This window comes from Phyllobates terribilis, unplaced genomic scaffold (genome assembly GCF_046119375.1).
Source record: "Phyllobates terribilis strain yellow unplaced genomic scaffold, ASM4611937v1 Scaffold_3__8_contigs__length_932513732, whole genome shotgun sequence".
Classification (NCBI taxonomy): Eukaryota; Metazoa; Chordata; class Amphibia; order Anura; family Dendrobatidae; genus Phyllobates; species Phyllobates terribilis.
Genome location: NW_027362763.1, coordinates 214343241 through 214487419, shown reverse-complemented (window position 1 = coordinate 214487419; position 144179 = coordinate 214343241). Strand labels below are relative to the sequence as shown.

The 144179-nt window shown below is 43.7% G+C and overlaps 1 protein-coding gene across 1 annotated transcript; it reads left to right on the top strand.

Moving 5' to 3' along the window:
• Window positions 1-69592: 69592 nt before the first annotated feature.
• SERPINE2 (serpin family E member 2) lies at window positions 69593-133513 on the top strand. Its single transcript, XM_073674624.1, has 9 exons — window positions 69593-69713; window positions 114306-114586; window positions 118877-119104; window positions 119602-119799; window positions 124782-124977; window positions 125309-125409; window positions 129965-130051; window positions 130634-130717; window positions 133260-133513. The coding sequence occupies exons 2-9, from the start codon at window positions 114325-114327 to the stop codon at window positions 133295-133297; spliced, it is 1194 nt and encodes a 397-aa protein (XP_073530725.1). The 5' UTR covers window positions 69593-69713; window positions 114306-114324; the 3' UTR covers window positions 133298-133513.
• Window positions 133514-144179: the final 10666 nt, after the last annotated feature.

The window sequence follows — 144179 nt, the reverse complement described above, 5'->3', positions numbered from 1 at the left end:
TGACTAACAGGCGGTACCAGGGATATGGAGCCCGCAGTCTGCTCGGGGTGTATAGCGACCCCCTTGACGGAGCCAGACTGTCAAATGGAAACTACCTGCCTCCCTCCAGCTAAGACTGGCTATCCCCAGCTAAACCTGCCTGTCCGAAGCTAGGCCTGCCTAAGCGACCTGTGCTAAACAGCCGAGCGAACTCTGGCATCGGCAGGTCACGGAGAGAGCAGCTAGAGAGCATGTGGAGCCCAAACAGACAAGCGACCACACAGGAACACAACCTTAGCTCAATGATCAGAGCGCGCCGCCATGCTTGTGGGTGGCCTATTTAAAGATTAAGCCCTGTCCACTTCCGCATTATTGGTCGCACTACTGATGACGTCACCCGCGGCCAATCAGGCGGTGCCAGCTCACTGGATCAGCTGACACCAAAGCACCAATCACGGTCTGCTATGTCACGGGCATGCTCAGTGCAGTGCATCCTGGACTTAGGCTGTAGCAGCCCTTGTTCCCTTCCGCAACCAATGCTTAACACTACTAGGAACAAGGACCCGAGAGACAGCCTGTACTTCTTGTGCACTGGCTAGGCATTGGGACCAACAGTGATGGTAAGCAGCATCTGCCCTGGCTGGACCTGAATGGGAGACCACAGATGATTCTGACCCAATTTCAGGTCCAGCAACGGCCCGATGCCTAACATTATCCCCCCTTCTAACATCCCCCTCCACCTGACGCTCATATTCCTCAATGAGCAGGGGGGCATGAATGTGGTCCACCGGTTCCCAGGAGCGATCCTTAGATCCATGACCCCTCCAGTGTATCAGGAAATATTTTTTTTTTACGAACCATCTTAGACCCCACAATAGCCTTCACCTCGAGATCATCACCCCTGGTATCTGTAGCAGGTTGGGGTTCAGCGAATTTTGTCAGGCGAACGGGCTTAAGGAGCGACACATGAAAAGTGTCGTGACTCCTCAGGTGTCGTGGTAACTGTAAACGGTACACTACGGGGTTTACTTGGGCCAAAATTTTGAAAGGACCAATAAAGCGGGGGGGCAAACTTAGCAGATTCCCTGCGTACTTTGATATTGCGAGCGGCGAGCCACACTCTGTCGCCTGGATAGAATACGGGGTCTGGACAACGAAGAGTGTCAGCCGACTCTCTCATCCGATTCTTGGAGGCCAATATAGCATCCTGGGTATGGTCCCAAACCTCCTGCGGCTCCAGAGCCCAATCTCTGACCCCAGGTTCCACAGAGGGAACTGGCATAGGAACCAGAACGCTCGGATGTTGGCCATTATTCAGAAGAAGCGGAGTCTGATCTGTGGAATCCGCCACGGGTAACAGATGGAGAAGACCAGCCGGACTTTGACGGGATGATTTATCTCTCGCACAGGAGACAGACGCTAGAACATATTCCTTTACATCCTGGCGCCACCGGGACCACCAATACGACCGTTGGAGAAACTTTGTGGTATGTTTGACCCCAAAATGACCTCCGATCTTAGAGGCATGTGCCCAGGAGAGCACCTAATTTTGTACATTAGGAGGAACGAACATCCTCCCAGAAGGAACCTGGTTTAGGGACACTGGAGCCACCATCCGCTTACTTCCCGAAGGAATGGTAAGCCTGGGCTCGTCATCGTCCTCAGCCGTATCCATGGACCGGGACAAAGGGTCTACCCGAGGGTTCTTTTTGATATAATATGACAAGACCTGGGTCTCGGGGACAGACAGAGGATCCGTGCCGGGGACCAAATCAATAGGACAGCCATACGGTCGGCGGCGAGGTAAAGTGTCTGCAGCCTTTTTGGGAAAGATATCCGCAAAAGTCTGATGTTGCACAGGGAGAGCGGCCAAGTGGGTAGAAGGCTCAGAGACTACCCTCCGGGTGGCTGTAACCATACACTGAGACGCACAATTCTCACCCCAGGAAGAAATTCTCCCCGTATTCCAGTCAATGCGTGGAGTGTGACAACATAACCATGGAAGACCCAATAGCACCTCATCCAATCCACCAGGAATAATAAGAAATGAGACAACCCTCCCGGTGACCCTGAGGGAACGACATGGTGAGGGGAATCGACTGGTGAGTGATTTGCGTGTCCAGCAGTGAACCGTTGACTACCCTAATGTTCATTGGTTTTGGCAGCAACTCCATAGGGATGGCATGCTTCTGGGCAAACGTAGATGACAAAAAATTGCCATCAGCGTCAGAATCCACCCACGCCTTGGCAGTAACCGTGGTTGTGCCGAAGAGTAACGTCACCTTATACAATAATTTGGAGGAAGAAGCCCCGGAATCTAACACACCTCCTCCAACATCGGTTAGACACACTCGTTTTCCCGACCGCTTGGAACCCTTATTAATGGGGTACTCCAAGGGATGTGCAGGTCAGGAACAAGAGGGGCTAGACTCAGTCCAGGATATATCCATAGCCTCAAGCTCCGGGTCGGAAGTCGTGGGTTTGGAAATGGGTCTAGAGAATGTAGGTGCCAACCGAAACTGAGGTCTGGAGACCTGCAGCACTAACTTGTGTTCTGCATGACGCAAATCTATTCGGTTAGCAAGAGAGATTAACTCTTCCAGGGAGGTTGGAATCTCTCTGGTAGATAGAGCATTTTTAATATGCCCACCCAAACCCTTCCAGAACACCGGGATTAAAGACCGCTCAGACCAATCCAATTCAGCCGCTAAGGTTCTGAACTGGATGGCATAGTGGCTGGCGGTGGCCGAACCCTGGACCAATGCAAGAAGCTTAAAAGCCGTATCATGCGTGACCTGAGGACCTAGGAAAACATTTTTTAGGGCTGTAAGAAAGAGACCCGCATTAGCCACTACCGAGTCACTCCGCTCCCACAGAGTTGTAGCCCACTCCAAGGCCCTGTGAGAAAGTAACAAGATGACAAAACCCACTTTGGCCCTTTCGGAGGGGAACTGTGCCTCCATCATCTCCAACTGAATGGAGCACAGATTAATAAAACCTCTGCAGGATTTGCTGTCACCAGAAAATTTTTCCGGGAGAGCAAAACGGGGTAATGGGGCAAATGCAGCTGCCTCAGCATTCACCGCAGCCGTGTTAACCAGATTGGCCGCCTGAGAAGCTGCCTGGGTAGCTACTGGAGTGATATCAGCCACCGGGGCAGTTTGTTCCAGAGTCCTAAGTTTGGCCTCAAGTTGCTGTATATAGCGCTGCAGTTGCTGGTTGTCAGCCTTGTTTGGCAAGTCCCTGGTGCTCTGATACTGTTAAGGGGACGGTTGCAAACAACTTTATTAAATAATGGAAAGCAACCAAACCCGGGGTCCGTGATGCAGCCTAGAGGACTGCGGCCGAACACCTTCCGGGTAAAAAGCTAAATGTATAAATCCCTCCAGTATTACTTCACACCGGGACGGGAAAAGGGATTCGCACTATCTCCGCTAACTGCACGAGAGATGTGCGACAAATAACGTAGCCGTAGCCCTGTTAACTGCACAGAGGCTACGCAGCAGGAGCTAGGAAGTGTGTGTGACTCACACCGGCGTGTACATGCTCCCAGCCAGTGTGCGACCAGACTGCGGAGTAACTCTCCACGTGACTAACAGGCGGTACCAGGGATATGGAGCCCGCAGTCTGCTCGGGGTGTATAGCGACCCCCTTGACGGAGCCAGACTGTCAAACGGAAACTACCTGCCTCCCTCCAGCTAAGACTGCCTATCCCCAGCTAAACCTGCCTGTCTGAAGCTAGGCCTGCCTAAGCGACCTGTGCTAAACAGCCGAGCGAACTCTGGCATCGGCAGGTCGCGGAGAGAGCAGCTAGAGAGCACGTGGAGCCCAAACAGACAAGCGTCCACACAGGAACACAACCTTAGCTCAATGATCAGAGCGTGCCGCCATGCTTGTGGGCGGCCTATTTAAAGATTAAGCCCTGCCCACTTCCGCATTATTGGTCGCACTACTGATGACGTCACCCACGGCCAATCAGGTGGTGCCAAGTCACCGGATCAGCTAACACCAAAGCACCAATCACGTTCCGCCATGTCTGTAGCAACCCTTGTTCCCCTCGGCAACCTATGCTTAACACTACTAGGAACAAGGACCCGAGAGACAGCCTGTACTTCTCGTGCACTGGCTAGGCATTGGGACCGACGGCGATGGTAAGCAGCATCTGCCCTGACTGGACCTGAATGGGAGACCACAGATGTTTCTGACCCAATTTCAGGTCAAGCAACCACCCGACGCCTAACACATTGAAACTGCAACACCAAAAAGGAAAACTTGTGGAATTATGGAAATCAAAGGATGGATAGACATGGTAATGATATGCAAATTATGAAAATATGGAAAAAAAAAAAATTCAAAACATCTCAATTTACTCAGTATTGAGTATGAGCACTACAGGCAGGTATCCCTGCACTTACACACCTTTACTGCTAAGGTTATTAATGGTTGTGTGAGGAATGTTCTGCCAAGTTAAATGCACTTGGATACACAAAACATCAAGATCCACTGCTGGCAGCTCCCTTTACAATTGCTGACAAGTGACACCACAGATGTGCTCAATGAAAGACAAGTCCGGTCTATGAGACTCCAAATGAGGTGTGTAATGGAGCGGCTTGCTGCATTGCTAAAATGTCCAGGGTGTGTGTTCTGGCTGACCATTTACCCCCCCCCTCAGGTGACTGATCACATGACTGTGACATCATCACAGGTCCTGTGTACACAGAAGGATATATAAATCCTGGTGGTTTTGAAACAGTTAGAGAGAGAGGCCTGGTGAGGCAAGAAGCCTGGTCCCTGTGTTTGGGACTCCACTATCCTTGGAAGGCCTGGAGACTACGTCTGGGGAGCCTTAAAGCCACAGCTGTGGCAGGACAAAGCTGACAGAAGCAGCTGAGACCCGTCAAAGGTAAATCGGTGCTTTAAATGAATATTGATGCTGTACCTTGCTGAAGTCTGTATCTGAAGCCAAGCGGGCATAGCTGCCACTGAAAAGTCTCTAGGATACATGTGTAACATTCCTGTGAGCCACTGAGATGGACTAAGTTATAAGCAGTTTAGGATGTGTAATAAACTGCTGGACTTCATATTACCGGAAAACGTTGCATGTGTGCTTTAATTGACCCGGTGAAGTGAGTGCCCCCCCAACATGATAGATAGCGCTACCCCACAGGTGCTATAGATTTACATTGAGAAAGTGACCTCTGATGCACACATAAGACACTGTGTGAGCCGGCTCATCGATAGCGCTACCCCACATGTGGTTAGAGAATGCGGGCAACTGCAGCCTGGTTGCTAGGGGTAACGGCACAGGACAACGAATGTGGATGCAAGCATCTTGCTGTGGCTCGGCAGGGTCACGAAGATTAAAGCATCTGGCTGTAACTCGGCGGGGTTACGAAAATTGTCGTCGCACTCAAGTCTGGTTTGCTGTGGCTTGGTGGGGCCACGAAAATTTTCCGGGGTGTGAAGTGTCTAGTGTGAACAGCGTTCTGCAGGGGAATGGAGTGTCCTGAAAAGATACGGGAGCTGATGAAGTTGGCTGTGAAGGGAGCAGCAACTGAGACTGAAGCTATTGAGCGATTAAAATTCCTTGTCATAAGTGAAGCAGTTGATGCAGGAGAAGCAAAGGCTGGATGAGGGTCTACACCTCTACAGAGGGATAGGGAGCTATCTGCCTTAAAAGGGGCGCTGCAGGATGAAGTTTCTGGACGTGATCAAGACCTAGAACGACTGCGCGAACAGTTCAACCGGGAGCTGTGTGAATCCAAGAAGGAGCATGGTGAAATCATGAGGGAGCTGCAGCAATTCCAGGACCAAGTAAAGCCTCTAATGCAGGAGAAGGAGCGGCTGGAGGACTCTGTACCAGTGAGACCGGGAGCTATCCGCCCTGAAAGGGGCATTAAAAGATGAAGTGTCTGGTCACGACCGGGAGGCAGAAAAGATGCGTGAAAAATTCAATAGGGAACTGCAACAAACCAAGAGAGACTATGAGGATCTCCTCAAGGTTAAGAAAAAACTAGAGAATGATAAGGCTGATGCAGAGCACATGCGCCAAGTGATTGAGACCACTCTATAGGACACCCGTGATGAGAATGATGATCTCCGCAGAAAGATCCCGGGACTGGAAGCTCAGGTGAAGACGCTGCAGACGTTCTGTGATGATCTCCAGAGGGCAGAGACGTGCCTTAAGGATAAAATTTACAGAATGGAAAAAGTTGGAGGAGTCTATCAGAGAAGCCACAGACCAGGGTCAGGAGTTTGCCACTGGAGAGGTATGAAGTAAATACCACCTCGAATAATGCGAGCTTGGATGAGCCCATTTGAAGCAAGAGAAGCTTGAGAGACTGGCTTTCGAGAGCCGAGAGGGCGCATTGGAGACAGAGAGGTCTGAGCAAAGTATCAAGCAGTGAACGAGGCCGCCTTGGAGAAGGAAAAGGGCAAACAAGGTGTGCTTAATCCTTTATACCATGAGAAGGTGGACCTGTGGAGAATTCTTAAGTTCATAGCAGTGAGTCAGCTCAGGGGAAGCATACAGGGTGAAGAAGCTGAAAGTCAGTTGTCCCTGAATCCTGAGCCAGATGGTCGTTTGGAGACCACTGGTGAGACAGAAACTTCTCGGTACAAGTGCCTCATAGATGTACCCGAAGATTTGAGAGAAGAATGCACCATCGAGTCCGTACATGAAGAGTTTAAGAAGGCCGTGAGAGCCTGTAAGGTGTACTCGACCTCAGGAGCTAAACAGCTGGTGGTCCTGTCCACAACCGAAGTCACAGTGAAGAGGGTGGCTATCCTAAGAGACATGCACTGGCGATGTGTTCGCACGAAGCGGTTTGTCCGGTTGAAGACGGAACAAGCCATTAGACAACTGGAGCTTATGAGAAAAGCTCAAAGTCTGCGGAAAGAAGTCATCTGGGTGCCTCATGCTCTGGTAAGAAAGCTCATTAGGAGAAATGGCCAAGCAAAAGGTGGCTACTATGAAGAATGTAGAATATAAGACAGATTTTCAGTTGTTTCACAGTTTTTTGTTAAGTATATAATTCCACATGTGTTAATTCATAGTTTTGATGCCTTCAGTGTGAATGTACAATTTTCATAGTCCTGAAAATACAGAAAAATCTTTAAATGAGAAGGTGTGTCCAAACTTTTGGTCTGTACTGTATGTTGGAGAGGTTGTGTGAGCAGCAGGCAGCAGTAATGGAGTACCAGCTGCAGCAGGCGTAAACAAGTCGCAGTGCGCGCCGTTCACACTTCACCACCACTGAGTGGGCCTCTATGAAGGACATTTGCCACGTTTTGCATGCCTTCGATTATTATCAAGAAAATACAGAAAAATCTTTAAATGAGAAGGTGTGTCCAAACTTTTGGTCTGTACTGTATATAACAATGCGGGATGTGTCGCAGGCCCAATGCACATGAGTGTACAGGTGCATCTCACTAAATTATAATATCACCAAAAATGTAATTTATTTCAGTTCTTCAATACAAAAAGTGAAACTCATATATTACATAGAGTCATTACAAACAGAGTGATCTATTTCAAGTGTTTATTTCTGTTAATGTTGATGATTATGGCTTACAGCCAATGAAAACACAAAGTCATTATCTCAGTAAATTAGAATACTTTATAACAAACAACAGCTTGAAAAATGATTTTAAAATCTCAAATGTTGGCCTACTGAAATGTATGTTCAGTAAATGCACTCAATACTTGGTCGGGGCTCCTTTTTGCATCAATTACTGCATCAATGCAGCGTGGCATGGAGGAGATCAGCCTGTGGCACTGCTGAGGTGTTATGGAAGCCCAGGTTGCTTTGATAGCAGCCTTCAGCTTGTCAGCATTGTTGGGTCTGGTGTCTCTCATCTTCCTCTTGATAATACCCCATAGATTCTCTATGGGGTTAAGGTCAGGAAAGTTTGCTGGCCAATCAAGCACAGTGATACTGTTGTTTTTAAACCAGGTATTGGTACTTTTGGCAGTGTGGACAGGTGCTAAGTCCTGCTGGAAAACAAAATTTCCATCTCCAAAAAGCTTGTCGGCAGAGGGAAGCATGAAGTGCTCTAAAATTTCCTGGTAGACGGCTGCGCTGACTTTGGTCTTGATAAAACACAATGGACCTACACCAACAGATGACATGGCTCCCCAAACCATCACTGATTGTGGAAACTTCACACTAGACCTCAAGCAGCTTGGATTGTGGCCTCTCCACTCTTCCTCCAGACTCTGGGACCTTGATTTCCAAGTGAAAATTGGAACTCTGGGACCTTGTGGAGTTTGTCAATGACTGCCTTCTGGACATCTGTCAAGTTGGCAGGCTTCCCCGTGATTGTGGAGCCTGCTGAAACAGACTAAGGGACCTTTTTAAACACTTAGGAAGCCTTTGCAGGTGTTTTTTGTTAATTATTTTCATTTACTGAGATAATGACTTTTGTGTTTTCATTGGCTGTAAGCCATAATCATCAACATTAACAGAAATAAACACTTGAAATAGATCACTCTGTTTGTAATGACTCTATATAATGAGTTTCACTTTTTGTATTGAAGAACTGAAATAAATAAATTTTTTGATGATATTCTAATTTTGTGAGATGCACCTGTATATAGGATACATATTACGTAGTGGCTACAAAGAATATCACAATTTTTTAAAAAGATTAATCTGATCACCATTATGGTTAAAGAAATTGCAACATGCCCAATTATATGCTTTATATCAGACATTGTCCTCCAAACTAAGCAGCCACCATACAGTCTGATTTTTTAAAATACTTTTGACAATATTTTTAGTTTGCATATCACAATCTGTATGAAAAATAAAAATTAGAAATGTTGCAATTTTCACAGTGACCACTGGGGCTTTGTTAGACTTTATCTTCCTGTTGTTTCAGGAAACAACACATGTACATAGCCTAACTAGTCAGATCACAACCCTATCTTTTGTAATGAAAAGTCTAGTGAGCATGTGCAAAGGTCATTATGAAGGGAAGGTTGCAGGGTCAACTGTGACATCATCTGTTGTGAATAAATGATCAGCTGTGTATAGAGATGTTACCCGTGATTGTAATCCTATCTCTGATAATATGGAGCCTGGCTGAAAATTCTTCCTGAAATGACAGGAATTATTGGTCTAAAAGAAAAGCCCCAGTAGCCAGTGTGGAAATTTTGGATGTTGAGGTTTTCTTTTTTTCTCTCAATAAAGATCACTATGAAAAAAAGAACAAAAAACATTGCCAATACAATTTTACAAAAGTAAAAAATAGAAATGGTGCAATTTTCACACTGGCCACTGGGGCTTTGTTATTATTATTATTCATTATTATAGCGCCATTTATGCCATGGGGTATACATACAAGAACAATTACCATAATCTTGAACAAAACGTGACGGCGACTGGTACAGGAGGAGCGAGGACCCTGCCCACGAGGGCTCTCAGTCTTCAAGGAATGGGTGAGGATACCGTATGTGAGGGTAGAGCTGGTCATGCAGCGGTATGGTGGAGCGGTGGTTACTGCAGGTTGTATGCTTGTCGGAAGAGGTGGGTCTTCAGGTTCCTTTTGAAGGTTTCCACGGTAGGCGAGAATCTGATGTGTTGTGGTAGAGATTTCCAGAGTAGGGGGATGCACGGGAGAAATCTTGTATGCGATTGTGGGAAGAAGAGATAAGAGGGGAGTAGGAGATCTTGTGAGGATTGGAGGTTGCATGCAGGTATGTATCGGGAGACTAGGCACAGATGTATGAGGAGACAGGTTGTGGATGGCTTTGTATGTCAGGGTTAGGGTTTTGAATTGGAGTCTCTGGGCAATGGGGAGCCAGTGAAGGGATTGACAGAGAGGAGAGGCCAGGGAATAGCGGGGAAACAGGTCGATTAGTCGGGCAGCAGAGTTTAGGATAGATTGGAGGGGTGAAAAAACACACCAAAAAAGGGCAGCTGTGTTTACCTGCCCAGATCTTCAAAACCAAATGCACTACCAGGATGCAGCAAATCCACATAAAGATGGCAGCTACACATGTGCAAAATACTGATGAGACAACCACTCACAACCTACCATTTCATGGAGGGGGTGACTGCTTAGTATTTGAATTGCACACAAAAAGGCTTGTATAGGGTGCCGTTCACACTAGGGTACTGCACAGCATCCGGCTTACAGCCTATTAGTTACGCCCATACTATTAGACTAGGCAGGCTGCCCGGTACTATCCAAGTGCACCCCATGGGAACAGACACCCCCGTTTACAATGCCCGCATTGATGGGCCTGGCTGCACCCTGGAATAAAAAAGTGCAAAAATACATATATATAATATATGAGGTATTAGTTGATATTTTGGCCAAAATACATAAGCTCGTAACCCACGACAAGGGTCCTCATGCTTACGAGTCCTACTCTAAACACAAACAGCAAAGCCACACTAGATTAGAAGGGTGCAAGAGTGTTAGAAGGGAGGCCACAGAGCAGGAGGTTGCAGTAGTCGAGGCGGGAGATGATGAGGGCGTGCACTAGTGTTTTTGTAGATTCGTGGTTGAGGAATGTGCGGATCCTGGAGATATTTTTGAGTTGGAGTCGGCAGGAAGTGGAAAGGGCTTTGTTAAACTTTAATTTCCTGTTTGAGGACACAACACATGTACATAGCCACAAAAAGTCAGATCACAACCCTATCTTTTGTACTGAAATGTCTAGTGAGCGTGTGTAAAGGTCATTATGAAGGGATGGACGGAGGGTCAGCTGTGACATCATCTATTGTGAATAAATTATCAGCTGTGTATTGAGATGTTACCTGTCATTGTAATTCTATCTCTGATAATATGGAGCCTTGCTGAAAATTCTTCCTGAAAGGACAGAAAAAATGTGTCTAAAAAAACCCTAGTGGTCGGTATGGAAATTGCAAGAGTACTAATTTTGATGCATTTTTTTTCTTTTAATAAAGATTGTGATGGAAAAAAAATAAAAATTGCCAACATTTTTTTTTAAAAACTACAAAATGTTGTTCCTATCTTCAAAAAGGGGAAGAAGGTGGACCCAGGGAACTATAGGCCGGTGAGTCTGACTTCTATACCAGGAAAGATCTTTGAACAAATTATTAAACAACATGTATGTAAGTACCTGGATAAGAATGAAGTGATTAACCAGAGTCAGCATGGGTTTATAACTAACAAGTCATGTCAGACTAACTTAATTTCCTTCTATGACAGAATCACTGACTGGGTGGATCAGGGAAATGCTGTAGATATAGTATATCTTGACTTCAGCAAAGCATTTGACAAAGTATCTCACACCATCCTTATTGAAAAAATGACCAAGTATGCAATGGACCAGGCAACTGTTAGGTGGATTCATAACTGGCTTAGTGATCGGACTCAAAGGGTGATTGTAAATGGCTTCACATCCAGCTGGATGAATGTCTCAAGTGGGGTACCACAGGGCTCCGTCCTGGGACCTGTATTGTTCAACATCTTTATCAATGATTTAGATGAAGGAATTGAGGGTAAACTGATTAAATTTGCTGATGACACAAAGCTAGGAGGGATAGCTAATACTAGAGAAGAGAGAGAGAGGATTCAAAAAGACCTAAATAAACTGGAGCAGTGGGCAGCAACCAACAGAATGGTTTTTAACAGGGAAAAATGCAAAGTACTACATCTGGGCAATAAAAATGAAAAAAGCATATACAGAATGGGAGGAATAGAGCTAAGCAACAGTACATGTGAAAAAGATTTAGGTATACTAATAGATCATAGACTGAACATGAGTCAACAGTGTGATGCAGCAGCAAAAAAGGCAAATACAATTCTGGGATGTATTAACAGAAGCATACAGTCTAGATCACGTGAAGTCATTATTGGTCTTTACTCCTCTTTGGTCAGACCTCATCTGGAATACTGTGTACAGTTTTGGGCCCCACATTTTAAAAAAGACATAGACAAACTGGAGCAAGTTCAGAGAAGAGCGACCAGAATGGTGACTGGTCTGCAAACCCTGTCCTATGAGGAACGGTTGCAGGATTTGGGAATGTTTAGCTTGCAAAAAAGAAGACTGAGAGGAGACTTAATAGCTGTCTACAAATATGTCAAGGGCTGTCACATTGTAGAAGGATCATCTTTATTCTCATTTGCACAAGGAAAGACTAGAAGCAATGGGATGAAACTAAATGGGAGGAGACACAGATTAGATATTAGAAAAAACTTTTTGACAGTTAGGGTGATTAATGAGTGGAACAGGCTGCCACGAGAGGTGGTGAGTTCCCCTTCAATGGACGTCTTCAAACAGAGGCTGGACAGACATCTGTCTGAGATGATTTAGTGAATCCTGCTTTGAGCGGGGGGTTGGACCAGATGACCCAGGAGGTCCCTTCCAACTCTACCATTCTATGATTCTATGATTCTATGATTCTATGAAATCCTGATTTAAACAATAGATCTTTTTGTCATTTTTTGATGATAGGTTCACTTTGAAATATCTCTACAGGTAAGAGATCTCTATTTTTCTGATACACAGCTCCAAAGCTCTTTAACCATGGGTTTAAAAGCTAATACGCTAGCAGCCTGCATTCACCACTAGAGGGAGCTTTTTATTTGAGCTCAATGCATACAATAATGCAGTTATCTCCCTAGCTCCCTCTTGTGGCAATTGCTGGCAAGCCAACATTTTATTTTTTAAATTTATGGGATCAAATCAATTAGGTGTTTTTGTCAGTATATAAAACATCCTCAAAAATGTTGTACAACATGACGTTGCACAGAAAATTTTCACACCAGTTTCAGCCACCTATGCCAAGTAGGTGGAGCTGAGCCGGGGCGTAGCGAAGCCCACCTGATAAATTCATCAAAAGTTATTGCTCAAGTTCAGAGGCGTTCAGCAGTGATAAGATGCACCTATTTTATTAAGTTGCGCACCTCTTAATGAACTAAGAGCATCTTACTCCTGTACAACCATCATTAAGACTGGGGTACGAAATCAAGTATTAATGAATCGGACCCTATATCTGTCGGTAACTTGGAGCTCTCAATTAGACAAAGAAAACTGGCTGCTATACAGAAATGAATCAGCACAGAATTTTGAACCTATTTTAATCCAAAATGCTACTCAGGGACAAATGTTCCCTTTAAAGTTCTGTATATGTAATTAGACTGCAAATAACTAAATTATTTCATACAATAACTCATCAGGGTGATTGAATAAGTCTTTCATTAAACCAGTTCACCGCTTAAGTGACTGCAGATTGCGGCTTGGACGCAGTGGTTATTAATGCTCCACCAGTCTACCCCAGACTTCTTTTTGTTTAAAAATAATTAATTGTAAAAATTAAATCTACTATACATATATTAAAATGAGTTTCCATCAAGTAAAATATCTTATAGATTCTATTACATATTCATTAAGGTCACAGCTATTTTCCTATTTTAGCACTTTTGGCCTCCCTCCTCCCCGCAGTATGCAAGCAGCAATTGTTATTTGATTGGAAAAGTTGACAGTTCATTTACCTAATTAGCTGCATACAAACAGGCAGAGAAAAGACTAAGGCTGATGAGCAAACTGTGAAAATCTTCAACTTAGGCGTATAAATAAATTAAGCTGTCATTCTTAATTATAGGTCTTTACTGCATAAATAATAGTGCTGGAATGCAACATGAGTTTGCTTCTATTACTGCAACAGAACATAGGAAATCCTACTGTTCCATTAACTCAAATGTGCCTGAAGACAGAAGACATCACCTCCTGAAGGCTGTGTCCAATGTCTGAATAGTACATTGTGTTATATATGCATTTATTGATGTGATAGAAGACTGATATAATTGCTCCCAAAACTGATTTGGTATAGAGAGAAATGTAGTTGTTATTGGGCACATCAGCAAGTGCGGATACCCTGGTTAAGGAAGTAATTATTTTATATGTGGGAATACAGCACTTAAGAAGGGGTTGTCCAAGTAGTATACAACCCCTTCTTCACTGCTTTATTTTCATGTGTAAAAAAAAGATACATCCTTCACAGGTGTCTTTCCAGGAAGGTTAACACTGACATTGACATGCCAAATAAACACTGCAGCCAATCAGTGGCCACTAATGAGGCTGCAGTGCTTTCACTTCCCTCAAAGCTTGTATGTCTGAGGGAGGTGTGAGTGCTTCAGCCAATTAGCATTCATTGATTGGCAGCAGCGCTCAAGTGGCTTAGCATATCAAGAGAGTGCCAGCAGACCCTTTGCCAACATCCCTGTGCGGGAGGCGAGTACCTGGTTTTTTTTTTTTAATTTTCACATGGCAATACAACATTTAAGAATGGGTTTTACAAGTAGAGGACAACTCCTGAAAAGCTAATTAGGCCTTAGCAACAGGAAAGGAGTTTAGTTAATAGAAGGCTGCTCCTAGGTAGATGATAGAGAGTTCTAGCGAGTTGTTAGTAGTGGTTAATGTGTGTTAGGCAGTGTGTGGAGGACAGAGAGCTCAGTGATAGCATGAAGTAACTGGATTTTCAGGTGCAGCAAGGTGAAAATTATAATGCTAGTGTCCAAGAATTGAGATAAAGAACAAAAAATAAGCTGGTTCAGCTGTGTACGGAGACAAGAGTCCAGACAGGTGATAAGCTCTGTGTTAGTGGGGACCCTGAGACAGCAAAGGAATATTGGGACAGAGGCAGAGTGTAGTCCAGATTCTGGAAGTTTGATGTGAAAAAACAAACTGTGCTTATGCACCCTCCCTGCATCCAGAGCTGCGTCTCAGACACTTCTCTGTCCTGACAACAGTGCTGCGGCAAATCACTGAGCTATGCAGCCATCTACATTGGAATAGCCACTGAGCTCAATCATTGGCTGCAGATGTGACAATAACGCTGACAAACAAAACCGAGGCAGTGACAGGGACTCAGTGCTGGATTTGGAGAGGGTGATTAAGCACAGTTTGTTTTTTTGTTTTTTTACATCAAACGGCACCTTGATACAGAGCTTTTCTGAAACCAGAAAACTCCTCTAATTAGTGTGTCTGCAAATTCTGATGTGCCCAATAACAACTACATTTCTCACTACTGTACAACAATTCATAGCACAGGGAGCAATTATACCAGACCTCTATCACATTAATAAATGAATATAATACAGCGTAGTATTCACACAGTGCACACAGCCTTCAGGAGGTGCTGTCTTCTTCATCACTCTGCACAGGTCATTAGCCACTAGTGTCAACAAGGCCCTGTATGTTAGGAATTGGTTTCACATGATACATGAGACTCTGATAAGATGGAGCAGGCACAGGTAGGTAAATAGAAATAAGGAGCATTGAAATAAAAATACAAGTTTTTGCACATTATTTTTCTTGAAGAGAAATTGATCTACAGGCTGCATTATTCTTCAGATCGGCATTCACAATGTTGCTGTTTGCTATTATAAAATCTTCTCTATAGACGTACTGTAGCTTAGCTAATCTTCTGTACTACATTTATAGAATAGTTTTGAGCAGCTCTATAAGTCAACATGATTTGTACATGTTTTTTTCTGTTTACCACTTTTGCGCCATTAAAAAAAAAAAATTTGTGTCACCATATATTATGCTCGAGTTTGCCGTTCACTTCTATTATGCTCGCTACTCGAGTCGAGCACATCCGAGAGCCCGACGTGCTCGATTCAAGTACTGAGCCCTCGAGCATTTCAGTGCTCGAACAACACTACTTAGAAGCTGTTACATCAAAGTGTTTGACACAAAAAATGTAAAAAGTTTTGAATAACTGCATTATTTTTGCTACACACGAGTTGAACAAAATTTTTGCAATTTCTGATGTTTTCTCGCCAGTTTGAAACAACTCTGCTGAAATGGACAGAGCTGGAGACGAGCTGGGCTTGGACAGCGTGTGGCTATGCAGGTCTGTCAAATTCAGCAAAACTGCCGGCGTTCCTTACATCTGAAATGTTACTCTAGTTTCTGACTGCAGTAACATTTCTGGAGAGGCGCACAGAGGTGCACACCATTGATAAGGTTACCTAGGCAAGAAACAGATTCCGCTGGTAGGCTTTATGCTTTAGGGCACAGTGGGTAATTAATTTTCCCAAGAGACCACATCAGAAACTCTGACTTTTGTGGAGGGCTAAACTTAATTATACTCATTATTATAATTTTATATTAATGTTTATCACTAAATATTGAGCAGAATTAAAACTCGCTGCTACTGCTAATACATGCTACGATATGACTTCTTGAAACTTGTATTCTTACCTGTAGCAGCTAATTAAAACCATATAATTTACTGCTTTTTATGAAGTTTCTAAATGTAGCAAATTGTACAGCTACTGTTATTCAACTTTAAGCATATTTCATAAGTATAGATATAACTTCATCAACATCTCCCCCCATAGTATGATGGACCCCACAGCACCCCACAGCACCCCACACAGGGGCGTACATAGGATTCATGGGGCCCCATAGCAGAAGTTCAAATTGGGCCCCCTCCCCCCCCAAAAAAAAATGTAAATAATTGTCAGGGTCACAGAAGAGCAGATCACACAACCTTCCAGCCTTTACATAGTAATTTTCCTCCTGCTGACGTTCTAGGACCCTCTTTCATTGTCCATAAAGTGTGATACCAACAAAAGTGTCCCCCAAACACAGTATGAGATACCCCCATGGTGAATTGCTCCACATGTGCAGTATAATGACCCTACTGTACCTCACCTCAACTCCCAGGGCAAAGTTTGCTCATCCCAACACAGTATGATCCCCCAATTGTGAGCCCTAGAGCTAGAGAGGATGGTAGGTAATAAGGGAGGGTGTTATACATAATAAAAGATGAAACTATATAACTAAGGACGGCGCTATACATAATAAGCGAGTACACTATATACTAAGAGCGTATGCTATAGATAATAAGTGAGTACACTATGTACTAAGGGACTGTGCTATACATAATAAGGCTACATTCCTGCATCTGTGTGCAGTGTCGGTGTGCTGCCCTGTTTTACAGATGCATTGAGCATGTCCTATTCTAATCCTCAAAATCGGATCAGAACAGGACATTCTCTGACACTCACAGATCTCATTCTCAGATCCGTGATTTTCATGGATGTGTGAATGGATCTATAAAACTCTACAAGTCCGTGGACCATGCGATAAAAAAATCTGGCAGCACCCGGACATTTCACACAAATGTGAGAATGCAGCCTAAGGGATTTTACATGTAACATTATCACTCCAAGTCATACAGTGCAGATACAGAATAATTTTACATCCAGGCACTTACCGCTGACATCTCGTCTGATCAGAGACGGTTTCTGCTGCTTCTTCTCCATCTGGTCAGACCTTCAAGTCGACATCTCCCAGCCACGTCTCGTCTTGTCACGATGATCTCCAGCCTAGATAATAACAAGGTCACATATATTGTATATATACATGTGTCTCCCCCGCACTGCGCCCCTGAATACAGATCCTTAACCCCCCATTAATATACTATTAGCCACTTAGTAATCAAAATATAAAGTGATACGCAGCACTGTGCCGCCCATTAACTATTATCTCCACCTGCCAATAATATAAATTATTCAGTCTCTGTGACTCTCCCCATTTAACTGTAAGGCTATGTGCACACGGAAAATATACAAGCACCCCCATAATTGCTCTGTCCCAGCACCTTCATCATTGCTCTCTCCCAACACCCCTGTCATTGCTATGTCCCAGCACCTCCCGTCATTGCTCTCTACCAGCACCCCCAACATTGTTCTGTCCCAGCACCCCTGTCATTGCTCTCTCCCTGAACCCCGTCATTGTTGTCTCCCAGCACCTCCGTCATTGCGCTCTCTGAGCACCCCCATCATTGCTCTGTTCCAGCACCAATATCATTGCTCTCTCCCAGCACCCCCATCATTGCTCTCTCCCAGCACCCCCCATCATTGCTCTCTCCCTGAACCCCCATCATTGCTCTCTCCGAGCACCCTCATCATTGTTCTTTCCCAGCAACCCCCGTCATTACTCTCCCAGCACCTCCATCATTGCTCTCTCCCAGCAACCCGTCATTGATCTCCCCATCCCCGTCATTGGTCTACTAATCCCCATCATTGCTCTCCCCGCCCCATCAGCCCCATCACTGTTCTTCCCAGCCCCATCAGCGCTCTCCCCAGCCCCACCATTGCTTTCCCCAGCCCCATCAGCCCCACGATTGCTCTCCCCAGCCCCATCAGCCCTAACATTGCTCTCCCCAGCCCCATCAGCCCCACTATTGCTCTCTCCAGCCCAATCAGCCCCATTATTGCTCTCCCCAGCATTTCAGTAAAAATAAAAAATAAAACACTTACCTCTCTGCCCGTTCTCCCGCAAGCTGCAGCATCACTGGTCTTCCCAGTCCCACCATTGCTCTCCCCAGACCCATCAGCGCTCTCCGCAGCCCCATCAGCCCCACCATTGCTCTCCCCAGCCCCATCAGCCCCACAATTGCTCTCCCCAGCCCCACTATTGCTCTCCCCAGCCCCACCATTGCTCTCCCCAGCCCCATTATTGCTCTCTCCAGCCCCATTATTGCTCTCCCCAGCGTTTCAGTAATAAAAAGAACCAAAACACTTACCTCTCTTCCCGTTCCCCCGCAACGCCGCAGCATCCTTGTTGTCTGCAATTTCCTCCCTCACACAGGCCCACGCTGCATGATGACGTGCCTGTGTGAGGGAGGAAGCGGCGGGCAGGAAGCAGAGGACGGATCTCTGCAGCTCCGCTGCCATTCTGTCCTGTCAGCAGCGGAGCTGCAGGGATCGCTCCCTGCCCGCCACGAGCAGGGAGATGCTGCACCGGCGGGCCCCCCAGCGCAGCTGCACCAGCAGCGGTATGTCCGCCCCTGGACTGCTATGGGCCCCCCCAGCTCACGGGCCCCATAGCAGTCGCGTGGTCTGCCGCCATTGGCGGTACGCCACTGACCCCACACACAATATATTGGACCCCACAGCCCTCTACACACTGTATGATGACCCCCACAGCATCCCACACACAGTATGATAGACCTCACAGCGCCCATATACAGTATGGTGAACCCCACATCATCCCTCACACAGTATGAAGGACCCCACATCCCCACACACACAGTATGGTGGACTCCACAGCTCTCACACAGTATGATGTCCCCACAGTCCTTCACACAGTATTTTGGCCCACACACAGTATGATGTCCTTATACAAGTACGATCCACCACAGCTCCCCCAAACAGTATGATGGCCCCAAATTTCCCCAACAGAAGTACTGACCGATGGCAAAGAAAAAACAAAATAATACTGCTCACCTATCCGTGTTTCCCCAATACTTTGCTCTGTGCACTGAAGCTCCAGCCGACGGGCACGATCTAGTAACATGATCATACCTGCTGCACTGGGAGACTTATATGCATAGGCTGAATGATGGAACATCTGCGTTCTGAGGATACAGATACTGGTGAAATTGAGGAGTCAGACAGGGGGCAACCGAATGATGGAGGGAGCCACATTTGCTGTTCTGGTTCGCAGGCCACAGAGGAACAGCCAAAAAGACACACTTTGCCCAGGTCTTCTTTAGATCCTGCAAGCATTGAGTCCTTCTCAGATCGTGCAGAGACAATGCTGTCTCTACTTGCAGCATGGAAGAATGTTCAGGAGTGCACCACCCCCTGCAAGAAGGAACCTGAGAGTAAAGGGAATTGTACTCCTGATGACAGAAGATTAGAACACTGGTTTAAATCTTTTTGGAGTCTCTCCCACTGTCTAGCCACAGAGTGTGAAGTCGCTTGTTGATGTTGACTCCGGACTTTGCAGATAGCTGACATCTGTTACAAATGGCAGGGGCTCACAAACTGAATGTAGGTTTATTCCAAGATAGAGATAAATTCCTGCAGTTACATACTTTTTAAAGGAACAGGTTAAACATAGCACTACTATAGGATGCCACAAGATAAGTTCTTCTAATATTACTGTTATAGCAGAAGATGAGGTCCCCCAAGTTCAAAGACCCCATCTATGCTATATAAGTCTGACGGTTACTTTAGGTCAAAAACAACAACTAAATGTTCCTTCCTTGTATCAATAGAAACTAACGTGTCCTTGCTAGACATCAGAAGTGTCTGATTAAATGTGTCTGATTAAATGTGTCTGAATAAATGTTTCAACTACAAACCTAGGCGTCACGAGAACAGAAACCAGCTTTTGTTTGCACAGCTAAATTGTATGATCGGACCATATATGGTAAATCCGTTTCTGCCTCCAGGGTGTATATAAACCCTATGCTTTGTAATAAAAGTTAGAGTCTGTTGACACATACTACCTGTCTTGTGTCTTATTCTCTCCGGGCCTGTATACTAACGGATAGAAGAACCAGAAAGCAGTGACCACATTACCAAGCATAATCACCTAGGAATAACAACTCACAAAGCTGACAAATATAGTACAGAAACTCGGGCCGCCCAATTCTTCAAGCAGTTCATGAGTAAACATGCTTGAAATGTCCTAAAATTTTTGCACATCTTTGAGTTGCATCTTTTTGGATTTTTACACCAACTGGGCCATCTTTTCAGAAAGTGGGCGAAGCTTAGCGGGGAATGAGTGTGGTTAGTAACAGCCCATCAGATTCATCAAAATGTGCACCACAAAAGTAGCAAACATTTCAACAAAAATCTGCTTCAGCCCATAACTGGAAAACAATTCTTACGATGGCGTAAAGCAGCTAAACGATGCACCAAATTCATTAAGGGTCGCATGCCTCTAAATGAATTTTGCGCATCTAACTTCAACATCTTTCTTCAAGACTGGCGCACAAAATGTTAGTCTTGATGAATCGGTGCCAGGGAGCATAATAATGAACTATATACCACTATACTATTAAATTCTTCCTTTCAGATTTCTAAATCGCTTTTGGAAGTGACATCAGCACTAGAGCAGCACAAAATTAGGCCTCCTCTCAAACTGAACATATGGTCTGAGACAGTTTTTATATATATATCTGCCTGCATAGTATCCTTTAATATTATCGTTGTTTTTTCTGCTGTAGTATATGCTCGATTTGTGGACTGTTTCTAATTTAGTTTTGGGAAACACTTTCCCAGATCCAGAAGTTAATTAGTTTTGAGGTAATGAGTCATTTTTGCATTGGGACACATTTTGAATAGTGCTGTAGGCACGTTCCATCCTCAAAATGCCACAGCAAGGAATAAAACATCATTTAAACCTTTATTCAAGCAACATGTGCCAATGTTAGATCTTCTGCTCATTGCTGGTTGCTGTAACAGATAATTACGCATTGTGTTGTGTTCGAAAAGATTCCCAGGAGATATTGTAATTATGAATGAAAAAAATTTAAAAGCTTTTTCTGTATTCTCTGTGCCAATGCAACACTCAGAACAAAATGCCACTCTCTGTTATGTATTGTTTCAAAGCTGTTTTATCAAATCGATGCACGGTGAAAAATGTTTCCTCTGATGAATATTTATATTCCCATAATTATTTAGTACTACTTGTTTCTAATAATTGAAATGACTGGTTAAGGGTTATTCATTTAGGCTGCAGTTAGTTCAGTGAAGAAGAAATATTGCAAATGACCTTGCTCATGACTTTTCTCACCATAGGGAACAACTAGAGCGTTTTTGGGGTTTGCACGTCTGCCCTACACTGCAAAAGTCAATCACAGTGGACCAGATACAAATTGCTACATAATAATGGTGCAGTGACATCCTGGGGCGTACATAGAAGTCATGGGGCCCCATAGAAGAAGCTCTAATTGGGTCCCCCCCCACAAAAAATAAATAAATATTTGTCTGTGTCACAGAAGAGCAGATCTTATAACTTTCCAGCCTTTACATAGAAATTTTCCTCCTTCTGAAGTCGTAGATTCCTCTTTCATTGCCCCATAAAGTATGATGCCAACAAAAGTGCCCCCCAAACAGTATAATACCCCTATGGTGCATTCCTCCACATGCACAGTATAATGACCTTATTGTACCCCACTTCAACTCCCACGGCAAAGTATGGTGACTCTAACGCAGTATAATCCCCCAACTGTGAACCCCACAGAGCCCTCCATACACTCTCATGGCCCCCACACAGCCCTCCAAACAGTATAATGGACCCCACACAAACCTTCACACTGTATAATTGCTTTCATACAGTATAATGGCCCCCCACATAGCCCTCAAATATTATAATGGCCCAACATAGCCTTCCATATAGTATAATACACCACCGATAATCTTCCATATAGTATAATGCGCCCCCATAATCCTCCATATAGTATAATGCTCCCCCCATAATCCTCCATATAGTATAATGCGCCCCCATAATCCTCCATATAGTATAATGCGCCCCCATAATCCTCCATATAGTATAATGAACTTCCCATGGTCCTCCATAGAATATAATGCACTCCCCATAGTCCTCCATACAGTATATTACACAATCCATAGGGTAAAATGCAGCCCCCATATAGTATAATGCACGCCACAGTCCTGCAGTATTATGGGCACCACGTACTCACTGATTTTAAAATACCGTATATTTTAAATAAACTGACCCGAATATAAGCCGATGCCACTAATTTTACCACATAAAAATGGGAAAACCTATTGACTTGAGTATAAGCCCAGAGTGGGAAGTGCAGCAGCAGCTAAATTTCCCATCCTGGTATGTGTGGCCCCCTCAATCCCACAATCCCTGGGATCTGTGGCCCCCACAATCCCTGGCATGTGTAGCCTCCTCAATCCCCCAATCCCTGGTATGTGTGGCCCCCTCAATCCCACAATCCCTGGTATGTGTAGCCTCCTCAATCCCTCAATCCTGGTATGTGTGGCCTCCTCAATCCCCCAATCCTGGTATGTGTGGCCTCCTCAATCCCCCAATCCTGGTGTGGCCTCCTCAATCCCCAAATCCTGGTATGTGTGGCCTCCTCAATCCCCCAATCCTGATATGTGTGGCCTCCTCAATCCCTCAATCCTGGTATGTGTGGTCTCCTCAACCCCTCAATCCTGGTATGTGTGGCCTCCTCAACCCCAGTATGTGTGGCCTCCTCAACCCCTCAATCCTGGTATGTGTGGCCTCCTCAATCCCCAAATCCTGGTATGTGTGGCCTCTTCAATCCCCCATTCCTGGTATGTGTGGCCTCCTCAATCCCCCATTCCTGGTATGTGTGGCATTCTCACTCCCCCATTCCTGGTAAGTGTGGCCTCCTCAATCCAAGTATCCTGGTATGTGTGGCCTCCTCAATCCAAGTATTTTGGTATGTGTGGCCCCCTCATCCCCCAATCACTGCACACAAAACAACAAACACTTATACTCACCTTCCTTCCTCCCCTCTGCTCCAGCGCTGAGTCCTGTCTGCAGCAGCTCATGCCGGCATCTGAGCAGCGCGCGCTCTCAGAATCCGAGGTGAGCTGCTGCTGCTGCTGCCGGCACATTCACTCCTCTCCACGCCGAGACTATGGGCGTGAATATGCTTTCTCTTTAGCAGCGGGCACTGACAGGAGCAGCGGCTCAGCGCTCCTCCGTGCTCACTGCTGAACAGAATGAATATTCCCTCTTCTCCACGCCCATGGGAGTGGAGAAGAGGGAATATTCATGTCCCTTTAGCAGCGGGCACACGTAGTAGCTGCGGCAGGGGCTACTGCGTGTGCCCGCTCCTCCACTGCCGCAACCCGCTCCTCTGCCACCGCAACCTCCTACTCACGTATGCTCCTCATTCCCACGCTGCTTGGGGCCCTCCCGGCTCACGGGCCCCCTCCAGCCACGGGCCCCATAGCAATGGCGTGGTCTGCCGCCATTGGCGGTACGCCACTGGTGACATCAATTTTTTGGATGTAGAGGGACCTCTCATAATATCTACACAACTAGGTTGATGGCTGTTAGATCACTCTGGTCTAAATTTCGGTTATCCAATGGACAAGTTAAATGGACTCTATCAACACAGGATGACTGTTCAAACCAAGTACAGGCGCACGGTGCTTCGCGGCAGGGCCAATCATTTATATACACCTTCTGACCTGCTTGTTTTCCCTCAATCTCCACCCCTCTCTTCTTCGACAGCTCTGGCTTCATAAAGCCAGAGAAGGGAAGTTGTGAAGACCTGGGGTCTTACGTGGGAGTGACACTACTCAGATAACACAGGGTGCGGGTAAAACAGAGTGGCAATACTTTATTGAACCACAAAGCGGACAATAAACAGATAGAACAATCCGAGCAAGTACCCAAGATGATGCAAATTACAGAGTCCTCACCCTTCCGCTGGCCCGCTGGGAATAGAGTAGCTGCGATGTCGGGGCTTCAAGGGCCGACTACCCCCACCAGTGGCACCCCGCTTTTGGCAGGCCCTCAGAGAGAGGAGGTAACGACAAGCTTAGGAAACTAGCCGAGAACAGTGAGGTCTGGGGCCAGGTGACCTGATTGTCCCAAGTTGGATTCTTCAAGACGTCTCTCAGGGGTTCAGCAATGGTCAATGGAGCCAATCAGTATTCCTCCAGCTGGAGCCAAAGTCCCCTAAGCTGCTTTAGAATGACACCAAATAGAGGCAGAGACCCCTTTTTATAGTTCACAATTGTCCTTTCAGCCATCATTCACAGGTCAAGGGTCAGGTGGAAGGGGCTCATGACTCATTGTTTGAGCATTTAATCAACTTGCATAGTTTGTCCTCCATTGCTCGGCAAATCAACAACTCCCTGGCCTGGTATAATATGTAATCAGCATAATATCAAACATTATTGCTCCATGACCAGATCTTGCAAGATTTTCAGACAATAAGTTGCAGTACATCTCAATTAAAGTGTTAACATTCAGGATTATTCAAGCAATAGTCTGTGTTAATCAACTAAAGAAGAACAAAAGTCAACATGAAGATAAAAGCATATAGCTCCTGGTTTACCTAATTTATGTCTGGCATAATTAAGAAGAAAAACTGTGTTGTCACAGAGGAGATAGATGGAAACCAAGCAGATGAGCAGGTGTATTTAAATATTTGGCCCACCATGATGCACCGAGTGCCTGTATTTGGTTTGAACAGTCACTCTGTGTTGACAGAGACCTTTAGGCTTGAAATCTTTAAAGGCAACCCATCAGCAAAATAAAAACAGAATTTACTTGCAGCCATATTGGTAATTACACAAAAATAGACACATCAATCCAAAGCATCAGCGAAATGCGCGACGGATGTGAGGCATGGCGCTTTGGGGGTCAGTATACATATACATACAGTACAGACCAAAAGTTTGGACACACCTTCTCATTTAAAGATTTTTCTGTATTTTCATAACTATGAAAAATTGTACATTCACACTGAAGGCATCAAAACTATGAATTAACACATGTGGAATTATATACTTAGCAAAAAAGTGTGAAACAACTGAAAATATGTCTTATATTCTAGGTTCTTCAAAGTAGCCACCTTTTGCTTTGAAGACTGCTTTGCACACTCTTGGCATTCTTTTGATGAGCTTCAAGAGGTAGTCACCGGAAATGGTTTTCACTTCACAGGTGTGCCCTGTCAGGTTTAATAAGTGGGATATCTTGCCTTATAAATGGGGTTGGAACCATCAGTTGTGTTGTGCAGAAGTCTCGTGGATACACAGCTGATAGTCCTACTGAATAGACTGTTAGAACTTGTATTATGGCAAGAAAAAAGCAGCTAAGTAAAGAAAAATGAGTGGCCATAATTACTTTAAGAAATGAAGGTCAGTCAGTGCGAAAAATTGGGAAAACTTTGAAAGCGTCCCTAAGTACAGTTGCAAAAACCATCAAGCGCTACAAAGAAACTGGCTCACATGAGGACCGCCCCAGAAAAGGAAGACCAAGAGTCACCTCTGCTTCTGAGGATAAGTTTATCCGAGTCACCAGCCTCAGAAATCGCAGGTTAACAGCAGCTCAGATTAGAGACCAGGTCAATGCCACACAGAGTTCTAGCAGCAGACACATCTCTTCAACAACTGTTAAGAGGAGACTTTGTGCAGCAGGCCTTCATGGTAAAATAGCTGCTAGGAAACCACTGCTAAGGACAGGCAACAAGCAGAAGAGACTTGTTTGGGCTAAAGAACACAAGGAATGGACATTAGACCAGTGGAAATCTGTGCTTTGGTCTGATGAGTCCAAATTTGAGATCTTTGGTTCCAACCACTGTGTCTTTGTGCGACGCAGAAAAGGTGAAAAAATGAACTCTACATGCCTGGTTCCCACCGTGAAGTATGGAGGAGTAGGTGTGATGGTGTGGGGGTGCTTTGCTGGTGACACTGTTGGGGATTTATTCAAAATTGAAGGCATACTGAACCAGCATGGCTACGACAGCATCTTGCAGCGGCATGCTATTCCATCCGGTTTGCGTTTAGTTGGACCATCATTTATTTTTCAACAGAACAATGACACCAAGCACACCTCCAGGTTGTGTAAGGGCTATTTGACCAAGAAGGAGAGTGATGGGGTGCTACGCCAGATGACCTGGCCTCCACAGTCACCAGACCTGAACCCAATCGAGATGGTTTGGATTGAGCTGGACCGCAGAGTGAAGGCAAAAAGGCCAACAAGTGCTAAGCATCTCTGGGAACTCCTTCAAGATTGTTGGAAGACCATTTCCGGTGACTACCTCTTGAAGCTCATCAAGAGAATGCCAAGAGTGTGCAAAGCAGTCATCAAAGCAAAAGGTGGCTACTTTGAAGAACCTAGAATATAAGACATATTTTCAGTTGTTTCACACTTTTTTGTTAAGTATACAATTCCACATGTGTTAATTCATAGTTTTGATGCCTTCAGTGTGAATGTACAATTTTCATAGTTATGAAAATACAGAAATATCTTTAAATGAGAAGGTGTGTCCAAACTTTTGGTCTGTACTGTACATATGTGTTTATTTATGTTAGGCTATCCCTTACAGATTGTTAAATGGTGGTTGGCTGTATACTTTGATACCTGCTTTTTTTATATCTTTTGATATTTGGTTGTGGGCAACATTAATTCCTATGTAGCACTGTACACTTTATATATATTTATATATTTATTCATTTTTACTTCCAACATTGTTGCCCCAATCTTAATTTTGGCTTATGTCGGTGTATATTGCCAGCAGCCATACTCTCTAGGAATCTTGTTTATGTACACAGCTGTTACACATGTGAGCCCCTTCGTGTCCTCTAATTCAGTCTTCATCCTCTATCCCCTTATCTTCTTAACTTTGTTTTTAACTTATATGAATTAATAAATATAATGATTTTATCAATATATTTTGGACTGATGTGTCTATTTTCGGGTTGTGCATTTTGATTGACACACAAGCACTGGTTTTGGTGCTTTAATAGCTAATTTTTGTGGTCATATTGGTAATTAGTAAGTAAGTACTGATTTAAACACATGCACCAGTCTAACTGGAAATACGGATTCAGAGAGAAAATGAAGTTGCAGCCCCTCACTTCCAGTCATCTGGTCAGCGTACAGGGGCTGGAACAGTCAGCGCACATTAAACAGTGAACACGCTGTAATCACTCCCTCGGCTCCATGATGGACATGCTGATTTCGATATGTGTGCAGAGCAGGATGTCAATCAAAGAGCAGGGTAGTGATTATAGTGCACTCACTGTGTAATAAGTGCTGACTCTTCACAGCCCTGATGCTGATGACTGTAAGCAGTTGGCTGCAGGGAGAATATAACTTTTTTTCTCTTTACAGCTGTGCTTCCAATTAGAAAGCCACGTATGTTTAATATGCCATTTTATGACAGAATACTACTATGGCTACATAGAAATACAAATAATTTTGCTGGTAGGTTCCCTTTAAAGTGATTCGAGTTGTCAGATTTCCTTCTTGGTCAACTTTGTCTCTGGTTCATGTCTTAATTCTGTGATCTAGTGTGGTTGATTCTTGGGACAAGCAATTCACCCAAGATTGGACCAATTATTCAGAATACAGGACGATCATCTGGTTGGCCCATATTCTGACCAAAACTGATCTCTTAAGTTTCGGTGGAAGATTACTCCAGTTGTAGCTGACTTTGAAGTCAATCACTTTATTGTGGATTGCTGCACACAGAAACTATTTGACCTTGTTGGTGATATGTCCTGTTCAATGATAACAATAAAGATTATGATGCAACGTGGATGTGCAAATGTTTTGCATTGATACAGGGTGAGCCCTCAAGTTATTTTCTTTGGTCCATCCAAAAAAATACAATTTCATCACTGATGTCTTCAGAGGCTAACATGTGACAACTTGTCCATCAGCCTCATCCAATAAAACAGCTTTGCCATATGAGGTGTTTTTCTGTAGGAGGCTGATGGACAGAATATGAGTGCTGTACAGTCTGAGCAAGGCTGTACTAATATGTACAGAAGAATATCCGCTAAATACTTCGGAAGTGCCATAAAGTCATGTCCCCAATATATTTTATAAAGATAGGGTGACCAAGCCCTTTAAAGGGCTATCTAGATGTTGAAATAATGTTTTAACTGACATATTTGTTAAAGATACTGTGTTAATTTCTCCCCCTTTAACCCAAAAGACAACAACTGTATATTTCTGCATTTTTTCCTGTCCTTATCCTGCACTTTATAGTGGTGCTCTTTGTTTACATCCGGAACAAATACACAGGGTCGGACAGGCCCATTGGAGAATTGGAGAATCCTCTAGTGCAGGGGTCCTCAAACTTTTTAAACACGGGGCCAGTTTACTGTCCCTCAGACCATTGGAGGGCCGGAATATAGTTTTTTTAAAAAACTATGAACAAATTCCTATGCACACTGCACATATCTTATTTTGACGTAAAAAAAACAATACAGGAACAAACACAATATTTAAAATGAAGAACAAGTAAAGTTAGATAAACCGGTATTTCAATAGGCAGGTAAATGTCCCCAATAGGCAGCATACAGTGGTGGCCAAAAGTATTGGCACCCCTGCAATTCTGTCAGATAATACTCAGTTTCTTCCTGAAAATGATTGCAATCACAAATTCTTTGGTATTATTATGTTCATTTAATTTGTCTTCAATGAAAAAAACACAAAAAGAATTGTCCTAAAGCCAAATTGGATATAATTCCACACCAAACCTAAAAAAGGGGGTGGACAAAAGTATTGGCACTGTTTGATAAATCATGTGATGCTTCTCTAATTCGTGGAATTAACAGCACCTGTAACTTACCTGTGGCACCTAACAGGTGTTGGCAATAACTAAATCACACTTGCAGCCAGTTAACATGGATTAAAGTTGACTCAACCTCTGTCCTGTGTCCTTGTGTGTACCACATTGAGCATGGAGAAAAGAAAGAAGACCAAAGAACTGTCTGAGGACTTGAGAAACCAAATTGTGAAGAAGCATGAGCAATCTCAAGGCTACAAGTCCATCTCCAAAGACCTGAATGTTCCTGTGTCTTCCGTGCGCAGTGTCATCAAGAAGTTTAAAGCCCATGGCACTGTGGCTAACCTCCCTAGATGTGGACGGAAAAGAAAAATTGACGAGAGATTTCAACGCAAGATTGTGCGGATGGTGGATAAAAAACCTCGACTAACATCCAAACAAGTTCAAGCTGCCCTGCAGTCCGAGGGTACAACAGTGTCAACCCGTACTATCCATCGGCGTCTGAATGAAAAGGGACTGTATGGTAGGATACCCAGGAAGACCCCACTTCTTACCCCGAGACATAAAAAAGCCAGGCTGGAGTTTGCCAAAACTTACCTGAGAAAGCCTAAAATGTTTTGGAAGAATGTTCTCTGGTCAGATGAGACAAAAGTAGAGCTTTTTGGGAAAAAGCATCAACATAGAGTGTACAGGAAAAAAAGAGAGGCATTCAAAGAAAAGAGCACGGTCCCTACAGTCAAACATGGCGGAGGTTCCCTGATGTTTTGGGGTTGCTTTGCTGCCTCTGGCACTGGACTGCTTGACCGTGTGCATGGCAATATTAAGTCTGAAGACTACCAACAAATTTTGCAGCATAATGTAGGGCCCAGTGTGAGAAAGCTGGGTCTCCCTCAGAGGTCATGGGTCTTCCAGCAGGACAATGACCCAAAACACACTTCCAGAAGCACTATAAAATGGTTGAGAGAAAGCACTGGAGACTTCTAAGGTGGCCAGCAATGAGTCCATACCTGAATCCCATAGAACACCTGTGGAGAGATCTCAAAATGGCAGTTTGGAGAAGGCACCCTTCAAATATCAGGGACCTGGAGCAGTTTGCCAAAGAAGAATGGTCTACAATTCCAGCAGAGCATTGTAAGAAACTCATTGATGGTTACCGGAAGCGGTTGTTCGCAGTTATTTTGTCTAAAGGTTGTGCAACCAAGTATTAGGCTGAGGGTGCCAATACTTTTGTCTGGCCCATTTTTGGAGTTTTGTGTGAAATGATCAATGATTTGATTTTTGCTTCATTCTCTTTTGTGTTTTTTCTTTGCAAGCAAATTAAATGAAGATAATAAGACCAAAGAATTTGTGATTGCAATCATTTTCATGAAGAGACTGAGTATTATCTGACAGAATTGCAGGGGTGCCAATACTTTTGGCCACCACTGTAGGTCCCCAATAGGCAGGTAAATATCCCCAATAGGCAGCATAGGTCCCCAATAGGCAGGTAAATGTCCCCAATAGGCAGGTAAATATCCCCAATAGGCAGGTAAATGTCCCCAATAGGCAGGTAAATGTCCCCAATAGGCAGCATAGGTCCTCAATGGGGAGGTAAATGTCCCCAATAGGCAGGTAAATGTCCCCAATAGGCAGCATAGGTCCTCAATGGGCAGGTAAATGTCCCCAATAGGCAGCATAGGTCCTCAATGGGCAGGTAAATGTCCCCAATAGGCAGCATAGGTCCTCAATAGGCAGGCTATTTCTCCCTTATAATGCCTCATGCAGGATGTCACCCCCCATATAATGACCCATGCAGGATGTCCCTTTCTCCCACCATATAATGCCCCATGCAAGATATCACTCCCCTGTCTTTATAATGCCCCATTCAGGATGTCACCCCCCCATATAATGCCCCATGCAAGATGTCACTCCCCTGTCATTATAATGCCCCATTCAGGATGTCACCCCCCCATATAATGCACCATGCAGGATATCACTCCCCTGTCGTTATAATGCCCCTTTCAGGATGTCACCCCCCCATATAATGTCCCATGCAGCATGTCACCCCCCCATATAATGCAGCATGTCACCCCCCCATATAATGCCCCATGCAGGATGTCACCCCTAATATTATGTCCCATGCCTCCATACATTAAAAAAAAATGCAATACTCACCTCCCTCCTCCTCATCTGCTGCCGCTGCTCAGGTCTGTACTCCAGCGTCGCCCCGCTCTGCGCTGCCTGTGATGGCTCAGGGGAGGGCGTGGTGTAAAGACGTCATCGCACCCTCTGACCTGACACGTCACAGGGAGTGCGCACCAGGAAGACAGCGGATCTGCGGAGGCACGGGGAGAGGTAAGTATCTGGCTGCCGGGGCCCTGAGCGAGCGGGAGGAAGGGCGGGCGCTGGCACCGCTCTCCTCTGCTCACAGCCTGGCGGGCCGGATAAAAATCCTCCGCGGGCCGCATGTGGCCCATGGGCCGTAGTTTGAGGACCCCTGCTCTAGTGGGTCCTGGAATCTCCTTCAGGGGTGTCCATAGCAGTAGACCTTGTATCCACTGTGGGACCCCTGAGTTGGAGAGAAACCTGTGCCGGACAGCAAGCTGGCAATGCTGTTGCCTCCGTTTTAATTTCAATGGTATCTGCATCCTCAGGATGTAGATACTATTGAAAAAAAATTGCGGAGGAGATTATTATAGTTAACAAGAGTGTGCAAAGCAGTCATCAAAGCAAAAGGTGGCTACTTTGAAGAACCTAGAATATAAGACATATTTTCAGTTGTTTCACAATTTTTTGTTAACTATATAATTCCACATGTGTTAATTCATAGTTTTGATGCCTTCAGTGTGAATGTACAATTTTCATAGTCATGAAAATACAAAAAAATCTTTAAATGAGAAAGTGTGTCCAAACTTTTGGTCTGTACTGTAGGTGCCATCATACAGTATATTTTGGTCTGTGGAGCAATAATACTATATAAAGGGAACTGTGGAAGACATACCGTGTTTAGGAAACTGTAGGTCATCATACTGTATGTAGCTTACAGCAATACCAAACTTGTAAGGTTCTTGTTTTTAAATTTTAGTCGTTAAAGAACATAGAACCCTATAATAAAAAAATCTTTGTGTTACTACTTTTAAAGATTTGCATTAATTATACAATTTTGCCAAAATAGAACCCATTTTACTACATTACTAAATATGACTGAGTTAATATAAAGTTTTATTTATTTTATAACATCTAAAGGAATTAGTTATTAAAATTAATATTAAAATTAAAATAAATTAAAAATAAGATGGGAAACTACTTCCCTATTTAACCTGATTAAGTAATTTTGCTGAGATCCTGCACTATGATAGGTTGTAGTCATGTGTTTTTTGTGTACTGGTGTCTGCAGTTGCGCCCTGCACTGGAATTGACTAGTTATTTAATTTTGTAATAGGTCCTAACTAGTGTTGAGCGATACCTTCCGATATCGGGAAATATCGGATCGGATTGGATCTGACCGATACCCAAAAAGTATCGGATATCGCCAATTCCGATACCGGAAACCAATGCAAGTCAATGGGACAGAAATATCGGAATGAAAATAAACCCTTTCTTTCCTTGTAGGTTAATTCTACATGAAGGAAAACAACTAAGAATAATGTAGAATGTATTGGGAGAGGTGGGGGAGACAATAAAGGCATAGAGGTTTAGCCCAATCAAATGGAATAGCAGGAATTAATATTTTTTTTAAGACGTTCTGAGTTACGGAAATATTGACTATGTTAAGTATTTTTAGATTTTGTCAGATATTTATGTTTCACTACTTCCATGCTCTTCACCTTCTTTTTTACTTCTCCCATACTTTCTCCTTCAGCATCCTCAGCATCAGCATCTTTTTCATCAACTTCTTCTTCGCCTTCTTCATCTTCTTCTTCTTCACCTTCTTCGTATTATTCTTTTTTTTTACATTCTTCATATTCTTCTTATTCAACTATTATTCTTCTTCATATTCTACTTCTTCATCTTCTTCATATTGTTCTTCTTCATCATATTCTTATTTGCGACAGGCATTCCTGTAGTTGCTATCTATAAAAGTTTGAACATTACACCTTTCGTTCTGCCCGTCACAAAAGATTTACAACAGGATTTGTCCGCCTTCAGTTTGGCCTGCAGCAGCAGGTCTTTTCCAGGGGCACCACGAGGAGGAACGGACTCACCCCCATACACTGCTTAGTCATCTTCTGCTTATAAATTAGATATTATCTTTTGCTCTGATTTTTAGTCTTATGCTTAATGTTCTTCCGCTTTTTGTTCTGCAGCTTCTTGTACTTCTGCTTCTTGGTTTTCTGTCTCTTGTTCTTCTTTATCTTGGTGGTTGTCTTCTCTTCTTTGTCCTCTTGGTCAACTTTTCAGGGTCATCTTCTTGGTCTTCTTCGGGGTGGTCTTCAGGGTCGTCGTCTTCGGGGTCCTCGTCTTCAGGGTCCTCATCTTCGGGGTCCTCGTCTTCGGGGTCCTCCTCTTCTTCGGGTTGGTCTTCAGGGTCCTCGTCTTCAGGGTCCTCGTCTTTGGGGTCCTCATCTTCTTCGGGGTGGTCTTCGGGGTCCTCGTCTTCTTCGGGTTGGTCTTCAGGGTCCTCGTCTTCAGGGTCGTCGTCTTCGGGGTCCTCGTCTTCTTCGGGTTGGTCTTCAGGGTCCTCGTCTTCAGGGTCCTCGTCAGGGAGATCCAGAGTGATTACCAAGAACCATTTCAAAAAGCTTGAACTTGGAAATGTAGCAGAAGGTACAAGAAGGCTGAGGAACTACCGAGGACCAGCTGACGGTACTGGAACCCGGATGGGTAGCAGAAGGTACAAGAGCAAATGGAACTACCGAGGACCAGCTGACGGTACTGGAACCCGGATGGGTAGCAGAAGGTACAAGAGCCAATGGAACTACCGAAGACCAGCTGACGGTACTGGAACTCGGTTACTAAGCAGGAGGTACCTGTGCCAGAAAGCACTACCAAGGACCAGCAGACGTTGGTGGAACTTGGATACCGAGAAGGAGTCACCTAATCCAAAGGCACTGCCGAGAACCAGCTGACGGTACTGGAACCCGGATGGGTAGCAGAAGGTACCCATGTAAAAAAAAGTTTCAAGGTCGCGAGCCGGCCGCAGTTACCAAAACCCACAGTCCTACAGGGGGTGCTTGTCCTATTGGCACTATGGAACCAGCCTTCATTGCCAGATCCCGCAGCCCACATAGGAGTCACCTAAACTGCAGGCACCATAGAGTCGGCTAACCCGACCGCAACACGACAGGACAACGCATTGGAGGCAAAGTGACGTTGACACTACCTGGAAACAGCTGGCGTGCTGGAACCAGGCTGGGCAGGAGGGAGTACCCGTGCCAAAGACACTGCCGAGAACCAGCTGACGGTACTGGAACCCGGATGGGTAGTAGAAGGTACAAGAGCAAATGAAACTACCGAGGACCAGCTGACGGTACTGGAACCCGGGTGGGTAGCAGAAAGTACAAGAGCCAATGGAATTACCGAAGACCAGCTGACGGTACTGGAATTCGGTTACTAAGCAGGAGGTACCTGTGCCAGAAAGCACTACCAAGGACCAGCAGACGTTGGTGGAACTTGGATAGCGAGAAGGAGGCATCTAATCCAAAGGCACTGCCGAGAACCAGCTGACGGTACTGGAACCCGGAGGAGTAGCAGAAGGTACCCATGTAAAAAAAGTTTCAAGGCCGCAAGCCGGCCACAGTTACCAAAACCCACAGTCCTACAGGGGGTGCTTGTCCTATTGGCACTATGGAACCAGCCTTCATTGCCAGATCCCGCAGCCCACATAGGAGTCACCTAAACTGCAGGCACCATAGAGTCGGCTAACCCGACCGCAACACGACAGGACAACGAATTGGAGGCAAAGTGACGTTGACACTACCTGGAAACAGCTGGCATTCTGGAACCAGGCTGGGCAGGAGGGAGTACTTGTGCCAAAGACACTGCTGGGAAACAGCTGACGGTGCTGGAACCCAGGGTAAATACTAAAAACAGAGTGGAGCCAGAGGAGTAATTGGAGCAACTTTAAAATCTGTAGTAGTGTGAATGTGGACAAAGCAGGAGAATTTGCCGGACACACAGCTGGGGAACAGCTGACGTTACTGAACCCCAATATCACTGGAGCAAGCGTTGACTGTGCAGACGGCACTTCTGAGCAGCAACTAGCGATATTGGAGCCCAGGGTAAATACTAAAAACAGAGGAGCCAGAGGTGTAATTGGAGCAAGTTTTAAATCAGTAGTACAGTGGATGTGGACAAAGCAGGAGAATTTGCCGGACACACAGCTGGGGAACAGCTAACGTTACTGAACCCCAATAACACTGGAGCAAGCGTTGACTGTGCAGACGGCACTTCTGAGCAGCAACTAGCGGTATTGGAGCCCAGGGTAAATACTAAAAACAGAGGAGCCAGAGGTGTAATTGGAGCAAGTTTTAAATCAGTAGTACAGTGGATGTGGACAAAGCAGGAGAATTTGCCGGACACACAGCAGGGGAACAGCTGACGTTACTGAACCCCAATAACACGGCAGCAAGTGTTGACTGTGCAGACGGCACTTCCGAGCGCCAACTGGCGGTGTTGGAGCTCAGGGATAATACTGAAAACAGAGGAGCCAGAGGTGTAATTGGAGCAACTTTAAAATCTGTAGTAGTGAGAATGTGGACAGAGCAGGAGAAATTGCCGTCCGCACAGCAGGGGAACAGCTGACGTTACTGAACCCCAATAACACGGCAGCAAGTGTTGACTGTGCAGACGGCACTTCCGAGCGCCAACTGGCGGTGTTAGAGCTCAGGGATAATACTGAAAACAGAGGAGCCAGAGGTGTAATTGGAGCAACTTTAAAATCTGTAGTAGTGTGAATGTGGACAGAGCAGGAGAAATTGCCGTCCGCACAGCAGGGTAACAGCTGACGTTACTGAACCCCAATAACACGGCAGCAAGTGTTGACTGTGCAGACGGCACTTCCGAGCGCCAACTGGCGGTGTTGGAGCTCAGGGATTACAGTTCAGGTGCTAGAAACATGAACACAACAGGAGACCTGGATACTGTTGCCAACCAATTATTTATTCTGGAAGAGGACTGGCAAATTCATGAGAGATCCAGGCCTTGTTCATTTTGAGAAAAGTAAGCCGGTCAACGTTATCGGAGGATAGTCGCATGCGACGGTCTGTTAGTACACCACCTGCGGCACTAAAGACGCGTTCCGATAATACATTAGCAGCAGGGCAAGCTAGCACCTCCAATGCATACTGACTAAGCTCTGGCCATGTATCCAACTTACAGACCCAAAACTTGAAGGGAGAAGAGCCGTCTGGGAGTACACTAAGAGGGCAAGACATGTAGTCTGTCACCATCTGACGGAAATGTTGCCTCCTGCTGACTGGAGCCGTCTGTGATGGTGTAGACATTTGTGGCAGCGGGGACACAAAACTTTGCCACATTTCGGCCATACTGGTCTTGCCTTGTGCTGAGGCGCTGCTTCTGCTCCCTCTTTGTGCAGAGCTTCCTCCACTGCCTCGACGCACTGAGCTGCTTTGTAAAGCACTAGCAGCACTGCTCTCGGTTGGAATGGAGAACATGATGGAATGCACCAGTGCGTCTTGGTACTCCCGCATTTTACGCTCCCGGTTCAACGGTGTTATGAGGCTTTGTAAGTTGTCCCGGTAGCGAGGATCTAGGAGGGTGGACACCCAATAATCAGCCGTGTTGAGAATTTGGGCGATGCGGCGTTCGTTTCTCAGGCACTGCAGCATGAAATCAACCATGTGCTGCAGACTGCCAACTGGCCAAGAAACGCTATCCCCTGCTTGAGGCGTGATCTCTGCCTGCTCTGCATCACCCCACCCTCGCTCTACATACTGACTACTAGAGCATTGTGTACCTCCCTTCTCTGGACAGATGTCTTCCTCATCCATTGACTCCTCCTCATCCTCCTCACAAAGTGTCCCCTGCCTAGGCCTTTGTGAGGAACCACGTTGCGCAGACTGTAGAGAAGCAGATGGCATTTGTGACTCCTCATCCTCCACCTCTTCCAAAACCTCGTCCCTTAGTGCTTGCAATGTTTTTTCAAGCAGGCAGAGAAGGGGGATAGTCATGCTGACTAGTGCATCATCTGCACTCGCCATCCGCGTGGAATAATCGAAGGCATGCAAAACGTGGCAAATGTCCTTCATAGAGGCCCACTCAGTGGTGGTGAAGTGTGAACGGCGCGCACTGCGACTTGTTTACGCCTGCTGCAGCTGGTACTCCATTACTGCTGCCTGCTGCTCACACAACCTCTCCAACATACAGTACAGACCAAAAGTTTGGACACACCTTCTCATTTAAAGATTTTTCTGTATTTTCAGGACTATGAAAATTGTACATTCACACTGAAGGCATCAAAACTATGAATTAACACATGTGGAATTATATACTTAACAAAAAAGTGTGAAACAACTGAAAATATGTCTTATATTCTAGGTTCTTCAAAGTAGCCACCTTTTGCTTTTGATGATTGCTTTGCACACTCTTGGCATTCTCTTGATGAGCTTCAAGAGGTAGTCACCGGAAATGGTCTTCCAACAATCTTGAAGGAGTTCCCAGAGATGCTTAGCACTTGTTGGCCCTTTTGCCTTCACTCTGCGGTCCAGCTCAGCCCAAACCATCTCGATTGGGTTCAGGTCTGGTGACTGTGGAGGCCAGGTCATCTGGCGTAGCACCCCATCACTCTCCTTCTTGGTCAAACAGCCCTTACACAGCCTGGAGGTGTGTTTGGGGTCATTGTCCTGCTAAAAAATAAATTATGGTCAAACTAATCGCAAACCGGATGGAATAGCATGCCGCTGCACGATGTTGTGGTAGCAATGCTGGTTCAGTATGCCTTCAATTTTGAATAAATCCCCAACAGTGTCACCAGCAAAGCACCCCCACACCATCACACCTCCTCCTCCATGCTTCACGGTGGGAACCAGGCATGTAGAATCCATCCGTTCACCTTTTCTGCGTCGCACAAAGACACGGTGGTTGGAACCAAAGATCTCAAATTTGGACTCATCAGACCAAAGCACAGATTTCCACTGGTCTAATGTCCATTCCTTGTGTTCTTTAGCCCAAACAAGTCTCTTCTGCTTGTTGCCTGTCTTTAGCAGTGGTTTCCTAGCAGCTATTTTACCATGAAGGCCTGCTGCACAAAGTCTCCTCTTAACAGTTATTGAAGAGATGTGTCTGCTGCTAGAACTCTGTGTGGCATTGACCTGGTCTCTAATCTGAGCTGCTGTTAACCTGCGATTTCTGAGGCTGGTGACTCGGATAAACTTATCCTCAGAAGCAGAGGTGACTCTTGGTCTTCCTTTCCTGGGGCGGTCCTCATGTGAGCCAGTTTCTTTGTAGCGCTTGATGGTTTTTGCAACTGCACTTGGGGACACTTTCAAAGTTTTCCCAATTTTTCGCACTTACTGACCTTCATTTCTTAAAGTAATGATGGCCACTCATTTTTGTTTACTTAGCTGCTTTTTTCTTGCCATAATACAAATTCTAACAATCTATTCAGTAGGACTATCAGCTGTGTACCCGCCAGACTTCTATACAACACAACTGATTGTCCCAACCCCATTTTTAAGGCAAGAAATCCCACTTATTAAACCTGACAGGGCACACCTGTGAAGTGAAAACTATTTCCGGTGACAACCTCTTGAAGCTCATCAAGAAAATGCCAAGAGTGTGCAAAGCAGTCATCAAAGCAAAAGGTGGCTACTTTGAAGAACCTAGAATATAAGACATATTTTCAGTTGTTTCACACCTTTTTGTTAATTATATACAGTGGTGGCCAAAAATATTGGCACCCCTGCAATTGTGTCAGATAATACTCAGTTTCTTACTGAAAATGATTGCAATCACAAATTCTTTGGTATTATTATCTTCATTTAATTTGCTTGCAAGGAAAAAAACACAAAAGAGAATCAAGCAAAAATCAAATCATTGATCATTTCACACAAAACTCCAAAAATGGGCCAGACAAAAGTGTTGGCACCCTCAGCCTAATACTTGGTTGCACAACCTTTAGCCAAAATAACTGCGAACAACCGCTTCCGGTAACCATCAATGAGTTTCTTACAATGCTCTGCTGGAATTGTAGACCATTCTTCTTTGGCAAACTGCTCCAGGTCCCTGATATTTGAAGGGTGCCTTCTCCAAACTGCCATTTTGAGATCTCTCCACAGGTGTTCTATGGGATTCAGGTCTGGACTCATTGCTGGCCACCTTAGAAGTCTCCAGTGCTTTCTCTCAAATCATTTTATAGTGCTTTTGGAAGTGTGTTTTGGGTCATTGTCCTGCTGGAAGACCCATGACCTCTGAGGCAGACCCAGCTTTCTCACACTGGGCCCTACATTATGCTGCAAAATTTGTTGGTAGTCTTCAGACTTCATAATGCCATGCACACGGTCAAGCAGTCCAGTGCCAGAGGCAGCAAAGCAACCCCAAAACATCAGGGAACCTCCGCCATGTTTGACTGTAGGGACCGTGTTCTTTTCTTTGAATGCCTCTTTTTTTTTCCCTGTACACTCTATGTTGATGCTTTTTCCCAAAAAGCTCTACTTTTGTCTCATCTGACCAGAGAACATTCTTCCAAAACGTTTTAGGCTTTCTCAGGTAAGTTTTAGCAAACTCCAGCCTGGCTTTTTTATGTCTCGGGGTAAGAAATGGGGTCTTCCTGGGTATCCTACCATACAGTCCCTTTTCATTCAGACGTCGATGGATAGTACGTGTCGACACTGTTGTACCCTCGGACTGCAGGGCAGCTTGAACTTGTTTGGATGTTAGTCGAGGTTCTTTATCCACCATCCGCACAATCTTGCGTTGAAATCTCTCGTCAATTTTTCTTTTCTGTCCACATCTAGGGAGGTTAGCCACAGTGCCATGGGCTTTAAACTTCTTGATGACACTGCGCACGGAAGACACAGGAACATTCAGGTCTTTGGAGATGGACTGGTAGCCTTGAGATTGCTCATGCTTCCTCACAATTTGGTTTCTCAAGTCCTCAGACAGTTCTTTGGTCTTCTTTCTTTTCTCCATGCTCAATGTGGTATACACAAGGACACAGGACAGAGGTTGAGTCAACTTTAATCCATGTTAACTGGCTGCAAGTGTGATTTAGTTATCGCCAACACCTGTTAGGTGCCACAGGTAAGTTACAGGTGCTGTTAATTACACGAATTAGAGAAGCATCACATGATTTTTCAAACAGTGCCAATACTTTTGTCCACCCCCTTTTTTAGGTTTGGTGTGGAATTGTATCCAATTTGGCTTTAGGACAATTCTTTTTGTGTTTTTTCATTGAAGACAAATTAAATGAAGATAATAATACCAAAGAATTTGTGATTGCAATCATTTTCAGGAAGAAACTGAGTATTATCTGACAGAATTGCAGGGGTGGCAATACTTTTGGCCACCACTGTAATTCCACATGTGTTAATTCATAGTTTTGATGCCTTCAGTGTGAATGTACAATTTTCATAGTCCTGAAAATACAGAAAAATCTTTAAATGAGAAGGTGTGTCCAAACTTTTGGTCTGTACTGTATGTAACGTTGAATTCCACCTGGTGGGTAGGTCACATATGATGCGATGTTCCGGAAGACGTAATCGGCGCTGCAGAGCTGCAATGCGTGATCTTGTGTTGCTGGAACGCCGCAAGTGAGCGCACTCTATGCGGACTTTGTGAAGCAGTGCATCAAGATCTGGATAGTCCCTCAAAAAACTCTGCACGACCAAGTTGAGCACATGTGCCAGACATGGGATGTGAGTGAGGTTGCCTAGGCCCAGAGCTGCCACTAGATTTTGGCCATTGTCACACACTACCATGCCTGGCTGGAGATTCGCTGGCACAAACCACACGTCGCTCAGCTGCTTGATGGCATTCCAGAGCTCCTGCGCTGTGTGGCTTCAATTCCCCAAAGAAATTAATTTTAATACGGCCTGTTGACGTTTGGCCACGGCTGTGCTCATATTGGTCACCATAACAGGTAACCGTTCACAGGTCGATGTGGAGGTAGACCGTGACGGCTCCTGCAGCGCTGATTCAGAGGAACTGGAGTATGAGGAGGAGTCAATGTGTACAGACTGGATTCCTGCAATCCTTGGAGTTGGCAGAACACGTACAGCGCCACTCTCAAGATCTGTACCCGGCTCCACAACATTTACCCAATGGGCAGTGAGGGAAAGGTATCGTCCCTGTCCATGCTTACTGGTCCACGCATCGGTGGTCAGGTGGACCTTGCTACTGACGGCGTTTTGTAGCGCATGTTTAATTTTTCCCTCCACATGATGTTGCAGGGCAGGGACGGCTTGCCTGCTGAAATAAAAGCGGCTGGGCACGTTGTATTGTGGAACTGCCAATGCCATAAAGTTACGGAAGGTGTCAGTCTCCACCAGCCTGAATGATAGCATTTCAAAGGCCAGTAGTTTAGCAATGCCAGCATTCAGAGCCTGTGCTCAGGGGTGGTTTGCCGAGTATGGGCGCCTTTTCTCCCATGCCTGTGCTAACGATGGCTGTAGACTGGCCTGGGAGTGTGAGGATGACTGGGAAAGTGGTGCTGTGAGTGGAATTACACTGTGTCTCTGTACAACAGTGCCAGAGATTCTTCCATGGCGATCCTGTGAGGAAGCCGAACCAGCTGTGTGTGAGCTGGAGGAAGAGGCTACAACATGAGCTGAAGAGGTGGTAGGTGGCGCTGTAGGTTGGCCTAGGTCTTCAGTGTGTTTTTGTAACTCCACCACGTGCTTGGTCCGCACATGTTTCCACATATTTGTGGTATTGAGGTTGCTGACACTTTTCCCTCTTTTCACCTTCTGATTACACAGCTTGCATTTGACAAAGCAAATGTAATCTGCAACTGTGTCAAAAAAGGACCAGGCACTGCAAGTCTTGGGAGCGCCCGCTTTGGATTTTGGAAGAGCCATGCTCCTAATGGGTGCCGAAGTGGAGGCTACAGGCAACCAAGTCTGCTCCCTCCCTCTCGCTCCTTTTTGGGCTGTTCGGGGAATCTCTTCCTCAGAGCTGCTCCCACCACCTTCCTGTCCCTCGCGCCATGATGGGTCAAGGACGTCATCATCTACACCACCCTCTTCAAACAACTGCTTCTCCTGGGTAGTCTCGACAGCACAGTACGCACCAGAAAGTGGCACCTGAGTCTCATCATCAGATGCGTACTGAGGTGTGCTGCTGACCATAGGCACTGGCCCACCCGCCTCTTCAGATTCAGAGAGACAAAACGGTTGCGCATCACTGCATACTACCTCTTCTTCAAATTCTCGAATTCTGCTTGGCTGGCCCCCTCTTTCCAAGCCAAGAGATTCAGAGAACAGAAGTAGGGATGGCTCCTGTCCAGGGCTTTCTGACTGCCTGGGCAATTTGGCAGGTGGTGAAGAGACAGATGGGTGCTCTTCAGTGCTCAGGAGCTGAGAGGATCTGGAACTAATTGAAGTTGATGCGTTAGCTGCCATCCATCCGACAACGGCTTCAATTTGGTCCTCCCGTAGCAGTGGGGTACGGCTAGCTCCAACAAAGCTGCGCATAAAGGACTGTTCCCTGGTAAAACTGGGGGATGCTGAGTCACTGGTGCCCGCAGCAGGCACAGAATCCCCACGTCCTCTCCCTGCAGGCACAGAATCCTCACGTCATCTCCCTGCAGAAACTCCACGCCCACGACCACATGCCTTACTCCCTGCCTTCTTCATCTTGGTAGACTGATAAAGATAGGCAGAAAAGTACTAAGGGCTTAGTGTGCTTATTCCTGAACAGCTGCTAACAGGTATAAGAAACACTAATTTTATAAAGTGTGGACTAGACTTTAATATGAGCTAATGTGGCCTACACAACTGTAAAGTGGAGTGTTTGGTGAACTTTATTTAGGTTTTTTTTGTCACAAAAAGACACTGGATGTGCCCAAAGATGTAATACCGATAGTATCACAAACTTTTTGTAGCTATTACAATGTAGGAAGGTAACCTACAATGCAATAGATGAGGCTACAAAAAATAGGCTAATACTAATCTGGCTGGGGCTGCAGGGCACAATGCTGCAGAAAGGCTCCTCTAACTACTCCTATATAGTGTGTTTGGAACCAATTTAGCTGAATACGGATGGAACCACCACACTAATAGGAGAAATCAGGAAAAATTATGAATTGGCAAAAAAGGACAATGTATGAGGCAGTGACACACACTGAGTGCACTACAACCAGACGTGGCTGAAGCACACACTACAGGGTGAGCTGCACTCACACACACAGACCTTGCAGACAGCGGTGAACAGTGCAGATGCAGAGCACTGTGCACTAGCGCTGCAAGACCAAAAAAATTTCTCTATCTACTCCTATATAGTGTGTTTGGAACCAATTTAGCTGAATACGGATGGAACCACCACACTAATAGGAGATATCAGGAAAAATTATGAATTGGCAAAAAAGGACAATGTATGAGGTAGTGACACACACTGAGTGCACTACAACCAGACTTGGCTGAAGCACACACTACAGGGTGAGCTGCACTCACACACACAGACCTTGCAGACAGCAGTGAACAGCACAGATAACTGTGCACTAGCGCTGCAAGGCACAGCGATTTATAAAGTAGCTTGGGTAAAGCAGAATAGACCAAATAGGTAGCTAAAACTGTCCCTCAGAACAACAGCGTCCTATCCCTAACTGAATTCACAGCAGAGTGAGCTCAAAATGGCGGCGGCGGCTTTTATAGTGCATCATGACATCATTTCAGCAGCCAATCACAGCCATGCCATTAGTTAACATGCCTACATGCCTAACAGGATGTGCCCACACCACACTTCTTAGGATCCTCATTGGCTGAATAAAATGAAACTGGCTCATTGCATTATGGGAACTTCCGATTCCGGTATACGATATTGCAAAAGTATCGGAATTAAGTATCGGAATTCCGATACCGCGAATATCGGCCGATACCCGATATTTCAGTATCGGAATGCTCAACACTACTCCTAACACCTGATTATAAAACTGTTAACTTTGCCCTCCCACCATGTTTCACTGGTAATGGTTCAGTTTCATCAGTGAAATGGGGAGAAAGTATCTAAGACCTGTAACTTATTATATTTTTCCATTGATGACCTGTATGATGACTTGTATTTTTGTGCACTGAATGTGGTTATATTGATAACATATTGGGGTACATACAATGTTTCATTTTTTATAGCATTTTTCTGTTAATGTGTGGTGACTAAATTAGGGCAATTCGGGTGTTTCAATATTTTTTCTTTCTGGAGTTTAACATACCTAATATTACGTTTTGATAGGTTAGCTACTTATGGACACTAATTCCAAATATGCTTATTTTTTTTACATTTTTACATTTCTTTATTTTTGAACTAAGAAACTCACGCATCTCATATATATTTTTTCAAAACAGTTTTTTTTATTTCAACTTTATTTTTAAGCCCTTAGAGGGAACTTCAATCTGCAATTGTTTGAGCATTTTTACAATATACTGCAATACCAAAGTATTGTAGTAAAGAGTGTAAATGATGGTCATTTATGAAGCCCAGTCTGCTGCCATGGTAGCACGTTGGTTCCCCAGTATCGGATCGCAAGGGGGCTGAAGTCAGTGTGATCGAGCACAGGTGATCAGTCCATTTAAATGTGGCTGTCAGTAATTGACAGAGGCAGCAACAATCGGAGCTAGCTCAGGTTGCTGCTGTTACAGGAAGATGAGTAACAGACAGGATCTGATTGGTATGTAGCGGGCTAAGCTCCTGAGCTCCATATACTCCGCTTGCAGCCTAATATGCAAGTGTGCTACATAGAACATTCAGCAAAATATCTGTGTCTGCCTCTAGCTCCTCCCTCATCCATATCCATAGAACTTTGTGAGCACCAACTGCCATCTCCTATCTGGGAAAATTTATATTCACTGAAGACAGATTTTGCCCATAAATTAAGAGTGAATGACCAGTCCAGGAGGGGAAAAAAAGCAAATTTCTATGCTAAAATATATTATAAAGTTTTTTTTTAACTTCACTTGTACTATTGAGTTATGAAATAAAAATTAAAGCACCATTTACACTTTAAGGTTATTCAATTATACTGCCCATATAATAAAGCCTAAATAATGCTTTCCAATAGAGCTTCATAACAAGAAGCTTAGGATCAGAGGTATACTTTCTAGGTGCTCAGGTCAGCAGAGCAATTAGTGCCCACATCAGCAGTTACAAATAATGTTCCATAGGTGAGTGTACAGGTCACACACCCCCAGCCTGGCTTCCAACATTCAATTGTACCACGAAACGCTTCTTTATTACACTAGAAAGCATTGCCGCTGATTAACCTTTGATAATATAATACAGCTTTAATTTAAAGGGAACCTGACAGCTGAAACATGCTGCCCTACGCACAGGCAGCATGTATCAGACTGTGGCTGTATGATTTGTCACATCAGAATAAAAGCAGATAAAACAGTGATTTTATCAAAACCGCAGGAAGCAGCCCAGCAAATGACACATCATATGGCTGAAATCATAAAGTCACGGCCTGATACATGCTGCCCGTGGATCAAACACCATGTATCAGCTGTCAGGTTCCCTTTTAAGGGGATCTTTCACTAGGATTTTGCTATCCCATCTGAGAGCAGCATAATGTAGAGGCAGAGACTCTGATTCCAGTGATGTCACTTACTGGGCTGCTTGCTGCTGTTTTGATAAAATCACCATTTTATCTGCTTTTATTCTGATGTGACAAAACCTAAGATAGCAATAAAATTAGCAAATACCCTGCAGTAAGTAAATAAATAGCAATAGTGCATGAAAATAACGTAGGGTACTTAGTTTACATTTTTTTGATCAAAAAAAAAATAATGTAAAAGCCATCCCACCACATCAAGGTGTCCCGAGCCGGGAGGGTCCTAACCTCTAGTATTAAAACCTTACCATATGTCAAATGAGGTAAATATGAATGAGGGCTGAGCAAGACAGAGTCCCTAACTATTGGCCACCCAGCCATGAGAAACTATATACAGTATATGCAATGTTTATTAATGTGTCTCCAAAGGATTCCCTACATAGTTTGAAAAACACTAGCAAAGGAATATGCTAATATTACAAAATAAAAAAGCCACCAAAAGCATAAAAATGAAACACTATAAAAAAAAGCTATCAGGACTTTATTTTGCAACTATTTATCAACACTGAAATAAATTGTGCAAGAAGTAGACGTTTTGCAGTTTTTTTTCCAACAAATGTTACCAGGAATCCTGGCGTCCCATGAGCCATAAAGACCAGTCACTTTCTAAATATTGAAGGCAGACTAATTTCAACTGGCACAAAGATGCTTTGTAAGGCTCTAAACATACAATTTCTGAGCTAAGAGCTCACAACCTAGCAAGGACTATAGAATATGCTCTACCTGCTCCAACACTAGATTATTAAAGGGAGAAATTATTGAACTTGATGGACCTTTGTCTTTTTACAACCTATATAACTATGGAACCTGACAGCACATACTGCCCGATCCAAGGGCAGCATGTATCAGATTGTGGCTGCCTGATTTCAGCCATATGTGTTTATCTCTGAAACTCTGCATCATTTCCGAGAACGACATACTTTAAAAGTCATCTGGAATGAGCCGCACAGGAGACTTGTCGGGCAGGTGGGTCCCCGGAGGCTTCTCCCCGCCTGCTCTGCTGGATTAACAGGTCTCTCTCTGCATGCACATGTAACGAGAGACCTGTCACTCACTCCAGGGCAGAAGGTGGGGAAAAAGACGCCATTGATCCACCTGTACGACTAGTCACCCAAGCGATTCGGTCCCTGGTGGCTTTTAAACTATGATATGCTCTGAAAAGCCGCAGTGTTTCAGAGTTAAACATATATGGCTGAAATCTGTCCAATCCACGGGCAGCATGTATCAGCTGTCATGTTCCCTTTAAATGCAGGAATATTTTAGGGGCTCCCTGTGGTTAAAAGGTTGGGCATTAAGGTAATAATTTGCACAGGTATGAAAGCAGAAAACTGTCAAAGAAGCTCCACAGTGATGTTATTCAGTAACGACTTCTTGGGTCCTATTTAATAAATACCATATTTATCTGATATACAGTATAATTCTATGATTTTGCTCTGCGGCATACAGAGTGTGAATGTTATGATAAATAAAGGCCGTGCTAGCGGCAATTTGCTGTCTGATCATTTTAGCATCTCTCTTTGACCTTTTCCCAAGAGACCAAAATTAAATGTTTGGGGGTGGAAGTGAAAATAGTTTGACGGAAATGAGTCATGGAAGCTGGAAGTCAGAAGGATCACAGATGCCAGCATTTGATAACTGTTTTAATATAAGAAGTTGTTTTTTCTTAATGGATAATGGATACATCTTAAACCTTCACCCTACAGAGGCTTGTGGAGTTAGAGTATATGCAGTATTTTTTATCATACGTGCCTTTCCAGCTCTTACCAAGGATTCACTTGCAGGGAAATTTCACCATTTGTGTTACTCCGTACATTTCTTCCTCTCCAGTAATGGGGAAATCAGATAAATCAGATATAATATGAAATCATGGAAATTTTTGGCCGTTGGGGACAACTTTATATTCAGTGGGGAATTTGATTGTCTTGTCTTTTTCAATTAGGGTTCATTTTGTTTTTGATTTTCACCTATTCCCATTATGATGTATGTTACATGAATATTATGAGAAGCAAATACAGAATCCATCTATGCTAACGAAGATGATTTAAAATTGAAAATTATACTGAGGTCAGAAGTAAATACATAGTGCTGATAGCAAAGAATCAAATCAACTGCAGCCAGTATATACGGTATATCCATATTCCTGCTGCGTCAAACTCCTGAAAACATTAAAATATATAATAATAATAAAAAAGCAGGTATGCATCCCCTGTAGATACTGACTTACATATTGATTTTGAGCTCCTGATTGAACAGTCAGTTTTAACAGGTGTGGAAAAAATGTTACAAAGAATTCTTTAAAAAACAGAAGTGTTAGGGTATGTGCACACAATCAGTAATCGCTGAGGATTGGACGCAGCGCATTTGCGCTGCATGCAAACCACAGCAGACAGATGTTACATGCATAGTGGATGGGATTTCAAGAAATCCCATGCCCACTATACGTGTCCGTGCTCCTGTGGATCATACGTGCACACGGCCATGCGGCGCGTCTTTCCAGACTGCAGCATATTAATTTCTCTTGCGGAGACACTAGTCTCCGCAAGAGAAATTAGATCACTACAATGTATTGATTTTGGTGAATCCACATGTTTCAATGAACACATGCGGATTCACCTGTGTGCAGCGCTTTGGACGCAGCACAGAGTATGCTGCGTTCAAAGCGCTGACAGTATTGACCGTGTGCACATAGCCTTAATAGTTTATTGTCTACAAATAACAAAATGCAAAGTGAATGAACAAAAGATGAATCTAAATCAAATCAATATTTGGTGTGACTGCTCTTTTGACTTCAAAACAACATCAAACTATCAATTCTTCTAGGTACACTTGTACACAGTTTTTGAAGGAACTCAGCAATAAGGTTGTTCCAAACATCTCGAATAACTAACCAAAAATCTTCTGTGGATGTAGGCTTAAGCAAATCCTTCTGTCTGTTTAAGTAATCACACAAAGACCCACAAGATGTTGGGTTCAGGGCTCTGTGGGGGCCATATCACTTTCAAGACTTCTTGTTATTCTTTATGGTGAAGATAGTTCTTAATGACAAGGACTGCATGTTTTCAGCTGTTGTCCTGAATAAATTTGGAGCCAATCAGATGCCTCCCTGATGGTATTGGATTATGTCTAAGTTTCTGCCTGTATTTCTCAAGATTGAGGACATTAAGAAATTGGCAACACTGAGGATCCTAAACACAGTTATTGGCCATGGGAACTTAGTGCAGCAAATGAAAGCATCACAAAAGTAAGCAGGATGTGTCTATTGTCACTTCTCACGGACAAGCCATGAGGCAGGGGAATCAAGAAGTCTAAGGTCAAATACCATGAGTACGTCAAAGGCAGAGGGGCAAGACAAAAGAGTAAACAGGTCACAGTCCGAAGTTAGCAGTCAAAAATAGTGCTGATTGAGACAAAGGGGCTAGGCAAATGAATAGTCAAAGGCAAGGTCCGAGGTCAGGCAGCAAAAGATCAGAACAGTAGACCACTAAAGCACAAGGAATGCACTCTACCGAGCAAAGCTACGACTGACAATGGTGTGACCATTGCAAGCTAGTTAAATAGCCAGGCGATCACCCTCAAAGGGTGACACCTGGAGGAAGCCCAGCACACCCCAGCCCCTGATTGAGTGGCTGGCCTATACCTACTTAGCATGAGGATAGTCAGCATGCTCCAGTTCCTGATTGGGTGGCTGGGCTATCCCATTCACAATACTGAATGCCCAGTTTGCCCCGTCCATCTATTGGGCAGCTGAGCTGTCACTCACTGCTTCCATAGGACACAGTGAGCAGCGGATTCGTGCCAACTTTCCTTTGAAAACAGAAAATGTCCAGCAGTGCCATCAGCTCAGAACTGTTAGCAACCATTGGGATCCAGCTACACCCATCTACTGTTTGAACACATCTAGCCAGAAGTGGTCTTCATGGAAAAACTGTGACCATGAACCATTCCTTCAATATGTAAAAAAGGCCAGGTGACTCAATTATGCACAAAAACATAGCAACTGTGGTGCAGAAAGAAGGCAGCAGGTGTTCCGGGCTGGTGAGTCAAAATGTGAAACATCTGGCTGTAACAAGGCAATTTGTTTGCTAAAGGCTGGAAAATGGTACAATAATGAGCGTCTTCAGGCAACAGTGACGCATGGTGGAGGTTCCTTGCAAGTTGTAGCTGAATCACAGCAAACAGACTTAGGAATTTTGTCAGGATTAATGGTGTCCTCAATACTGAGAAATTCAGGCAGATACTTATCCATCATGGATAAGGCATCTGATTGCCTCCAAACGTATTCTACAGCAGGACAACAACTCCAAACATACAGCCAATGTCATTAAGAACTGTCTAATTTCTCCAAGAGGTTTTAAACAACTTCCTTGCCAAGTTCCTTCAAATACTCTAGGGAAGCGTACATAGAAAAATTGATGCAAAGGGCGGTCACTTCAAAAGTTGATTTGATTTAAATTTCTCTTGCTCATTCACTATGCATTAGGTTAATTTGCAGCTGCTGTGTTGTGGTATGCAGCACTCGGTAAGGTAACACTAACATTTTAGATGCGATCACAATGCATTGCTTTCTGCAAAGTAATTATAAGGATTCTGAATTGAGCCTTAAACAGAAGTAAAGAGCAAAACAAGGTGCTACTCAGAATAAACACGAATGCATCGATTCTTCAAGATTGGCGATTTTCACGCCGGGGTGGTGTGGAGTCAGATGCTCCTAATTTATGAAGAGGCTTCACTGACTGGAGAAAGATTTCTGGCATAAGAAAACCACAACTCATCATGAATTAGATGAGTTGTGGCATCGCCCACATTGTGCCCCCATCCCAACTCAGCATTGAGCACTTTGGTGGGGCTGGAAGAAACTGAAGTGAAAATTCCAAAAGTTGCAAAACTTTTGTGTGACTATGAGTTGAACATAAATTTTGCGACCTTTTCAAGTTTTTTTACACTAGTTTTCTGGTGTAAACGCTTTAATGAATTGGGCACAAAGTATTCATAAAGTTGCTCATTGTGTTATGCAGAAGTTTTGTCTATGAAACTCCCCTAAAATTTTCCTCAAAACATATTTATTATTGTTGTATTGGACAACTAGGGAAAAGACAGTATGATATTGCTGAACTATGATATATGATAGAATTCGCTCTGCTAGATTTGTAAAGTATATTAATAGTACAGAGGATAGGATGGACACAAAGTCCTTCATTGCTTTCACTTACGTCTAAAACTTGAATCACTTAGGTCATAATGAATCACTTCAAACATGTAGTAACTTTAATTTGTTTAACAGACATTCATTGTGCTTCCTGGAAGTGACCATATGGGAGGGTGTAGTCATGATGTCAAGACTAATAAGACAGATGTCTGTGGTCCTAGGGAATTCAGGCATGTACTTCACATTATAAAATACTTAGCGACCACTATCTACTGAAGATATTAGCAAGAGACATGACACATAAGTGCTACATACAGTGGATATAAAAACCCTACACACCCTTTTAAAATCCCAGGTTTTGTCATGTAAAATAAATCATACCCAGAAGAATCATTTCAGAACTTTTTCTTCCTTTAATGTCACTCATAATCTGTACAATCTTAAAAATAAAGTTAAATAGTTTTGGGTGGAAAAAGAAAAATAAAGATCTAAAATAATGTGGTTATGTAAAAATGCACAACATAAAACGAATACTTTGTTAAAGTACGTTATGAATTTATTACAGCATTTAGTGTTTTTGGGTAGGAGTCTATCGATATAGCACATCTAGAATTATCAATCTATTCCCACTCTTCCTTGCAGTAGCTCCAAATCTTTCAGATTGTGATGTCATTTCCTGTGTACAGTGCCCTCTTCAGGTCAACCCATAGATTTTAAATTGGATTCTGGTCTGGGCTCTGGCCAAAACTTTGATTGTCTTCTTACAAAGTCATTCTTTTTTTGAATTGAAGGTATACTTAGGGTTGTTGTCGTTCTGAAATGTGACATTCCTCTTCATCTTCACGTTTTTAGCACAGGCCTGAAGATTTTCCTGCAAAATTGACTGATATTTGGAACTGCTCATAATTCCCTAAATTTTGACTAAAGTTTCAGTTCCAGCTGCCAAAAATCAGCCTCAAAGCATAATGCTGCCTTCACCATGCATTACTGTGAGCATGGTGTTCTTCTGGTGATGCACAGTGTTGTTTTGAGCCCAAAATACCTTTTTCTAATTATCGCCATAAAATATCACGCCCATAGAGCCCTGATCTTAATTTCATCTAATCTGTCTGGAATTACAGGAAGAGACAGAATGATTTGAGCAAGCACACATTCACAGAAGATCTGTGGTACTGGTTACTTCTCCAAGATGTTTGGAACAACCTCCTGCAGAGAAATGTCAAAAACCGTCTTGATGCTTTGACTCTGTTTTGAAGGCAAAGGGTAGTCACGCCAAATATTGGTTTGATTTAGGTTTCGTCTTTCACTTTGCATTCTGTTAATTGATAAAAAGAAATGATTAACACTTCTATTTTTGAATGTATTCTTACTTTACAGTATTTTTTCAAACCCACCTAAAACTTGTGCACAGTACTTGTATATATTTATTCATTTGTGCCAATATAGATCCAATATTGATACATTTTTAAATCTTCTCTTTTTGAATTCATCACTGCCCTAAGGATGCCCCTCCAGGTCCTATTCTTTAGCCTCCAGTTGCCATTGTATCTGTCCTGCTTTAGTTCCACTGCTTCTGGTCAAGCATGAACAGTGCAATCTCTCAGGTGGCTTCCAACATAGCTCTTCTTTACCTTCCTGGACATAGAGGGTATTCAATGTGCAGGGTATTCACTGAATGCTTCAGTTCACTGCCAGTCTGATTCTATCTTCTGCCATAAGCATCAATATAACAGCCTGTATGTCATTACATCATCAATTGATTAGTCAACTGTTGGCACTCCACTCCGATGTGTCCCCACAACAGAACTTAAAATAACCATTGTGGAAACATAGCTGACTCATTAGGGTATGATCACACGTTGCGTTTTTGCTGTGTCCACCCCCCCCCCAAAAAAAAAACGCAGCATTTTACTGTCCCAGCAAAGTGAATAAGATTTCTGAAATCTCATGCACATGTTGCTTATTTTTTTCCTTACAGATTTGAAGGAGTTGAAACATGTCAATTCCTTCAGTGGTTTGCAGTGTTTTTCACCCGTTCTAATGAATGGAAAAAAACGTATTATTAAAATGCAAAAAAAACGCACGCAAAAATGCACATTTTTAATGCAGCATTTTTCCTTCCAAGAGACACATTTTGATGCAAAAATGACGGCACATACCTTTAGGATATTTTCACATGCAGCATTTTTTTTTAGATTTTTCTATGCAAATTAAAAGCTGCTTTTTACAGTACCAGCAAAAGCTAGGCACATGGTTGAATTTTTTTTTCCCTGACTCAATTTGTGAATTAACCACAGTTTTATGAAGGCAAATAATCCACAGAAAAACACCTGAGTATATTAAATCAATAAAAATATATATTTTATTAGAGAAAATTCATCTTTAAAACCATGTAAAAACACCAGTGACTTCACAAACATGGCGGGTATTGTCAATTCCTACATGAATCACACACTTCATCAGGAAGATGATATAAAGTGAATAAAAAATGTGTATTAACCCCTTTCCGACGTGGTACATAATAGTACGCACCACGTCAACACCCCTTGTTCAGCGCGGACTCCGGTGCTGAGCCCGCACTGAACCGGGCACATGTCAGCTGATTTATACAGCTGACATGTGCCCACAACAGCCGTGGGTGGAATTGCGATCCACCCGCGGCTGTTAACTAGCTAAATGCCACTGTCAATCTCTGACAGCGGCATTTAACAGCGCCGCGCCAGCAGCGCGTCCCTACCCCGCCCATTGTGACCCCGTCACATGATCGCGGGTCACCAATGCGTGGGCATGACAACCCGGGATCTGCAGCAGACCCCTGTGGTTGTCATGTAAAGATTGATATGAGCGCCACCTAGTGGTCGGCGCTCATAGCACATGAGCATTTCTACTACATAGAGGTGATCTGCTCATCACCTCTATGTAGCAGAGGCGCTCGGACAGCTGCTGCTTCTAGTCTCCTGTGGAGACTATAGAAGCATGCAAAAAGTGTAAAAAAAATATTAAAAAAATATAAAAGTTTAAATCACCCCCCTTTTGCCCCATTCAAAATAAAAAATAAACCCCACATACACATATTTGGTATCGCTGCGTTCAGAATCGCCCGATCTATCAATATAAAAAAATAATTAATCCGATCGGTAAACGGCGCAACGGGAAAAAAATTCCAAACGCCAGAATTAGGTTTTTTTGGTCGTCGCAACATTGCAATAAAATGCAATAACGGGCGATCAAAACATCGAATCTACCCCAAAATGGTATCAATAAAAACGTCAGCCCGGTGCGCAAAGAATAAGCTCTCTCCTGGCCCCAGATCCCGAAAAATGGAGATGCTACGGGTCTCGGAAAATGGCACCATTTTTTTTTTACTAAATTTTGGAATTTTTTTTCACCACTTAAATAAAAAAGAACCTATACATGATTGGTATCTATGAACTCGTAATGACCTGGAGAATAAGAATGGCAGGTTAGTTTTAGCATTCAGTGATCGTGGTAGAAAGAAAAAAACAACAACTGTGGAATTGCATTTTTTTTGCAATTTCACTGCACTTGGAATTTTTTTCCCGTTTTCCAGCACTCAATATGGTAAAACCAGTGATGGCTTTTAAAAGTACAACTCGTCCCACAAAAAGTAAGCCCTCACACGGCCATATTGACCGAAAAATAAAAAAGTTCTGGCTCTGGAAAGAAGGGGAGCAAAAAACGAAAACACAAAAACGGAAAATGCTCCAGTCATGAAGGGGTTAAGGATGAATGATGTAAAGTGGTTATATTATACCAATATAAGAATATGCACAAATATGTGTAATCAAAATGTGGTACATGGAATAACACACTTGTTCATCAGAGATCCAAATCCTGGCAAAGTGCAAATATGAACATCCCCCTCAGCACCATCTCCAATAGATGGAAATAATTAGGGGAGAAAGTAATTAGGAGAGAAAAAAAAAAAATCATTCATTACCTGCTGAGTTAAATGAGTGGACCCACAAGACGACCCGCCGCCATCCGCAATTTGAGAATTGCAGCATGTCAATTCTTACAGCGGATTTGTCGATTTTTTTTTACAGCGTTGTCTTAACCCATGGAAAGCAATGAGAAAGTGGAAAAACACTGCAAAAAAGGAACAAACTTTTTTGCGGCGTTTTCACAAGTGTTAATGGTGAAAAAAACTGACCTTTTTTAAACATGTACTGTAGACAAAGAACACATAAACTGCACCCAAAAAATGTTACAAACAAACATGACAAAAACCTTGTGAAAATGCTACGAAAAAATCTGAAAATCAGGAGTTTTAATGCAGTGTTTTTACTATCAAGAGAGCAAGTTTGGCTGCAGAAAAATAAGGAGCATAAACGCTGAGTGTGAACATAGCCTTACAGTAATTTACTTATTTACTTTCTGCCCAGAAAACCTGTTTAACCAAAATATCCCTTTCTGAAATATCTTGGCATAACAAGGTGACAACCGTTTCTGCATCTCCCTGGCAGGAAAAACGCATGCGGATTGTACATGCGGATTGTACATGAGGATTGTACATGCGTTTTCCTGCCAGGGACATGCGGATGTGAAGTGTTCTTCACAGGCATTTCCGCATGCGGGTTGTCAAGCGCTTTCCAAGCGATTTTAGCATCACTTGGAAAGTGCTTGACAACTTGGTAACACTATATAAATCCATGCAAACAGCATGGATTTATATAGTGTGACCTTAAAGAATGGTTAAAAATAAAAAAATAAATCTATACTTACCTTCTGATGGCTCCCGCAGTCTTTATTCGCTCCGTCCTGGCGTGCCGGAAGATCGCGGTAAACTACACTGAAGGACTTGCCGTCACATGACTATGACGTCAGCGCAGGTCCTTCAGTCCACCGCGATCTGCCGGCAAGCGAAGACAAGCACAACGCGGGCCATCAGAAGATAAGTATAATATTTATTTTTTATTTGATTCTTTTTTTTGCAGGTTCTGTGGTATCCGGGTCCAGAGGAGAGTCTCCTCTTCTCCAGACCCGGGTACCATCCGCACATTGAAACGTTTGGATTCCGCATCTACAGATGCAGTGATGCGGAATCCAAGCGTTCCAATGCAAGTCAATGGCGGCGAAAACGCAGCGCTTCCGCAAAATAATTGGTAGTGTTGCGTTTTTTCCCGCAATGATAATCCGCAGCGGAAATTTATCCGTTTTTGCCGCTGCAGAAACGCTTAAAAAACGCATTGTGGGCACACAGCCTAATGGGAGTTATTACACTGAATGTATATTCTAGCTTTCCACATAATTCTACAGTATAATGCACCATTTAATATACTTTGTTGCCTCATTTATTGCTGTCAGTGTTCACTGCTGTTCTACACTGCTCAACAAAAATAAAGTGAACACTCAAATAACACATCCTAGATCTGAATGAATGAAATATTCTCATTCAATACTTTGTTCTGTACAAAGTTGAATGTGCTGACAACAAAATCACACAAAAATCATCAATGGAAATCAAATTTATTAACCAATGGACGCCTGGATTTGGAGTCACCCCCAAAATTAGAGTGGAAAAATACACTATAGGCTGATCCAACTTTGATGTAATGTCCTTAAAACAAGTCAAAATGAGGCTCAGTATTGTGTGTGGCCTCCACGTGCCTGTATGACCTCCCTACAACGCCTGGGCATGCTCCTGATGAGGTTGCGGATGGTCTCCTGTGGGATCTCCTCCCAGACCTGGAATAAAGCATCCGCCAACTCCTGGACAGTCTGTGGTGCAACGTGACGTTGATGGATGGAGCGAGACATGATGTCCCAGATGTGCTCACTCGGATTCAGGTCTGGGGAACGGGCGGGCCAGTCCATAGTTTCAATGCCTTCATCTTGCAGGAACTGCTGACACACTCCAGCCACATGAGGTCTGGCATTGTCCTGCATTAAGAGGAACCCAGGGCCAACCGCACCAGCATAAGGTCTCACAAGGGGTCTGAGGAGCTCATCTCGGTACCTAATGGCAGTCAGGCTACCTCTGGGGAGCACATGGAGGGCTGTGGGTCCCTCCAAAGAAATGCCACCTCACACCATTACTGACCCACTGCCAAACCAGTCATGCTGAAGGATGTTGCAGGCAGCAGATCGCTCTCCACGGCGTCTCCAGACTCTGTCACGTCTGTCACATGTGCTCAGTGTGAACTTGCTTTAATCTGTGAAGAGCACAGGGCGCCAGTGGCAACTTTGTCAATCCTGGTGTTCTGTGGCAAATGCCAAGCGTCCTGCACCGTGTTGGGCTGTGAGCACAACCCCCATCTGTGGACGTCGGGCCCTCATACCACCCTCATGGAGTCGGTTTCTAACCGTTTGTGCAGACACATGCACATTTGTGGCCTGCTGGAGGTCATTTTGCAGGGTTCTGGCAGTGCTCCTGACTCGCCAAGGGGGGGATATGGGTGACTCGGTACCCGGACCTTGACCTTCTGTGGGATGTCACTGCAGTCGGCTCCCGGGCCCGGACCCTGGGGTCACTCTTTAAAAGGGGTTTGTTAACAGTTTTGTCTTGTGACGCCACCTGTGGTTCCCAGTAATGAGTACCGGCGCTGCGGCAGACCTCCGGAGCAGATGTTAGGGCAGCTGGGTTGTTGCGGCTCTCCACAGGCAGAGCACAGCTCCAGGGTAGTGTAGGTGCAGATGGTAATGCTGGGCGTTGCAGTGCAGGAGCGGTAGCGTGGTAGAATTAACTGACAGAAACAGTGGAGTGCAGTCATCCGAGTTTACTCACAGTTCTTTAGGTTCCTCAGGTACACTGTCCAGGTGTCAGCCTCCCGCGTCGCACTGCGTTTGCCAGGCAGGGGTTCAGCACTCCCTCAAGTATATCAGAAGCACTTAACGGGTCCCCCTTTCTTTATGTTCCTTCCTTAGCCGACTTCCCGCTCTGGGTCTTCTCCCTCCTGCCCTGCGCCCCGCCACGCAAAGTCCCGATCGGGTACTCTGAGATCCCTCTGGGCAACATGGAGTTCCCGGACCTACTTGGTGCCCTTCATGGCGGCTTAGGTGCGGTAGTGGCAACTGCACCATGGAAGTACAGAAGCCTCCGGTTTTCTGGCCATGACCTGGAGTAACATGGCTGGTCCGGGGACCGGTTTCCTTCCTGCGGCCTGATCCCTCTGACACTTGGCAGATTCGGGTGTACGGGTGCCGTCCTGCACTGACCGTACCCCCTGGAATCCCTTCAGTTCCTGGAGCATTCCTCCCTTGCTCCCCTCTCCTTCTTGGGCATGACAGGCCGAGCCTGCCTGCCGAGCAGAGCTCCTGCAGAGCCCCTGCTCCTCTCACTCACTACTCACTAAACGAACTCTCCCCCCTATCTAAGATGGCCCCCCTTTATATATATATTCTCTAAGTGCTCCCCTAGTCTACGTCCTCCACCCACACCCACTACTGGTTCCCCCTCACTTTTGGTTCCCCCCACTCCAGCCAGGGACAGGGCAGCACAAAGCAGTGCATAATGCCCTTCCAGCCGGCCTGGAGTAGTGTAGTGTTGAGAGCACGTGTTGGGGTCCTGGGCAGTACTCCATCCTTACCTGAGAGAAGGAGATGCCACACCTCTGGGTGAGGTGCAGTACCTCTGTGGCGACTGAACCCTCAGGGGCACCACACTCCTCCTGTTCCTCCTTGCACAAAGGCGGAGGTAGCGGTCCTGCTGCTGGGTTGTTGCCCTCCTACAGCCCCCTCCATGTCTCCTGGTGTACTGGCCTGTCTCCTGGTAGCGCCTCAAGCCTCTGGACACTACACTGACAGACACAGCAAACCTTCTTGCCACAGCTCGCATTGATGTGACATCCTGGATAAGCTGCACTACCTGAGCAACTTCTGTGGGTTGTAGAGTCCATCTCATGCTACCACGAGTGTGAAAGCACAACCAACATTCAAAAGTGACCAAAACATCAGCCAGAATGCATTGGTACTGAGATGTGGTCTGTGATCCCCACCTGCAGAACCACTCCTTTATTGAAGGTGTCTTGATAATTGGCAATAATTTCCATCTATTGTCTATTCCATTTGCACAACAGCATGTGAAATTGGTTGTCAATCAGTGTTGCTTCCTAAGTGGACAGTTTTATTTCACAGACGTTTGATTTACTTGGAGTTATATTCTGTTGCTTAAGTGTTCCCTTTATTTTTTTGAGCAGGGTATATAAGTAGGATCTGTTTATAAGATGCAGAACAACCGATATTTGTGCTTTTGGTTCATAAAAATAAAAATACCACTTCAAGACCATACACATTAGTGTCAGGAATAGTGTTGAGCGATACCTTCCGATATCAGGAAATATCGTATCGGATTGGATCGGACCGATACCCAAAAAGTATTGGATATCGCCGATTCTGATACCGGAAACCAATGCAAGTCAATGGGGCACAAATATCGGAATGAAAATAAACCCTTTCTTTCCTTGTAGGTTAATTCTACATGAAGTAAAACGACTAAGAATAATGTAGAATGTATTACACGAAAAGCCGGCAATTCAGCAGCGGCATACACCGGTACCCGACAATTTACAACAGAAAGAATAGAGCATCACACATAGATTAGATAGATAGAAACATGTCAGTCACATATATATGAAGTACAGTGACAGTGTTGATTACTGTACTTGTCATTTAGTGTAAAGGATTTGTAAAAAAAAATAATAGTGTTTTCATGCACCGTCTCTTTAAAAAAGCCGGCCAGCAATTCAGCATCTGTACCCGACAATTTAGAATAGAAGGAATAGAGCATCACACATAGATTAGATAGATAGAAACATGTCAGTGACATATATAAGAAGTACAGTGACAGTGTTGATTACTGTACTTGTCATTTAGTGTTAAAATAAAGGATTTATTTAAAAAAAAATTGGCGTGGGGTTCCCCGTAATTTTAGTCTCTAGCGGAGGTTAAGCAGACGGCTGGGGCAGATGTTTGAAGCCTGGGAAGGGGGTAATACCCACGGAGCTTCCCAGGCTACTAATATCAGCCCCCAGCTGAATACCTAGCCTTTACTAGCTATTAAAATGGGGGACCCCCCAAAAAAATGACGTGGGGCCCCCCTAATTTAATAGCTAGCAAAGGCTAGGCAGACAGCTGGGGGCTGACATTAATAGCCCAGGAAGGGTGCCATGAATATTGGCCCCCTCCCAGGCTAGAAACACCAGCCGTCAGCCACCCCAGAAATGGCGCATCCATAGGATGCGCCAATTCTGGCACTTAGCCTCGCTCTTCCCACTGCCCTGTAGCGGTGACAGTGGGGTAATAGGGCTGGTTTTGATGTCAGCTTATAATGCCAGCTGACATCAAGCCCAGGTTAGTAATGGAGAGGCGTCTATAAGACACCCCCATTACTAACCCCATAGTCAAAGTTAAAAAAAAACAGAAACACCCAGAATAAAGTCCTTTAATTGAAATAAACACACAATTCTTTATTGTTCTAAATTAAACCATACTTACCATCACGCCCATTCCAGCTGAAGCCAACGATCTCCTGCAATAAAAGAAAATAATAAAGCAACATCATCCTTACCTTTCCATGGTTCCCACGACTGCTTCAGCTCTGCTACATCGAGATGACAGGCTGGACCGCAGCAGAAAGCTGCCATCCAGCCTGTCATCCCGCAGACACTGAGAAGCGCAGACATGCTTGCGCTCCTCAGTGTCTCTCTGTGACGGCATCCAGATGAGCCGACAATGAACTCGGCTCACCTCATGCACGTCACTGACAGCATGGGAGAATTCTCACGCTGAAGCGCTGAGTGCAGGAGAATTCTCCCACGCTGTCAGTGACGTGCATGAGGTGAGTTGAGTTCATTGTCGGCTCATCTGGATGCCGTCACAGCCAGACACTGAGGAGTGCAAGCATGCCTGCGCTTCTCAGTGTCTGCGGGATGACAGGCTGGATGGCAGCTTTCTGCTGCGGTCCAGCCTGTCATCTCGATGTAGCAGAGCTGAAGCTGTCGTGGGAACCATGGAAAGGTAAGGATGATGTTGCTTTATTATTTTTCTTTTATTGCAGGAGATCGTTGGCTTCAGCTGGAATGGGCGTGATGGTAAGTATGGTTTAATTTAGAACAATAAAGAATTGTGTGTTTATTTCAATTAAAGGACTTTTTTCTGGGTGTTGTGTTTTTTTTAAATACTTTACTAGAAATTCATGGCGGTCATGTCTAATATTGGCGTGACCCCATGAATTTCGGGTTTAGGGCCAGCTGATAATGCCAAGCTGGCCCTAACCCCTTTATTACCCACTGAGCCACCGCACCAGGGCCCTGGATGAGTTGGGTACAGCGCCAGAAGATGGCGCTTCTATGAACGCGCCATTTTCCGGGGTGGCTGCGGACTGCAGAAAGCTTGGGCCTCCCTGCGCTGCGGATTCCAGCCCCCAGCTGCCTAGTTGTACCTGGCTGGACACAAAAACAGGGCGAAGCCCCACGTCAATTTTTTTTTAATTATTTCAGGAAATAATTAAAAAAAAAAGGGCTTCCCTATATTGTTGTGTCTGGCCAGGTACAAATAGGCAGCTGGTGGTTGGGGGCAGCCCGTTCCTGGATTCTGTACCTGGCTGGCATACAAAAATATGGCAAAGCCCACGTCAAAATTTTTGGGAAAAATTAATTAAAAAATAAATAATAATTTAGGGACTGCATCTTTATTAACCCCTCAAGTGTCATTTAGTGTTAAAATAAAGGATTTATTAAAAATAAAATTGGCGTGTGATCCCCCATAATTTTAGTCTCTAGCGGAGGTTAAGCAGACGGCTGGGGCAGATGTTTGAAGCCTGGGAAGGGGGTAATACCCACGGAGCTTCCCAGGCTACTAATATCAGCCCCCAGCTGAATACCTAGCCTTTACTAGCTATTAAAATGGGAGACCCCCCCAAAAAAATGACGTGGGGTCCCCCCTATTTTAATAGCTAGCAAAGGCTAGGCAGACAGCTGGGGGCTGATATTAATAGCCCAGGAAGGGTGCCATGAATATTGGCCCCCTCCCAGGCTAGAAACACCAGCCGTCAGCCGCCCCAGAAATGGCGCATCCATAGGATGCGCCAATTCTGGCACTTAGCCTCGCTCTTCCACGCTGCCCTGGTGCGGTGGCAGGGGGTAATAGTGGTGGGGTTCATGTCAGCGCCAGCTGCCATGAAGCCCAGGTTAGTAATGGAGAGGCGTCTATAAGACACCCCCAATACTAACCTACAAAGTGTTAAAAATAAAAAACACACACTGCACCCAGAAAAAAATAATTTATTTGAAATAAAACACACCATTTTATTTAATTCTTAGTTTACTAAAAAAAAATAGTTACCTGTCCACGTTCCTGCGCTGATCTCCCATGCACAGCTGTCACATCTGGAGATGGTGACAGCTGTGCATGGCTGCTGTAAGCTCATGCTGCCGGGAACACGTCCGCTCCCGGCAGCGGGAGGCCCTGACTGAGGTCACCGGAGTGCATTCAGTCAGCGCAGCTCCGGAGACCTCCTTTACGGCACTGCTGTACCGTGGGAATTTCTCACGGTACAGCAGGGCCGTAAAGCAGCTAACCGGAGCAGCGCTGCCTGAACTCCGGCGAACCCGCTTATGCAATGACAGGGCTGCTTTACGGCCCCATCATTCTAGCGGCGGCGGTTCAGAGCGGTCACATTCTATGTGGCTGCTCTAAACTGGAGATCTTCGTGGGACACTCGTGGACTACTACGGAGGGGTAAGGATAAGGTTGTGGTTTATTATTATATATTTTATTACAGGAGATCGATGGCTTCGGGGAATTAGGTGTCTAGGTGAGTATAGGTGTAGTTTTTTGTTTTTTACTTTATTTTAGGTGGCGATCGGCGGGGACAGGTAATGTATAAACTAATTTATTGTAGGTAACCACTGGCCACCAATGACATGTATTTAAAATTTATTGGGGACACAGTAGGGCAATTTAAATAGCAGGATCAGGCTGATGGGAACTACTGCTCCCATCGAGCTGATCCTGCTGGCACGAGTGGACGGGGGACAGACATAGGCCGATGGGAGTAGTAGTGTCACATCGGCCTATGTTTGCCTGCACGCACACACCCGCACACACCCGCAGACATCGCACAGACACCGCGCACACCCGCACACATCGCACAGACACCGCGCACACCCGCACACATCGCACAGACACCGCGCACACTCCAATCACGATGGGTCTGATCGTCTGGGAGGTGAGGCTGACCTGTGCGGCCGTGGGAAAGTTCATGTGAGTTCATGCAATGCAGTCAAGCATGAACTCACATGAACCCTCTGAGGGCACCGCGGCTACTTCAAATGAACAGCTGATCGGCATCACCTGATACCTCAGCTGTTCATTTGAAATAACCGGCGGGAAAGCGCAGCACAGAACGGGAAAGCCGGCAGTGAAGTCTTTTCACTGCCGGCTTCCCCGCCCGGGTCCTTCGCTCCCCGCTCCTTGGTGCTGTGCTCCCTGCCCGGTCCTAACTTACGATCGGGATGGGAGGTGGCGAGGGGAGCGGAGGATCGGGGTGGGAGGCTGCGGGGAAGCAGCTTGGGGCTGTGTGATTGCTTAAAAGCCGGCGGCTTTTTACCGCCCGCCGGCTTTTAAACAATCAGGAGAATTCTCTCACGCTGGGATGGCATTCTGATGACAGGCTGGATCTCAGCTGAGCGCTGCCATCCAGCTTGTCATCCTTCAGAGACACTGCAGAGCGCAGGCATTATGGGAACTTCCGATTCCGGTATTCGATATTGTAAAAGTATCGGAATTAAGTAGCGGAATTCCGATACTGCGAATATCGGCCGATACCCGATATTTCAGTATCGGAATGCTCAACACTAGTCAGGAAGTAAAGCCTGCTGCACAACTTTTCACTCACCACAAGGGGTCTATATTAATGCTGTCACAGGAAAGTGAAGTCACATGTCACCTTTATAGGCAATGCTATATTCTCTACAGCATGAGAACAAATGCAGCACACAAACACTGGTGGCTAAAGATGTGCAGATCTTTTGAAATGCAAATTTGCAAGAGAGAGAAAGGACCCCGCTGACCATAAGAGCTTACATTCTACAGGAGAGAGGACCCCGCTGACCATAAGAGCTTACAATCTACAGGAGAGATAGAGGACCCCACTGACCATAACAGCTTACACTCTACAGGAGAAAGGACCTCTATGACCATAAGAGCTTACAATCTACAGGAGAGAGGACCCCACTGACCATAAGAGCTTATACTCTACAGAAGAGAGGACCCCACTGACTATAAGAGCTTACATTCTACAGGAGAGAGGACCCCACTGACCATAAGAGCTTATACTCTACAGGAAAGAGGACCCCACTGTCCATAAAAGCTTACATTCTACAGTAGAGAGGACCCCACTGACCATAAGAGCTTATACTCTACAGGAGAGAGGACCCCACTGACCATAAGAGCTTACAGTCTACAGGAGAGAGGACCCCGCAGACCATGAGAGTTTACAATCTACAGGAGAGATAGAGGACCCCACTGACCATAAGATCTTACATTCTGCAGGAGAGAGGACCCCGCTGACCATGAGAGCTTACAATCTACAGGAGAGATAGAGGACCACACTGACCATAACAGCTTCCACTCTACAGGAGAAAGGACCTCGGTGACCATAAGAGTTTACATTCTACAGGATAAAGGACCTCACTGACGATAAGAGGTTACATTCTACAGGAAAGAGGACCCCACTGACTATAAGAGCTTACATTCTACAGGAGAGAGAGGACCCCGCTTACCATAAGAGCTTATATTCTACAGGAGAGAGGAACCTGCTGATCATAAGAGCTTACATTTTACAGAAGAGAGAGGACCCCACTGACCATAAGAGCTTATATTCTACAGGAGAGAGGACCCCACTGACCATAAGAGTTTATATTGTACAGGGAGAGGACCTCGCTGACCATAAGAGCTTACACTGTATAGGAGAGAGCGCCCCCCTGACCATAAGAGCTTACATTCTACAGGAGAGAGGACCCCACTGACTATAAGAGCTTACATTCTACAGGAGAGAGGACCCCACTGACCATAAGAGCTTATACTCTACAGGAAAGAGGACCCCACTGTCCATAAAAGCTTACATTCTACAGTAGAGAGGACCCCACTGACCATAAGAGCTTATACTCTACAGGAGAGAGGACCCCACTGACCATAAGAGCTTACAGTCTGCAGGAGAGAGGATCCCGCTGACCATGAGAGTTTACAATCTACAGGAGAGATAGAGGACCCCACTGACCATAAGAGCTTACATTCTACAGGAGAGAGGACCCCGCTGACCATGAGAGCTTACAATCTACAGGAGAGATAGAGGACCACACTGACCATAACAGCTTACACTCTACAGGAGAAAGGACCTCGGTGACCATAAGAGTTTACATTCTACAGGAAAAAGGACCCCACTGACGATAAGAGGTTACATTCTACAGGAAAGAGGACCCCACTGACTATAAGAGCTTACATTCTACAGAAGAGAAGAACCTGCTGATCATAAGAGCTTACATTTTACAGAAGAGAGAGGACCCCACTGACCATAAGAGCTTATATTCTACAGGAGAGAGGACCCCATTGGCCATAAGAGTTTATATTCTACAGGGAGAGGACCTCGCTGACCATAAGAGCTTACACTGTACAGGAGAGAGCGCCCCCCTGACCATAAGAGCTTACATTCTACAGGAGAGAGAGGACCCGATGACCATAAGAGCTTACATTCTACAGGAGAGGACCCCGCTGACCATAAGAGCTTACATTCTACAGGAGAGAGAGGACCCCGCTGACCATAGGAGCTTATATTCCACAGGAGTGAGGATCGTGCTGACCATAAGAGCTTACACTCTACAGGAGAGAGAGGAGCCTGCTGACCACAAGAGCTTACACTCTACCGGAGAGAGAGGACCCCACTGACCATAAGAGCTTACATTCTACAGGACAGAGAGGACCCCACTGACCATAAGAGCTTATATTCTACAGGAGAGAGAGGATCCTGCTGACCACAAGAGCTTACACTCTACAGGAGAGAGGACTCCGCTGTCCATAAGAACTTATATTCTACAGGAGAGAGAGGACCCCACTGACCATAAGAGCTTACATTCTACAGGAGAGAGAGGATACCGCTGACCATAACAGCTGTAGGGTTTTACTCACTCAGCTGCTTTTGAGGTAGGCACAGGAATCAATTTCTTAAATGTCCAAGCAGGTTTATTGTAACTTCATAAGCCGCACTTTAGAAGTAGACAAAATACAGCCTTGTCCAGCACACATAAACTGCACTTTAGAAGTAGACAAAATACAGCCTTGTCCAGCACAGAGTAACAAAACCAAAAATAAACAGTCCATACAGTAGTGCAGGTTCGCCCGTTCACGGTCAGTGTCCTTTAGTACAAACACCCTGGAGGTCTCAACACCTCCAGCCATAGACACTAAATGAGACACTTGGTATCCATTTCATTAACAAAGGCCACGCCACAAAGGCCACGGGGGTAGGGATATGTGATCAGCCATTCTCTCCCATCTCTTATGACTGCTCGTAAAACCCGGCCCTGGTACGCCCTATTAACCCTCTCAGCACTATGCGTGCTGGAGCATGCTTTCCTGGGTTTACATCACCAAAGCTACCAACCTCGGTGATACATATCTCCCCTCAAGGACCTGTCCGGTGGCCATCTTACACAGCTTACACTCTACAGGAGAGAGGACCCATTTTACCCTAAGTGCTTACACTCCACAGGAGAGAGAAAGAGAGGACCCCACTGACCATAAGAGCTTAAATTTACAGGAGAGAGAGGACCCTGCTGACCATAAGAACTTACAATCAATAGGAGAGAGGACCTACTGACCATAACAGCTTACACTCTACAGGAGAGAAGACCCATCTGACCATAAGAGCTTACACTTAAAAAAAGTGGATGCGATTTCATAAAAACTCATGCTCACTGTCCGTTTAATGATGCTATTGATCTCTATGCTTCTTGGTGGATTTTTCCTATAGGCTTCTATAGGGAGCCTGAAAAAAAGCACATTAAAAACAAAATTGTATTTTTAAATGCAGAATCCCAGCATTTCTGCACCAAAAACGCATAAAAAATTGTGTCAAATCTGTATAAAAAAAAAAAAAAGTTAATGTATAACACCACCAGTAATAATAATCAGACTCACTTCAAGGGTATGTGCACACAGCGTCTTTTAGATGGCGGCGTACCCCCATAGTTTTTGAAGCAGAAGACGTCTCAGGGAAATGCCGGCAGTGAAGCTCATTCTTTGTAGTCCTTTTTGTTATTTGTGCAGCCTTTTTGCTGACGTCTTTCTTCTTTTAATGTTATATTTAAGACAGTGGCGACTTCCAAGAAGAAGCCTTCTGAAGAAGGGTCAGGTGATTTCTTTTAGCTGCTTCACAGCTTTCGAAACATGAAGCGGTTAAGAGAAGTTAAAAAAGACAGAATATGTGCACAGCAAGTCGTTTTGACATTTCTGTGCATATGTTCATTATTTTTAACATTTATTGAGTGCTTTTTCAAGCAGGGTCCAAGCAGAATCTGGCGGAAAAAGATGTGGTGTACACATACCCTAAGGTTATATTTACACATTTGTTTATTTTCCATTTTTGTTCTGCATGTCATCCATTTTGCCTCCATTTTACATCTGTGTTGCATCCATTTTTTTCTCATGCATTTTTGTAAATTGAAGGACGTGAACTGTCTGAACTTTTTTTAGGCCAAATATACACGTGTTTTGTGATCGTACTCGGATCGTGAAACACAGATCCGTGCAAACCTGGCCTTATCTACTGACTCTTAAAGCACCACTCCAGCTTTTTTTTTTAATTTAGCATTGGAGTGGTGCTACCAATCTATGTTCCTTGACCCTAGTATTATACTTACCAGCCACCATCTTCAGCTCTTCCCAGAGCCACTCCGGTATGAGCCTCCATCTTGTGACAGCAACTTCTGAGTGACCAAAAGTCAGAGGTAATTGTCACAAACTCTCAGTGTACCGGTAAGTCTATGAGAGACTTGTTCTGGACTCTCATAGACTTACATTGGGTTATGACTTCTGGATCACCCAGCAAACACTGGAGCGATCCGGCAGGTCACAAACTGCAGAAGATCGACCGTAGCGGCGCTAATAACAGATGAAGACGGTGGCTGAGGAAGCAGGAAAGTTTCATTAGTGGCAGCACTCCAGCGGTAAAATAAAAAACTCCCGCTGGAGTGGTGCTTTAACAATGGATCAGTTAAAAAAGGATGTAACACAGGTAGAACACCGAAGTACAAAGGATGTCTTCTGTTTTTCAATTGTTTTTAAATGATCTTCATACACTAACATAGCTGGGTGAGAATAGGATATGCTCTGAGTCTCATGGATCGGATACTTGGATGTATTTTAAAAACGGATGGGTGTATGGATCAATGATACTCTATGAGTTCATGTGCTGTTTCAGAAACAAACAAAGCAAGGATGTGTACAGTGGATGTGTGAATGCAACCTAAATGTGTTAATAATTTGTTAATTAATGTTTTATTTCCATCATTTGCTAACTATGTTGTTAATTTGGTTGATGAGTTCTGGTCTTTTAACATCAGATTTTAACCTGTTTAATCCTATTATTTTCTTTGAGATATGGATCATGCAGGCTGAATGCAGGTCTCAAGCATCAAGCCTATAAGGCCATTGAGTTCAGCTCCGTACATACATGAACATGTGATGGCAACTTTAAGCTGTTGGCCAAACAATTTTTCAACCAACAATAATTGCACACAATGTGCATAGTACCAAATGGCTTTGGCAAGAAATGTTTCACATACTGATAGGGTACCAAATGCAGACTTGCTACAGAAATTTTTGTGACAGTCCTAGAGATCTTAGCCGGGGAGAAACTACCTCATAAAACAGTTAGGCCACTTTCACATGTCCAGTATTAGGTGAGTCTTTTACCTCAGTATTTGTAAGACAAAACCTGGAGTGGAACAATCAGAGGAAAAGTATAATAGAAACACGTCACCACTTCTGTATTTATCACCCACTCCTGGTTTTGGCTTATAAATTCTGAGGTAAAATACTGACCAAATACTCAACATGTGAACATGGCCTTTCATTCTATGGATCACTAATTCATAGCGTCCACAAAGATAACTTGTGGTTTGGTACGAGACTGATCACTCGAATTAAATAGGAGCTAAGCTGCTGTTTTTGGCAACAACCACTACACAGTGTACAGAGCTGCGCTGTTTTATTAACTCTTGACATCTGGTTGTAAATGGGACTCAAAACCACTGATCACTGGGGGGCGCTGGGTATTGGACCCTCACCGACCCCCACTGATCTGAGATCATAAAGCTGAACAAAATCTCTAACTATCCTCAGACATGTTGTCACACATCAGATGATAGCACCACCAGTGGTTTTAGCTCATGGGTGATTGATGTCATGGAGGCTGAGAATCCTTCATGTTAGTAATCACTGATCAATCTGCTCCAGGGTGTTGTGTGTGGGTGTTATGTCAGAAATACTCTGTCCAGACTGACATGTAGCCCCATGCAAGTCCCCTGAACCGCGGCATCACACAGTACTCAGCCATACAGAAAGAAATGATACAACTCGCTGACCAGAGATTTTATGTAATCACATTTGTATCTTTCCAATAAAATAGTTTTTTACTATGTATCTGATAGAAGTAGAGAAATGGTTACAAAAATGTTGCATTTTCCCCTTCTATAAAACAGTAATAAGGGGCTGTGTCAGAGAAGGAAAGGCAGGGTGGGTGGACTTATAATCAAGGGGTGGGGGAGGAGGAAGAGGCAGAAAGTGAATGGCTGGAGGAAAATCACAGATCAGTAGAGTGCAAAGCTTCAGCCTAGGAGCAGGAGACCAACTACAGCACAAGGAGGTGAGGAAGCTTCTTATCACATAGATCTGCTGCTGCAGAAGAAGAATGCAAGCCTTCTCAGTGCAGCCAGGGTCTGGAAAGGCAGAAAGGCTCCTTCTCTTTAAGCATTTCATTGTTAGTTATTTCTTTTGTCTCAACTATGCTCATGATATTTTAGGCGGTCTGATGATTTTAGGGACTCTTGATGTCTCAGTGTGATCTGTTGTTTGTGCTTTTACATGGGACTGCAGGGAGGTTTATTTCGTTTTTGCTATCTTACCAGCTAGCAAGGTGCATGAATGAAAAATCTTTAGAGCTAAGCCACAATCTCTGCACTGCTTCATCAGTGTAATGTTCAATAGTTAAAGGTTCTTTTGTTTGGAAATGTAAAATAATCAGTGTTCGTTATTTGGATGTTATTAGTTTGTGCTAATTAACTGCTAGAATGGCCGGGAGACCTGGAGCTCAGGTTTTAGGTTTCAATCACTGTTTCCAGGTTTCTGACCTTTTTTAGATTTTTCATAGGTCAGTAAAGTTCACAATACGGTATGATGTTTCTGACAGTGGAAAAATTGATATATCAAACGCTTATAGTGACATGTTAAAAGGTAATCTGAGAGCCGTGAGCGCATAAGAGCTGGACTTTAAAAGAATGTCCAGGATAAAACGGTCATAAGCCTGACAAAAAGACCACCGATCGCTTATTACTAGGACAAAACCGACCTTGCTAGTCAGCCCCGGTGTCTTTTGGGGTAAACCAGTCGATTTATAGAGTATGATTGTCATATGATGATGGGAAAAGCTTGCAGACCATAGCTGCCCTTGGATTGATTTAGCACTAATTACTTATTGTTTCCTAATATGTACAGTAGATGTGATTTAATTTTTTTCCCCTTATCAAATATCCAGTAAGCATTAGGTGTCCTATACCTACTACCTGTGCTAATGAAACACACAAGGCGTCCCAATTTTGATACACCCACACAGTAAGGCTAAGTTCTCGCAATGCACTTTTGGTGTGGGTTTTTTTTTTTTTTGTTTTTTGTTTTTACCCTGCGTATTTTCGAAAAAATGCAAGTAGCCTATCTTACTTAATGGGTGCAGAAAATCATGGGAATGTAGCCTAACAGGGGCTTTAACTCATTAAATGCTTAAACTAAATACTTAAACAAAAGAGAGCCCAGACTAACAGAGTATATTAAGTCTAAAATATTTTTATTACAATATAAATTGACAAAATACTACAATGTATAAAAAGACGGGTGCTGCTATGTGTTGCAGGGATATTCAAAGTCAGTACACCAACGGATCTATGTGCACATTGTGCTTATAATGAGATTATAATAGTTACTGTAAAGTTCTGTATTTTTCAGACCATAAGACACACATTTTCCCCCCCAAATTTGGGAGGAAAATGGGGGGTGCATCTTGTGGTCTGAATGTAGCTTACTGGGGAGTTGTGGTGGTGGAGTGGGATCGCAGGAAGCTGGGTCCCTCCCTCAGGAACCCAGTGGCGGCAGAAAAATTGAGATGCTGGGGGGCCCAGTATCGGCGGTCAGGCAGAGCTTTCCCAGCTGCCATCTTCCTGAAGCTGTGGGCCTCAGGGAAATGGAGATCCCAGTCTGTGCATGCGCCAGGTCGTGCGGCCATTTCCCTGTAGACCATGGCTTCAGGAAGATAGCTGCTGGAAAAGCAATGCACTCCGCTCTGCCTCTCCACCGACACCAGCCCTGTAGCATCTCACTGCTTCTGCCACCACTGGGTTTCTGAGGGAGTGACCCTGCTTCCTGCGTTCCCGCTTCACCACTGCTGCAACCCCCTGCTGCTGGGGCACCCCCTTTTCCCACCCAGGGCCCGCAGCATTGCTCCACTTTTGCCCCCGCCGGCTTCCTGAGGGACCATGCCTCCTGTGACCTCTGCTCCACCGACGACCCCCCCAAGGAAGATATCTATTCGGACTATAAGATGGACCCCCATCTTATAAATATTTTTTCCTTTTTTAGCATCCCAAAATTTGGGGTTCGTCTAATAGTCTGAAAAATGCGGTAATATGGGATAAGCATTTCCCTAAGATGGTGCAACCAATCAAATCTAACCAATTAGTTTCATTAAATAAAAGAACTTACAATCACTACCGTTGGTTGTGTGATGTGCCCACCACCCCAACGTACGTTTTGCACTTTCCTTGTCAGGTGCTATTGTTCATGCCAACCAACTGTATATACTTATGAAGTTTTGAATGAGTTTAGTATTGCCAATTACTTGTGCTACTTTGACTCTTCATATTCTAACTTGTTGAGACCCATACCGCCCATGAGAACCCCATTTGAAAGGAGCGGTGGTACAGCATGTGCATTGTGTCTCCCCGACTGACGATATCCAAGTACTGTGCTTGACCGCAGCTACATTCAAGTTGAGGACTCAGGACTTCCATGCGCTTCAAAGGTCCCAGCAGTGAAAGTTATCACCTATCACATGAATGGGTAATAAGTTTCAATCTTGGTACATTCTTTAAAAAAAAAAAAGTAAACATATTATCTAGGAAGATGGCAATCTGTGCCTGAGTACTCGGACACCGTCTACTTCGTCTGGATGTCTCTCTCCAGTAGGCGTACGTGCCCGAAAATGATGGACGACAGAGCACACATTCAATCTTTCGGCACCATTAGTCTATGGTACCGTTGGCATACATGCCCGAACCCCTTTTTTGAGGGGGAATTTGAACTTAAGCCCTGATGAGATGGACAAACCAGTGCCAAAAAATAGTGTGAAAGCACCTTAATCCTACTCTAAATCCCTGATTGGTTGCTTTGGGACTTGCATATAGTCAGACAAGAGAGAGCTGGTACAAAGAAACAGAGAAATGTTCCTTGTCTGGAGTACTTTGTGATCATAAAATACAAAAGTACTGGTTGCCCATAAATTTCCTTAGTAATAACAAATGTCTGTGGTGTTGTATTTGTTCTCACCTTGGTTTGCATGGAAAGAATGCTACCCATTATAGCCTATTGACCTTTTCAAATGCTGGGTATTTTATGTGGACTGTCAGTCTATCAATGTCAATTGAGGTATCAAAGGCAGATCAAAATCACCCATTGTTATCACTGGGTCCATGAAAAACAGAACGCACATGGATGGCCCCCAAGTTCTATCCATTTTCCACTTTGTAATGGGCAGCAGAAACAAGGAAAGCTGATACTACACTGTTAAATGGTAAAACTAGACATGCTGAACAAAAAAACCTGATCAAAATCCGTTTTTTTCTCATAGGAAGTGTATTGGGCACAGTCTAGTCGGAATGTGTCTGTGCGTATGCAGATCGTATACTTGTGGTCACATAACTGCCTGCTCCTGTCACCGGAGAATCCTCAGAGCGCGCACTGTGAGGATTCACAAGTCTGCAGTCACATAGAGTAGCTGTAGCCTAAGGCCGAACAACCTCTTTAATGTGTATGAATGCCTCTCAGGTAATGTCTAGTGAAAAAAGTGCTCAGCTGTGAAATGTTTTAAAGGTGTCTTTAGAATAAATGACTTCAGGGCCACATTGAGGTTCGTAGAGCTCCCCAATAGTGTTGTCCGGTAACATATGGGTAGTTTATTTTGATTGCATACATTAGATAAGTGTCATCTGATCCAATTGATGTCAGCAGAGCAGTTCCACCATCCCTGGTGTATACAACTGAGGGAAACCATGTTCAGCATGCTCAATTTTTTTTTTTTCCTAAACTGGGAAATGAGCTTTGCCGAATGTATCCTGCAGAAACATATTCTCTCTTTTGTAAAATAAGCATGCATGTTTCACCATCCGATTTCTTCTAGTTAGTAATGCGGTGCAATGCTCTGACCCATAGTGATAAATGTTAGAGAGGCATGCGCAGTTCTGGAAGCCAAAACCAGGAGTGGAACCAGCAGGAAGTACTTACTTTTCATTCCTTTAGAAAGTTCTTGCTTTGGCTCATAAAACTGTGCCAAAAACCACATGTGTGTCTCCAGCTTAACATGGTACTTGCCCAGTGTAACAGCCCCGTTGGAAATACAGAGCAAATGCAGATACTGTCAAAAAGTGTCCGATCACTTAAAATTTTAGAATGTGAAATGGATATTGGCGAATGGAAAAGTGTATGTGCACACAAGGTGTTGTTTTTGATGCCGTGAAACTAGAAGAGTTTTCTAGTGGAAACCGCTTTAAGGAAACTTTTTTTTCTTCCTTGAGGAGTTTTTAGTTTCCTGAAGCGGTTTTAGAATATGTGCACCCGCCACCTTTTTCAAATGGATCTGCTTCAAAACCACCTGAAAAAGCATCCATAAAATGCTGTGTAAGGGTTTGCTTACATCTGCATATATAAACTCGCTGACATTCTCAACCAAAAAAGTTGGCAAGTGTCATGCATTTTTTTTTTTTTCCTGCCCTACCATCCGTATGATATGCATATGCAATATGTTTTTAACATCAGCTTCTACATACTGTAATTCTGTCACTTAAAACTAGTTTGCAATCTTATATATAGACAGAATAAATAGGATAGATGTCTACACATAATAAACTAACACCCTTTAGTGCCTTTCATGTGGCACTAAAGGGCATTATTAAACCTATTAATTAATTTGAAAAGAAAAAATGGTGTGGAATCCCCTTTTATTTTTACTAACCAGCTTTGGGCTGGTGTTCTGGGAAGGGGCCACTATCCATGGAGCTTCCCAGCCTATTACTAACAGCTCACAGCTATCTGTGTAGCAGCTACTGGTTATTTAAAAAGGGGCAGCCCAAAAAAAAAAAAAAAAAAAAATTGTTGGGTCCTACCTATTTTTAATAACCAGAAAAGGCTAAGCAGACAACTGGGAGCTTGGAGGGGGCCATGGATATTGGCCCCCTCCCAGACTAAAAATATCAGCCCTCTGCTGCCCCAGAGATGGCACATCCATTAGATGCACCAATTATTGCGCTTAGCCTCAACTCTTCCTACTTGCCCTGGTGCGTTAGCATTTGGGGTAATGGTTTTGGGGTTGATGTCTGTTGACATAAAGTCCAGGGGTTATTAATGGAGAGGTGCCTATAAGACTCCCCTATTACTAACCTTATAAGTTAAAAGAAAAATCACACACACACACACGTCCCTTATTTGTAATTTAAAAAAAAAAAAAGCACTCCTTGACAATTACCCTCTTATACTCATTTAATTGTATTAAAAAAAAGGAATCCAAAGGGTCCACCGTAATCCATAATATGGAAGCTTTGAGTGGTGACATTAGTAACATTACCACTCACCACGGCAGCTGGAACACACTGAAAGTAGCGTGAGAACCGGGCTGCTGTGACAAGCGGTGACGTCACTAAGGTTATAGCAATTCACTGCCGATGAACTGCGGTAACCTTACTGACGTCACTGCTCGCAGAGTGAGTACCGGCAGTAAGTTCACAGCCTGCAAGCTCTATACAATGCAAGTCAATGGGAAGGTTCAAAAGATAAACTGTCAGTGGTGTCTTCTTTGTTTGAATGGAGTGAAAATAATGACCCGGGCCACATAAGTGAAGTGTCATTTAAACACGCAAACAGCATAGAATAAGCGTTTGAGAAACGACCTAAAAAATAATCACCCAGTAAACTATTATTTTTTTATTTTTTTGAAGCAACTTCCTCTTAACCCCTTCACCACCTTGCGTTTTTTTTTTTGCTCCCCCCCCCCCCCCCCCACCTTTCCCAGAGCTATAACTATTTTTATCTTTCCGGCAATGTAGCCATATGTGGGCTTGTTTTTTGCAGGACAAGTTGCACTTTTGAATGCACCATTGAGCCAACCACATAGTGTACTGGACAACAGGCAACAAAAATTTAAGTGCAGTGAAATTGCAAAAAAAAGTGCAATTCCACAATTGTTTTTATTTACCATATTCACTAAATGCTAAAACTGACCTGCCAATATGATCCGCCATTTTCCTGAGACCTGTAGCATCTTCATTTTTCCGGATCTGAGACTTGATGAGGGCTTACTTTTTGCGCCCTGAGCGGATGTTTTTATTGATACCATTTTGGGGTAGATGCAATGTTTTGATCGCCTTTTGCTGCGGTGGCCCACAAAAAAACATAATTCTGGCGTTTTCGATTTTTCTCGTTACGACGTTTACCGATCGGATTAATTTAGTTTATACTTTGATCGGACATTTCTGAACGCAGCAATACCAAGTATGTATCTTTTTTTTTTTTTTTCATTTGTTTTTATTTTGAGCTTCTTATTTTTTACATTTTTTTTAACTTCAATAGTATCCTTAGGTGAATTGAAGCTGTGATCGCCTGTGCTATAAATAGCAATGTATCAGCACTGCTATGTATAGCATAAATCATGATCTCCAATGAACACTGATGTTCATGGGAAATTTACAATGACAGGCACGGGGTCTTCTACAGAACCCCAGCTGGCATGATAACCCATAAGCACCCTGTGATCACGTGACAGGAGCGCCAATGGGCGTGTCTTGTGACTCATTTCTGCCGGGCACGTGTTAAATGCCGCAGTCAGAGATTGACAGTGGCATTTAACTCGAATCCAACCACAGCTGTTAGGCTGCGTGCCCACTATGCGTTTTTCAAGCGTTTTTGCGCAGCGAAACGCTTTAAAAACGCTTAATACGTGCTCGATGGTCCCCAATGATCCACATGTGCTGTGCACATGCTGGGGAAATTTTCGTTGCGGATTATCATTGCGGAAAAATACGCAGCATGTCCATTAATTTTGCGGACACGCAGCTTAATTGCCATCATTGACTTGCATTGAACAGCATATTATCCGTATGAGCACATGTGTCCATGCGGATATCATACGGTTCAATGTGCGGATGGTACCTGGGTTTGGAGAAGAGGAGACTCTCCTCCAGATCCAGGTACCATAGAACCTGTTAAAAAAAATAATTTAAAATAAAGATTATACTTGCCTTCTGATGGCCCCTGGTCTCCTCAGCGATGCATCTGGTGTATTGTATGGGTCGCGATGGTGTGAAAGGACCTGCCATGACGTCATTTAGGCATGTGACCAGGTCCTTTCACACCACCGAGACAACAGACCGGACGCAGCGGAGAAAACACGGGGGGGCCATCGGAAGGTAAGTGTAATCTTTATTTCTTACCATTCTTCTTTTATTTTAACTATTACTTGGTCACACTATATAAATCCATGCCGGTTGCATTGATTTATATAGTGTGACCAAGTTGTCAAGCACTTTTCCAAGTGATGCTAAAGTGCTTGATAACCCGCATGCAAAAACACTTGACAAACGCTTCTACCTGGCAGGAAAAATGCATGTAAAATCCGCATGCGTTTTTCCTGCCAGGGAGAAGCAGAAAAAATATGCAGCATTTCTGCATCGTGGGCACTTAGCCTAAAATGCACATGACAGCTGATCAGATCAGTTGTCGTTGGCGGGCTCCGGCGCTGAGCCCGCATCAAAAGAAAGGGACACTACCTTGGATGTACCTAAACGTCCAAGGTCGTTATGGGATTAAAGAACTTGACTGGTTTGACCACCTGATAAAGATGTCTTGTGCTCCTTCCCTCTGGGTATGTTCACACAAAGTATCAAGAAGCAAATTGGCACCCACCATTTATAATTTAAAAGCGGCTGTTTGTTTTCCTTGCATAGTCTACTGAACTTTTCAACTGTCTTTTTCTTTTTTCTTTTTCTTTTTTTCTTTTCTTTTTTTCTTTCCTACGCTATGATTTATGTTTTTACTGTAATAAGCTAGAACATTACTTTATGCACTAGATTTGCACAGAGTAGTTGTCTTCATGTGGATAAGTGAGCTGATGGCCCCAATGCAGCATCATTTTGTATAGTTGCATGTTTTGTAGCTATGAACAAATTCTCCCAAAGGCTGTGTTCACATGTTGATTATCCAATGTGTTTCTTTGAAGCGAATTTCCAAAAATGTTGTGAAAACACAGTAATTGTATCTCATTTTCTAAAGCTTTTGTTTAAAAAACGCATTGGGAATGCATTGTGTGAACACTGCCAATGACTGACATATTAATCATCGTAGGATTATAAATCATGTTCTTTGTGGGAAGTACCGTATTTTTCAGACTATAAGACGCACCTAGGTTTTAGAGGAGAAAAATGGGGGGAGGGGGTGGGGATTTAAGCAAAAAATGTCATCATGATGCCCTGTTATGGGGGAGGGGGTCTGCTGCTGACACTGGTATTTGGGGTAATGTCCCCCAATTCTGTTTAATATCCTCCATCCTGGTATGTTATGGCCCCTCCATCCCATCATGGAATGCGTGGCATCCCTTGATTCCCCCCCCCCCCCTTCCTGGTAATGCGTGGTGTGGCGCCCCTGGGGGTTCAGTCGCCACAGAGGTACTGCATCTCACCCAGAGGTGTGGTACCCCACTCTCAGGTAAGGAGGGAGTACTACCCGGGACACACCCACCTAAATCCAACACTACACCATTTTTTAGGGGACCGGCCCCTAAACTAGTGGAGTAGAACAACTAGACTTGGCTAGATAACCGGAGGCTGCTGTACTTGCAAGGTGCAGCGGCCAACCACCACAATTACATCGGCGAAAAGGTGGCCGCGTAGGGTCCAGGGGATTTCAAGTCGCCCGACAAGACCCGAGGCTACCGGCTTGGGACCCTGATTGTGAGGCGCAGGGCAGGAGGGCGAGAGCCAGCGCAGAGAAGACAACGGAGGAAGGAACATAGAACAGGGTCCCGTTTAAGTACTCCTGAGAGGCTTGAGAGTTCCCTGGTGAACACAGGACGACATGGGAGGTTACACATTGGCCCTGGAAACCTGGAGTCTTGAACAACTGTGAGTAAACCTTGAAGACTGCACCTCACGGTGTCCTGGAATTATTGCTGCGCCATTACCAGCCCTGCACTACACAGCACCAACAAAATCCTACTTCATAGCATCACTATATCCTGCCCTGGAGCTAAGCTCTACCTGTGGAGAGCTGAACCAATTCTGCTGCATCACCATCAGCTCCAGAGGATCTGCACCACAGCAGCGGCTCCATATAGCCGCATACCACAGGTGGCGTCACGAACATTATTATCCTAAAAACTTTATTCCCTTTTACTGTTCCCCTTTTATTGACCGCCCTGGGTCACGGACCGGGTCACTGCCACCGTGACCTCCCCCAGCATCGACCGGCTCGGCTACAGAGTACCCCACGGCCCAGGGGGCGCGTCACATGGCATCCCTTGATTTTCCCCCCACCCCTTACTGGTAATGTGTGGCATCCCTTGATTCCCCCCACCCCCCCCCATCCTGCTGCCCACAAAAAAAAAAATCATACTCTCCTCCTGCGCTGTCCTTCTCTGCTGCCGAGATTCACTGTGTGAGCTGCGCATGGCGTCCCTGCCATGTGCTCACACAGTGTGAGATACTGTGCCGGAATAGTCACTGCTCCCCATGCCAGGACTCTGTGCATGGGGAGCAGTGACCGTTCAGTCTCTTCAGTAGCCGGCACACTGTACTGCAGACTGTGTTCTGCGGACTGTGTGCCTGCTATTAAAGAGCCATGGATATTCACTACAACCCATGGGAGTACCATAGTGTTGCAGGATGGTACGATTACATTTCTCAAAGCAAAATGCATTGTAATTGAATGCGGTTTTTAGAAGAATAATCAAAACCCAGTATGCATATTGTGGAAATTGTAATCTAAAGCTGCTCCGTCTGTTATTTAAAGGGACCCTATTAGCTGCGGCATTTCAGAGAAAAGCTACTTTAATTTACCGGCCAGGGATAAGATGACTAGTCACAGAAGAATGTCTTCTCTGGCTTCCTCACAACCCTATCAACTAGAATACCCATAAGACCTTTCAATGTGTAATGCCTAATTTCCCCTGTGGTGGTGCTGCAGGCGAAATCAACCCTATGGCAAGTATTTGACAGAACCTAAGGGTGGATCTAAAACATGTAAGAGGTTCAGTTTCCCTTTCTTTATAGGCTCCACTTCTTGTTTTGATTCTTTTGGCATTTTTTGTATTCTAGTTGCCTAAATATATACCAATGTTGCTCTAATATCCGCATTGCCCTCCCCTTTTTATATATTTTTTTTGCCTTCACATTTCAGTTTGAAACTTGTCCTTTTTATTGGATTCACAAACTAAGTTATTATAAAATATAACATTTATTAGTCAATAAAGATGATAAAAAAATATAAGTATGGCATATAGTAATAGAAAATGTAATAGACCTTGTACTGACCCGAGTGACCAAATCCAACGCGCGTTTCACCAGGGGCTTTGACGAGGATAGCTGATATCCTCGTCAAAGCCCCTGGCGACACGCGCGTTGGATTTGGTCACTCGGGTCAGTACAAGGTCTACTAATACATTTTCTATTGCTATATGCCATACTTGCTTATCTATGCTGCAGCACTTTACATCCATACTTATGGAATGTATAACTAGCACTATATCGCAGACTCTACTTAAATACATGCGGTATACCTATGTCTTTTTTGGTGTATAATGAATTGATTATCTATATGTAAATTTTATTATAGCTACTGTTCTACCCGGTGACCTTTCTGTTGTTACCTTTCCCTATTTTACCCTTTTATATATATTTTTTTATAATCTTTATTGACTAATAAATGTTATATTTTATAATAACTTAGTTTGTGTGTCACATATGTAGGTTCTTTCAGTCACAGACACATAAACATCTGAGTATATCTATATACAGACTTTATATAATTACTTTTTATTGGATTGTTAAAGTGGTCATCCGGAACACATTTTTTTTTTTTTCTATGGAGCTAAGAACTTACCGTCAGGTAGTTGCTAACTACCTGCCTGTTCTGCCCTATGTCCCCAAAACCAAACTCCTGGATGACTGCTTTAAGCGCCTAGGATTCTTTGAAAACAGAGCTCCATATGAGACCATCTATCCTATAGCATGAACAGTGCAGCTCTAGTCCTAATTATTTGGGGTGGTTTTCTATAGGGGTAATTTTGTAGTGAGGCACAGTTCTTAAAGAAGCACTCCCATGAAAGTTTTTATCCTCTTAATATGTTGCAGTCATCATATTATGTAGCGCTGTGTACTTACAATTGCTCATTTTGCCTTTCTACACAGCAAATTCTTCTCTTTTCTTTGCTCTATGTAGAAACAGGAAGTCTCTTGTCCCTGCATATATCATTCCCCTCTTCTACTCCTGACCCAGCTGTTGCCTCCACTCCCCCTGCCAGGGACTTTTGCTGTGACTGAGTCATACAGGGAAAATTTTACCTTTTCTACATTGTGCTTAGAAGGATTCAACTAGTCAGTGTTTAATCATGTGATGTCAAAGTCCTAATGGGAAAGAGAAGAATTAGCTGGGTAGAAAGGCAAAATGACCAATTCTAAGTACACAGTGCTATATAATGTGGTGATTGCAATATATTAACAGAATAAAAATTATGATGGTAGTTCTTCTTTAAAGGGTAGCAAAATGGGATGTCAGGTTTTTTGAAGCTGTTACGCACCACCCACATTCTGTGATTTCACGAACTTGGTCTCATTTAATTAATATTTTTTTAATCTTAAACTGTCATATAAACAAGTTATACATTTGTTTCTGACCATCACAAACTTTTTGACTGGTCACCTTGTATTGCAGTTTCAGGTGGCCTTTTTAAAATGTCATGAATCTTGGAGACTGTGCGTACTGTCCTGGAATGTTAAAAGTTGTGATATTTGCAAATATTTGTTATTTAAGGGATACTCCGAGGATAGAGGCATTGTGTCTTTGTTGGTGTTTGCAGATCGATGTTAGCCTGACCCTGAGCATGAACAAACACTTTAAATGCTAATTTCACATTTCCATTTTGAGCATGTCTCTTCCACATTCTGTAAGGCCAACAAGACTTTCAGTTTACTTCTTGCTTGTTTACTACAGAAAGATTTTTTTTTTTTTTTTTTTTTGTTCCCTCATTAATTAAAACCACAAAATAAATGTTTGCAGCACTTATTCAACTTGCAAATCTGCCAATTACTGTTTTACCGGAAGCGAAGACTTGTGGACTTGCTGCATTGTGAAATTCCATTTTAGGTTTTATAAAATTCTTGGTGCAGTAGTAAGAAGAAACTCCCTTTTTAATTTTTCCAATGGTTGAATTTCTTTGTTAGAGCTTTATTTGCTGTACATGGTGACATAAAAAATCCATATTCCATCATAGCCTATATCAACTTATTTTTTTATTTTTTTGAACGCCACAATAAAAAATGTGCCACTTGGCAGTAAGCAAAATTTTCCAAAATGCTCTCCTATTAAATCCTACTTTATAATTAGCAAATAGTGTTCTTTTCTGAGACCATATGTTATTCTGATAAGTCCATATTTGAAGACAAGATTCAACTGAAATAGAATATTTGTCTATTCTCCATGAGTAATCTGTAGTCTCTTTTTAGTCATCAAGTTCAAGTCCAAAGTCATATGTTGCGTCCACCCCTGTTGGCAAATCCTATTTTAAGACTTATTGAATGTGGCATATAGGGAACATTTAAAATAAGGACATTCAAGACTTAAAGGGTTATTTTCAAGATGTCTCTTGAGCAGATCTTGTGACGCCCTGCTGTGCATGGAGTCACAGACCAAAGAGGCCCTCAGAGCATTCACACACCTCCACCCTACCTCAGAACCACCAGAGGGAGCCCTTTAGTGAATATATAAAGGAGGGTGGAGGCAGGAAGAGGGAGAGTTCAGTCAGTTGTCTAAGGAGCGAGTCCAGTCAGGAGTCTCTGCTGAGACACAGAAGGTTAGTGACTCAGCAGGTTTCTGCTGAGAGGAGTTGTTTGGAGTCTGCTGCAAGCAGCTCAGAGAGAGAAAGCTAGGAGCATTGCCGACGCTCTAAAGAGCGGCAGAAGAGGCAGCCAGCTTACTGCCAGTGTGTATAGCCTAGTGAGGGCCCAGAGTAGGCCGAAGGCTAGTGGAACAGTAGCATCGGGGACCGAGGAGCTTCATAAGCTTACCCCAGAAATATACCGGACACCGGCTCCGAGTCTGCAGAGCAGTATACCCTCTGTGGAAAACAACCGGATCTTTCCTGGAAGACTTCAGGTCTCAGGATAGCCCAGGAGCTGACACGTAACAGGACCAGGAGGCACGGAGGCTCCGCCATACCAGGAGCGTGCTCTTCAGCAAAAGGCCCTAACACCAGGTCAGCCGGCGCAACACAATTACTAAGTTAGGCCTAGTTTCAGACAGGCCATAAACTACACAAGCGGCAAGGATACAGGAGGCCCTATACCTGCTCACTGGGGAGAGACCTGCAGTGCACCCCTCACCCTACAGTGCTCTGGGCGGTACCGCAACTCCACCAGTAAAAAGGTACTGAAGCCAAACATGAGTGTGTCTCCCATTTTTCCTTGGACCCGGCTGGGTCACCGCCATATAGTGCACCTTACCGAACACCGCTGCTCTGAGGCCTAGCTCCACCTGTGGGGAGCTACCCCATCATAGCTGCCGTAACACCGGCCTCGGTGGACTGCCGCAGCGCTGGTGCTTGTCACCAGATACCACAGGTGGCGTCACAAACTTTCATTTTCCATTTAACCCCTTTTTTTTTTTTTGAGAGACCCCAGGGTACGGGCCCGGGAGCCGACCACCGCGACATCCCCCAAGGGCAGGCATTAAGGCCCGGGCGCCGAGTAGTCCCCATCCCCTGGGTGCCACAATCTAAACTCCTGAATTCTTTTTCACTTCCTGGTTTCCATTGGGGTGTGCTCTGTCTTGAGTGACAGCTCTGAGTAGCAGAACTGTAGTCATATTAAAAGTAAAAGTTCCGCTGTAACCGCAAATTCAGCTATCAGTTCTGAGTCTATACTGTTGCCACTACATTTGCATACAGAGATAACAGGGCTTTTGGACAAACGCGTGGCTTAAGAAAGTGAGAGTTATGATTAATAGACCTGCTGTATAAACTGTCAGTGCTTGGCAGGGCTGCCACCAGGAATTTCGGGGCCCCCATACCGCCAATTTTCGGGTCCCCTTGAGACTCCACCCAGGCTCCACTCAAGCTCTTGAACCTTCCACAGTCCCACTGCCCTCTTGGAAAAACTCCACTTCTGCACCACATCCTCACCAATCACACATTAACAGTTACCATTGAACACCAGATCACATACATAACCAGCAGCTTTTGTTTGGCCCCAAAAATTTTTTAAGCTGCCACCACGACAAGGAGACTCTTCTGACCGGGCCCTACTCTAACCTATTAAATATTTCTTATACCTAAAAAGAAAATTGGGTATTATATCTTTATTTAAGGGACTGTGTCACATACACTGCTCAGAAAAATAAAGGGAACACTTAAACAACAGAATATAACTCCAAGTAAATCAAACTTCTGTGAAATCAAACTGTCCACTCAGGAAGCAACACTGACAATCAATTTCACATGCTGTTGTGCAAATGGAATAGACAATTGCCAATAATTTCCATCTATTATCAAGACACCTTCAATAAAGGAGTGGTTCAGCAGGTGGGGACCACAGACCACATCTCGGTACCAATGCTTTCTGGCTGATGTTTTGGTCACTTTTGAATGTTGGTTGTGCTTTCACACTCGTGGTAGCATGAGACGGACTCTACAACCCACAGAAGTTGCTCAGGTAGTGCAGCTCATCCAGGATGGCACATCAATGCGAGCTGTGGCAAGAAGGTTTGCTGTGTCTGTCAGTGTAGTGTCTGGAGGCGCTACCAGGAGGAGACAGGCCAGTACACCAGGAGACGTGGAGGGGGCTGTAGGAGGGCAACAACCCAGCAGCAGGACCGCTACTTCCGCCTTTGTGCAAGGAGGAACAGGAGGAGCACTGCCAGAGCCCTGCAAAATGACCTCCAGCAGGCCACAAATGTGCATGTGTCTGCACAAACGGTTAGAAACCGACTCCGTGAGGGTGGTATGAGGGCCCGACGTCCACAGATGGGGGTTGTGCTCACAGCCCAACACCGTGCAGGACGCTTGGCATTTGCCACAGAACACCAGGATTGGCAAAGTCGCCACTGGCGCTCTGTGCTCTTCACAAATGAAAGCAGGTTCACACTGAGCACATGTGACAGTCTGGAGACGCCGTGGAGAGCGATCTGCTGCCGGCAACATCCTTCAGCATGACCGGTTTGGCAGTGGGTCAGTAATGGTGTGAGGTGGCATTTCTTTGGATGGCCGCACAGCCCTCAATGTGCTCGCCAGAGGTAGCCTGACTGCCATTAGGTACAGAGATCCTCAGACACCTTGTGAGACCATATGCTGGTGCGGTTGGCCCTGGGTTCCTCCTAATGCAGAACAATGCCAGACCTCATGTGGCTGGAGTGTGTCAGCAGTTCCTGCAAGTTGAAGGCATTGAAGCTATGAACTGGCCCGCCCATTCCCCAGACCTAAATCCGACTGAGCACATCTGGGACATCATGTCTCGTTCCATCCACCAACCACAGACTGTCCAGGAGTTGGCGGATGCTTTAGTCCAGGTCTGGGAGGAGATCCCACAGGAGACCATCCGCAACCTCATCAGGAGCATGCCCAGGCGTTGTAGGGAGGTCATACAGGCACGTGGAGGCCACACACAATACTGAGCCTCATTTTGACTTGTCCTTAAAACATTACATCAAAGTTGGATCAGCCTGTAGTGTTTTTCCACTTTAATTTTGGGGGTGACTCCAAATCCAGGCCTCCATTGCTTAATAAATTTGATTTCCATTGATGATTTTTGTGTGATTTTGTTGTCAGCAAATTCAACTTTGTACAGAACAAAGTATTCAATGAGAATATTTCATTCATTCAGATCTAGGATGTTATTTAAGTGTTCCCTTTCTTTTTTGAGCAGTTTATATCTTTTTAAAATGACCAATAATCTCATACAAGGTACAAATACCGCCAAACCATGACCAGACCACACATTATCATCACATAGTGACTGAATACTACAATACTGATCATTAATAAAAAAACACAATACTAATATTACCATTAGTGCCATTATACACGGGAGCTCTGTACAATAGTATACAGTGTATTGTGTCAATGTACAGAGAACACACTGACTCACCGGTGACATCTCTAGTTGAAGTCCTCATCTTCGCTCTTTCTCTTAATCCAGCACGGACCACCAGGACTCGTCTCTGCATAAAATAAGTTATCTAGACCACTGCTTCCAGAGCACATGGCCCAATTTTTTCCCCAACTTCTACACTACACCAGATGTAGAAAAAAAGCAAGTGTCGCCCTGCACAGTAATAGGATCCCCCCTCACTGAAAACAGTGATGAAAGGGTAGTTATCCATCAACTCGTGAAATTGACTTAAAAAAATAGCCTTTATTTTGAAAAAATTAAAAACATGAGACCATAGTGCAAATAAAAGCGTACAGAGGCTTACGTGTTTCGGATACTAAGATCATAGCAATGCTATGAATAAGGATCTGCGTATCCGAAACGCGTAAGCCTCTGTACGCTTTTATTTGCACTATGGTCTCATGTTTTTAATTTTTTCAAAATAAAGGCTATTTTTTTAAGTCAATTTCACGAGTTGCTGGATAACTATCCTTTCATCATTGCCTAATGTCTCCCAGACGGGAATCTTTACAATCCGAGCACCGTGCCTCATGAGAAAGTGGACCGAGCAGGCCGACCCAGGTGAGCTGAAATATATTATTTAGTACATTCCTCACTGAAAACAGTATCCTCAAAAATAAGATGCATCACAGCACTAATAATATCCATAATTAGCCCCTACAGTAATATCATCCTGGACCCCAATGTCTCTCTTCATCCTGCCCCCATTTTGCCGCCGTAGTGTGGCTTTGCAACAAAAAAAAAACTTTTTTTTTTTCCTTACCTTCCGGCGCTTCAGCGGCGCCAGGGTGTCTCATCATCTGAAGCACGGTCGCTGGCGCATGACAGTGACGTCATATGCCAGCGACGTGTGCGCTGATGTCAGCTGCTGGCCTGTGATTGTCTGCAGTTAACTATTGCCGTGTGGGAAGCTTAGCACATGGCAATAGATTTTAAAGTGAACGTGCAACCGAGGACACACGTTCACAGTACTGAACTGGCAAAATTCTGGGGCTCACTGAGCAGAAGAATGGGCCCCCTCTGCTCACCGGGCCCCACATGCCAGTAAGGGCAGTAATGCCCTGGTGCTTGGTAACAGGGGATTGTGAGAACATAGGACTGGTAAAAGCCCTGTCGGGAGCTGAGGGGGGGAGGTAAGTGACGCGCCCCCAGGGCCGGGGGGTACACGGCAGCCGGGCCTATGGATGCTGGTGGGGGATATCACGGCGGCTAGCACGGTCCGTGGCCCAGGGCGGTCAACAAAAAGGGGAATGATATATTTGTAAGGGGTTTGTAGTTTTAGGAAGTGTTCGTGACACCACCTGTGGAATGCGGCCAAAGGGAGCCGCCGCTGCAGAGCAGTCCTCTGAAGCTGATGTTACTGCAGCAGGGATGGTATGGCTCTCCACAGGAAGAGCTAGCTCCAGGGCAGTGTAGGGGTTGTTGGTTGCGCTGGGCGTTGTAGTGCAGGGGGAAAGATGACGCAGCTGAAATAATGGACGGAGGCAGTGCGGTGCAGTCATCCGAGTCTTTACTCATAGTTGTTAAGTTCCTCAGGTTGCACTGTCCAGCTTACAGCCTCCCACGTCGCACTGCGTTCACCAGACCGGGGGTTCAGCTCTTCCTCAGGTAGGTTAGGAGCACCTGACGGAACCCCGCTTTCTTATGTTCCTCTCTAGACCGACTTCACGCTGGGTCTTCTCCCTCCTGCCCTGCGCTTCCCCACTCTCAGTCCCACTCGGGTACTCTGAAGTCCCTCCTGTCTAACTGGAGTTCCCGGACCTGCTTGACCCTCACGGAGATTAGAATGAGGCTTTGGCAACTGAACTATATAAGCCAGAAGCCTCCGTTTTTTTTTCCTGCCGAGACCTGGAGTAACACGGCTGGTCCAGGGGCCGGTCCCCTTCTTGCGGCCTGATCCCTCTGTTTTCTGACAGATTCGGGGCATACGGGTGCCGTATTGCACTCGCCGTACCCCCTGGAATCCCTTCTATAGATCGGAGCCTTCCTCCTCTGCTCCCCTCCTGGGCCTCTAGCACTAGGCCCCACTTGTGGAGCAGAGCTCCTAAGAGACTCTGCTCCCTGACTGTCTTCACTCTCTCGTCTCACTGACTGAACTGCCCTGCCACCCTAAGATGGCTTTCCTTTTTATATCTCCTACAATGGTGCTCCCCTAAACTGCTTCCTCCACCCACACCCACTACTGGTTCCCCCTACCTTTGGGTTCCCCCCCCCACTCCAGCCAGGGACAGGGCTCAGCACTGTGCACATGCATCTTGCCCTTCCTGCCGGCCTGGAGCAGTGTAGTGTTGGATGCAGGTGTTTGGGGTTCCGGGCAACACTCCCTCCTTACCTGAGAGAAGGAGACACCACACCTCTGGGTGAGGTGCAGTACCTCTGTGGCGACTGAACCCTCAGGGGTGCCACATAAGCAGCTAATTGCTGTAGAATGCTGGCTGATATGTTAGTAGTTAACTCCTTTCCTGGAATGTAACTACTATACATTATCGCTCACACTCTGGCGGCTAGGCTTCATGCAAAAAAAACAGCTGTACACTGTGTAAGATAAAAACTCTCATTGCAGGAGAATGACAGAAGATGGAAAAAGCAAGTAAATTGCAAACTTGCATATTTTCATGTGGGCTAACTAAAACAATTTTATAACTTGATGCCCCTTTAACATCTACCAATATCTTAACCTGAAAAATAATCTAGAGGACGTTATAAGAGTGTGCAAAAGAGGGAAGGCGAATAATTGTGTACATGAATCTAGGATATTGGCAAAGAGTTGTCTATGCTTTAGCTATAGTTCATGTTATGACCAAGATATTAAATAAATAGTTTGCTAATGAGCTAAGCTTTCCCAAGACTCTCTGTAAATGGTGTGATCTAATACAGAACTAAAGTAAATTCTAGGAGTCTTCAGACCCTTGGGCACCAGAAATAAAGATGTTTATCTGAACACTTGGAATATTCCAGAACAAAAGATGTAATCTGGCTGAGCTTTAAGTGTAATACATTTGGGTTACTCTGTTTTCTGATTTCTGGGAAATTTGTGGAAAGCATCAAGAGAAATTCTATTAAACACCAGTAATGCCATTTTTGGCATTTCATCAAAGTGGCAAACCTCTTTTGCTTGGTGGCAAGAATAGTGCAATATGTAGATTGTCATTAAAAAACACTGTTGCTCAACAGAAGCCTTCTAAACCTCATAAGTATCTAGGATTCCCTCAAGATTTTTTGGGATCCATCTGTCATACCTGTCAAGGCTCCTATAATAATGAATGCTTGAATGATTGTGTGTTTAAAAAGCTTTGTTCTAAAAGTATCATTTTTGGAAAATCAGATTGGAGTACATTGCACTTAATACCTATTGCTCATCTGGCTTGATTTTGCTTTCCATAAGGTTGTATTTTAGACCACCCCTTTAATTACTAAGTAGTATTGTTGCTAAACCCCTATCTATTTAGTGGCAAAATCTGTGTCATCAGTGACGCTTCAGAGGCTGGGCTGCTAATTGGACAATGCGCACGAGAGCGCATTGTCAGAATAGCGGGCATGTAGATATCCGTGCCACCCCCGTCACTGGTTTCTGAACAGCAGGTATTCTGACAACGAGCTGCGTTGCCGGCTCGTTAGTGCACTCTGTTGCTGGCTCAGATTAGCACTATGTGCACAATGTCAGCGCGCAGGAACGAGATCAGCTCCTGAAACTAGCGCCACTGATGATGCTTTTTCATGGAAGGTGCAGGGACTACGGCAGTGACCGCAACCTCTGCGCCCTGATGATGCATGCACTAGGATTCTCAAACAAAGTTATCAAAAAAGGAAGTAGTTTAAAAAAAAATAAATAAAAAAATAAAAAATAAAGGGGAATTTAACTCCCTTATATTAAAAAATTTGTTTTGATTATGGCACTAATTAAATAGAAATTTTGCAGGAAAATTACTTTGCATTTTGGATCACCCCTTTAAAATAATGTCACCCAAATAAAATGTATAGTTTGAACAATATCAACCTGTGTTGTACAGCCCTGTTCATGTATAGGGACTTCAATTGGATATTAGTTTACCACTAAGCTTTGTAGTGCCACGTTTGTCCATAGTTTGTGTGGTCTTATATTCAGTCCTATGGATTTTAAGAGTGAACAAATGCAATACCACACAGAACACATGAACAGATGTGGCGGAAACTGGGGAAAAAGGGAGCCATGTGATTTTTTAAAAAAAAAAAAGGTGCAAGTACTAGTCCTCATAAATTGTAAGCTTGCAAGCAGGGCCTGACCTCACACCTCTTGGTATCTGTTGAATTACCTTATTTTGCAGATAAGACGCACTTCATATTTTGGGGTAGAAAATGGGTAAAACGTGTGGTGTGTGTTTGTTTTTTTTTTTTTTTTTTTTTTTACAATAAATTGGTGGTGCGACTTGGTCTGTTTTAATGGTAGCTTGCCTGGGTGATGGTTGCAGTGGAGCAGGGTCACAGGAGGAAGGGTCGCTGCTTCAGGACGCTGGCGGCAGGAGCAGGATGGTGCCTGGGCTCAAAGATGTAAGTGGAGTCCCCTTTCCCGTAGATTTCAACGGGGTGGGCATCTGGAAAATGGCCACCAGAGGCGGCACATGTGCAGATTGAGATCTCAGGAGACCTACTGGAAAGGGGACTTGCTCACCGCCGCCAACATCTTCTTAGAGCCCAGGCATCGCCCCGCTTCTGCTGGGTCCTGAAGCACCGATCCTGCCTCCTGTGACCTCCACTCCACTGTAGCCGTCCCACCAGTAAGCTCAGTTAGGATCATAAGACGCACCCCCATTTTCCTGCCAAATTTGGAGAAGGTGCGCTTTATAATCCGAAAAAATGGTACGTTTTTTCTGTCTTAATATTTCAGAGGGTACGTGGACAGACAGTAAAGTGCTGTGGAACATTTTGACGCTATAGAAATTAAAATTTGGTAGAAAAAATTAACTACACGTTCTGTTCTGACCTGGCATAAGCTTTTTGAATTTGACATGTGTTTGCAGTTCCTTTTTAAAAAAATCTTCCCTGGTATGTGAAGTTTAGTGGCCTTCCTGAGATTGAAACTTTGAAACAAATCCTTTAAGTAACAACTTTATTCATTTTTTTTTTTTTAATTACCATAGATTATTTATTTTTTTTTATCAGAACTATACAAAATATATGCTTGATGCAGAGCTGTATCCTACTTTCTATCCAGCCTTCAAAATAAAACTATTTAAATAGCTCACAATAAAGAAACGTTTAACCTATAATCATAAAACAATTATCAAAAACTAATGTCTTTTACATTATATAGCACAAAGTTTCACTCTAGTTACATGATCTTGGAAATGTCCCAAATAGAACAAAGTAACCTAAGACATCTGATCCACCTTCCTTTGGAGCAGCCTAAAAATGACTGTCTAAAACTTGCTGAAAACAAATAAAATCAAATAGGGATCTTTTAATATTATTGATGGAATTTTGTGTCTACATTTCCAGTGAAAAACAAAGTGTCTCTATTGACTACAAACTAAACTTTTGTGTAGTCTGATCCTGCAGTCCTTCTCCCTTTTCTTTTGGTTTCCTACTTCTTAAGTTCCAAAGATTACAAAAAAGTAGATGCAGTTGAAAAGGAGTGGGACCACAGAATACTATAATGCAAGGTTTGTTCACTTTCTGTGGAATTTTTCCTCGAGGCTATTTGCAAGGCTGCTTTATTTTATTTGAACCCTTAAATAAAAATTGTAGCAAGATTAACTCTCGTAAAAAGGTTTGTGTAACGGGTCTGGGAGGCGGAACCTCTGAGCAACTATACAAGGGGGCGGTCCTTGTAAGGAAGCGGGTGGCTCCCAGGGAAGACGGGCAGGTAGTCACGGCAAGTGACAGGGACAGTCTCTGGGTAGAAGGGCAGGTAGTCACGGCAAGTGACAGGGACAGTCTCTGGGTAGAAGGACAGCAGGCAGGTGGCTGGTGAGCGCTCCCAGGTGAGCGGGCGAGAGTCTTTGGACAGGCAGGTGGTCACGGCAAGTGATGGCAGAGCCTCCAGGTAGGCTAGCAGACAGGTAGCAGGTGAGCGCTCCCAGGTGAGCAGGCAAGAGTCTCTGGGCAGGCAGGTGGTCACGGCAAGTGACGGCGGAGCCTCCAGGTAGGCTAGCAGACAGGTAGCAGGCGAGCGCTCCCAGGTGAGCGGGCAGGCTGGTCCATAGACAGACTGACAGGTGTCGGAAGGCAGACCGTCGGACCGCAGGCTTGCAAGCAGGTAAACGGATATCAGGCAGGTATCAAGCAGGAATCTGGCAGGTGACTGGCAGGTAACTGGTAACGGGACCTGAGGGCTGAAGCAGAGTGAAGGCTTTGCAACAACATTGCTCGGGCACCTCCATTTTGGAGGAGGTGCCTTATATATGGTGAGGTCCTCCGGCCATTGGCCGGGGACTCCTTAGGACGGCGCGCGCGGCCCCTTTAAGAGAGGGGGAGCGCGCGCGCCCTAAGCACAGTGGCCGGGAAGCAGCGCGCGCTGCCAGCAGAGCGGGAGGAGGACGCCGGGCACGGAGTGGAGAGGTGAGGGGAACAGCGTCCCTGCCTAGCAGGAGGCAGGGACGCCGACGCTACAGTTTGTATGAGATGAGGTCTTGTGCAACGTGTTCTATCAAATGACCCATAGCATTAGCATAACATTAGATCTTGTCTAGGTGCGTACAGTTATAGACTCTCATTATGTCAATGTCCAGGTATCTTAAGGCTGTGTGCCTACTATGCGTTTTTAAGCGTTTCCGCAGCAGCAATTCCGCTGCAGAAACGCTTAAACGCTTGGTAGAAGGCCTGCCATGTTCCCCCAATGATAATCTGCATTTGCTGTGCGCATGCTGCGGAAATTTCTGCTGCGGATTATCATTGCGGAAAAATCCACAGCACTACCAATTATTTTGCGGAATCGCTGCGTTTTCGCCGCCATTGACTTGCATTGAACCACATGACATCCACATCACTGCATCTGCACATGCGCATATCATGCGGTTCAGTGTGCGGATGGTACCCGGGTTTGGAGCAGACGAGACTCTCCTCCAGACCCAGGTACCAGAATATCCGATCCGCTGACGTTGGCGGTCGCGTGACCCATCACATGACTAAATTACGTCACGGCAGGTCCTTTTAGACCACCACAAGCTGCCGGCAAGCCAGGACGGATTGGATAAAGACATCGGGGGCCATAAGAAGGTAAGTATAATTATTTTTTTACCATTCTTTCGGTCACACTATATAAATCCATGCCGGTTGCATGGATTTATATAGTGTGACCAAGTTGTCAAGTACTTTCCAAGTGATGCTAAAATCACTTGGAAAGCGCTTGTCAACCCGCGTGTGGAAATGCATGTGAAGAACGCTTCACATCCGCATGTCCCTGGCAGGAAAAACGCATGTACAATCCACTTTCATTTTTTCTGCCAGGGACACTGACAGCGTGGGAGAATTCTCCTGCGCATGCGGTGAGCGTGAGAGAATTCTCCTGCGCTCACGGCAAGCACAGGAGAATTTTCCCACGCTGTCAGTGACGTGCATGAGGTGAGTTGAGTTCATTGGATATGATCTCTGCTCGTCTGGATGCCGTCACAGCCAGACACTGAGGAGAGCAATCATGCCTGCGCTTCTCAGTGTCTGCGGCATGGCAAGCTGGATGGCAGCTTTCGGCTGCGATCCAGCCTGTCATGTGAATGTAGCAGAGCTGGAGCCGTCCTGGGAACCATGGAAAGGTAAGGATGATGTTTGTTTATTTTTATTGCAGGAGATCGTTGGCTTCAGCTGGAATGGGCGTGATGGTAAGTATGGTTTAATTTAGAACAGCCAGGTACAACTAGGCAGCTGGGGGCTGGAATCCGCAGCGCAGGGAGGCCCAAGCTTTCTGCCCCCCCCGCTGCAAATTGCAGTCCGCAGCCACCCCAGAAAATGGCGCGTTCATAGAAGCGCCATCTTCTGGTGCTGCACCCAACTCATCCAGGGCCCTGGTGCGGTGGCTCACTGGGTAATAAAGGGGTTAGGGCCAGCTTGGTATTATCAGCTGGCCCTAAGTCCGAAATTCATGGGGTCACGCCAATATTAGACATGACCGCCATGAATTTCTAGTAAAGTATTTAAAAAAAACACAACACCCAGAAAAAAGTCCTTTAATTGAAATAAACACACAATTTTTTTAATGTTCTAAATTAAACCATACTTACCATCATGCCCATTCCAGCTGAAGCCAATGTCTTCTGCAATAAAAGTAAAATAATAAAGCAACCTCATCTTTGCCTTTCCATAGTTCCCAGGACGGCTCCAGCTCTGCTACATTCACATGACAGGCTGGATCGCAGCGGAATGCTGCCATCCAGCTTGCCATGCCGCAGACACTGAGAAGTGCAGGCATGCTTGCGCTCCTCAGTGTCTGGCTGTGACGGCATCCAGATGAGCCGAGATAATGTCCAATGAACTCAGCTCGCCTCATGCACGTCACTGACAGCGTGGGAAAATTCTCCTGCGCTTGCCGTGAGCGCAGGAGAATTCTCTCACGCTCACCGCATGCACAGGAGAATTCTCCCACGCTGTCAGTGACGTGCATGAGGTGAGTTGAGTTCATTGGACATGATCTCGGCTTATCTGGATGCCGTCACAGCGAGACACTGAGGAGCGCAAGCATGCCTGCGCTTCTCAGTGTCTGCTGGATGGCAGCTTTCGGCTGCGATCCAGCCTGTCATGTCAGTGCAGAAGAGCTAGAGCCGTCCTGGGAACCATGGAAAGGTAAGGATGATGTTTGTTTATTTTTATTGCAGGAGATCGTTGGCTTCAGCTGGAATGGGCGTGATGGTAAGTATGGTTTAATTTAGAACAATAAAGAATTGTGTGTTTATTTCAATTAAAGGACTTTATTCTGGGTGTTTTTGTGTTTTTTTTTAACTTTGACTATGGGGTTAGTAATGGGGGTGTCTTATAGACGCCTCTCCATTACTAACCTGGGCTTGATGTCAGCTGGCATTATAAGCTGACATCAACCCCAGCCCTATTACCCCACTACCACCGCTACAGGGCAGTGGAAAGAGCGAGGCTAAGTGCCAGAATTGGCACATCCTATGGATGCGCCATTTCTGGGGTGGCTGGCGGCTGGTGTTTCTAGCCTGGGTGGGGGCCAATATTCATGGCACCCTTCCTGGGCTATTAAGATCAGCCCCCAGCTGTCTGCCTTGCCTTTGCTAGCTATTAAAATAGGGGGGACCCCACGTCATTTTTTTTTTTTTTGGGGGTCCCCCATTTTAATAGCTAGTAAAGGCTAGGTATTCAGCTGGGGGCTGATATTAGTAGCCTGGGAAGCTCCGTGGGTATTACCCTCTTCCCAGGCTTCAAACATCTGCCCCAGCCGTCTGCTTAACCTCCGCTAGAGACTAAATTACGGGGAACCCCACGCCAATTTTTTTTTTAATAAATCCTTTAACACTAAATGACAAGTACAGTAATCAACACTGTCACTGTACTTCTTATATATGTCACTGACATGTTTCTATGTATCTAATCTATGTGTGATGCTCTATTCTTTCTGTTCTAAATTGTCGGGTACCGGTGTATGCCGCTGCTGAATTGCCGGCTTTTCATGTAATACATTCTACATTATTCTTAGTTGTTTTCCTTCATGTAGAATTAACCTACAAGGAAAGAAAGGGTTTATTTTCATTCTTATATTTGTGTCCCATTGACTTGCATTGGTTTCCGGTATCGGAATCGGCGATATCCGATACTTTTTGGGTATCGGTCCGATCCAATCCGATCCGATATTTCCCGATATCGGAAGGTATCTCTCAACACTAATGGAGAGGGATGTCTGGGATGTTAAGTCTTAGTGCCCACGATGCAGAAATGAAGCAGAAATTTTCCTGAGCATTTCTGCATCTCCTTGGCAGAAAAACGCATGCGCATTTGCCATGCGTTTTTCCAATGCATTGTATAGGCAAATACGCTTGCAGAAACGCACAAGAATTGGTCATGTCTGTATTTTTTCTGTGAGTAAAATCTGCGCAGAAAAAATCCTGACCATGTGCACAGAACTTGCAGAATGTCATAAGAAGTCATGGGATAAGGTATGCAATGAGTTTCTGGTGCGTTTTACGCGCTGCAAAAATCCACACCAAAAACGCATCGTGGGCACACAGCCTAAGAAGAGTTAACATCCTCTTCTGGAATGTACCGTATTTTTCGGACTAAGACGCTCCGGACCATAAGATGCACCTAAGTTTTAGAGGAGGAAAATAAAAAAAATAAAAATTTAAGCAAAAAATGTGGTCATGATGCACTTTTAAGGGGCAGGGGGTCTTCTGCTGACACTGGTGTAGGGGTAATGTCCCCCATCCTGGTATATATGCCGCCCCTCTTCCTTTTATACGTGGTCCCTCATCCCTGTCCTGGTATGCATGGCACCCCTCATCCCTGTCCTGGTATGCATGGCACCCCTCATCCCCATCATGCTGCACATTAAAAAAAAAATAAACACTCCTACTCACCTCCCTTCTCTCCTCCAGCGCTGCATCCTGTCTGCCTGCACTGATCTCTCCATGTGAGCCTCGCATGACGTCACTGCCATGCGCTGCTCCCCACGCCGGGACTGTGTGCGCGGGGAGCAGTGACTTCATTCTCCTTCATAGCCGGCACACAGCGGAGCCGCGCTGCGGCTCCTGTTGCTGCCAGCTATCTCCTGTGCCAGCTCATTAAAGGGCATGAATATTCACCCCCCTCCCCACGCCCATGGGCGTGGAGAGGTTGAATGTTCATGCCCTTTAACAGTGGACACAGGAGATAGCCGCCAGCAGCAGGAGCCGCAGCGTGGCTACACTGTATACCGCTATTAAGGAGCCTGAATATTCAGTGCTCCCCACACCCCATGGGCGTGGGGAGCAGTTAATATTAATTTTTCTTTAGCAGCGGGGACAGTATAGGCTGCAGCGGGCGGCTGCTGCCTCCTGTGCCCCACTCCTCCACTGATACCGCTCCCCCCACACCACACATAAATATACACCCCCCCCCAACATTCGGACTATAAGACGCACCCCCCATTTTCCTCAAATTTTGGAGGAAAAAAGTGCGTCTTATAGTCCGAAAAATACAGCACTACAGGCTGGACTCCATTAAAATTGAGCTGTTCACTATAATGGATAACAACTGTCATTTCAGGAGACTGACAACTGATAGAAAAACAACTCCCTTGCAAACATGCTTATTTTTATGCTGTGTATTTTAAAGCCATTTTAAGAACTTGAATACCCCTTTTTAAGGCTCATTCTGCAAGCTACTACTCCTTATTCTGAAATACACTTCTATTAGACTCAAGACAAATCACCTAATTTTGCAATCCACAAAATATATAAATAATTCTTCCTAAGACTTTCTACATCTTAAGCCTAGCTATGACATGATTTCCTGGACTTGCCAGTTCTCTGCCTATGACGCAAGCATGCTTCTTTGGAGACCAGCACTTTTGCTTGGTGTTCTTGTCAACTCTGTTCCTTATCTGGCACCAGAACTGGGGTGTGTTTCTCACTGTTCTTGGAAAGGAAAAGTATATTGACATCTTCAATGAAATCCAGCTTTGGAGTACATGTTGCTTAATTATCTGATCACAGGCAGAATAAAGTGCAAGTGCAACAATAGTTATATTCCCTATAGGTTCTGCTCTCTCATTGAGATTCACAAGGATAAGGTTTAATTCAGATTAGTAAGTGCTTCATCATTGCTGATGGAAAGTGCTGATTGTTGGCGTTGAACTTAAAAGGAACCTGTCACACAATTCTAGCTGCCTGCACCATGGGCTGCATGAATCGGACTGGATTCTGCATAACAGTATGACCTGTTATGACTAGTCCTAAAAGTATGTCCCAGCCCGCTCCGTGTCCCCTGCTGCGATTTCAACTGTTTTGTCTGAAATGCTGCAATGTTGGGGTAAGTGCTGTTTCATACACCTGACAGTCTCATCATATAACTTTTATAAGTTATACAATTTTATTAAAATTACATAGAGCCAGAATGTTAAAGTGTGTGTGTGTGTGTGTGTGTGTGTGTGTGTGTATATAAAATATATAGATAGAGATATTATACACACATACACTACTCACAAAAACTTGGGGATATTTGACTTTCGGGCGAAATTTCAGGATGAACCTGACATGCACTCTAACCTTTTCAGGTGAACTTATTGTGACCTTCTCTAGACTTTTGAATGCACATGTCCAATTGTTCAATGTTTCAGTACTTTTTGCACAACTTGCTGTTCTCTAACAAGGAACTTTAATGGTAAAATTCACAACAGGTGTTTGATTAATCAGGCAACACATTTCGGTACTCAATTAGAATTGGCATTTAAACAGTCATCATCATGCCTGTTCACATTTTGACATCATGAGACCAAGACGACACCTAACAATTGATCAACAGTACTTCGCCATTGCGAGGCTTCAATCAGGATGTTTTCAGACTGAAGTGATCACTGAGCTTAGAGTGTCAGTATCATCAGCAGGTTGCAACAGAGATGGAGAGACTGTAAGAGTCACAGGCAGAGTAGTGGACGTCCTTTGGCCACATCTGACACTGACTGCTTCATTGTGAGCAATGCCCTTTGGAACCGGATGATGAATGCCACACAACCCCAGGCACATTTATGAGAGGTGAGAAGCACCCAAGTGTCACGTCAGACCATTCTAAGCAGTTTATATCAGCGTGGTCTGCGTGCTAGATGACCTGCTAGTGTACCTGACCACACCACCAGGCACAGGCGTCATCACAGGGAGTATCTACCCTACTAGTGAGCCTCGGTGCTGTTCACTGATGAAAGTCGATTCACGCTGAGCAGAAATGATGGCCACCAATGATGATGGAGACATCAAGGAGAGCACTATGCATCAGCCACTGTTATCAGATGAGTCTTTGGTGTTGTTACAGTGTGAGCAGGTGTCTGTCAATACAGAACTGCCCTACACTTTGTATGTGGTACAGTGACAAGCCCCTATTACGTGAATAACCTAATTAATCCAGTCATTGTGCCTCTGCATGAACAACACTGGCCTAATTTTGTCTTCATGGACTACTATGCTCCAGCTCATTGAGGATGTATCATTGGGGAACGGCTGCTGGAGACTGGGGTACCTCAAATGGAGGGGGCTGCACTTTCTCCGGACCTGAATCCCATAGAAAACCTATGGGATCAGCTGAGTTGCCATGAAGGGGCTGTTAACTCTGTATCCCAGAACCTAAAATGACCTGAGGGCTGCCTTTCAAGAAGCGTGGGATGCCATGTCTCAGCAGACAATACCTCCACTTGTGATCAGCATGAGACATCGTTATCCAGCAGTAATTGCTGCTCAAGGCCACATGACAGGTTATTGAGTCATTGACATTATTTGTTGGGGTATACCCACCACTGTTTTTGGCTTTTGTTTTCAATAAATTGAGATGAAGAAATTACCATTGCATGCATCAACTTAAATGCCTTACTTTCATGATAAAAACATCACTGAAGGGTGAACTTTTTTTACATTTTCTATAAATTTCACCCAAAAGCCAAGTATCCCTAACTTTTTGTGAGTAGAGCATATATCTTCTCCGATCTCTTGTGGGACAGTTCTACTCAAGTTTGGTTTGCCCAGTTACATTGCAATAACATCTGTGGCCATGTATCAACATATCTTGACTTTTGACTTAGTTGGCCAAATATAAAAACTCCTGCCCATTGCTGAATGGCAGAGGGTCAGATACTCATTAACATGTGAGCAGCAGGGGATTGGAAATGTGAGTACTGCTTCTTGTTATCTTACCATTTGGCAGCTGTTTGTAAAGAGTTAATGGGGTCTGAAAAACACTCTCATTTGACTGAGTAAAACTAGTAAACTATTTATTGTAACTGTGATCACCTGTGGCGTATCGCCAATGGCGGCAGGCCATGGGACTGCTATGGGGCCCGTGAGCCGGGGGGCCCAATGTCACTGCCTGCATCGGGCCACCCCGCACTACCGCTCTGACCCGCATTCAACTGTATTGACAGTTGCCGATAGAGTTGAAAGCAATGATGGAGGTGGGATCGTCATGTGACACTCCCTATCCCATCATTCCCCCTCTGCGTCTGACGCAGCAGAGCGATGATGTCTCTTCACTGCATCACGGAGTCAGGCTGTGGAGCTGGTGAGAGAGACGTGCTACAGAGACTGAAGCAGCGGGGGAACGAGGAGCGGTAAGTATGTATTTATTTAAATCGGTGATTATGTGGTGCCTATATTACTGGAGTCCTGTGGCTGCATTTTGCCCATTGGGGGCTGCACTATGCCCTATGGGGGGTGCATTATATTGCGTGGAGGACCATCGGGGGCCGTGCATTATATTGCGTGGAGGACCATCGGGGGCCGTGCATTATATTGCGTGGAGGACCATCGGGGGCCGCATTAGCACCTCACCCAGAGGTGTGGCATCTCCTTCTCTCAGGTAAGGATGGAGTACTGCCCGGGACCCTACCACCTGCACTCAACACTACACTACTCCAGGCCGGCTGAAAGGGCATTATGCACTTCATTTGCTGCCCCATCCCTGGTTAGAGTGGGGGAACCAAAAGTGAGGGGGAACCAGTAGTTGGTGTGGGTGGAGGATGTAGACCAGGGGAGCACTTGAATAGGAGATGGTATGTATGTATGTATGTTAAATAAAGCCATCTTGTTAGAGTTATTCAGTGAGAGAGGAGAGGAGCAGAGTCTCTTCAGGAGCTCTGCTCCAGAGTGGGACCTAGGGAGAGGGGAGTCAGGGAGAAAGGCTCCAGGAATAGATGGGATCCCAGGGGGTACCGTGAGTGTAGGATGGCACCCGTATGCCTGAATCTGCCAGGCGTCAGAGGGATCAGGCCGCAAGAAGGGCACCGGTCCCTGGACTAGCTGAGTTACTTCAAGTCTCGGCTGGAAAACCGGAGGCTTCTGCACTTTCAGTGTGCAGTTGCCACATTCGCACCGAAGCCGCCGAAAAGGGCACCAAGTCAGGTCCGGGAACTTCAAGTTGCCCAGAGGGATCTCAAGGTACCCGATTGGGACTTTGTGTGGAAAGGCGCGGGGCAGGAGGGAGAGACCCAGTGCGGGAAATCGGCTAAAGGAACATACAGAAAGGGGGTCCCGTTAAGTGCTCTTGAGATACTTGAGGGAGTGTTGAACCCCCTGCCTGGTAAATGCAGCGCGACGTGGGAGGCTGACACCTCTACAGTGCCACCTGAAGAACCTAAATAACGGAGTAAACTCAGATGACTGCACCCCACTGTTTGTTATTTCTACCACGTTATCCCTCCTGCACTACAACGCCCAGCCTCACCATCTGCACTTACACTACCCTGGAGCTGTGCTCTGCCTGTGGAGAGCAGCACCAACCAAGCTGCCCTAACATCTGCTCCAGAGGTCTGCAGCAGCGCCGGTACCCATTACCGGGAACCACAGGTGGCGTCACGAGACAACACTGTTATTCATCTCTTCGAGTAACAAACCCCTTTTAAAGAGTGACCCCCAGGGTACGGGCCCAGGAGCCGACTGCCGTGACATCCCACAGAAGGTAAAGGCCTGGGTGGCGAGTCACATTATATTGTGTGGAGGAATATGGGGGTGCATTATAATGTGTGGGGTCCATCTTACTGTTTGGAGGACTAGTGCGAGTTATTTTACTGTATGTAGGCCTATTATACTGCATGGAGGCCTGTTGGGGTCACCATGCTTGCGTTGGGAGTTGAGGTGGGTATAGTAGAGTCATTATACTGTGCATGTGGAGGCTAATCTGGAGAAATTCACCATGGGGGGTATCATACGGTGTTTTGGGGGGAACTTCTTTTGGTTGTAGGGCAGCATGGTGGCTCAGTGGTTAGCACTACAGCCTTGTAGTGCTGGGGTCCTGGGATGAAATCCCACGAAGGACCACATCTGCAAGGAGTTTGTATGTTCTCCCTGTGTTTGCGTGGGTTTTCTCCGGTTTCTTCCCACACTCCAAAGATATACTGATAGGGAATTTAGATTTTGAGCCCCAATGGGGTTGTAAAGCACTGCGAAATATGTTGATGCTATATAAAAATGATGATGATTATTATCATACTTTATGGGGGCAATGAAAGTGGAATCTAATACTTCAGCAGGAGGAAAATTACTATGTAAAGGCTGGAAAGTTGTGAGACATGCTCTTCTGTGACCCCAACAATTTAAAAAAAAAAAGCAAACGAAACAAACAAACAAACAAAAAACTTAATGTTTTGCCTTTTATGGGTGGGGGGGGGGGTCGGGGCGCTATGGGGCCCCATGATTTCTATGTACGCCCTTGGTGATGACATATTGGTATAAATGTGAAATGATCTTTAAAGGTGAACTGCTGGAATAATTGTAGCTAAGGCAGGCCAGAGAGAATGATGAAAAATCCTGAGGTCGCTATTTACACTGATCATTTAGTTGAATGAAGCCCTGCCAGAGGCTTACTGAAAAGAGACGGGTATGTGGAAATTAATGCACAATGCTTAGAGTACTGGAGCACAACAAACTATTAAGAGAAATTCTGGGAATAAGTCATACACAAGGCACAATCATGCCTATTGGTAATTCTTGGGGTAGTTTTCCACAGTAATACAGGATTGCCTATGCTTCCTTGTAAAATTACATCAACATTGTGACTCATGGGCTTCAGAGTTTCCTCCGGGAAAGGACTTTGCATATGACCTTTATAAAAATTATACTAAAAGAAATAAAAAGCTGGATTTTGCAATGGTCTTTAGGATGCCTTTTGGGTATGTGCACGATGAGTTTGTGGAGCAGTGGGATATCTCTCTTCATAGCTTAATATGAGGGAATATGCTACAGGGAACGATAGGTCTCCTATTTCGGAAAGACACTACCAGAAATGGTAATTGGGAAATGGCTAGAACAAACATCAGTTTCACCTATTAGGAAATACTGTGTGTCACTTTCACAATGTCCTGTAGCTTGTAGTGATCTGTACTATTGTGACTCCATAACTAGGCTGTGAGTGTGGGGCTATTGAGACACCGTTGCTCGGCTGTCTATGTACCATTACTCACACAGAGATATCAGCTTAACTCTAATGCAGTGGCACGTATAAAGATTCCAGAAGGTTGAGTTATTTATTCTTGTAGTTATGCACAATTGCAGTAGCTGCAGTAGGTAAAGACAATTCTGAACCAGAGATGCAAGATATGAGCTTCTTAACATGGCAGACCTACACGGAATGATGAGGTAGAAGGGAGGGGTTACAGACACTAGAGTTGGGGCCGCAGACTGGGAGAGAGGGAAGACAAACTTCTAAAAGGCAAACCTTGTGGCATAGCAAGGCAACAATACATTACAATCCTGTATGATTCCCAAGTCATCGGACATGACATCTACCAAGCATACAACATCCTATTAGACTAATGAACGCTGTGTGCTCATATGTATGTACGGTTACTATACAGGCATTATTCGGATGCAGAATGACTGCCCATGGATCTCTATTTATGGAGAACAGAGCTTCTACTCTCCTAAATTTCTCTCTTCTTACACAGGATGGTAGGGAGACTATACTACCCCTTCTTACCTCAAGGTCTATGTTTAGCCTTTGACGCGCCCCCAGGGCCGTGGAGTACTCGGCAGCCGGGCCTCTGGTTGCCGGGGGATATCACGGTGGCTGGCCCGGTCCGTGGCCGAGGGCGGTCACTCAAAAGGGGGATGGTTATAGGGGATTTAAGTGTTCGTGACGCCACCCATGGATTGCGGCTAGAGGGAGCCGCCGCTGCGGAGCAGTCCTCTGGAGCTGGTGTTACAGCAGCAGGGATGGTGTGGCTCTCCACGGGCAGAGCAAGCTCCAGGGTAGTGTAGGTGAATGGTGGTTGCGCTGTAGTGCAGGGAGGGAATGATGGCGCGGACGAAATAACTGGACAGAGGCGGTGCAGTGCAGTCATCCGTGTCTTTACTCACAGTTCTTTAGTTCCACAGGGTGCACGGTCAGCTTACAGTCTCCCACGTCGCGCTGCGTTCACCAGGCAGGGGTTCAGCTCTTCCTCAGGGAGTTTTAGGAATGCCTGACAGAACCCCACTTTCTCGTGTTCCTCTCTAGATCGACTTCACACTGGGTCTTTCTCAATCCTGCTCGGGTGCTCTGAAGTCCTTCCTGTACGTCGGATCCCGGACCTGCTTGACCCTCCTGGGGATTAGAATGCGGCTTATGATCCCTCTTGTCTTCTGACAGATTCGGGGTGTACGGGTGCCATCCTGCACTCGCCGTACCCCCTAGGATCCCTTTTGACAGAATGGAGCCTTCTCCCTACTCCCCTCCTGGTCCTCCAGACTTGGCCCTACTTGTGGAGCAGAGCTCCTAATGAGACTCTGCCCCCGGACTGTTCTTCTGAACTGTCCCGAGCTGTTCTTCTGAGCGCCTCTCACTTAACTGCTGAACTTATCTGCCACCCTAAGATGACTTCCCTATTTTATACTCCTACCAAAGTGCTCCCTCTAACTACTTCCTCCACCCACACCCACTACTGGTTCCCCCTACCTTTGGGTTCCCCCCACTCCAGCCAGGGTCAGGGCTCAGCAGCTGCGCTCTGCATGTTGCCCCTCCAGCCGGCCTGGAGCAGTGTAGTGTTGGATGCAGGTGTTTGGGGTTCCGGGCAGCACTCCCTCCTTACCTGAGAGAAGAGAGTCACCACACCTCTGGGTGAGGTGCAGTACCTCTGTGGCGACTGAACCCTCAGGGGTGCCACACCTTCAGAGAATGAATTATGTACAGCTTGTCTGGGCATAATAAATATGTAGGGGACACCAGCCACAGTCCTTTTTTTTTCCCCTTCATAAAACAGATGATGAATATTTTTTAATGCAGTGTGACAAAGTACCGTAGTATAACATTATGTAAAAAGACACGGACAAAATAAATGAATTTTTTCTTTGTTTACACGTATTACCTAGTGGGGTACACTTAGTGAATGACCTTGTGTGTTGGAAGTCTCAATGATGCCTGTTATTTTATGCCTTTGGTTTGTCGCAGGTACTTGTTCGGTGTTTTTTTTTTTTTTTTCCCTGAAATGTGATTTGTAAACATTTTTCCCTCTTGTAAGAAGTGTATTTGGCTGTCCGTCTACTTCTTATGCTTTCTCAATGAAAATTTGTCTAGAAATGTATTCTGAGGATCTATGCCTTCTGGGGTCTCTTATTCCTCTACCCACCGCTCCAGCAACCATGAGGGCATTAAATGGGAGTGGATGAGCTAAAATCCACTTTCATATTTTCTAGTGTGATTTTTATATTTTGAGTGAAAATGAAAGTGTATTATATTGATGTTCTTCACCATGGACTGACTTTTTATTTTCTAATCTATATTAGTGATTAGCGTGTTGTAAAAATAAAGCAAAGTATAAATTATGCTAAACAGAAAAACAATTGATTTTAGAAAGTACTTTTATAGAGGTTTTGACAATTCCTTTTTGTAGAATATGTCCTGACTATAGACTGATCACAAATTGTTCTCTGCTAGGACCTTCTACCATCCAGGAGAAAACCTGGCAGTAATGAGCCCCATACACATGAGAAGATTGACAGCCATTCCTGTTTTGAATGAATTTTCACCTTGTCTAAGCTGTCATGAAATATCAATTGTTGTAGTTTTATCTCCTCTGGGAACCAAATGATTGAGTATTTTAAAGTTAAAGGGAACCTTGTCACTCGATTCATGTAGCACAAACTCCAGGGAATCAGGCGCTGGCTGGACGGTTGCAGTTGGGTATGGGATTTTTTTTTTTTTTTTTCTCAAACGCGACAGCAATTCAGAGAAAACCTTAGTTTGATGAGCTGGCCAGGTAATACAGGTAGAGATGGGACTACTCTGGCACTGCACCCAATGAGCACCGTTATAGTTGATTTGAAAGGTTTCTCCCTATTGGAAGAGACCTTCTCAATCAACTGGAGTAGTATGGGGAGAAGTCAGCCTGGGGCAATGCTAAACCAGTGTTGCCTCTCCTTTTGAAGTCCCTGTCTGGCTCTTCTAACTATATTTTATTTGTAACACCAGATCATTTCAGGAAAAACCCTACTTGGCTGCAATTGTGCACCTAAGCTTTGATTCATTCTGCCTCTGGTTTGGGTTACAAGTATCAAGTCTAACCCTGGCGGGCCCTCATACACATTAGGTAGTTGTCCAGTTGGGATAAATTAAAGTTGGTTAATCCTCATCAATTTTAAGGGTTTAAGTTTTCCCACAGAGCCATTATTAGGATAGTTAAAACGTTATAACTCATCCACTGGATAGATAATAACTGTTAGATTGGCATAGGTCCCAAGGATGACCAGAACGGGAGTTTTCCCTGGTTTGCAAATCCTTTTTATTTCTCTAGTGCCAACATATTCCACAGCACTTTACATTTTAGTTGGGACTTGTACACCAACATGTGCAGACGTCTAAAGTGGTAAATGATTTCTGCTGCTCCATTAACGTCTATAACACTGAAGTACGGCTCTTGGATGTTTTGGGGTATCTCTACTGTCATGGCACCCTCTAGGCACAAGGGCCGGAGTGTGGCTGCATCCTCTGTACACTTTTAGATATTTGCAAAGTTTCTTAACTTTTGGTGTATAATTTTTCATATATCTAGTAAATCAAGAAAATTGCATCCAAGGCAAGAAATATGTATTTCTGAGGCTACATATAACAGAGTCTTTGACTTGAAGGTTTTCTGGATTTTGATGTATGATTCCATCCTGGCAGAATGTATATTTGTGGTGCTTATAAAGCAAAATAAAATGTCCTTTTTCATTCTTGGAGAAAATCATGGGTGAATTTGAGTAGTCGGGGAGCTGTTATTTTATTCTTCATCCGGTTATACTGACAATAAAATAAATTTATTAGTTGGATTTCCGCAACCGAACTCGTATTGGCTGTGCAATGATTTAACAGCTGTGAGTTTTCCTATGGCCACACACAAAATAAATGATTTAAACTTTGTAAGCAGATAGAATATGAATTTAATTTGCATAATATGCATCAAAAACCTCATCTGTAGCAGTGCCTAAACAGATAAGTGCTCTTTCTTCAAAGCATCAAGGTTTTTTTCGTTTTTTTATTTTTTATAAAGTTTGATTATTACTATCCCACTGTATTGTGTATACAGCATATACTGTATGCAAAGCTAGCTGTTCCCATAGTTAAAGAATATAAACCTTGCATGGGATCAGACTAAATTTGGTTTATTTGCAGTATATGACCCATAGATTTATGGATCCATGGGCACTCCATGTTCTTCATTAATTGCATGCTCACATAACAGTACTCGTCTGAGTTATACTATATGTTTTTTCGGACAGCACTCAGACCAATGTTGTTTTATGGTGTAGTGTAGATCTGCGTTATGTTTTCGACAGACTGAATCGGCATGAGGAAAAAAAAAATCGCAGCATGCTGCGACTGGCTCCACAAATCTGATCACCGCCACCAATTGAAGTTTGAGTGCATGTAAAACATTGGACTTCACTTGGTTGGCATCTGAGTGCAGTCCAATTTCTGCAGACACTGGTTCGGAGAAAATGGAGAACTTAATTTCTTCTAAGATAATCTGATCACAGTAAAATGAGGCTTGGCTCAAATTCTGATCAGAGTTTGAGGCGAGAGTCCTCACTGTAATTGAGCTGATTTATCTCAAACTAGAGCATCATCGCTGGTGTGAGCGAGTCCTAGGGCAACGTATTCTCCTCCTAAAAGTATGGTGATTTTTCAAAATGGAGAATTGCACTTTGTCAAGATCTATAATATCCAGTAATTTATTTATTTATTTTTTTTCCCTCACCAGTTTTAATATGTGAAACTGGATTTCACAGTATTTCGAGACCAGTCTAAACAAAGTCATGAAGAAATTATTGGGTGGGTTGTGAGGTCTGAGATGCCTTAAGTCTGTTGCTCATGCCCAGTAGGGGTTTCATAACAGCCTATGATGAAATGGGTTTTCTCACACTTGTGTATGTGATCTTTCAGGTGCTGGGAATTTGGTGTGGCAATTTTTGTTCCATTTATAACTTTTTATTAGTGCAATTTCCAGTGGGGAGACACAGCTTTTGTTGTTCTATGTGGCCTTATTTACTTCTCTTATAATTTCACTTTGTGAATGTTCTGCTCATCTGTTCTTTAAAAATATAGCATTTATAGACATTTGCTGTGATCTTGTGTGTATTGATGACCTAGAGAATTCACTCAAGGGAGAAGTAATTTCCTTTTTATTTTGAACCCTTTCACCACCTTGGGTTTTTATTTTTTCATTTTTTGCTCCCCTTTTTCCCAGGGCCATAACTTTTTTTTTTTATTTATTTTTTTAATTTTCTTGATTTTTTTTTTTTTTTTTTTTTTTTTTTCCCCACCAATATGGCCATGTGAGGGCTCGTTTTTTGCTGGACAAGTTGTACTTTTGAAAGACCCCATTGATTTTACCATATAGTGTACAGACTCGTTAAAGGGTCGATTGTGACTTGTAGGATTGCTACATCCAATAGGTGGTACTATTCAAGTCCTCTCCATCTCTGAAGAGGCAATTTGCATATTGATAACCTATGCACTGCAATGTATTACTTTACAGAATATCCTAAAGAGACTTTTGTTGAGTAATATCTGTTAAGATTTACTATACTCTTGCCTTGTGGGAGTTTTTGGAGCAGTTTGAACAAGTCCTTTTTTCAATATTCCTAGTTAAGAGCTGAGTTGTTCATGGGCTAGTATCAATCACAATCAAGTTATAGTCATACGGTCAGGGTTGGAATTATAATAAACTCCTTTCTTGCATCTTTATTTGAAAATATTATATTTTTTAAACTTATTTTGAGTTTAAAGTATTGTGTATGACCACCTAAAACACCACATTCCTCACCTGTCCACAAATAATCCCTATATGATTCCTTCCTACGAAGAACTCCAGGTCTGCTACCTCCGGGTGGTTTGAGCGGTGGCATGATGCGACTGCTCAGCAAACCAGCTGGAACACACGGAGATAGGAGTGTAAGCTCCTGCAGTGTCTAGCTCTGATGTGAGAGAGGTCACCAGATTTCATAGCCGATGAACCCTGATCATCTTATTGACATCACTGCTCCCACCATGAGAATTTTCCCACAATGCGAGTGGTGACGTCAGTAAAATGACCGGGAATAATCAGCTATGAACTCTGACCTTATTCACGTCAGCTCTAGAAACTGCAGAAGCGTAAAAACGGTCCCGTCTCAGTGTGTTGTGACCGCTCAGCAAGTCAGCCGGATCATGCCACCGCTCGACAAACCATCTGGATGTAGCTGGAGTTCTTCATGGGACCGCATCACACTGGTATTATCTGAGAACAGCTGAGAAATATGGTTTTATTTTCATTTTACAGTAATAAATGGGTAAAAGAGGGTGGGGAGTGTTTTTTATTTCAAATAAAGGAGTATGTATGTTTATTTCAATTAAAGGACTCTACGCTGTCTGTGTCTTTTATTATATTTGACTATGGGGTTAGTAATGGGGTGTCGTATAGATGCCTCTCCATTCCTACCCCCTGGGCTTGATATCAGCTGACATTACAAAGCTGACATCCACCCCAATACTATTATCCCACTTGCCACTGCACCAGGGCAAATGAGAAGAGCTGAAGCTAAGCGCCAGGATTGGTGCATCTAATGGATGCGCCATTTCTCGGGTGGCTGAGGACTGATGTTCTTAGTTTGTGAGGGGGACAATATCCATGGTCCCTTTCTAGGCTAGTAATATCAGCCCACAGCTGTCTCCCCAGCCTCTGCTAGTTATTATAGGGCGGGGGGCACAATTTTTTGGGGGGTCACCGCTTGTTAATAACCATTAAATGCTAAGTAGACAGCTGTGAGCTGATATTAATAGCCTGGGAAGCTCCATGTTTATTACCTTCAGCCCTCAGCTGGTTAAGAATATGGGGGACCCCACACCATTTTTTTTTTCTTTTTAGTTATTAGCTAAATACATGTACAGTAAGCTACACACACTGCACTGATTATATCTCTCAATGACCTGTATCTATATCTGTTTCTAAGATTTTTTTATTTTTTTTTAGCTAGTAAACTAGCTTGAAGTGACATACAGTAATTCTCGATGTAAAAGCTGATGTTAAACTCATTGCATACGCATATCATACACTACTGTTCAAAAGTTTGGGGTCACCCAGACTCATACTTTTATTTATCAAATGAGTTGCAAAATGAAGAATAGATAATATTGTCCAGACATTGACAAGGTTAGAAATAATGATTTTTATTTGAAAGAATAATTTTCTCCTTCAAACTTTGCTTACGTCAAAGAATGCTCCCTTTGCAGCAATTCCAGCATTGCAGACCTTTGGCATTCTAGCTGGTAATTTGCTGAGGTAATCTTGAGAAATTTCCCCCCATGCTTCCTGAAGCCCCTCCCACAAGTTGGATTTGCTTGATGGGCACATTTTGCGTACTATACGGTCAAGCTGCTCCCACAACAGCTCAATGGGGTTGAGATCTGGTGACTGCGCTGGCCACTCCATTACAGATAGAATACCAGCTGCCTGCTTCTTCCCTAAATAGTTCATGCATAATTTGCAGGTGTGCTTTGGGTCATTGTCCTGTTGTAGGATGAAATTGGCTCCAATTAAGCGCTGTCCACAGGGTATGGCATGGCTTTGCAAAATGGAGTGATAGCCTTCCTTATTCAAAATCCCATTTACCTTGTACAAACCTCCCACTTTACCAGCACCAAAGCAACCCCAGACCATCACATTACCTCCACCATGCTTGACAGATGGCGTCAGGCACTCTTCCAGCATCTTTTCAGTTGTTCTGAGTCTCACAAATGTTCTTCTGTGTGATCCAAAACCTAAAACTTTGATTAGTCTGTCCATAAAACTTTTTTCCAAACTTCCTCTGTCCAATGTTTGTGGTGTTTTGCCCATATTAATCTTTTCCTTTTATTAGCCAGTCTCAGATATGGCTTTTTCTTTGCCCTGTAGGTCAGCATCCTGGAGTCGCCTCTTCACTGTAGACGTTGACACTGGCGTTTTGTGTGTACTATTTAATGAAGCTGCCAGTTGAGGAGCTGTGAGGAGTCGATTTCTCAAACTAGAGACTCTAATGTACTTGTCTTGTTGCTCAGTTGTGCAGCGGGGGCTCCCACTTCTCTTTCTACTCTGGTTAGTCTGTTTGTGCTCTCCTCTGAAGGGAGTAGTACACATCGTTGTAGGAAATCTTCAGTTTCTTGGCAACTTCTCGCATGGAATAGCCTTCGTTTCTAAGAACAAGAATAGATGGTCGCGTTTCACATGAAAGTTCTTTTTCTGGCCATTTTGAGTTTCATAGAACAAACAAATGTAATGCTCCCGATTCTCAACTAGCTCAAAGGAACGTCAATCTTATAGCTTCTCAAATCAGCCAAACTGTTTTCAGCTGGGCTAACATACTTGTGCAAGGGTTTTCTAAACATCCATTAGCCTTCTTACACAGTTAGCAAACACAATGTACCATTAAAACACTGGAGTGGTGGTTGTTGGAAATAGGCCTCTATACACCTATGTAGACATTGTAATAAAAACAAGACGTTTGCAGCTAGAATAGTCATTTACCACATTAACAATGTATAGAGTGTATTTCTGATTCATTTATTGTTAGCTTAATTGAAAAAAAAATGTACTTTTCTTTCAAAAATAATGACCTTTCTAAATGACCCCAAACTTTTGAACGATGGTGTACATTTGTAAGCGAAAATCTGGATTTGAACAATCGGAGAGAAAGTAGGAACACGTCACCGCTTCTGCATCTTTCACCCACTTCTGGTTTTGGATCACAAATACTGATGTAAAATACAGACATTATACTGAACGGGTGAACTTAGCCTTAGGCTATGTGCCCACGATGCAGAAATGCTCCGCATTTTTCCTGAGCGTTTCTGCATCTCCCTGGCAGAAAAAAACGCATGCGGATTGTACATGCGTTTTTCCTGCCAGGGACAAGCGGATGTGAAGCATTCTTCACATGCATTTCCGCATGCGGGTTGAGAAGCGCTTTCCAAGCAATTTTAGCATCACTTGGAAAGTGCTTGTCCACTTGGTCACACTATATAAATCAATGCAAAAGGCATGGATTTATATACTGTGACCCCCAAAGAATGGTTAAAAATAAAAAAAAATAAGTCTATACTTACCTTCCGATGGCCCCCGGAGTCTTGCTTCGCTCCGTCCTGGATTGCCGGCAGATCGCGGTACACTGAAGGACCTGCCGTCACATGGCTATGACGTCGGCGCAGGTCCTTCAGTCCATCACGAGCTGCCGGCATGGGAGGACTAGCGCAGCGGGGGCCATCAGAAGGTAAATATAACATAACATTTATTTTTTATTTTATTCTTTTTTTTCACAGGTTCTATGGTACCCTGGTCCGGAGGAGAGTCTCCTGTCCTCCACACACGGGTACCATCCGCACATTGGAATGCATGGATTCCGCATCTACAGATGCAGTGATGTGGAATCCACGCGTTCCAATGCAAGTCAATGGCGGCGAAAACGTAGCACTTCCACAAAATTAATGGACATGCTGCATTTTTTTCCGCAATGATAATCCGCAGCGGAAATTTCCGCAGCATGTGCACAGCACATGTAATAGTGGGGAAGGGCATAGCCTTCCCTTGGCACTGAAGTAGTTAAAGGGAGTGTTCCTGTAGTTAAACCCTTCAGGACTGTTGGTAGGCCAAGCTAAGAGGTTAGCATCAGTGGTCCAGTCAGTAGAGAAGAGGGGGGAACTTAGTGCCCTGACCAAGCCATGAGTGTTATAGAGCTTGGTTTTGGCATAATGCCTTGTGGGCTGCAGTACCTGTAATCAGCCACAAGATGCCACTGTCCTAGATGCAGATGTTAGGTTAAGTCTGCTAGCAGTGTTACAGACAGTGATGGGGTTAATGCTGCAAGATGACGGTCCACAGAGGGTGGGCACATTAGGAAAGTCCCTGCTTAGTTTCCAGAAGCGGGAAGTGATGTTGAGTAAGATTTAGGACAGTGAGCTGTACGGGCAGCCTGACTATATGGTGGCTGCTAGGGTAGACGGGAGTTCCATACCCTCAGACAGTGGGATCAATAGTGCAAAAGTCTCCCTGCGCAAGAGTCCTGTTAGCTGGCCGGAGAAACTCAGAGGTATTGAAGACCCGGGGCACTTCTAGTCTGCAGGAAGCAGAGGAAGATAAATAGGACTCCAGGCTAAGACGTGGGGGAAATATCAGATCCGGAACACTGTTGGTATTGCAGAAGAGTCTCTTGGGCTAGAGATTAGAGTCACAGAGATGCTTCACTTAAAGAGGGAACCAGGGCTGAAGATGTTGCCAGCGCCTGAGAGAGAGAACCTGTCGGGCCTTATCCATTTTATCTGCCTGTAAATACTGTACATATTCCTCTTCCCCAAGTAAAGTCCAAGTTATGGTTAAGAACCTCGTGTCCTCTGAATTTATTGCTGCCCTGGTCCCAGAAGAGAAATGCCTGGAGACAGCCGCCATCTGATGGTTTGAAGTAAGTGGAGAGCACCACATACACAGCCACACTTCAGAGGGTGGACACAAATTGGCTGTAGGGTGCCAGAGCGAGAGGGGGCTACAGCTCGCCCACGACTACCTCGCTGGGGCACCTTACACACATGCGGATTATCATTGGGGAACATGGCAGGCCTTCTACCATGTTTTTTTTTTTTTAAGTGTTTCTGCAGCCTTTTTGCCGCTGTGGAAACGCTTAAACACATCGTGGGCACACAGCCTTAGACTGAAGCTGGGCTACAGCTCTGACTGATCACCCAGTGCTGTTCACTTTTTTGAATCCTTGGCTTTATACTGTTATAATCTAAGCATTTGACATGGTTCCCAGGCTGACTCTCCAGACATTTTTAGCTGATTAGAAGTCCTCCTTCTTCAATTTCTCTCTATGCTTCTCTCCCCTTGATTTCCTGCACTGGCATAATACCAGATTGAGAGTTACTGGCTTGCTCTACGTTTTGAGTTTGGGAATGCCAGCGGTATTTAAGAATATTAATTTTTAAGTTTCCTTTTCTCTGAAATGCTGTCGGCCACAAAAATGTTCCAAAAAAACTGATATTTTCAGTTGCAGGATCCACCGCAATCCTACTAGTCATAGTCGTGACTATATTATGTGTGTGTGCTTTGCAACTTGAAGAAATCTTGATGTGGGGAACAGAGCTCATAATAAGGTGATACCCAAGGGAGGTCAAGTGGGTAATTGATTGGTTAACGCTCACCTGGTGGAGGTGTGATGGGCAAAACTCCTATTTAGGCATGAAGAAAAACAGCTGCTGTTGCCTCTTGGTTGGTGGATAAAACCTCCAGGAAATACTGGATCCAATTGGTTGAAACCCGTTAGGTGGGCTGCACTGCTGAAGTAAATCGATTCTTCAGCACTGATGATAATGAGTTCTTTTGCTTTACAACATGCACATCATCCTTGTAAAAGTCAACATATTTAAGGGAATAGTATCTGATACTTCATGAGCATAAGGAAATGTATGCTCATATTGTTCCTAATCTGTATTTTCAGGTGACCTCAAAAGTGTTTAATGATCATGAAGAAGCTCTTCTTGGCTTTACTTACGGTGGTGTACTTGACCTCTGTGCAGTCTCAGATCAACCTGTTATCGCTTGAGGAGCTGGGTTCCGACATTGGCATTCAGGTGTTTAACCAAGTGGTAAAGAACAAGCCTCATGACAATGTGGTCATATCTCCCCATGGAGTCGCTTCAGTCCTTGGCATGCTTCAGCTGGGTGCAGATGGAAAGACAAAAAAGCAGTTGACAACAGCAATGCGGTATAAAGTGAATGGTCTGTCTATTTTACTTTTTCTTTTTGTCTGTTTTCTCATATTTATTTTTTTTTTATTTTTTTTACTAACCTCCTCCCAGAATGTTTATTTTATTTTCAAGTGTCCTACTAATTGAGTTCACACTTCTGTTCAGACTTCGGGAATAGAGAGGTGCAGGATGTGCACTGGGTGACATATTTGATGAAGCAAAACTACCTGACTTTGTCAATCAAGGCTTCTGTTCTAATAAATGTTTCCTCATGACCCCCCCCCCCCCCCCAAAAAAAAAAAAAAAAAAAAAATCAATAAAAATAAAAGGCGTTCACAGATCAGCTTTCATGGCCCTCATAACTTATGATTCCACAAATACTACAGTGAATTTCTCCTAAGTTGTCTCCACATGCACAATAGGATGGCCCCCACATACGGCCCTCCAACTCAGTATAATTGGCCCCCACAATGCAATTATTTATTTAAAAACAAACAAACAAAAAAAAAAACTACAGCGGGCGCGATGTAGTAATGTCGTCATGACCTCTACACTGAGATGTCAGAGCTCAGATGCACAGGGAAAATGAAGGAGAAAGCAGACTGCTCCCTGTTCATCATTGCTTTAAACTGTATGTGCATCCAAACTCATGGGCCTCACTGCTCTTTTAAAGTCCTTTTTAAAGATGAGTAATTAAGCCCTTTGGTTTGCCGATATTCCTGTTCAATTTCCCCTTAGGAACAACCTGGCCAGTCTTCTCTGACCCTCGGGTCTGGCTACACTTCCACTTATCTAGTATAGATAACACTTGGTAGGCCTCCACTTGCCTGAGATGAGGAATCCTTCTGCAACTTGATACTGTTCACTCTAGAACTTGCTATCCGAGTATAGTCTCACTTCTTCACACACAAAACCCTTTGCGACCATAGGTTCTTCCCTCTTCAGTACTTTCCACAAACTCCCTGACTAAATGGAAACTGGCCCCAATAATTAACCCTGTCCACTGATTATCTACAGGCCCCAAACTAGATATAGCGATATAATGCTTTTATATGTTGCTTTAAGATCTTCAAGGGGAGTGTTGAGAGCTTCTCCACTTCTTTACAGGAGCACAATGATTTCACCAAACAAAAGTGATAACGAAGTGGCTTTGGGAACAAAAAACGTTCAAATCTTTGCATTAACTTTATGGCTTTATCGATAGATTTTCATAAGTTACAGTATTTATCTTTTTATTGTACTTCAGTAACCATTGAAACATTTGACTAAAAGCACTGAATTGGCAAACTGTGTGTGAAAACGAAAAATTGTCAGTCTCGACTTTTGGTCACGGCTGTAATGTCTAATCATAGCAGAAATAAAGTCCTAAAAAGCTACTTTGTCAACTTCTGCCTACATTTTATATTATAGCACAGAGCAGGTAAGTCATGGCAGATCAGCTACAGTGGCGTGTAAAAGTTTGGGCACTCCTGGTCAAAAGTACTGTTATTGTGAACAGTTAAGCAAGTTGAAGATGAAATTCTCTAAAAGTCTTAAAGTTAAAGATGACACATTTCCTTTTGTGTTTTAGGCAAAAAATCTATAATACATTTTTCATCTTTTACATTTTAAAAATTACAAAAAGGAAAATGGGCTGATACAAAAGTTTAGCAACCCTGCATGGTTAGTACCTAGTAGCACCCCCTTTTGAAAGTATCACAGCTTGTAAATTCTTTTTGTAGCCAGCCAAGAGTCTTTCAATTCTTGTTTTTGAGGGATTTTCATCCATTCTTCCAGATCTGTGAAATTCCTGAGTCGTGTTGTATGTGTGGCAGCCTGCTACCACAGGTACCACAAGTCCCAAAAGGGTGCATGGACGGACTTCTCCACAAGAGGCCCTCACTACAAACAAACACCTCCACCCTTCCACCTCAAACCATCAGAGGGAGCCCTGTTAGGGATATATATTTATGGAGGGTGGAGTCAGGCAGTTCAGTTCAGTGAGACAGTGTGCTGGCACTTAGACCAGTGAAGAAGCAGCACATGAGCTGCTGTGTACTGAGGGCCCCGAGTGTGGCTGTAGGCAAAGAGGAGAAAGGAGTTAAGGGGGCAGAGGAGCATCACAGGCTCACCCCAAGACATAATCCGGACACCGGGTCCGCGCCTACAGGGTCCTCTATACCCAGTAGGGATTACCGGCATACCAGGAGGATTGCAGATCCCTGGTCGACCTGAAGCTAAACCCTTTACAGGACTAGGAACCACGAAGGCCCCGGCGTCCAGGGATAGTGGTTGCCAGAGAAAGGTCCTACTACCAAGTGACAGGTGAGAGAACGACACAACACAGAAGCTAGGCCCAGTTGCAGGCTGGCCAGGAGCTTAAAGAGAGGGAGGAACGGACCAGGAGGCCTTATACCTGCTCACTGGGGAGAGTCCAGAAGTGCACCCTTCCTACCGAGTACCCTGGACCGTACCTGACATCAGCACCAGTAAAGGTACTGAAGTGAATCTCCTGTCTGTCAGTTACTCCTGCTGCGCCATCTCTTCTGCACTACAATGCCCAGCATCACCATCTGCACCTACACTGCCCCGGGGGCCATCTCCGCCTGTGGGGAGCAGAAACATCCCAGCTGCCATCCCATCACACCCGGAGGTCTGCAGCAGTGCCGGTAACTATTACTGGAAACCACAGGTGGCATCACGAGACAAACTCTACACTAAAACCCTTTTCAAGAGAGACCCCAGAGTACGGGCCCGGGAGCCGACTGCCGTGACATCCTAAACAAGGTAAAAGGTACATGTACCGAGTCCCCTATATCCCCCTGGGCGAGACATATGCACTGCTATTTTGATGTCTAGCCACAGCTTTTCAATGATGATCAGATCATGGGACTGAGGGCCATTGTAAAACCTTCAGCTTATGCATGTTTGAGGTAGTCTATTGTGGATTTTGACGTGTTTAGGATCATTATCCATTTGTAGAAGCCATCTTCTTTTAATCTTCAGCTTTTTTTACAGATGGTGTTATGTTTGCATCAATAATTTGTTGAAATTTCATTGAATTTATTCTTTCCTCTACCCATGATATGTTCTCCGTGCCATTGGCTGGAACACAAACCCAAAGCATGATTGATCCACTCTTCATGCTTAATGGTTGGCAAGATGTTCTTTTCCTGAAATTCTGTGCCCTTTTTTCTCAACACATACCTTTGATCATTCTAGTCAATGATCAAACCTTTTTTAACCTAATCAGTCCACAGGACTTGTTTCCAAAATGCATCCAGGCTTGTTTAGATGTTGTTTTGCATACTTCTGATGCTGAATATTATGGTGAGGATGCAGGAGAGGTTTTCTTCTGATGACTCTTCCATGAAGGCCACATTTATGCAGGTGTCTGAAGATTAGAACCATGTACCACAACTCCAGAGTCTTCTAAATCTTTCTGAAGGTCTTTTACAGTCAAGCGGGGGTTATGATTTGCCTCTCTAGCAATCCTATGAACAGCTCAGTGAAGTTTTGCTTGGTCTTCCAGACCTTATCTTGACCTCCACTGTTCCTGGTAACTGCCATTTCTTAATTACATTTTGAACTGAGGAAAGGGCAACTTGAAAATGCTTTATCTTCTTATAGCCGCCTTCTGCATTATGGGCCTCTACCATTTTCATTTTCAGAGTGCCAAGCAGCTGCTTAGAAGAACCCATGGCTGCTGTTTTTTGGCACAAGGTTAAAGGAGGCTAGGTTTTTATAAAGCTGGGAAATTTGCATCACCTTGCCTTTCCAAACAATGATGGCAAACAAGCCATAACTGGCTAACTAAGATCTGAAACTTTGATCAAAGTTTCTGGGCACACAAATCTCCAAGGGTGCCCAAACTTTCTGGGCACACAAATCTCCAAGGGTGCCCAAACTTTCTGGGCACACAAATCTCCAAGGGTGCCCAAACTTATCGGCCCATTTTCCTTTTTTATGATTTTTAAAACTTAAAAAAATGACTTTTTTTGCCTAAAATACAAAGGAAATGTGTCCTCTTTAACTTTAGGTCTTTTAGAGATAATTTAATCTTCAACTTGCTTAACTGTTCAAAAGAACAGTAATTTTGACCAGGGGTGCCCAAACTTTTGCATGCTGCTGTATACATAGGCTATTTTATTATAATCTGTGATCTGGGTACCAGTGTTGACTGTTTTTAAAGTGCCTTGGGATGAAGAACCGTATAGAATTGAACATATTCTGACTTCGCCCTGATTGTTCTTTTAGATTTACATGTAACTTATATTATTTATCCCTGTTTATATATTTGTCCTGGATGTTTTATTTTACCAAACTAAATCTCATTTTTCAGTTGTTGGGAAAATATTAAAAAGGATCAACAAGGCAATAGGAGCAAAGAAGAATAAAGATATTGTGAACACAGCCAATGCAGTATTTGCCAACAGCGGATTCAAGATGGAGGAGCTCTTTGTCAGCAAAAATAAAGAAGTCTTTCACAGCCAAGTGAGAAGTGCAGACTTCCAGGACAGGAACACAGCTGCCTCTATGATCAACCAGTGGGTAAAGAATGAGACAAAGGGTAAGCGGCTCACAGATGCGCTACACTTACTAATGTGAGCCCTGTACACACACAATGTTTACAAGAAGTTTATGAATGTATCAGGTGTATATATAATTTACACTTGCGTACAATCCAGAAAAAATAAATTCTGTAGAATGTATCAAACTTTAATATCCACATGTAGACTCCGTACTGAAAATAGGCATACATTTATACATATTTTCTAGTAATTTGAAAGTGCAAATCTCACCGTATGGGATATCTTTATAAAAATATTTAATATGACCATAAAGATATTTCACTTGTACACCTTCATGTGAATAACATATTCACATCTGTGTGTTTTTCTTGGGGGGGGGGGGGGAAATGTAAGTTTATAGTAATTCTTATAAAATATGGTCCCAGGGTCGATACAATGTCGCAAATTTGAGGCACATAAGGCATAGTCTAACAAATCCATGGAGAGTTTTAAGGTGCACTGATGATTCAGGTTCATCTCTATCTGTATTTTATAGGTATGATCGACAACCTAATATCTCCAGAATTGATAGACAGCTCAATGACCAGATTGGTAGTAATCAATGCACTGTATTTCAAGGGTCTATGGAAATCTCGTTTCCAACCAGAAAACACAAAAAAACGGACTTTCCATGGTCCCGATGGAAAGGCTTATCAAGTCCCAATGCTGGCCCAACTTTCTTTGTTCCGTAGTGGTAAGTAATAATAACTTATTTTCTTCCAATACTATTAAGAAGTAATTAATGATAAAAGTAAATGGATACTTATCCAGGGTTTGTTTCCGTAGCATGCAGAAAACCCATAGATATTTATTTCTGATTGATCGTATCTGGTGAAAGACTAACTCCTACCAAACACAATAGGTTACGTTCCCGCGATGAGTTTTTGGGGAGTTTTTGATGTTGCAGATTTTCTACACATATTAAAGAAGCACTCCTCCCATAAAGTTTTTACCCTCTTACTATATTGCAGTCATCATATTATATAGCACTGTGTACTTACAATTGCTCATTTTGTCTTTCTACCCAGCTAATTCTGCTATTTTCCATGAGGTCTATGATATCATGTGATTAAAAACTGACTAGCTCAATCCTTCTAAGCTCTATGTAGAAACAGGAGGTCCATTTTCCTTATGACTCATCAGTCACTGCAAAAGTCCCTGGCAGGGGGAGTAGGGAGCAGCTGGGTCAGTAGTAGAAGAAGGGAATGATAAATGCAGGGACAAGAGACTTCCTGTTTCTACATAGAGCAGGGAAAAGAGAAGAATTAGCTGGGTAGAAAGGCAAAATTCGCAATTGTAAGTACATATTGCAATGAGCATATTATATAGAACTATGTTAAGAGGATAAACACTTTGATGGGAGTGCTAGATGCTACTGCGCGAGCGGCGCCATTTTGTTTTGAGGGGAAAAAAAATATTTGGCTGCAGCAAAATGGTGCTGCCGGCCGTGCTTGCGCAGTAGCATCTATTGGCAAAGGAGAGATGCTACTGCGCAGACGGCGGCGCCATTTTGCTGCATATAAATTTCTGGATTTTGAACCACACAATTACATATGCAGTATTTAAAATAGGAGGCCGGTCACTGAAGGATCAGTGACCTGTCCAAAACGCAGAAAGTGAATATATAAGCAGAGCACAAGATAAAGCCCCTCCCCACAGGCCGCCCCGAAGCACGAGCATATCATTATCTCCAAACTGAAAGTAAAGATTACACAAGAACCACAGGACGGATTTCATCAACCAAGGTATCATATTAATCAGTGTAATGTCGCCCACAAGACAGTGTATGTGGTTTACTGCGCACAATCCTGCTGACAGGCGCACTTAAAGTAAATTAGGTTACTTGTGTTTTTACATTGCTTATTCTAGTGCGTTTATTTTACATGCATTTTTTTATAGCGCTTTTGACGCTGCATTGTCTCTTGTTGGTGTCATGTGTGGTGTGTTTTTTAAATAAAGCTGCTTTATTTTTCTTCCTGGTATTTGGCTTTGACAGAGCTTTGATAGTCATGTGCTGATTACATACGTTTTTTGATGCGTTTCCACAGAGTAAACACTCTAAAAATGCGTCCCGTGTTCTCTGAGAGCTGCTGCCAGACATGTCTGGTAGCGACTTGCCTCAAAGAGAACGAAGGGATCAGTAATCTGAAATCGAACATGCCGGATCCTTAACTCCCCCGACAATTAATTGTCCAGGGCCCCCGTACATATTAGACTTTTGGCAGTGCCCGTAATTATTGGCGGCTTCAACTGATATTGGTCTAATGTTTATGGGGGGCTTAACATGGTGGGGCTTAAGTCTGTCTCCTACTGTTGTTTGAGCATGGGATTGGGCTATTACTGCAGCACGGTACCTTTTACAACCACTCACAAGACAGTGGGGGGGCTCTGATCTCCGTGGCCACTTATTTTTTCCATTTCTCGGTTGTAACTGCAACGTGAGTCAAAAGAAGATCGATGTAAATGAGGAATTGTATTTCTTTGTATGCATTTTCAGCTTTGTGTATAAAGAGGTTGTCCAGCTTCACTGCACAACGTAACACAAAAACTCTTCATACTTGCCTCCCGGATCAGGGCTGTTTCTGCAATGTTGGCGCTGTATCTTTCAGTGGTCAGTTGACCGTAATGTCACGTAACCACTGCAGCCATTTAGTTTTCCATCAAAGTGGAAGTCCAGTATGACAAAATGGTAAAGGCTGCAGGCGATCAGTGGCACTCTGGGTCGGACTGGGGCACCAGGACACCAGAGAATTCTCTGGTGGACCCGGGTCCTCAGCGGGCCCCCGAGTAGGACGTTCGGCGCCCCTGGTTAACATGGCCGCCGGTGCTTTGCACTGCAAGGGCTCGGAGGGTCAGGAGTGCCCTTGCAGTGTGGCTGAGGGCAATCTGGCCTGCTTCTAGGACCCCCAGGCTCCAGGGGGCCCATGGCCAGATTTCCCTCATCCTGTGTGGCGGGCAGGGAGCAATCCCTCCAGCTCCGCTGCTGACAGGAAGAAAATGGCAGGCAAGCTGGAGGGATCCGTCCTCTCCTCTGCTTCCTGCCCGGCGCTTCCTCCCTGACACAGGCTCGCGCTGCTTGATGACTTCATGCAGTGCGAGCCTGTGTCAGGGAGGAAGATACCGGGCAGGAAGCAGAGGATGATACTGCGGGGATGCGTGCTGAGAGGTAAGTGTAGTATTATTCGTATTAGAAAATGGGGACAGCAATGGTGATGGTGGGGAGAGATGAGGGAGAGCAATGGTGATGGAGGAGGTGGGGGAAGATATGCATGGCATGGTGATGGAGGAGGTGGGGGGAGGTATGCATGGCATGGTGATGGAGGAGGTGGGGGGAGGTATGCATGGCATGGTGATGGAGGAGGTGGTGGAGAGAAATGATGGGGAATTATTTGGACGCTATATACTGTTAATATCTGGTCTGGTTACGGTGTGATGGTATTTCTCCCTTGTATGTGGTTTTATTCGGTCACTATGTGGTGGTAATATGTGGTCTGGTCATGGTGTGGCGGTATTTCTCCCTTGTATTTGGTACTATTGGTGTTGGTATAGTGGATTTTGTTGTGTATGGCGGTCATTTGTTCTCTCTGATATTAATTAGAAGATTCTTTTATTTCCATTGGTGATTAAATACTTGGAACAAGATGCACTTACAGGGGTTCTCTGGGGAAAACAAGTAATCACTAGTGTTGAGCGAGTATGTTCTATTAACCCTTTCGCCGAGTATGCTCGGGCCGAGCTCCAAGTATTTACAGCTGCTCGGTGATATGTTTGAATCGCTCCCGTGTGCATGATTTGCAACTGTTTGACAGCTTTATTACATGTGAGGAATGTCTATTTCTTACACATTCCTCACATGTAATAAAGCTGTCAAACAGTTGCAAATCATGCACACGGGAACGATTCAAACATATCACCGAGCAGCTGTAAATACTCTGAGCTCGGCCCGAGCATACTCTGAATAGAACATACTCGCTCAACACTAGTAATCACCTCTCCACGTGATAAATTATTGATTAGTGGGGGTCTGACAGCTGGGACCCGCACCGATTGGTAGAGTTTAGAGCTTTTATCCCCATTAGACTGGAGCTCATGTGCGACTTGACCACTGATCCATTCATTCCCTCAGTGGCTGTTCTTGTTTTTTTTTCTGGAAGCCCCAAAGCGAATGATTGAGGCTGCGGTCAGACGTCTCACCTGCTGCTGCATTTTAAAATAGGGATAAGTGTCCTGTCAGGGATAAAACGTCCCCATTTTTCCGATGGGTGCGTTTTCCAGTGTTCGGACCCAAACGATCAATCAGTGATCACCGATCCTGTGGATCCCATGGATTGGTGATGACTAACTTGTTTTAACCAAAGAACCCCTTTAATGCAAACTACCGTAATCTTACATCCCAGTTATAGTATCTGCACAGTAGATGTGCAGGAGCCGCCTGTGATTTACAGTCGGCGCTCCACTAGAACGGGGATATCTGTTAACAGTAATCTGCATATTGCTGTAGGGTGGGCCCTGAGGATCAATTCCTCCTGTGGGCCCCAGACACCCCAGTCCGACACTGGTGGCACTGTTCAGCTCATGTCAGAGCCGGGAGACAGTATCAACATTACAAGAACGGCTGTGGACCAGGAGACAAGCATGACGTATTTTGTTCTGTTCTGCAGTAAAGTTCTTAAGATGGGGTTTCTTAAGTGAACCACCTTTTGATTGATCAAATAAAACCTGGACTTTAATTTTCTGATTCATTCCCTTTTATCTATGGTTTTAAATCAGGTATTTGAGTTAGAGATGGTCCACTACATTGTATAATGCCCCCATCGATTTTACACCTTTTTAACTAAGTATTTTTGTAAATGCCTACTGATTCCATATGTGCCTGTGAGAAGCATTATCGTTGACCGCTCAGTCCGCATCACGTGACCCTGGACTGCAGCTGCTGATGTCAAGTCACGTCAACTTCTGGATTCCCCCAGGCATGACCCAGTTGTACGCACCCCCCCCCCCCATCCCGTTTGACTGGGCTGTAGGCGGTATCCAGTGCGCGCTTGCGGCAACTGAAAGCAGAGGAGAGAGGTTAAGTGCTGGATACTGGGCTGTGACATGCAGTGAAACACCACCCGCAGCCCAGTCAATCGGGGGGCGCGTGCGACTGGGTCACACCTGGGGAAATCCAGGAAATATGGAAGTTGACGTGACATGAGCAGATATAATTAATATATATCTATCGTTACACCCATGACATCGGTTATTTTCTACTATTGCTGATCTTATGCTACTGATGATACACATTCCCTTTAACTGATAAATGGCAGCCGCAGTCCACAAGATTAAAAGCACCTTCTTCTTCTGGACTGCGGCTGCAAGTTAAAAGCAAAAAGGGATTTTTCGTGAGCTTTTTTTTTTTTTCCTTAAATCCATGCATTTTTGTCTAAAACATTCTTTGCAGCTTTGATCTTCTCCTAAACAATCTTTTATACTGATTTAAACCTTAATCAAAGGGTTGTAGACCCTGTTGGATTCACTGGTAACTCATTCTACCGTATATGTACAGTGAAACAGAGGCTGTACAAACCAAAATTTCAAAAATGCTTTTTTGCCCCATGTTATATTGTTTCTAATTTTATTTGGGCATATTGAGCTGTTATATGTAATTAATTATATTTTTCTATTAAAATACAGGATCAGCAAGTACTCCCAGTGGCCTGTGGTACAATGTAATAGAACTACCTTATCATGGAGGGAGTGTAAGCATGTTGGTGGCACTTCCTACAGATGAAAGCACTCCACTGTCTGCCATCATACCACACATTAGTACAAAAACTCTGCAAAGCTGGATGACAATGACCCCAAAGAGAGTACAACTGATTTTGCCTAAGTAAGCAGCTATTTCTTAATTTTCAAACATTTTGGTACCTTGAGTATGTATGCAAAATATTCGCGTTCTAGGACATTTCCTACCAGGCATGTGTGCAAAGTTAACAATACCCGATCAATCTTAGAAGCCATATTGGCTAGTAATGAAGTTTGGCCAAGTTGTGCTGATACTTTTTTGTGGGTCTTTGGTGGCCCAGAATTACACTTTAAAAAAAACCTGCCAGTAATCAATGAATATTGGTCTTTTCCATTTGGCAATCAGACATGTTCTATATGTTGCTCACTGCTATGACTAGAATTCTGCGTATATTTTTAACCCGTGTTCTTTCTAGATTCACAGTGGAGGCTGATGCTGATCTAAAGGAACCTCTTAGAAACCTTGGAATCACTGACATGTTTGACTCCTATAAGGCTAATTTTACTCGGATTACAAGTAAGTTGAAAGGGCCATAACTACAACTAAGTGTCCCAACATTACAGTGTGAGACAGACTGGTTGCTAACATATGCTGCCTGTCCTCGACCTCCACCTCTACCTCCTCTACCTCTTCCTCCACCTCCTCCCGATAGGTGGGGCTGCCCGGCCCGCACCAATCTGAGATTAATCACAATGTTTTCCCCCAACAATAAGACCTATCCAAAAAATAAGCACTGGCATACTACAGAATTTTTGAAGTATGCTTGAAATATAAGCCCTACTCCAAAAATGAGCCCTAGTTACAGTCAGGACCATTGTTTTGGAGGTTGGAGAGGGGGCAAACTGGTCAGTTGCCCAGGGCCACCTCTCTTGGGTGCCCCCAGCATTTCTATTCTGAGATTAAAACTACTTAAGGACCTTTTGGTGACATCAGTCATGTGACCATAATGTCACCAAAGCTACTTCAACTGCAGTAATCTGGAGGAACTGAAGGGGAGATGAGTTGGTATGTACCATATGTGCAGTGTGTGCATGTGATGACATCATTATATTTTAATAAATGTTTTGTTTTTATTTTGTTCAAGAATAAGTGTGAATTGTTGTTCATGGGGGGGGAGGGGGCAAAATAAAACATCCTCTGAAAATAAGCCCTAACCCATCTTTCGGAGCAAAAAATATAAGACTATGTCTGTCTTATTTTTGGAGAAACATGGTATCTAGTGGATATGTAATCATGACTTAGGGTATTGAAAACTGTATACGGTATTAATAACACAACATAACGCTGAGTTACGATGAAGAAAATTGGCCACAGCTGCCTTTATTAACACAATACAAATATAACAATAACTTGAATCATCCTTTCTTCAGAGGAGATCCTGGATTGCAAACCATAACACCTTGGGCAGTACAAACTAAAAACACTCCCTAGTCGCTCCGCTCCAACTCTGGGTTGACAAATATGTCCTAGTACTGCCCACCCAAACTTGTCACTCTTCCCCGGAAACCGATCCATTGGGAACTACCATACCAAATGATTAAGGGTCACCATCCCTCTGATGTTCCCAAACTCGAAATAACCAAGGCCATCCCTGACCACCTCACCATGACAAGACAAACCTAAAAAGAAATCCCACACCACACCATCATACCTGGTCAATGACAGACCCCAAGATAAAAAGTGGGTGGGAGGGACGTTCACTGGTCCTGAATCCTGTGAAGAAGTAATCGATCCGGGCTCTTCCTCTTCTATATGTAGGTACCCTATATTGCTCCTCACTTTAAAATATTCCCCCAATGAAAGCTATTTCCCCCTAAGTGACCTGCCCTATAACCCATGCCCCCTCCTCCAACTTCTCCTGACCTACCTGTAAAAAAAACTCTGGTTAATTATTTCCGTACCTCCTTATTTTCAAACTCCTGTCATGTCATGGCTTCCACTAGCTGTGCCTCTTCCAGCCCTATCTATATTAAAGTACAGGTGCATCTCACTAAATTAGAATATCATCAAAAAGTTAAATGATTTCAGTTCTTCAATACAAAAAGTGAAACTCGTATATTATATAGAGTCATTACAAACAGAGTGATCTATTTCAAGTGTTTTTCTGTTAATGTTGATGATTATGGCTTACAGCCAATGAAAACACAAGTCGTCATCTCGAAAGGGGGGTGATTTAAACTTTTTTTTAATATATTTTTTAAATGGTTTTAAACTTTTTTTCTTTTTTTCACTTTTTGTTTGCTTCTATAGTCTCCATAGGAGACTAGAAGCAGCAACTGTCCGATCGCCTCTGCTACATAAAGGTGATGAGTAGATCACCTCTATGTAGCAGAAATGGTCCTGTGCTATGAGCGCCGACCACTAGGTGGCGCTCATAGCGATCAGCACATGACAACCACTGGAGACTGCTGCAGACCCAGGGTTGTCATGGCCACGCATTGGTGACCTGCGATCACGTGACGGGGTCACCGATGGGCAGGGTAAGTGACGCGCTTCCGGCGTGGTGATGTTAAATGCCGCTGTCAGAGATGGACAGCGGCATTTAACAGGTTATCCACCCGCGGCTGTTGCGGGCACATGTCGGCTGTAATAATCAGCTGACATGTGCCCGGTTCAGTGTGGGCTCAGCACCGGAACCCATGCTGAACAGGGGGTGACAGCCTGGTGCATACTAATACGCCACAGGCTGTAAAGGGGTTAAATAAATCCCCCCTGAGCTTCATCTAAGTCGGGGGTTCCCAAGCTGTAACTTAGGAGTGACATGTGGCTCACAGGTCCATGATTTTTAGCTTTCTTCTGTCTGCCAGCTTGGTGCATTAACACCTTGTCTAGCAAACTGCGATATAGATATAGATAGAGAGATAGATAGACTCTGCAGATGGTGACTTCTGTGAGTAGCCCCACACAAGAGCAGATCTTGATGCGCATATACTGGCTTTGAGGCGTAAAGATAAATATGGTGAGATGGGATGATACTGCCAGCTAGAGGAATACTTGAAGTTGGATAAGAAAATAACATCTAAGGGTCCCCACCTTACCTATATTTGGTAATATATCATCTATAACTGTGAGATGCAAATAGTCTTAGTGTGAACTCTGTGGCACTGGCTGTCACTTCTCAGAGGAAGGAGGGAACTCTGTATGTGGCTTGCGACCATCTGGGTTGAATGTGGCTCTTAAAGGGTTTGTCTGCTACTGACAATCCCTTCTCAATCTGTGTCTCTGCCCTGTGTATTTGATGATATTGCGTCACGCGAGCCCAATGCCCAATCACCACCTGCTTCACTGTCCCCGCCATCAGAAAAATCGAATATCAAGAGGAAGTCTGAGAGTAGCCGCTGCCCTGGCTTCATCTTGATGATCGATTCGTTCAAAGGAGAAGACCATGACTCCAGTGCTAATTGGTCGCAGTGCTCATATGACATAACCTCTCTGTTGCTACGACATCTTCGTCTCCCACCACCATTCTTCAGTAATGTGTTAGCATTCTCTTTATATAAATATGTTTTATCCCGATGGCCGATGTGTGTCAGTTCTCCTCTAGGCTTTGCTTTAAGGCCATCTGTGGGAATGCAGGAGGTCTGTGCACTAGGGGAACCATACTGCAGATAGTGATACAGTTTACACTGCCTAGGACACTAGGCAGTTAACAGTTGGGATTAGCCCACAATTTGGGAGGGGTTAGAGGAATTTAATAAAAAAGCTTTTCTGGGTTACAGACAGTCCATGACTCAAAGTTTGGAGAGGAGGAAGGCTGGACAAGACAGGGAAACGGGTCCGGGTGAAAGAGATGCAGCAGAGAGAAAAGTGTTCTGCTAGTGCAAGTTTTCTTAATAGAATGAGGACACCTCTAAAGCTCCATCTGGACCCCTAAGGTCCGGAAGAGGTACCGAGAAGCAGGCCTCTATCTATCTCTCTGAAGATTTTGACCGAGTTGCAGGGGGAGAAGAAGATGGTGGGTTTCAGGACTGGACAGGGACAAGGACTGTTAGGTTGACAGTCTCCTTTTAGTGATGTTCCCTTGGTTCTGTGTCCTGTGTGCAGCAGCCATGTGTAAATTAATTTCACTTTAAAGCCGAACCAGTTAACCCGGAGCCAAGGTCTCCTGTCTTGTTTGTAGCCTGATCCTGTCCCATGGACTATGTAACAGGTGAGTAAAGAACAAACTCCACCACACAGTACACTCTGCCCTTATACCCCTCTTATAAACAGGAATGAGAGTGAAGAGAACTGTTCCGGCCCACAGCAAACCGGCCCTGGTCCCCAGTTCATAACGTCACATGAGCATCGGGAGGTCGAGTGTCGACACTTCTGGACCAACACAGGCACTGGAGGTGAGTATAAGTGTTTTTATTTTAACTGGGGCAAACACTCAGATTGAGAAAGGGTTGCCCTATTAGTGGACATCCCCTTTTAAGGTTGGAATAGATCGAACGCATCTTATTCAGCCAACAAGTACTCTGCTCTGTACTGATGAGGGTCCAGAGCCCAGGAAACAGAACCTGCTACAGATGTGAGACTATAGATTAGCAATGAGCTGCTTTTCATAGATGCGTAGAGAGAATCTTATTTCTTGTACACTGCTGCCATCTGATGTCCAAGAATGGAATAAGTCAGCAGCAAGAACACCTGTGATCATGTCTGGTAGAAAAACATCTGCGAGTTCTCACATGAATATGCTGTGCACTTCAGATTTACGAACAGGACTTGGGCTCCCTAAGTTTGGTGAATGCTATGGTTTGATGCTGCAATGGGTCATCCGTGTACTGTAATCCTGATATCTTACCTGCTTGTTTCAGCGGCAGATCTTTTGTCGCCATCTACTGGACACAGATCAGTTTAGTCACTGATTTTGTGCAAAAGATTTGAAATTTGCAAATTGACTATTATATTAGATTATATATTTTTTTTTAAATTTTGTATTTCTGTATTGCAATAAACTTAGGTTTTAGTTTAGAAAAGGAATCAAGCAAAAAATTATACTAGAGATTATATCACTTAAAGGACATTGTGAACATAGAGTATTACAATTGCTATTGCCATAATTCACTCTGTATCTTTACATTATTAGGATCGGAGCAAGTTTTTGTTTCCCATATGTTACAGAAAGCTAAAATTGAAGTGAAAGAGGATGGTACCAAGGCCTCAGCAGCCACCGGTAAGAAACACAATGATAGATCCACTGCACCCCATTCTTTCCAGGCTCAAGAGCTCATGTATTTCAGTAGGCTTGCCAAGGATCTGGATGCTGACCCTACTCTTTTAAAGGGAACGTGTCCTCACAAAATGACTGTTCAAACAAAGCACAACACCTAGTAGGGGACATGGCCCTAATAAAAATTGTAACTTTAGAGTCCAAATCCATTGCTGCATTTGCAAGAAATTCTTTATTCTAATATGCTAATGATGAGCTCAATGCATCACAGGGTGAGCACAGCACCATATTGGCATTACTTGCGTTTGCCAGAAATTATTGTTAAAGTATGCTGATGAGGTGCTAGGTGCACCCCCGGATGCACCAAACACCTCATTAGCATATTTGAAAAAAAAGAGTTTGTTGCAAATGAAGCAATGGATTTGGGTATTTAAAGTTATGATTTTTACTAGGGCTATATCCCCCCTACTAGGTGCTGTGCTTGGTTTGAACAGTCATTTTGTGCATACACAGGCTCCCTACTGATTAATTTATGGCCAGATTGCAGAAGAATAGATGATAAATAATAGTTATTTTCATTTACAGCTGCAATTTTAATAGCCAGATCCTCTCCTCCCTGGTTTATAGTGGACAGACCATTCTTGTTTTTCATCAGACATAACCCAACAGGTAAGTTTCCTTATTCGTACACAATTTTTCACAGTGTAAGATGTTTTATTTGTGACATTTTTGGGTATGTGCACACGTTTGGTCTTTGCAGTTGAAAATTTGCTGCAAATACTGGAGTGTTGGCAGAAAAAAAATACTGTGTAAAATATGTGCATTTTCTCTTGCATTTTTCCCTGTGCATTTGAATGAATGAAAAATGCTACAAAAACAACCGGACATGCTGCAGATTTGAAAAAAACACTTTGAAGGTTCAAATCTGCAAGTTAAAAATAAGCAGCGTGTGCATGAGATTTCAGAAATCTCATTCACATTGCTGGTAGTGTAAAATGCTGTGGTTTTTCCACGTCAAAAAATGTGACGTGTGAAAAATCCATTAACCAGATATTATCAAGATGTTTTTGAGGAGGAGAAGGGAGAAAGCTGCTATCGTGCTCCTCTGATAGTGGCTTATCTCCAGGAAGAACAAAAGCATCCACGGTTTGACCCAAAGCTGCCCGATCCTTATCCTGCCCAACATCATGTGTCAGAGTAGAGCCAGGAGGCCTCCATGCACATCAGATAGGTGGCTGGGCATGCTGAAATTGGTGGGTTAAGTCCTCTTCAATCTAATGTGTACGAAATCCTCTGTCTGGTGTATGGAGGCATGGTACATCCGAACCTTAATTTAATTTGGATTATACAGAACCTTTATTAGCATTCTAAGAGTTGAACCTGCCAATATGAGTGGGACAACCAACCATCTTGTATGTATGGTGGTGTATCTAGATGTTGGAGAGCAGTAGAGAGTCGGGCAGTTTTCCCCTCATGAGTGATGAGCTGCTTCCAGATGTCCAGCTGCCACCAGCTCCCTTCTCATTGAGAACTCATTAACACTCAGTTGGATGGAGTGTGCTTCTGTCTGGGGTGGGTCTGTGTAAGGAGGAATACCTAACTACTGAACAAATGTTCCCCTAACAGCTGTTTGATGTATATGGCCACCTTTTACAGTAAGTTTCAGAATCGAATAAGAGTTACCAAGGGAGAATCATCAGTAAATGAGTTTAAAGGTGGCCACATGCCTTGGGTTCACCCAACCAAACTATTTTCAGGAACAGATGAGAATCTAAAGTGTACGACGTGTTCGGCCAACATTTGTTTTTCCTCTTATCAGGTGGAAAAAGGGATTGTGCATGTTGCATTTCAACATACCATATCCGTTGTTCTTAATGGAGATGAACTGCTGCCAGAGGCGTTGTTACTGCACTCTCTCCATTCCGAACAGATGATCGCTCAGCCACCCTGTGTATGGGAAGTTTGTTTGGAATGGCAGTCGGCCAACAACTATTTAAAGTTTTAAGGCTAGAGAAGCTGTATTTCTAGATACAGTAGATGGGTATTCCTCCTGACCCAGACCCACCCCAGACACAAGCACACTCCATTCAGCTGAGTGTTCATGAGTTCTCAATGAAATGGGAGTTAGCGGCAGACTGACATCTAGAAGCAGTTAATCACTCCTGAGGGGGAAAAATGTCTGACTCTTCTTTACCTCTCGCCAACATCTGTAGAGGATTTTTGTAGTGCTGCTGTTTGTTGATATTAAAGGGAATCTGTCAGTAAGTTTTTGCCCTTGGCAAGAAGAGGTGCTGCAGGAAAGAGAAGAGTAAAACCTTCCAAGGATGTGTGTTTTTTATTTTGATACTACATTGCTGTGAAGGTTCACTATTCACATGCAAATTTGCTTTGCAAGTGCATAGATGGGCATACAAGTAGACCTACAATCTTCCCTTCTTCCCACCAGTACACTTCTTGATTGACAGTGGAGAGCATAGGTGATGGCGTGCAGTAGAGCCTGTGTCTCAACTGTCAATCATGCGCGGGCGCAACGCTGGCTATGATGAGCTGAGGAACGCAAATGATTAAACCACTAATGCAAGTGTGAAGCTAGTTTACATGTGAATAGAAGAATTTCACAGCAGGAGAGCATCAAACAGCCACAGAAAAAAGGTTTTAGTCTGCCCTTGTCTGCAGTACCTCTGCTTGCCTAGGGCAATTGTTGACCGATTCTATTTAAAGAGGACCTGACACCAGGTCAAGAGTGCAATTTTTGCTTTTATTTTGTTCCAATTTATTATCCCTATAATATGTATAAATGTGTGTCATGCATGCATACATACTTTATATGCTTATTTTTATCATTTCAACACTGTTCCGGGGCGTAGCTCACCAGGATTCTCTGGGGGTGTATCTTTAGGCTGCTCTAAAAGAACTAACTGGCTACTTTTGATCTTGTGACTGGTTCTCTTTTAAGCATCAAGCTGCAGATTGTGTTGCACTCAATCTTGTGAACTTTTAGCTTTTTAAATTTTAGGATAAGAGTATAAATTGGTTTTTAAATTGGGTTGAAATGGTGTTTCCCATAAAACCATTGATGAGGGGTTCAGGAAATGAAGATCATCCACCAGTGTCTTAAATGAGTCCTAATACTCATTCAACCTGGGAGTTAAAGGAAGTGTATCCGTATCCGTTCAGATGGTTGTATATAAATGTTCTGTCTCTCTTCCAGGTGCCGTTCTCTTCACAGGACAAATAAACAAACCTTGAGGGCGAACAATTCCCGTGAAAAACCTGAATCCAGTGTCTTGTATATTATTTTAGTTTTTATTTTGTGAATGATTATTTTAAATGGAAAGTCTTCAGTGTGCTTTTAACAATATTTTTATTGACCTTTGTAATTTTGATACAGTAACTGACGTTGTGTGTTGTGGATTTTTTTTTTTTTAGTTTTTCCAACTGCTGATTTTTATTTTTTTTTTTTTTTACAATATTTACACTTTTTGTATGTTTTACTTTTATGTTTTTGGTTTTTCAGAGGTCAGTTGTGTTGTGGAACTGGTGTATATTTCATGGTACAGTATTTGTGGCTGGGATTCTCTTCATTATGGACTACCCTGGCCTCCATTGGCGGTACTTTGGCCCACATTTTACTTAAGAATATTAATTTTTATTTGTTTTTAGGAGACAGTTAAATGTATTATGTAAAAACTGGAGATTAGATTTCTTTTATATAAATTTCATGTAATAGATGATGCATGTGTTCTTTCAATTAAATGCCCCAGACTGCATCTCGTGTTGAGGTGCTTTAAAAGTATGTTGAAAGTGTGTGATTGTTTTTTTTTTTTTGTTTGTTTTTATTGCTACACATTGTAAATTCATTATACCTTCTAAATGGTGGCGATCAATTCATTCATTTAGGCAGTAAATAAAAGGTGAGGTATGAATCTACTGGTCTTCTGATGCCAAGGTATTGGCATTTGTTTTGCTAGAAGCAAGTTACACAGAAGTATTATTTCCAAGGTGTATAAATTTACCATTCCATATTAAATCTAAAGTGCCATTCTGTTCTGTTCTTTATTGCAATAGTTTTCAGTGGCTTTAACAATTCATCTTTGAGCAAATAATATTATTTTTACAGAAAAGGATTTGGTAATTGGTGCCTTGTACTATTTGGTCTTGCAGGGACAATGTGTGCTGAGGATGGTAGCCTTTTTATCCAGACAATAAATGTTAATGGGAATCTGTCAGCAGGATTTCACCCACCAAACTATATGTGCATGTAACTGTATCAAAGACAAGTCCGCCAATACTTTTTACATGGTCAGTCCGTTCCTTACTGAGAAATCTGTTTTTGAATTGATATACAAATGAGCCTGTACATCTGAAGCCTCTGTCACTCCAGCTCTATTCCCTGCCCAGCGCCGCCACCTTCTCCTCAACTTATGGCTCCTTTGCCTAAAGTCACACAGCATAGAAGCTGTCAGTTAAGCTAGGGTGACAGATGCTTTAGATCATACGTGACAAACTCTGGCCCACAGGGTGATTTATATTTGGCCTGCGACACCAGAACCACTATCCCTATGTGGGGCCATTATGCATGAAGGAATTTGTGGGGCCCATTATACTGTATGGAGGACTGTGGTGTCAATTATACTGTATGGAAAGCTGTGGGGCCCATTATTTTGTATGGAGGACTATGTGGAGTCCATTGTACTGTATAATGGTTGACCAACAACTTTGTCCAAGTTTATCATTTTGGCCCTTTGTGTGTTTTGAGTTTGACATCCCTGCTTTAGATCTACAGCCTCACTTGCATATCAGTACAAATGCTGTTTTCTCAGAAACTTAGGGATGGACTGGCCATGTAAAGGTATTGCTGAATTTGTCTATGAAAGATATAAGCATGTATAAATTTTGGGGGTGAAAACCTGATGAGTGATTCCCTTTAAGGCCCCCCATAAAGGTGAAGATGAGTCATGTCAACCCACTAGTTTTAATTGCAAAAAGAACTTCGGCACTCCATACATGAAAATATAAGAAATATTGTATCTGGACTAATGTCACTTTGAAAAATGAAGGTTTTTTGCACATAATTTGGCCAATTTATGTGTGCCCATCAACCACGACAAGGTCACCTTCGTATGATGGGAAACTACGCTACACTACCACTGGATATGCCACTCTTGGGCTGTAAGCCTGTATGGACAATATGTCTCTGCTTGGGCTTTTAACCTACAATGTATGGGCTGGTAGAGCTAGTTAAAACCACCTGTGACTGAATGGGAGGGACACATGGTCAGAAAAAAGGCTGTCAAACTTCTAATAGTGTGAACACGTACCTGCTGCAATGCTCCAGGAGCGGGATCCCAAAAATGATTAATAGAAAAAAGAGAGGGGTCGCTCACTGGTCTGTTCGGGTGCTAAAAAAAGCCCAAGCAGAGACATATTGTCCTTCATTTTTCAAAGTGACATTAGTCCAGATACAATATTTCTTATATTTTCATGTATGGAGTGCCGAAGTTCTTTTTGCAATTGAGATTACTTTTTTCTTCAGAGCACCCGAATAGACCAGTGAGCGACCCCTCTCTTTTTTCTCTTTTCTTCTAACCCACTAGTTTTGGCATGAATAGCCGACCATCCGATGTGACTCTCCCTATCAGATAATATGGAGGTTTATAAGGATCTGCAGTTGAAACTTAAATGCTAGATCAATTAGTTATCAGGGGAGAAAATCCCTGCTAGAGGAGTCTTTCCTCTGCTGAGTGTTCATATGCATGGAGTAGATGGGAGAGCCAAACAAGTGTCAGCAGCCATCATGTGTATGGCCATATTAAGTCAACTTCTGAATTTGCCGTAATTTAAATAGGTTATCCAGGATTAGAAAAATGTGTTTTTCTTTCATAAATTGCACCACTCCTTTTTGTTAGGTTTTCAAAATGAAGGGAGCTGAGTTGCATGAACATGCACAACCTAAAATCAGGGGTGGCTCTGTTTCTGAAAGAAAGCATCTAAGAAGTAGTGTTTCTCCTTGCGGAGAGAGACATGCTAAGCACGTCAAGGTGAGGAGACTTTTCTTTTTCAATAATTTTTATTCAATTTAGATTGAACAAAGGGAATGGAATGATAGAGGGGAAGGAAAGGGAGGGGGAGTGGAGGTGAGAAATTTATTAACTTTTCCAAGGGACAAGAAAAAAGGAGGGGGAGGGTAGGGAAAAAGGAAGAACTTAATTTGTTACAAAGTAGATAGTAACCAGAGCAGTATTGCAGTGAACGATATGTAATCAATATTTAAATTACCCACGAAAGTACCAATTGAAAAAAGAGAAGTATTCAAATAACAATGTCAAGGAGAAGAGAATCAAGGGAATTTTGAGGTCCAGCAGTTCCATTTTTTGTGATATTTAGGATGATAGTTATTGATTAGGGCGTTTCTAGATTCTAATGAGCTATGGAGAGAGATTTTTTTTCAATGATGTCACAAAGTTTAGGAAGTTGAGAATCCTTCCAAAGGGCGGCAATAGAATTCTTGGTTACTAGAAAGATGTGTATCAGAAGTTGTATTTGAAAAGGTTCAACATTTTCTAAATCTAGGGAGAGGAGGGCCATTTGATGAGTAATTGGGAAATTATTATTGAATAAATTTATCAGAGAAAAAACCTGGCTCCAAAGTGATTTAATTTTGGGGCAGCTCCAAAAAATGCGAAAAAGTGTGCCTGGTTGGCCTCAGTTTTTCCAACAAAGAGAAGAACCATCGTTAGAAAAATGAGCGAGGCTAACAGGGGTGTGGTACCATCTGGATAAAATTTTGAAGAAAGACTCATGAAGGAGCATAGAGATATTTGAAGAATAGGAGTAATCTATTACATTCTCCCATTGTTCAGGGGTGAATATTTTGTTTAAATCTGTTTTCCACTTGTGCATGTAGGAAAGTTCGAAAAAGGAAGGTTCGTCATTTTAAGTATTGTAAAGATATTTAGTGCTCCAGAAGACCTTGTGATCCCTATCATTAATTAGGTTACATGTAACCTCAGAGGAGCTTTGTTAGATAAGATAGTGTTTATATTATCTTTCAGAGATGTAGAATATAAAAAATCAGTCATAGAAAGATTGTTTATTTTTTAAATCTTTGAAGGGAGTAAAACTGGAGCCATTATAAATATATTTTATTTTTTGGAGGCCAACTGAATTCCACGAAGGGAGTGAATGTTGATCAAGAATTAAATTGACAGACAGGAAGGAGAGGTTTTGATTTGGTCGGATTTTTTTATTTTTTTCTAGGTTTGGCCAAGGTTTTCCAAGCGAAGATGGTAGCTTGTGGAATGGGATGGGTTGGTTTGTGAGACTTTGGATTAAGCAAATGTTTAAATAGAAGATTTCTCAAGGGTTTGGTAATTATGAGATAATTCTAGGTCTAGTCAAGCAGGAGTGAATTTAAGGTTAAACCACCCGTTACTTTGTTTAACTAAATTAGCGAGGTAGTATGAGCGAAGGTTTGGTAGACTCAATCCACCATGAAGTTTGTTTTTATACAGAACCTTAAAAGCTACTCTAATTTTTTTATGATTCCAAATAAAGTTGTTTAGTAATTTCTGTATCTTGGAGAGATAGAACATAGGAATGATAATGGGGAAAGTCCTAAAGATATAAAGATTTTAGGGAGCATATAGGTTTTGACTACCATTACCCTACCTACCCAAGATAATTCGGAGGTGTTAAAAGAGATTAGGTCATTAGAAATAGTTTTAGAAATATTATCCATGTTTGTAGGAATAAGGGATTTCAAATTTTTAGTTAGGAAGTTTCCCAGATACGGTATTTCCTTATTTTCCCAGTTGAAAGAGGATAAATTCCTGATGTCGTCAATGGTAGAGCTTTTTAGATTAAAGTGAAGAATTTGAGATTTGTCAGAATTGATTTTAAAATGTGAGACTTCAGAAAAGGCTTTTAGAGTAATTAAGTTATTTTATAGAGGTAACGGGATCAGTTAAAGAGAGAATCAAATCCTCTGCAAAAAGTCTGATTTTGAAGTGACGAGTAGGAGTATGGATACCCTTGATAGCAGGGTTATCTCTTATAGATTGGGTTAAGAGTTCGAGAGCAAGGGCAAATAATAGAGGAGATAGGGGGCAACTCTGCCTAGTGCCGTTTGCTATCTGAATGGGGTTTGAAAGGTGATGTTTGCGTATACTTTGGCCTTAGGGGAAGAATAGAGTGCAAAAATAGAGGACAGACTTTTATTATTAAACCCAAATTTGGCAAGGGTAAGTTTGAGGAATCTCCAATTTAGTCTATCAAAGGCTTTTTCGGCATCTGAGGAAAGGATGATAGATGAAAGATTAGAGGTATTAATTTTATTTATAATATTTAGAAGTCTCCTGGTACCATCGGTCGTTTGGGTAAGATTGTTTCTAATCTATTTGCTAATATCTTTGCATATATTTTTAAGTTGGAATTAATTGCAGAGATTGGTATGTAATGTTTAACCTGGTCAGAATCTCCTTTAGATTTGTAGATGAGAATGATTGTAGCTTCCAGCATTTCTGTTGGAAAGGAGCCCTGAGCCAAAGCCAAATTAAAGACTGTTGCAAGATGAGGAGCAAGGAGGGTGCCAAAATTTTTATATTCCAATCTATGAAGTCTCCTGGTTGTTGAATCCGTCAGGACCAGGAGACTTCATAGATTTTGAGTTTTTGTATTGTGTCTAGAATTTCATCAGTTGAGAAGGGAAGATTAAAAGATTCTAGGTCTAATTGATTGATTTTAGGGAGATTAATACTGGAGAGAAAATTGTTAATGGATTCCTGGTTTGGGGGTTTAATGGAAGGGTCAGAATCAAGATTATATAAGTTTGAGTAATATTTGACGAATGATTCAGCAATATCATTAGAATGATATTTAATTTCGCCTAATGGAGATGGAATCCTATCAATTCTTTGTTTGATTCTAGAATGTTTTAATTCTCAGGGACATGAATTTAGATGGTTTAAGGGAATAATAAGATTTAAATTTTACATGATTTGACATATGTACCGTATGAGGAAAAGAATTCTTTTTTGTCTTGTCTGTGTGTAATTATTTCTTGTTGAAGGGTGGGCGAGGGGAGGCTAAGTTAGATTGTGAGGCTATTTTAACATTTAATTGGGTTTGTAAATAGGATTTTTTTTCTCTATTTCTTTTGAATGGAGGATAATTTCATCAGGATACCTCTTATAACCGCTTTATGAACGTTCCAAATATGGAACGGGCTTACTTCATCGGACGTGTTTTCAATAAAATACTGTTTAATAGATGATTCAATTTCAGATTTATAGGAGGGGAAATGTAGGAGGGAGGAGTTATATCTCCATAATTGTTTGTTTAGTAGATTAGGACCAATTAGAATTTTTCCCCAAACTGGGGAGTGAACAGAGATGGATTTTGGTAGGATTGAGACCTATAAATTTGGAAATAGAGAAGGTGTTGATAAACAGTAAATCAATTCTAGAAGAATAGTTGTGGACATCAGAGAAATGTGTGTATTCTCTAGAAGATGAGTTGATGCATCGAAAGACATCAAAAAACTCATTTTCTTATTAGTTGAAATTTTTAATAAGTTTATCCAGGAATTTGAAAATTCTTTTGTTAGGGGCATAGATATTGACAATGGTGCATGGGCAATTATTAAGATAACAAACTAATATGTGGAATCTACCCAAGTCATCCCCTAGCTCCTCTATAAATTTGAAAGTGTTCTTTATAATTGTAATAACTCCTGCTTTTTTATGATCATTGAGAGCTTTAAAAATATTGGGAAAGTCTCTGATGGAAAGATGGGTGGTTAGATTTACTAAATTTGGTCTCTTGAAGGCAAATTATGTCGGCACGGCTATTTTTGATCTCTCTCCAAATTGTGAACCTTTTCATGAGACTGTTTAGGCCTCTGACTTTGAGAGAAAATTGATACTCATGACGGGGTGTAATGTATTTGTGGGTAAGAGGATATTAATTAAATAATGATGGAACCAAGCAAAATTAACTCAAACTAAGAGATGGAATATAGGCAGTAAGTGCTTTGAAGAACAGCGAAAGTCTCAGACTGCAGAACAAACACGTTCTGAATCGCAGAGTGAGACCGCAGTAAGTCACAGCAGTCACTGTGTACAATATAAATTTATTTAAATAAGAACTATAAAATCTTACTTGAGATATTTAAAAGGAAACAAACATAGAAGAAAAAGTTCTCCTGAAGGAGCACCACCAAACAAAGGGATTTCTGCTCTTGGTGGCGGAAAGTTCAGTGAAGAGGTCCGCGAGGGACATACCGATAACTTTTGGAAGCATTGTAATGTAATTTGAAAGAGCAAAATACAAACAACATATAGCTAAAATTACATTAAAGACCTGAGTAAAAAAAATATCTAACTACGTAATATTTCAAGTCAAAGAGACCAAGTCTGGAATGCAGAGTTCAACAAGTGAGGAAACATAGTGGATTGCCAAAGGTTAGCAATGACATTAAAGCGTGTTATCAATACCAAAAAATGTTTAGAAATGGTGGTGAGGAAGTCCCAAAAAAACCCAAAGTCTCATTCAGCTATTCACTCTTGTTGGAGAGACAGATTTAAATGAAGAAATAAATTTGATGCCTTCTTCTGGAGTGAATAGGGGTATAATCTTTCTTTTGAAAAAAACAATTAGCTTAGTAGGAAAGCCCCACCTGTAGGGAACCTCTAAAGATCTCAGCGAAGAGGTGACTTCTCCGAAGGATTTCCGAGTGTTTATAGTGTCTTTAGATAGATCTGCAAACAATTTAATATGGGAGAATGGATCTGGGAAAGATTTATTCTGTTAGATGATATTTTGGATCTTCTCTTTGGTGGCAAAAAAGTGGATTCGTAAAATGGTATCTCTTGGGGAATCTGGATGAAGACGAGGGGGACGAGGTAGGCGATGGATTCTGTCGATAGGCTAGACATTTCTAGGTCAGAAAAGCTCAGAATAGTTTTATGAAATCGGTCTTTCACATAGTTTGTTCAATTATTTTGCAAGATGTTTTCAGAAGAGTTAATGTCTTCAAAACTGATTGAGGGTTTTAGTTTAGTTTTTCTTCCCAATCTCCAGATAAATTGATTTTGCCTACGACTGTGTCTATCCAGACTGAGTGGGAGAGGTGACGTCCTCTTCAATCCCAGAAACCCCCTAACAGGTAGAGTCTTTGACTTCTCTGTTATCAGGTTCCTTCGTCTTTGACGATATAGAAAAATCCATTTCATCGACAGGAGGGTCTTCAGAAGCCGAAAGATGGTGTTTGTTTATACCAGATTTAATAGAATTATTAAGAGGTGTTGGATTTTGGTGGTCCACCATAAGAGGACTATTGCTTTTGTCTGGAAGACTCCGGGTTGTTATCTAGTCTCCTTAAGGGGAGACCTGGATTTCAAAGGGCTAATCGAGTTGGGGGATTCTTCTGAAGTAGATGAGAGAGAAGTGTCTAGTGTTTTGAAGAAGGCTCTGATTTTCTTTCTGAGAGCCCATTTTTATGTTTGCAGATTTAATGTTGTTGGAGCTTGTGGATTTAGATTTGGGACCACTTTGGTCCATTTTGGAGGATGGAAAAGAAAGTTGTAAAAGTATATTAAGATAATTGATGATGAGATCCTGAATAGGGAGGATAAAGCGTAGGTTTGGATTAGGGCTGTATATGATTAGGGGTAACCCGGGATCAGAGACTCCACCAGAAGAAACAAAGTTGTTGCTCACTCCTATAATGGATTCAGATGAGATTTATTATGGATTAGTAGGTGAATTCAGTGCCAAACGTAATAGGTTCACTGAGTAGAGTAAGTCACTTGTATAATTCAATGGTGATAGATATTGACCAAAGGAACTATAGTGGATAGATTCTCCATCAATAATCAACCTAATGCAGAGTGTATGGCACGGAAATTGAGGGTTTTTTCTTCATTTATTAAGTCTGATTCAGACAGAGCTTCCACATCTGGTAGATATTGAGTGGATGAAAGCAGAGGTATTATCTATGGTTTTTGTAGTCCATACACACCTAGGATATTAACCACTGTTTGAGGGAGCAAGAGGAAAATTATTGCTATTAAGTAATAAACTGCGGAGGGATTTCTTATGAGGTGCTGGGGTTAAACTCATTTTTTAGATCGCAATATTTAGATCTGGCCAAAATCTTAACATTTTTTAGGGTTCCTCTCTGTAATAAAAGAAAGAGGAAGGTGATCTGATACTTTAGATTAAATCTCTGGTGTCTGTAGGGGTCTTGAGTCTTCACTTGTAGCGCTCCTCAGCGTGTATGACAGAGCTGGACGGAGACCGCAGGTACGCGCAATGATCCGCAGCAGGGACTTTCCCGGATCGTCCGGCAGAGGCGCTCTATGGAAGGGATATTGCATCGGTGTGTCACTTACAAGGGAGACAGGAGCGGGCTGGGGATCGTCCCCCCGATTGTTAGAGGTGGAAGAGAAATTTTCGACGTGACCATCGCCAATGGCCACGCAGATAGTTGAGAACAGGGGACTATTTTGGGCGCAAGGATTTGTTCTGCGGCTCTTCTTCCCAGACCACAGCATCCGTACCCTTTTAAGAGCAGTAACCACTCGGGTGTGCTGGCGTATAGGGAGGTGAGGATGATTTAATAAGGACCCATTGAGGTCCAGAGGCAGTTTATATAAATAAAATAAGTGACCATCACTTGATGGCCACACTGGCAGCTGAAAACAGGGCACTATTTTTTATGGCGCAGGGTTCTGTACTACGGCTCCACTCGCCATGTCACGTCTGTACCTGCCAAATTTCAAATTCAATATCTTGGCTGTGCCAGGGTGTAAAAAGACACGGGTGGTCTTAAAATGATCCAGAGACAAATCTGTATCTTCTCCAAAAGGTTTCAGTCGAGACCTGCTTCTTTTAGTAGAGATATCAGTCGCTTTATAGAGTGTCCTCACAGAGCTCAGAAATCAGGCGTCTTACCTGACAGGACTTCTGGCCACACCCCCGGTGAGGAGACTTTTCAAGCTGCAATATGGGAAATATGCAAATTGTCTCTCTGAGAGGAAGAGAACTAGAACTCTAGTGCCGCCTGCTGGAAGTAGCAATCCTGAAAAGTCAATAATGACCCTTTATCGAGCCTTGAAAGAAAGCAGACATGCTTTTCTAATCATTGACAACCTCATTAAGGTAATCTCATCCTAGGGCCAGATTGTGGAATATCATAAACTTGCATCAACATCAATGCCACATCAACTACACCATAAACCTCTCAAGTCTATGTATCTGTAATAGCCAACTGCTTGCCTGCAGTCACTTACACATGCATTGCTGGTCTAGACAGTAATTTCACATTTTTGAATGTTGGATTTCTGGGCTAGAGGAAACTAGACATCACTGTACATCAATATAAGAACACAATTGTTAAACATTATATTTAATTGCAACTTACAATCTCTTCTCCTTGATGTTATGGACTTCGTATTTTACATGCTATTAATGCTAATGAACAATAAGCAACATATAAAGAAAAGTGTAACGTGTGCCACAAAGGTTGTTCTCACACATTCACATTTCTGCATTTGTTATAGCACACCCAGACCCGCACAGTGCAACTGAAGATCACAATTGTGTGTTGAGTAGTAAACATGCAGGGGGTCAAGTCATATGAAGACAACCTTAGGTAAATGGACATTTGTCCTCATGAGTAAGAAGGGATATCTGTCTGGATTCATTCTCTCTGGAACAAAAAAAGCTCAAATCTTGTTATTGTTAAGCAGTGAGACCTGGCAGTCAATCTTGCTTTACTACAGCTTTCTAACAAATTATTTAGCTTCTCCCAGAACTGGATTCACAGCTACGCAGCTCGGCACTGCTGCTTCTCTCTGTATTCTGTATTGGAGACATAACTGCTAATTTCTACCCCTAATTTAGGGAGAACTGAACATTGCAGATAGAGGCAGCAGTGTGAACACTGTTGAGAATGTAGGACACTAGCTATAATGGCCAGATATAGTGTTATTCCTCATGTACACTGTTAAACATACATCCCGTGTATAGATATTTATTCAGGACTTCTTACCAGATGCGATACTCCAAATAAAATGTCATGATAATTCTTATTAAAATTATAGTTGTTTATTGCACTATCCTCCAA

Coding starts and splice junctions, on each gene's coding strand:
- SERPINE2 (XM_073674624.1), top strand. CDS start 114,325: ATGATCATGAAGAAGCTCTTCTTGGCTTTACTTACGGTGGTGTACTTG. Junction 119,105..119,601: donor GGTAAAGAATGAGACAAAGG/GTAAGCGGCTCA, acceptor TGTATTTTATAG/GTATGATCGACAACCTAATA. Junction 130,052..130,633: donor CAAGGCCTCAGCAGCCACCG/GTAAGAAACACA, acceptor TTTCATTTACAG/CTGCAATTTTAATAGCCAGA.